General features: G+C 37.6%; 1 protein-coding gene and 1 pseudogene across 5 annotated transcripts; both read left to right on the forward strand.

The window, feature by feature from the left end:
* The first annotated feature begins 11947 nt into the window (after positions 1–11947).
* Positions 11948–93158, forward strand: SLC38A4 (solute carrier family 38 member 4). 5 transcript variants are annotated; one of them, XM_012459094.3, is made up of 17 exons: positions 12011–12030; positions 46150–46207; positions 62890–63120; positions 67414–67504; positions 68007–68122; positions 70901–70974; positions 71445–71537; positions 75895–75976; positions 76067–76149; positions 76254–76312; positions 77176–77451; positions 77585–77664; positions 78978–79078; positions 81121–81245; positions 86859–87003; positions 87880–87977; positions 90599–93158. In XM_012459094.3, the coding sequence occupies exons 3-17, from the start codon at positions 63002–63004 to the stop codon at positions 90698–90700; spliced, it is 1644 nt and encodes a 547-aa protein (XP_012314517.2). In that variant the 5' UTR covers positions 12011–12030; positions 46150–46207; positions 62890–63001; the 3' UTR covers positions 90701–93158. The 5 variants fall into 5 exon arrangements, with proteins under 5 accessions (XP_012314518.2, XP_012314517.2, XP_012314520.2 ...); XM_012459093.3 differs by lacking the exon at positions 12011–12030 and adding an exon at positions 42301–42319; XM_012459095.3 differs by lacking the exon at positions 46150–46207 and having other exon boundaries at positions 11948–12030.
* Positions 88049–90595, forward strand: LOC105721869 (RNA-binding protein 42-like; annotated as a pseudogene).
* Positions 93159–144179: the final 51021 nt, after the last annotated feature.

Genomic DNA, 144179 nt, shown 5'->3' on the forward strand with positions numbered 1-144179 from the left:
TCATTCGCTATTTCTCCCCTCACCATTTACTTTATCCTTCATCTACAGGTCTAGGCAACCACCAATCTACTTTCTATTTATAAATTTGCCTACTCTGGACATTTGATATAAATGGAATCATGCAATATATGTTTTTTTCTGGCTGGCTTCTTTCACTTACCATTTAATGAACATTCAATGTTTTAAATGTTTATTTGCCTTTTTATAATTGAATTGCAGGAGTTTTAATTATTCTAGTCCTTTATCAGATATATAATTTGCAAGTTTTTTTTTCACATTTTATGGGTTATGGTTTCATTTTCTTGGTGGTATGTTTTAATTCAAAAAAGGTTTAAATTTTGATGAAATATAATTTATCTAATTTTTTTCTTTTGTCACTTGTACTTCAGTTGTCATTAAAAAACCATCACCTAATATAAAGTCATAAAGTTTTACCTCTAAGATTTTGAATAAGGGTTTTATAATTTTGCCCTACACTTAGGTATTTTATTCATTTTGAATTAGGTTTTGCTTATGGTGTGAATAGGGGACCAACTACATCCTTGTACATGTGGATATTTATTAGTTTCAACATCATTTGTTGAAAAGCTTATTCTTTCCCAATTAAATCGTCTTGTCGTCCTTGTTGAAAATCACTTGACTATATATTAATGTGTATAAGTTTATTTACAGACTGTCACTCTTCCATTTTTCATACTGCCCAAAGTGATCTATGGATTCAATGCAATCACTATCAAAATTCAGATAACATTTTTCACAGAAATAGGAAAAAAAACCCTAAACCTTATATGGAATCACAAAAGACCTCAAATAGTCAAAGCAATCAATCATAGGCAAAAAGAACAAAGTTGAGGTATCATACTTATTGATTTCAAAATATACTGTAAAACCATAATAATCAAAACATTATATTACTGGTATGGAAACAGACATATAGACTAATGGAAAAGAATAGAAAGTCCAGAAAAAATTTCATGCATTTACAGTCATTTGATTTGTGAAGGAAAAATATCCTGGACCCCCAAAGTCACTAAGCTAAAGGGAAAAGTCAAGCTGGGAGCTGCTTAGGGAAAACTTGCCTCCCCATTCTATTCAGTCACCCCTCTGCTCACTGAGATGAATGCATATCGAACTGCCTCCTTTGGAGAGGCTAATCAGAAACTCAAAAGAGTGCAGTCATTTGTCTCTTCTCTACCTATGATCTGGAAGCCTCCTCCCCACTTCAAATTACCATTTCAGACCAAACCAATGTTCGTCGTATATATGTTGATTGATGTTTCATGTCTCCCTGTGATGGTTAATAGTGAGCGTCAACTTGATTGGACTGAAGGATACGAAGTATTGATTCTGGGTGTTTCTGTGAGGGTGTTGCCAAAAGAGGTTAACATTTGAGTCAGTGGGCTGGGAAAGGCAGACCCGCCCTTAATCTGGGTGGGTACCATCTAATCAGCTGCCAGTGAGGCTAGAATATAGGCAGGCAGAAAAATATGAAAAGAGAGACTGACATAGCCTCCCAGTCTACATCTTTCTTCCATGCTAGATGCTTTCTACCCTTGAACTTTAGATTCCAAGTTCTTCATTTTTGGAGCTTGGACTGGCTCTCCTTGCTCCTCAGCCTGCAGGCAACCTATTGTTGGACCTTCTGATAGTGTGAGTTAATACATATATATATATTCTTTTCCATTATTTCTGTCCTTCTAGAGAACCCAGAGTAATACAGACTTTTGTGCCAGGAGTGATTCTAGAAGAACAGAATACTAAGGAGTTCTTTCATTGGTTTGGGAGTTTCTGGAGTTGACTTCTTAATATGATTAGAAACAAAATTCTAAGGGCTCTACTAATATTATGAAGAACACTGATAGTCCTTGGCATGAACTGTTTAGAGAGTTATGTAAAATAAATGCATTTGACACTCCTAATTCATTGCTCGTTAGAGGCAAGGAGTTTAGTGACTCTATACATAGTACCTTTGACCATATGTAGAGAACCAAGGAACATAATAAAGCTGGTTGGTTGCTCCTAAGCTCACTGGACAAAGTGATGAAAGAAAATCATGATGCTGAGTGAGAGTCTTATCTCCTATAGAGAAAGAGCTGAAATTGTGGAAAAACAGATACAAACTCTTATCATGCAAGTGGCTGACCATGCACATCCTCAAAGATTATTAGCTCATTTCTCATGTGTGTATCATGTCATCTAGCATACAGAATTCAGATATTCAAGAAATGTTCATTGAATAAATAGAAAAATTTAACTTGTCACTTGGCAAACAGGGAATGAAGTGATTTTTTCAGATTCTTCCTCTTTCCCCAGTATGTATTGTATGTTGTTAATGTCTCCATGAAAGAAGTTATGTAGGGATTCGTGATTGCAGCTTGGAAATTCCATCTCTGCATCTTTGAGGCATCTTTCACCACAAGGGCCAGGCACTTGGGCACTTATGTCATCAGTGGAGCAAATTTTCAAATTTCTTTTTAGTGCTACATGAGATGGGTGGAAAGGTGGGTAAGAGGGGACATGTTGCGAATTGTGTGATTCTTATGCACTTTCTTTATTGAGAGTCCCTAAAGAGCTCCCGTTTTTTGAACGTAAGAGAAATGTTTTATATACATCTCCCTTTTTTAGTGGCCATGGATCTTTGTCTTTCTTGTTAACTTTAGGGCATGGCTGTGCCTAATCTTTAGCGCAGGACGGCAGGCTCTTGGGGGTGGAGAAAAGTAAATGTTCTTAGACCATGAAGATCTGTCCCTGATCATGGCAGAGAACCAAGAGCTGGAGTCTCAGATGACTTGAAGCCACTGAGACCCCAAAGCCACCCAGTGTGAGGCCAAAGAAGTGAAGCAAGCTCCTCCCATCTTCCCTCCTCTGCCCTATCCCTCCCAGTATCACCTCCACTGCTCTGAATTCTAAATAGAGCCTTTAGCCTTCTGGCCCAGAAAGAGAAAGGAGAGAAAAAATTTCTCTCTGAGAGGCCAGGCCTGGGGGCCTCAGCTTCCTAAAGTGGAAGCCTGAGGTCTGCCAGTGTCTTTCCCTCCAGACTCTCCTGATGCTAAACAGATCACAGACCCCACAAGTGCACTAATTGTTTTGTCAGAGTTAAGTCATTAGCTATTGTACTTATTGGTGACATGGCAATATGTAGTAATGGGAAGCCACATTCCCTGGGTCTTTTAAAGAAAACTTAATAGCCAACTTTTGCATGTGTTTCCCGCAGCAATGCAAACAGATAATTTACCAGAAGAGAAAAATTCAGTTACTATCTTCTGGTGTCATATTCTTTCATTAAATACTGACATTCTAAACACTTACAAATTACCTGCCTCTCTTTCTATTCCATATAGAGTTAAAACTATGTTTGCCTAAAAGCAATATTTGCCTCCAAAACCATAGGAGTGAGAGTAAATCCTTCTTGGTAGCTGCCCTAAAGAAGTATACAGAAAAAAAATTGCTCTCCCCCCTGCTAAATCATAGCCTAGGCATGAGTCCAGCAATTGAGAAACTCACATTGGAGGCTTTGGATTTGGATACTGCTGATGCAGGAACCACCAGGCCCCAGCTCCTTTCTCCCTTCTGTGCTCAACTTATTTCTTGCCATTAACATGTACGGGAGGCTTTTATGGCAGGAGGAGAAAAGGGGCAGAGCAAAAAGGAGGAAAAGGAGGATTCAGGGGTTGGCATGGCCTCTGGTTCCTGCCCTGGGGCTTAAGGAACTGAGGATTCCTTTCTCCCCACCACTACCCAGCCCATCCAGGTGGGGGTCTCTTTGAGACAGAAGCTTGGGAATTCTTGGCAGCCGCACTTTGGGGGTGGGCAAGGATGTCCCTCTTTGAACTTTCCAAGTGGCTCCATCCACAGCTGGAGTGAAGTAGGTGCCAGAACGTAGGAGAAACAGCAGACAACTGCTACTGACAAGCTGGTCTATGGGCATGTGAGAGGTACCCTCACAGGATACACTCAGAAATACTTAGGGGTGTTTTGAAAGAGAGGAACCAGGTCCTAGTGTTGCTTAGGAGATCGTATATATTGCATATAAATAACAAAATTATGTTAGGTTATGTTATACAATATCATACCATATCACATCATGCATATTATCCTCTATTACATTTATTACATATAGGAATGGAACTTTGTATCTTAGAATGGATAGGCACTAAATTTTGATGAATGAACAGTTAATGTTTTAGGACACTTGGTATAGTGCCTTGCACACAAAGAGACCACGGATGAGATTATCCTTTTGTATCATTTCACAGTTTTAAAAATTACTATTTATTACAGTTCACATAACAAGTTGCTGATAAAATATCTGTTTTTATAAAACATCTCCAACATGGAATGGTTTTGTTTTTGTTTTGTTTTGAGACAGAGTCTCTCTCTTTTGCCAGGCTGGAGTGCAGTGGTGTGATCTTGGCTCACTGTAACCTCCACCTCCTGGGTTCAAGTGATTCTCCTGCCCCAACCTCCCAAGTAGCTGGGACTACAGGCACATGCCACCGTGCTCAGCTAATTTTTGTATTTTTTTTAGTAGAGATGGGATTTCACCATGTTGGCCAGGATGGTCTTGATTTCTTGAGCTCATGATTCGCCTGCCTCGGCCTCCCAAAGTGCTGGGATTACAGGTGGGAGCCATCAGGCCCGGCCCAGAATTGTTTTAACTAAAGTTTGTGTACTTCTCTTGGTAATGTACTATCCTTTACATTATTTTATTTCTCTTTCTTTTGTTACTAAAATGAGCAACAGTTATACAAATTAATTTTGCTGGCTACATAAAGCCATTGCTTTTCATAAATAAAAATAGAATTGAATGCTTTTCTGCAGCTAATCAGCATTCTGTTTTCTTTATAATTATGTCCTTGTTAAGACTGGGGTACTATGAGAACATCTCACTATAGAATGATTACACCCGAGTTCAGGTACATGAATTTCTTCCTCCAGCAGGGAGGATGCTGTGGCCATCCTCCTTTTTCCCAGGGCAATGTAGTGTAGTCAAGTGCTGCCCTACCTAACCTTTAGCTTCCCTTTACTCATAGTTGCCATGTTATTTTCCAACTGTAGAATCAGTTTCACCTTAGGCCAGGGGAATCGTATATTCAAGGGCTCTGCCTTGAGTCACTTGGGTAGCCACAATGGACAGTAGGTTTCTGCATTGTTTCTTCTAATGTAAAGTCTTCCTCTGGAACCCGCCTTGGACTCCAGTTTCCTTGGAGGGACTGGTATCCTGTCCCGGGTTCCCAGGGTCATGATAAGAGAAGTCCATGACCAAAGTGCCCCTTGAGTTTCCCATCTCAAGTCTCTTCTCCATTCCCTCCACGTCACCACCTAGAATTTCTTAATTCTGCCTACAGGTCAAGAACTTGATTCACTCCCCTTGCTCTGCCCTCCTGCTCCTCCACACTATGGTTAGTTGTTACCAGACCTGTGGGTTCTGTGTTTGACCTGTTGGATCAGCCACCTTCTCAATGCACGCCTCAAATCAGCCTCCTCAGTGGGTGAGCTTGGTCTAGATAGTCCCAGCTTAGTGGGAGCAGGAACCACTTGAGAACCTGTTAAAAATGTACATCCCTGGACTCATCCCAGAAATTATATTTCAGTAAGTCTGCAGTGGGACTAGGGAATATTTTACATTCTCATACAAGGTGCCATCCAGGGAGCCTACTTTACAAAACATTGACCTTGTGCAGGCTTCATGTCTGTTGGTACTGGCTGCTGAAATTCATGGACCTGGCCTTAGCAGCAAGCAGGATCCATACAGCGGGTATGGACGCTAAAGCACAAAGAACACAAAGCTCTTTGGGCCCAAGTCATTCCCTGACATTAAGATGGGGTCCTAGAAAGTGGTGAGAGCTTGCCTTCCAAATCGGCATTCCTCTGACCTGGTGTAATTTTAGGCATTTCAAGAGATAGAATAGTGGTGTACACATCTGGCTACCCATTATAATGACCTGTGGTATGTGATGAAAATATAGATTCAAGGGCCACAGCCCAACATCATTACTGAACCATATTCTCCAGAATGGAGTCTGGGAGTTTCTATTTTACCCCATGCTGCAGATAAATGTGATGCAAACCTGTGATTGCTCTGTCAGCAATTAGAGACTAAAAGGATATTCATATTCCTTCCTGGTACCTGAAATTCCATAGTTAGAGATTCATCCCTTTGGTCTGAGGGATATTTTATTGCTCTGTTAGTATGAAAACATTCCTGGGAAAGAGGAACTCTTCAAATACCAGATAATAGTAATAATTGACATTAAATACAACCATGTTGTTTTTCGGAGGTTATTTAGATATGTTCCAATAATGTCTAAGTTGGAACCATGAGACTACTTAGTTCTATATTCCTTTGTACATATCCTTAGCACATTCCCTGCCATCCCCACAATTACCTTCACATTGAAACCTTTTTTTTTTTTACATAACACGCCCCCCCCACCAGACTACAAACTCTTAAGGATAGAGAACATCTAAGATTATCCAGCATGTAAGTATTCAATAAGTTGTGGCTTAATAAACAGAAGATAGTAGCTTTATTCTCACATCTTAATCCAGTAGGATTATCAGACCTTTTTCTCTGAACAGGTTTTAATAGAGAATAAAGAAGAATGAGAACATAAGAACCCTGGGATGCCATCTGTCATGGAGCAAGAGAAAACTGAAGACATATTAAATGGATGTCAAATGGTCATATTTTTTCTAGGTCAGCTCTGGAAAGGGTGATTTCTGGAAAGGTGTCCTATCAGGACACCTCCTAGGCTGTCCATAATATAGGTCTTTGCAGGGCTTGCTCTGGAGGCACACAGAAGAGGTAACTCCCTGTGGCCTTTGGTTCTGGTAGTGCCTAAAGACTTGCTTGCCCTAAATATTCAATCTGCTAATATCTAAGTAAGAACAAGCTCCTGATAAAATGAGAGCAGATTAAATTTTGATGGAGTATCTAGAGATTGAGACACTACACCCAGGGGAGGAATAGAGAATTTGCTTTCATACTTGGTAGAATTAACATTTTTGCCCTGCAAGAAACAGGAAATAGGGTGGTGGACAGGCATCCAGGGACCAGAGGAAAAGGAAAGACACTTAAAGGAGAAGTTAGGACAGTGTTCCAAAGTCACCCTCCATCTAGCTTATTCTTCTGTTTACTGCCAACCTAAAGAGGACTGTGCTTAGATAAAGGGTAGGGACTCTCCATGGTGGGGTAATTTTTTTAAACTTATTTATTTTACTGTAGGTGCATACTCTATCTGGCATTTCTCCCCATGTTATCCCTCCCCACCCTCCCATCTCTCCCCACTCCCCACTGTCTCTCCTCTACCCACCCCAACTGCCCCCAGTGTGTGATGCTCCTCTCCCTAAGTCCATGTGTTCTCATTGTTCGACACCCATCTATGAACGAGAACATACGGTGTTTGACTTTCTGTTCTTGTGTCAGTTTGCTGAGAATGATGGTTTCTAGATTCATCCAAGTCCCTACAAAGGACATGAACTCATCGTTTTTTATGGCTGCATAGTATTCCATGGTGTATATGTACTATATTTTCTTTGTCCAGTCTATCATTGATGGGCATTTGGGTTGGTTCCAGGTATTTGCTATTGTACACAGGGCTGCAATGAACATACACATGCCTATGTCTTTATAGTAGAATAATTTATAGTTCTTTGGGTATATACCCAGTAATGGGATTGCTGGGTCAAATGGAATTTCTATTTCTAGATCATTGAGAAATTACCACACTGTCTTCCACAATGGTTGAACTAATTTACCCTCCTAACAACTGTGTAAGAGTGTTCCTATTTCTCCACATCCTCTCCAGCATCTGTTGTCTCCAGATTTTTTAATGATCGCCATTCTAACTGGCGTAAGATGATATCTCAGTGTGGTTTTGTTTTGCATTTCTCTAATGACCAGTGATGATGAGCATTTTTTCATATGTTTGTTGGCCTCGTATATGTCTTCTTTTGAAAAGTGTCTGTTCATATCCTTCACCTACTTTTGAATGGGGTTGTCTGTTTTTCTCTTGTAAATTTGTTTAAGTTCTTTGTAGATTCTGGATATTAGCCCTTTGTCAGATGGGTAGATTGCAAAAATTTTTTCCCATTCTGTTGGTTGCCGATTCACTCTAATGATGGTTTCTTTTGCTGTACAGAAGGTCTGGAGTTTAATTAGATCCCATTTGTCTATCTTGGCTTTTATTGCCATTGCTTTTGGTGTTTTCATCATGAAGTCTTTGCCTATGCCTATGTCCTGGATGGTTTTGCCTACAGTTTCTTCTAGTGTTTTTATGGTGTTAGGTTTTATGTTTAAATCTTTGATCCACCTGGAGTTAATTTTAGTGTAAGGTGACAGGTAGGGGTCCAGTTTCTGCTTTCTGCACATTGCTAGCCAGTTTTCCCAACATCATGGTGGGATAATTTTAAATTAAGAGCAAGAGTAACAGAATAATGAGTTGATAAGCAGAAGACTCCATTTGACGAGGATGTTTGGAATTTATATTTGGATATTAAATGCCATGATCATCTTGACAAACTCATATACTATCTCATACCTTTAAAATGGGATGGTTGACACGTTCTCACTCATAGGTGGGTGTTGAACAATGAGAACACATGGACCCAGGAGGGGAGCATCACACACTGGGGTCTGTTTGGGGGTCTAGGGGAGGGGTGGGGGTGGTGAGAAGGTTGAGGAGGGATAATATGGGGAGAAATGCCAGATATAGGTGACTGGGGAATAGAGGCAGGAAACCACATTGCCATGTATGTACCTATGCAACAATCCTGCATGATCTGCACATGTGCCCCAGAACCTAAACACAACTGAAAAAAAAAAAAGATGGTTGAGTTTATCTGGTGGAATTTCCCCTTTATGCTACAAATTATACTGGTAGAATTAAAACTGGTTGCATTAAAAAACACAAAATCAGAACCTAGAATTAAGGTGTGACTTTGTCCTTTACACATTAAATATTGCAGGATCTTGCAACACATCTTTCCTAACATACTACATGCTGCAATATGTCAACACAAAATGAAGAGAAAATGTAGGACTGCGTGTAAATCTCAGTTTCATATTGACTTTCCCACTTTTTTGTTTGTTTATGTGTCTAAGGCTTAAAGGAACCTCTCTTGACATCATGAAACAAATTCTCCTTAAAGTGGAGGTACTCTGGCCTTGCATGGGAGGCTCATTCCTTTCTGACTCACTCAGAAACTTTTTCCCATTCACAGTCTGGCTTATTATAAGGGCCAAACTTTTTTTTTTCTGAACTCTTTGTGACAAGTTGAATTAACAAATTCCTTCATGCCCCATCTTGCTCATCAGTGGAGGATCCGATATCGGAAAGATTCCACTGAGCTGGATCATTTCTCCTAGATAGCAAAGGAAGCAACCACTGACAAGCAGTGCACTCTGATGTTTAGAGCCATGTGGCTGACCTAGGGCAGGGCAAAACAAAAGCACCATATTGGGGGTGGATTAGATTTTCCATTATTAAGAAAGGACCAGGATAATAAAAGTAACCCTGGCTATCTCTAGGAAAGTAATGTGTGCCTTTGAGAGATATATGGATTCACAGGAAACCTAGTCACACAGATTGTCCTATGGTGGGGAGATAGAAAGGGAATCTTAGTTCCACATTTATCCCGTTTTGGAGACTAGAGCTTGCCTGGCTCTGGGGAGCATGAGTAGAGAACATCTGAGCAGGCCAGGTGTCCCTCTTGCTACCTAAGGCAACTGCTGCACTGAGATGGATCCCCTCCTCTCACCATCTCAGGAGCACCAGCTCATAACCTGCTTCAACTACAGGCTTGGGCATCCTGCAGCATATAAATATGCTAAGTTGCAATCATCTTTAAGAAGCAAACACCTTCCCACACTCATCTTTGAGTCATTTCCTTAGTGAAGTCCCTCCCCAAACCCAGTGTATCTTTTCATCACTGCAGTTTTGTCATCTTGTGTTTATTCTTGTTACTTTTTGATTAAAATATTTGCTTCTACCAAAATTATAAACTCCACAAAGATGGGAATTGTGCTTGGTTTTGTTCACTGTTCTGTTCCTAGCATCTAGCATTTAGGAGGTAACCAATAAATACCTGTTGAATCAGAGGATGAGTAAATGTGGGCAGCCCTTGGTTTTCCATGGGAGGAGATGGGGTCACCAGACTTGAATAGGGGGCTACCTAAGGGCAGGCCGAGCCCAGAGGGAGAGACATCTCAAGGGAGGTCGGTGTCTGAGAGGCACAACCTCCTTGAAAAGGTGTTTGTGTCAGAGCCTTCCTTTGTGCAGCCAAATTAGCCCGAATTTCAAGTTTACTTTTCTATTCTGGAATATCCCTGAGATGTGCTTCACTCTTCAGAACCTGGCATTATGGAGAATGGGCCATATGTACACATATGAGAACTGATTAAATAAGCAGTCCATTTAAAAGTTGAGGAGTTTCACAGTAAACCAGTTTGTGTCTTGGAATTGCTTATCTTGAGAAGGCTCAAATGATTTTAATCTTTATTTGATCTCACCAATTCTCTCCAAATCCTGCCAATTTTGACATTTTAGTAGCTTTATAAAAGATGTCTATATTTATAAAATAAGAATCAATGGAGAAGTGTGATAATGTGAAGAGAACCTAGTTTCAACAAGCAGATAGGAAATTCAAAACTATTCTGAATTAGTTCAATTCCACAAAATGTAAACTTCTTGCTGTGATAGAGAGGTTTACCATATTTTCTTGGAGGCTAAGGAGAAAACAAATTTTTATAAAACAAATATGTTTACATTCTTTTTTTTAGATTTTAAAATGGTAGCTCCAGTGAAAATGTGTTACATCATCCTTCTGTTGAATCTGTATTGTCAGACGGTCCTAGTACAGTTTGATGTGGATGTGTGTGTGCATTCATGCAGTGTTTTTAGTGTTCCTGATTATTATGCATTATCCAGGTGGGCTTCTGCTGTTATCCTATTTTTTTTTAAGCACTAAGCTGTTGCTGGTGTTAACAGTTATTGAGAGCTGTAAAATGAGAAGCTTCTAGGTGTTCATGGTATGGATGAGCAGTGAAACTTGCCATTCTGAATAAAGTTAAATTGAATGTGTGATAATTCAGAATGCAAATTGTGTTGCCTGGTGACTTAGATAAACTGTGGGGAAAAGGTCTCCATAGAATATTTTTTTTCCCTAAAGAATGAAAACTCACTACTAAATAAATTGAGGAATGTGAACATATTTGTTACATGGGCCTTCTTTGAAACAAGAATTTTGTTTAATACTAGAAAATAGATTTAACATAAACAGTTTTCCTTACAGTGGTTGTAACTTTAACAAACAATTGAAGTTGGTGTGCTCTTTATTATTATAGCCTAATTCCTTCTTCATATATACTGAGGATTATGCTTGAACTGGAATTCTAGAAAAAAATGATCACCAAAGACCCACTCTTAAGTACTAGCAAGTTATCCTGTTTCCTTCATGCATAGAGTGATGTTTACTGTGAATGACAGGTTTTTCATTTGTACTCCTTTCCCAAATGTTTCTTTTTCTTTATGTAAAGTTCAGGTTTGTCACCTCCATAGCAGGAGGAAATTTAGTGAGTCACCTACCCTGAACACTCTTACAGACTTTAAAATAAATATCCACATGTACTTCAACTTATAGGACAGATCCAGTAAATGCAACCTTGGTTCATGGAAGAAACCTAACCGTCAAAAAATAACTTACACCAGGATCTTCTCTGTTATCCTGGACCCAGGAAAGAGGAAGCAGGGATTGGGCTTCCAGGCTTCACTCTGGAAGGACAGCTGGACATCTCGGCCCCACCTGGGTGGATGCTTTGGTTTACTTCTCAGGTTGCCGCCTGACGATTGGTGGCTGGCCTGGAAGGGAGGGTCCGCAGGAAACGCGACACTGGGGATGCTGCCCCTATCACATGATGGAAATTTCCACTCTTTAGAAAGGCGAAAAGAAAAGAAAGAAGGGTATCTCCATCCATCCCTTTCTGATACTTTCTCTGAATCCGTCTGGAAAGGGTGGTAAAAGAGGCGGGTGAGTGATTTTTTTTTTTCTTGTTAGACTTAGAGACTTGTCAATGTCCAAACTTGCAGCTGGATCCCAGCCTGGATAGGTGCTTGTGTGTACGCACGGGGGACACGCGCACGTGTGTAGCCCGGTTTCTCAGTCGTCTAGGGCTTATGTCTGGGGCTTTTCATGACTTGCTTATGGTTCCTAATTCTTACTGTTTTCCAAAGATTCACGCTCTAGGTGGGTTACTGCACGCTAATGACTGGGTTGACTAGAAATAACGTAAACTAGGGCACACGGAGGGAAGAGACTGGGCGGGCTCACGTGTGACTTCTTTTTCAAGGAGAGGTGATTTTGCCAAGGTAGCCTATTACCAGGGGGACTGGGACGTGGGGTACCTCCGCCCCCCGCCCGGGGATTCCCTGGGCTCTTGGATTTCTAGTTGGTTGTATTGGGGCTGCGTTCCGTGGCCGCGCCGCCTGCCTGGCTGAGAGGCCCGACTCCGCAGGGGGAGCTGGCTCAGCGACCGCCCAGGATCCCGCTGGCAAGGTGTTACCCGAGTCCCTGGAGCCGCGCCTGCGTCCTCAGGGCGGGGTCACTGGGTGCCAGGCTTAAAATAGACCCGTCCTCTCTGACAACTGGGTCGCCCCAGACACCAGCATGATTCCCCTGGCGGGGGGACTCTGACCTGGGGACCTCCCAAGGAGTCTCTTTCAAGTGAGAAGGCGAGAGCAGAGCAGGATGTGGGCACCTGGTTTCTGGGAGGTGGGCGGGTCTGAAAACTGCGCCAGTGGTTCTGAAGGGTGCTTCCCGCGTGGTCGGATAGCCAGGCCTGCTTCGCGTGGGAGTGAAGGGCGGGGCGGGGCGGAAATGTGAGCGGGACGCATAGTGGGGTCGCAGGAACCGAGCGAAGAGAAGCCCAGGGAGGAGGGGCAGAAGGCAGGAACTGATTAAAGGTTAGACCTCGTGGGGTGAGGACGGGAGGAAAAACTGAGAGAAGAGCGAATGAAGGAAGAAAGTGAGACGAGGGAGGGAGATCCCGGACGAGGAAACCCCAAGAAGCGTGAGCCGGGAGCACCCTTGAGCCCAGGAGAGGTGGTGAGCGCCACTCACCAGCGGTGCGCCCAGGCAGCGCGCGGAGAGGGACTCTAAGTCTAGCGGTGGCACAGGTGGGCGCTGCGCTCTGGGCCAGCACAGGGTGCCGGTTGTGAGGAAAACGGCGAATCTCCCAGCTCCTCTTTGTGATCCATCAGGGAGAGGTAGGAGATTGCCCTTCCTCTGAGCGCCAGGACTGGACCTAGAGATGCTCACCGGGGTGATGACTTGGAGGAAAAGGGGTGAACTAAGTTGGTAAACTGCGGGTTACGTAGTCGCAGGTGTGCCAGGGCGTTGGCAGAGGAGTGCAGGAGGCAGTGATGCGGGGACTTGTGAAAATTGACTAGGGCCCGGAGATTCCCAGGCCGCGGTCCTTTTTTGAGCCTTTAGGTACCTGGGCCCAGATTATGCTGGAGAAGGACAGGTTGGTGCTTGTCTATTTTCTCAGAGCAAAAGCTGCATTTCTACCTGTCCCAGGGAGATCTTAAATCTATAGTGTGAAGGGAGTAGGAGTGGCCCAGGGGCAATAAGCTCATCCAGGCAGGTACTTCCTGCAGACTCTTCCTAGCCCAGCACCCCATCCTCCGGCTAAAGAACCCACTGCTCAGTTATCCATTTGGTTCGGTAGGGGGAGAAATCGGGGGAGGGGAGACGGCCAGGCAGCTTCTTACCTTAAGGGAAGCGGGGAGAGGTCAGGGATTCAACAGTGAATGGCCTGTTGCTGATTTCTAGCAATCCTCTAGCCATCTTTTTTGCTTCTGGGCAGCTCTAACATAATCATTAGTGCTAAACTGTCTGCAAAGAGAGCATCCTACGTTTAGATCTCAATTTCCAGGGCCTAGCAGGGGGTTGGGGAAATCAGCCCATGTTGTGTTTTTTTGTTGTTTCCACTGCAAACAAGTCTCTTAAAACGTCGCTGAAATTGGTGAACTCTCTCCTTGTGCAACACAATAAGTGTGTGTGTGTATGTGTGTGTGTGTGTGTGAGAGAGAGAGAGAGAGAGAGAGGACCTCTCAAATTCCAACAAATGAATCTATAGAAAATCTAAGTTTTGGGTAGAAGTCTGTAAAAGCAGAGACATTGCAAAGAATATCTGATCTTTCCAAATTTCTGAATACCAGTGTTCAGAGACAGGAAGCTTTTGATCAGGCCGATTTTATCACAAAGCAACAAAAGGCTGGAAGATTGGTTATGTAAAGAGATAAGTAACTTTCTTTGGAGGCTGCTCTCAACTAAATTAATGATAATTCTGGCTCACACACATGTAGGAACTTTTACATTATATGTTTCTAAGTGCTTCCTTTATGTTAACATTTGACCTTCATAACAATCTTATGAGATAGATTCTATTATTATACACATTTTATAGGTCAGAAAATGGTGATAGACAGTGTGAAGAACACAGAATATTTTGGAAGTTCTACGTGGGCATTAATGATTCATAAATGTAAATAAATTCTCTTTCACTTTGTTCTTTATCATGAGTAGAGCTGGACAGGTGACTTTTAGGGACCTGGAGCTGACTTCTTGTCTATTACAGACTAATCCTATCCCAAACAAGCTAAAGACATGATCATGCAGCTAAAGTCTCTGAATCTTTGCAGTCTTAGGACTGGATTTTTTCTACGTAAGTGACATTCGAGATATGCATAGTGTACATATGTTCCATTTCAGTTTATCAGCACAAACATGTGCTGAGGACAATCACAGTACACGTGACAGCTTGTGGACTTTGTGCTTAATGTTTTTCTTCTTACATGACATTGCCTTTGTTCATTTCTGCAGTGTTTTCAAGCATCTATATCAGTTTCATTTTTTTTTTTGAAACTTAACCTTTTTTTCTTTAACTTTTTACATATCTAAAGCAAAGATTTCTATAAAATCAGAGGTTCAGTTACATATTTTTATATACATCAAAACAATAATGTTTCAAAATAATTATACAGTTTAAAAATATGTGCTTCCATGTATCACTTGAAATCGTCTTGCAAGCCACTACTGCCCTGATGATGTCCTGTAGGAAGGATAAGGGGTAGAAATAGGGGAGGGACAAAAGAAAGGAAAGGTGCTTTAAGAGCCAGGCTTTGTACTAAGCCCTTTAATGGGAATCTCATTTAATCTTCACATGATACTCTATTTGATAGGTATTTGTTATCTCTGTTTTACAGACAGGAAATTGAAGAGGTTAAGGAAGGAGCCAAGAGTCACATTGCTAATAAGTGATAATGCTGGTATTAGGATCAAATTTACCCCATGCAAAAGATCCTGCTTGTTGCAATAAAGACAGAAGTAAAATAAAGACAACCAGAGGGAAGCGAACAAAAATGTAAGGAAACAAGGGTGTTAGAAATGTGATACATAACACAATATGGTGTGAGAGATGAGAGACATGGAAAAACAGAATCAGTTTCATGTCTCTCTTAGTTCTTCCTTCCACCGTGTATGTCATGACCTAATTTCACTCATTCATTCCATAAATAATTATCAAGTGTTACTATCTTCCAAAAATTATATTAGGGAGTTTCTTTTATTCCTATCTCCCTAGCACCTAACACAGTGCTAGGCAAATACCAAGTACTCAAGAAATGTTTGTGGAACAATGAATGAGTCTAGTGGAGGAAAGAATAGATAAGCAAACATTTGCAATACAACATGGTAAAAAAACAGGGGGAAAAAAAAAACACTCTACCAGAGAACCTGGCTCAGGAAGGGGGTCAGAGAACGTTTACAGACCAGGTGGAACCTGAGTGAGGTTTTGAAGTAAAAATAAAAGTTAGCTAGGCAAAGAATTGGAGGATGTGAGAAAAGGACTCTCAATGAAGAGACCAGAATGAGAAAGGATAAGAAGGGAGTCAGTTCGGGAATTTAAGAGTTCAGTACTCTTAATCAGTAGAGAATGCTTGGGAGGAGGGTGGGGAGGGATGCGTGGTCAGGGAGGTTCTTGTACATTCTCTCTGCAAGTGTCCCTTTGCTCTGTTCCTTCCTTGAATTTTGAGTTACCTGTGCTAACAGAACAAAGTAATTGAATACAGGAATTAGCAATACATTTTATTATTATTTTATCATTTTATTATGATCCCATAATAGAAAGCATATAGCTTTTTTGATTGCTTTTAATGTTAGGATTTAAAACCAGTGCTCAAATGGAAAGATAAGACAACAAAGTGTTATCTTTCCATTTAAGGAAAAACTAAATTATTTTTCTGGTTCTCAAGGGCATATTCTATTTTTGCATAGATAAGATTTACACAAACATACAACAAAATCCAAACAAATATTCTTCTATGCTTTTATGAGGGGAGAAGTGGCGGGGATTTCTCTTCTGATTTTAGTTTTTAATGGCTTTGTTTTTCACTTTAGTATATTAGAGCAGAGTCAGGAAGTAAAAATGTATAAAAAAAGGTGAGGTAGGGAATTGAATGACAGTAACACATGCCATCCTTTTATCTTTATGGTAGATGTTTATGCTAGTCAAGATCCTGGCTTTTCATAACAGACTTTGAAAACTTTTATTCTGTAAGGATCTATTTTTCCAGGTTTTCATTCCAAGCTCAGAAGTCTGCATACCTCTTTACCATATCCATGCTTGGTCATAATGTTGTTAGGAAGGGAATTCAGTTACTTCTACCACCCAACCCGTTATTTGAAATGTTCACAAATGAAATAAAATGTTTTTATAGCACAATTTCCTCTATCATAACTAAAATAAAGGAAAAAGGAGAGAAAATGGGGAAAAGGACTAAATAACACTCATGCCAGACAGTCCAGCCCAGAGGATGTTATTCCCTGTACAATACGGTTATGTCTTGTAGGCTATTTCCCTCTGTTGTTCCTGATAAATCTAATGCGTACTCATCATTAAAATTACTATCATCTCAGTACCCTCGTTTCCTCTCAGTTGGGTCTCTTTTATTCATTGCTGTCACCCTGGTGCCTCACACAGTGCCTGGTATAAACAGACACTGGTACATGTTTGTTGAATGAGTGAAGGAAGGAAGGAAAACCTGTTTCTTTCTCTGTTTTTTAAGAGAAAATATTCTTTAAATAAACATGTTTTTCATTGACCTATTAAAGGCCTTTGCAAAAATGATTTTTTGCATTGTTTATACTCAATATAAATAACTTTAAATCGTTTACTTAATTTGCGTGACTGCACATGATTAAGATTATAAGCTTGGTAGGCAAGGTACTGTGGATATGGATCCTGACGCCTTTTAAAGCTGGGCTTCCTGGGCTCACATCTTGACTCTATCATTCCAACTTCCTGGGTTCCAATTCTGGCTCTCCCACTTTTTACCTGAGTCACCTTGAGCTAGTTGGTCCACCTTACTGCTGCCCTCATCTGTGAAATGGGGAAAATAATAGCTCCTACGGCACAGGGATTTTAGAAGGATAGATGAGTGAATATTTGCAAAGCATTTAGAATCATATCTGGCACTTTTAAAAATAGTAGCTATGCTACAGAATTATTGTGCTGATGATACCACACGGCACATAAATACTCAATAAAATACGATTGCTACTATAGATACTATTGCAAATCTTCATTTCTATAATCTGCTATGAGGATTCGGGGCCCTTACAGCCTTTCCATTTTTTTTGGTCCAGTGAAAGTCTTATTGATTCTATCTTCCCTTTCACTCGTAACTGTTTCTACCCATCCTGTGTTTGTCCTGTCATTTTGCCTTGCGTCATTTGCTCATTTTACACAGCATAGTCCTAAGAGTTGGGACTTTGCTCTTTGTTTTGGCATAATTTAATAACACTGGGTACGCTCGTGGTACTATAAAAATGTTAAAGAAGAAAAAAGATGCAATTTACCAAGAGGCAACGCTGGCTTAACAGCAGGATGGGTCGCTGTTCTGTTTGCAGTGTTGGTACTCCTGAAGGCCGCCAGCATCTAGGGGCGTGGCTGGGGGGCTCTCCAGTGACCACAAGTCCTGGGCGGCCACTGGGGTGTGCGCAGAGCTGGGAGCATGAGCCGGGTGGTGGCGTGCACGGAGGACCGCGGGAGGCTGCCGCCTCGGGACACTCCACTCGCCCAGGTTTGCTTCCTGCTTTTGCGTGGCAACTCGATTAGATGGACCGGGAGAGTGGGTGAGACGAAAGTGAAAGGGGAAAGAGAAAAAGGCGTGTTGCGAAGCACTGAAAAATGAGGCAGGTAGAAGGGATTCATTAAGAAGAGAGGCTGTGGCAGTCCTTGCTTTTAAGAAGCATTTCGTGCATGCTAGTTGGTGCTATTCAGGCTATAGTCTTGTTTCTGGAACTTTTCCAAGTGGGAGGACTGTGTTTCATGGATGCAGAATAGTCTTTAAAACCGTATGACTAAACTGACCTCTGTTGTTAAAGTGATCTAAGTAAAAGGGTTCGTGTTTCCAACTTCGCTTTGTGAATGCCTGAAAAGTAATCAAAAGGTTGAGAACACTGAAATATAGCTATTTTATTGCAGTCCTGAGCATACAGTCATTACTGTTTTATTAATTCTTATTTTTTGAAGCAATTCTTTAGTATTTCTTTAGTAACAAACAGTATGCTTTAAAAAAAAGTATCATACCTTTTTGGCATGTGCCATTATGCTATATTTCATTATTCTTTCTGTACAGAGGCATCTGTACTGATGGTTGACATATATATTAAAACTTTGTATTTTAAAGTAATTACAGATTCACATCCAGTTGCAAAGGTAGCACAGAAGGCTACCTAAACCTTTCACCTAGTTTCCTTCAGTGGTTACATCTAACATACTTTAGTACAATATTAAACCCATATTATTCCAATATGACATTGGAATAATGTGTGTATAGTTTCTATGTCATTTTGCCACATGTGTAGATTTGTGCAATCTGACCCACTGTAGGCCAGGCAAGATGCAGAACTTCCACCTGTGTTTTGCACAAGATCTCCCTTGTTCTACCTCTTTATCTCCACCTCCTCCTCACTACCCCTGGCAACAACTTGTTTTCCATCCCTATATTTTCATCATTCTGAAACTGTTACATAAATGGAATCATACTGCATGTGAACTTTTTGAGATTGAGTTTTTGTTTTGTTTTTTTTTTTTTCACTCATCTTGATGCTCTTGAGATCCATGAAAGTTATTAAGTAGATGGACAGTTTGGTCCTTTTTCATGCTGAGTAGTATTCCAGTTGTTTGACTCTATCTAGTGCTGCACATTTTCTTTTGTTTTTTAAATCAGTGAAACAGTGGAAATTGGAACTTCAGTGGGATTAAAGAGATAACTTGAGGGTGCTTGGAGAGGTGAAAAGTATGAGGACAAAATGTGAATATTTTTATTTTCAAAATGACATTTTTATGTGTTAGGGCAAAAGGATGTATACACTCCATCTTCATTTAAAAATAGAAATCACTGGAGGATTGGAAAGAAGAAAAGGAAATGGACGGAAAAAAGTATGTACTTAGACAATAAGGTATATCTAATAACTTTTGAAGTTTTTACAGCCGTACAGTAATTTATTCTGTGATTTTACTGTAGTTAAGACATCGCAGAGTTCTTGAAATGAATCAAAACAATGCCTCTGCAATAGGAAATTCCCTGCCAGTCTATGCTCAGACACATACTGCAAACTCAGGGACAGAGGCATGGCTGGAAATGACAGTGAGTAGCTCCCGGGTTTGACAGGGGTCACCCAGAGCCCAAAACAGCATCTTTAGCCCAAGGGCAACTATCAAGGGCAGGATGTTCAGGCTCAGAGACTGTCAGTTACACTATGCTGACCTTCACCTTATCTGCTGCTAGAAGGAGGTCTCCCAGAGGCCCCTTCAAGTCGGGTTTTAAAATGAAATGTTATTCTTTATCTGCCTGCTCACAAGCAAGAGAAGCCTGGAAACTGAAGGCTGCAGCTAGCCAGAAATGCATAGTTTCTGAATAGTACCTGGAAGACTTAGGCTCAAACCCTCCCCTCACCCAGTACCCATTGGAGAACTCCTCCTCCAGAGGAGAGAACAAATGTCCACTACAATCTGAAAGCATTTGAGGTTTTAGAATTTCATATTCTGGAATTTCAGAGACATATTGTCAATTCACAGATTAAAACAATCTGTCTGGAGCCCTGACTAGACTTGAGTTCAACTGAATGCACTGCCCTGAGTCTCCGTTTTAATGATTTCTGTTACCAGAAAAATATTCCTTATACTAAACCTTGGGAAAGGATGGAATATAGTTGGCAATGGTGGTTCCAAAGTCTCAACATGAAGAACCATCACAGCTAAAATAATTTATAACTCTTTTTATAGGCAGATCTGCTTTTCTGAGTCTTTTGAAATGGAATAGAATTATTTGTGCTGTTTTTATAATGTATTTTATTTTAACCAAACGTTAGATACCTCACATCACTTTGCAGGGTATTCTTTTGGGTCATATCTCCTGCGTGTACTCAGGGAAGATAATTTAATCCTATAATCTTGAGGGAGTGAACACTTCTCTGTAAGTCAGGAGACCAAACAAAAGACCCACTGAATTTTGTATACCACTCTTATATTGTTTACCTATTTGACTAATGACGACAGTCATTAGGAAGGTGTGATAAGAAATGTAAATATATTGACTATGATTCTGAACATTGCAGGCATTGTTTTTTAAGGGGTGATGGGAGGGTTGTTTTCTAATTTTTTTAAACTTTTTCTTTGAATAGAAGTAATGCAGTTTTTGAAAGAAAAATAAAATAGAAATGCCGTATGTGCATTGTATGATTACTCTTCAACTATATGTTAAACTGTATATGTTGCACAATTACTTTTAAACTACTTCATAATGTTATTATGGTATCCACATTGAAGAATGAAGCCAAATATAATGCTTTTCATTATTCTTTATACCAAAATTCCTTGAAGTTCAAACTTCTTAACCTGGTAATCAAGAACAACCTCAGCCAAACTCTACGCAAACATTCTATTTTAGCTGAAATAGACCCTTGTTTGGTGTTACCGAGGTCAAACTTCTGATCCCATGTCCCCCGCCTGGAATCCACTCTTCTCTCTCTGAAGTCACATCATTCTTCCTACACAAAACCTACTTTATTTGCCCCAGCCCTCCATTTCAGTTCCTCATGTCTTGGAGACAGGGATCCTATTTTTATGAGTCATATTCAACATAAAGTAGGTATCCAATGGTGATGGACTGTCTTAGGAGCTAGGCTCAGAAGTTAGACAGTGGGTTGTGAGTTTTGGCTCAGCCATAAGGACCTTATCAACTTTGGTCTTTGGGTAAGTTGTCTTTCAACCCTAATTGTTGTCATAAGAAGGGATAGGGTCCGTTTATGTCTATCAGTTAGGAAGAGAGAATCTCCAGTTGCCCACCCACTGAGATTAGACACAAATAGATGAAAATGAAGGAGTCTTCCCATCTTAGGTCTCATAAAAATATGTATGTTTGGCACAGATTTTATTTTTGCTAAGAGATTCTAACTTTATTCTATTTCTGTGATTGTACCTTAAATAATTACTCTTTGTTAAGTGATTGGAACGTACATGTACATGTGTGTCAAAATAACACCCTCCCCAAGATGTAAAAAAAAACCAAAAAATTAAAGGTTGGGTTGCATAAATGCATATTTGATATGCATACATTTCATGATCTTATATGTAGAAGAATCCTAAAGACTCCACAATAAACTCTTGAATCTGGTAAGCAAATCAGTAAAGTTGCAGGATATAAAATCAACATACGAAATCAGTTACATTTCTATATGTTGACAATGAACTATTCTGAAAGGAAATTAACAAAACAATCACATTTATAGTAACATCAAAAAGAATAAAATACTTAGGAATGAACATAATTAAAGAGGTAAACCTCTTATATACTGAAAACTATAAAAGGCCAATAAAAGAAATTAAAGCATCAAATAAATAAAAACACATCTTGTGTTCATGGAATGGAAGACTTAACATTATTAAAATGCCCATACTATCCATAATAAGCTACACATTAAATGCTGTCCTCATCAAAATCCCAATGACTTTTTTTTTAAAGAAACAGGAAAAATAATCCTAAAATTTATATGAAACCATGAAAGACTCAAAATAGCCAAAGTGATTTTATGAAAAAACAAAGCTGGAGGCATCATATTTCCTGATTTCAAAATATATTACAAAGCTATAGTAATTGAAAAAAAAATGTGGTACCAAAAAACAAACAATACAACAAAAGCATTATGGTATTGGCATAAAGAGAGTGATAGATCAGTCAAACACCATAGAGAGCCCAGAACTAAGCCCATGCATATATGGACAACTGATCTTCAACAAGGGTCCCAAGAACACACAATAGGGAAAAGACAGCCTCTTTAAAACAAAGTGTTGAGAAAACTGTATATCCACATACAAAAAAATAAAATTGGACCTTTATCTTAAATCATAAACAAAAAAAACTAAAAATGGACAAAAAATTTGAGTGTAAGACTTGAAACTGTGAAACTCCTAGAAAAAAACATAGGGAAAAACTTTTGACATTGGTCTTAGCAGTGATTTCTTGGATAAGACACCAAAAGCACAGGCGGCAAAGCAAAAGTAGACACATGGTACTACATCAAACTAAAAAGCTTCTGCACAGCAAAGGAAACAGTCTTTTCCTTTGAAAAGGCAACGTATGGAATGGGAGAAAGTATTTGCAACCCATGTATCTGATGAATTCAATATCCTAAATATATAAGGAACACCTACATAACAAATAACATGATTTTTTTAAAAAAAGGGTGAATAGACATTTATTCAAAAAGACATACAAATGGCCAACAGGTATATGAAAAGATGCCCAACATCAGTAATCATCAGGAAATGCAAATTAAAATCCCAGTGAAATATCACCACACCCACATTAGGATGGCTATTATCAAAAAATCAAAAGATAAAAAAGGCTAGCAAGCATTTGGAGAAAAGGGAGCTCTTGTACACTGTTGGTTTGAATATAAATTAGTACAGGCAATATGGAAAACAGTATAGAAATTCCTAAAAAAATTAAAAATCAAACTACTATATGATCCAACAATCCCACTTTCTGGATATATATCCAAAAGAATTGAAATCAAAACCTCAGAGCAATACCTGCACTCCCATGTTCATTGCTGCACTATTCACAATAGCCAAGTTATGGAAACAACCTAAATGTCCATTGACAAACGAACAGAGAAAGAAAATATGGTATATATATAAAATGAAAATTACTCAGCCTTCATAAGGAAATCCAGCTATCTGTGACAACATGAATGAATCTGGAGAAAAATATGCTAAGTGAAAAAAGTCAGTCACAGAAGGATGAATCCTGCATGAATCCACATATACGAAGTAGCTAAAGTAGTCAAACTCAGAAGCAGAGAACGGAACGCTGGTTACCAGGGGCTGGAAGAAATGGAGAATGGAGAGTTGCTGTTCACCCAGCATAAAGTTTCAGTCATGCAAGATGAGTTACTTCTAGAGATCTATTGCATAGCATAGTGTCCATTGTTAGGGACTAAAGTGTTAATAGGGTAGATTTCTTTAAAAAAAAATATATATCTATATCTATATATATATATATTTTCATTGCATTTCAGTTTCTGGGGTACATGTAAAGAACAGGCAGGATTGTTGCATAGGTACATACATGGCAATGTGGTTTGCTGCCTCCATCCCCATCACCTATATCTGGCATTTCTCCCCATGTTATCCCTCCCCAACTCCCTACCCCACATTGTCCCTCCTCTAGTCCCCACCCCAACAGACCCCAGTGTGTGATGCTCCCCTCCCCGTGTCCATGTGTTCTCATTGCTCAACACCTGCCTATGAGTGAGAACATGCAGTGCTTGATTCTCTGTTCCTGTCAGTTTGCTGAGAATGATGGTTTCCAGGTTCATCCATGTCCCTACAAAGGACACGAACTCATCATTTTTTATGACTGCATAGCATTCCATGGTGTATATGTGCCACATTTTCCCTGTCCAGTCTATCATCCATGGGCATTTGGGTTGGTTCCAGGTCTTTGCTATTGTAAACAGTGCTGCAATGAACATACATGTGCATGTGTTCTTATAATAGAAAAATTTATAATCCTTTGTCTATATACCCAGTAATGGGATTGCTGGGTTAAATGGGATTTCTATTTCTAGGTCCTTGAGGAATCGCCACAATGTCTTCCACAATAGTTGAACTAATTTACACTCCCACCAACTGTGTAAAAGTGTTCCTATTTCTCCACATCCTCTCCAGCATGTGTTGTCTCCAGATTTTTTAATGATCACCATTCTAAGTGGCAAGAGATGGTATCTCAATGTGGTTTTGATTTACATTTCTCTAATGACCAGTGATGATGAGCATTTTTCATATGTTTATTGGCCTGATAAATGTCTTCTTTTGAAAAGTGTCTGTTCATATCCTTTGCCCACTTATGAATGGGTTTGTTTTTTTTCTTGTAAATCTGTTTTAATTCTTTGTAGATTTTGGCTATAAGTCCTTTGTCAGATGGGTAGATTGCAAAAATTTTTTCCCATTCTGTTGGTTGCTGGTTCACTCTAATGATTGTTTCTTTTGCTGTGCAGCAGCTCTGGAGTTCAATTAGATCCCATTTGTCTATTTTTGCTTTTGTTGCCAATGCTTTTGGTGTTTTAGTCATGAAGTCCTTGCCTATGCCTATGTCCTGAATGGTTTTGCCTAGGTTTTCTTCTAAGGTTTTTATGGTGTTAGCTCTATGTTTAAGCCTTTAATCCATCTGGAGTTAATTTTAATGTAAGGTGTCAGGAGGGGGTCCAGTTTCTGCTTTCTGCACATGGCTAGCCAGTTTTCCCAACACCGTTTATTAAACAGAGAATCTTTTCCCCATTGCTTGTTTTTGTCAGGTTTGTCAAAGATCAGATGGTTGTAGATGTGTGGCATTGCCTCTGAGGCCTCTGTTCTGTTCCATTGGTCTATATCTCTGTTTTGGTACCAGTAGCATGCTGTTTTGATTACTGTAGCCTTGTAGTATAGTTTGAAGTCAGGCAGCCTGATGCCTCCAGCTTTGTTCTTTTTGCTTAGAATTGACTTGGCTCTGTGGGCTCTGTTTTGGTTCCATATGAAGTTTAAAGTAGCTTTTTCCAGGTCTGTGAAGAAGGTCATTGGTAGCTTGATGGGGATAGTGTTGAATCTATAAATTACTTTGGGCAGTATGGCCATTTTCACAATATTGATTTTTCCTAACTGTGAGCATGGAATGTTTCTACATCTGTTTGCATACTCTTTTATTTCCTTGAGCAGTGGCTTGTAGTTCTCCTTGAAGAGGTCTTTTACATCCTTTGCTAGTTGTAGTCCTAGGTATTTTATTCTCTTCATAGCAATTGTGAATGGCAGTTCGTTCTTGATTTGACTCTCTTTAAGTCTGTTATTGGTGTATAGGAATGCTTGTGATTTCTGCACATTGATTTTGTATCCTGAGACATTGCTGAAGTTCCTTATCAGTTTAAGGAGATTTTGGGCTGAGACAATAGGGTCTTCTAAATATACAATCGTGTCATCTGCAAATAGAGACAATTTTACCTCCTCCTTTCCTAATTGAATACCCTTTATTTCTTTTTTTTTTTTTTTTTTTTTTTTTTGCCTGATTGCTCTGGCTAGAACTTCCAATACTGTATTGAATAGGAGTGGTGAGAGACGGCATCCTTGTCTAGTGCCAGATTTCAAAGGGAATGCTTCCAGTTTTTGCCCATTCAGTATGATATTGGCTATGGGTTTGTCATAAATAGCTTTTATTATTATGAGATATGTTCCTTTAATACCTAGTTTATTGAGAGTTTTTAGCATAAAGGGCTGTTGAATTTTGTCAAAGGCCTTCTCTCTATCTATTGAGATAATCATGTGGTTTTTGTCTTTGTTTCTGTTTATGTGGTGAATTACTTTTATAGACTTGAGTATGTTGAACCAGCCTTGCATCCCTGGGATGAATCCTACTTGTTTCATCCTGATGGATAAGCTTTTTGATGTGCTGTTGCAATCGGTTTGCCAGTGTTTTATTGAAGATTTTTGCATCTATGTTCATCATGGATATTGGCTTGTAGTTTTATTTTCTTGTTGAGTCTCTGCAGGGTTTTGGTATCAGCATGATGTTGGTCTCATAAAAAAAATTTGGGGAGGATTCCCTCTTTTTGGATTGTTTGGAATCGTTTCAGAAGGAGTGGTACCAGCTTCTCTTTGTATATCTGGTAAAATTCAGCTGTGAACCCATCTGGACCTGGGCTTTTTTTGGTTGGTAAGCTATTAATTGCTGCCTCAACTTCAGCCCTTGTTATTGATCTATTCAGGGTTTTGACTTCTTCCTGGTTTAGGCTTGCGAGGGTGCAAGTGTCCAGGAATTTATCCATTTCTTCCAGGTTTAATGGTTTATGTGCATTGAGTTGTTTGCAGTAATCTCTGATGGTGGTTTGTATTTCTGTGGAATCTGTGGTCATATCACCTTTATCCTTTTTTATTGCATCTATTTGATTCTTCTCTCTTTTCTTTTTTATTCATCTGGCTAGTGGTCTGTCTATTTTGTTGATCTTTTTCCAAAAACCAGCTCCTGGATTTATTGATTTTTTGAAGGTTTTTTTGTGTCTCTATCTCCTTCAGTTCTGCTCTGATCTTAGTTATTTCTTGTCTTCTGCTAGCTTTTGAGTTTTTTGATCTTGCTCCTCTAGCTCTTTCAATTTTGATGATAGGGTGTCAATTTTAGAGCTTTCCTTGCTTCTCATATGGGCATTTATTGCTATAAATTTTCTTCTGTACTCTGCTTTAAATGTGTCTCGGAGATTCTGATATGTTGTGTCTTCATTTTCGTTGGTTTTGAAGAACGTCTTTATTTCTGCCTTCATTTCATTATTTATCCAGTCAACATTCAAGAGCCCGTTGTTCAGTTTCCATGAAGTTGTCTGGTTCTGAGTTAATTTCTTAATTCTGAGTTCTAATTTGATTGCACTGTGGTCTGAGAGACTGTTTGTTATGGTTTCTGTTCTTTTGCATTTGCTGAGGAGTGATTTACTTCCAATTATGTGGTCAATTTTAGAGTAGATGTGATGTGGTGCTGAGAAGAATGTATATTCTGTGGATTTGGGGTGGAGAGTTCTGTAAATGTCTATTAGGTTTGCTTGATCCAGGTCTGAGTTCAAGTCCTGGATATCCTTGTTAAATTCCTGTCTCATTGATCTGTCTAATATTGACAGTGGAGTGTTAAAGTCTCCCACTATTATTGTGTGGGAGTCTAAGTCTCTTCGTAGGTCATTAAGAACTTGCTTTATGTATCTGAGTGCTCCTGTATTTCGGATCGTTAGCTCTTCTCATTGCATTGATCCTTTTACCATGATATAATACCCTTCTTTGTCTCTTTTGATCTTTGTTGCTGTAAAGCCTATTTTATCAGAGACTAGGATTGCAACTCCTGGTTTTACTCTCCATTTGCTTGGTAGATCTTCCTCCACCCCTTTATTTTGAGCCTATGTGTATCCTTGCATGTGAGATGGGTTTCCTGGATACAGCACACCAATGGGTTTTGACTTTTTATCCAATTTGCCAGTCTGTGTCTTTTGATTGGGGCATTTAGCCCATTTACATTTAAGGTTAATATTGTTATATGTGAATTTGTTCCTGCCATTTTGATGCTACCTCATTGTTTTGCCCATTACTTGATGCAGTTTCTTCATTGTGTCGATGGTCTTTACCATTTGGTACATTTTTGGAGTGGCTGGTACCAGTTGTTCCTTTCTATGTTTAGTGCTTCTTTCTGGAGCTCTTGTAAAGCAGGCCTGATGGTGATGAAATCTCTGAACAAGTTGCTTATTCATAAAGGATTTTATTTCTCCTTTGCTTATAATGCTTAGTTTGGCTGGATATGAAATTCTAGGTTGAAAGTTCTTTTCTTTAAGATGTTGAATATTGGCCCCCACTCTATTCTGGCTTGTAGGGTTTCTGCTGAAAGATCCACTGTGAGTCTGATAGGCTTCCCTTTGTGGATAACCCGACCTTTCTCTCTGGCTGCCCTTAGCATTTTTTCCTTCTTTTCAACCCTGGTGAATCTGACAATTATGTGCCTTGGGGTTGCTCTTCTTGAGGAATATCTTTGTGGTATTCTCTGTGTTTCTTGGAGTTGAATATTGGTCTGCCTTGGGGAAGGCAGGTTGGGGAATATTGGCTAGGTTGGGGAAGTTCTTCTGGATAATACCCTGAAGAGTGTTTTCCAGCTTGGATTCATTCTCCATATTATATTCACGTAGACCAATCAAGCATAGATTAGGTCTTTTCACATAATCGCATATTTCTTGGAGGCTTTGTTCATTTCTTTTTATTCTTTTTTCTCTAATGTTGCCTTCTCGTTTTATTTCATTGAGCTGATCTTCAATCTCTGATATCCTTTCTTCTGCTTGGTTGATTCGGCTATTGAAACATATATGCTTCATGAAGTTCTTGTGTTGTGTTTTTCAGCTCCATCAATTCATTTATATTCCTCTCTAAGCTGTTTATTCTCTTTAGCATTTCGTCAAACCTTTTTTCAAGTTTCTTAGTTTCTTTGCATTGAGTTAGAACATGATCTTTTAGCTCAGAGAAGTTTGTTATTACCCACCTTCTGAAGCCTGTTTTCTGTCAGTTCATCAGACTCATTCTCCATCCACCTTGTTCCCTAGCTGGTGAGGAGTTGTGATCCCTTGAAGGAGGAGAAGCATTCTGGATTTGGGTATTTTCATCCTTTTGCTCTGGTTTCTTCCCATCTTTATGGACTTTTCTACCTGTGGTCTTTCTGGTTGGTGACTTTCAGATGGGGTCTCTGAGTGGATGTCCTTTTTGTTGCTGATGAAGTTATTTCTTTCTGTTTCTTAGTTTTCCTTCTAACAGTCAGGACCCCCTGATGTAGGACTGCTGGAGGTCCACTCCAGACCCCGCTTGCCTGGGGATCACATTCAGTGGCTGCAGAACAATAAGGATTGCTGCCAGTTTCTTCTTCTGTTATCTTTGTCCCAAAAGCATACCTGCCAGATGTCAGCCTGAGCTCTTCTTTATGTGGTGTCTCTTTGGTTATACGGTGGTTGGGGAGCTGCTTAAGGAGACAGTCTGTCCCTTATAGGAGCTCAAATGCTGAGCTGTAAGCTCCGTTGTTCTGTTCAGAGCTGCTGGGCAGGTACGTTTAAGTCTGCTGCAGTGGTACTCCTGACCACTTTTTTTTTTCCAGGTGCTCTGTCCTGGGAAGGTGGGGCTTATTTATAAGTTCCCGTCATTCTGCTGCCTTTTTTCAGAGATGCCCTGCCCAGTGAGGAGGTAGCCTAGTCACAGTCTGCCAGCAGAGGCCTTGCTGAGCTACCGTGGGCTCTGCCCAGCTGCTCTGTGCACTTCCTTGCAGTTTCATTTATAGGAGTATAATTAGAACTGTCTCTGTAATGGTGGTCTGCCTCAATAATGGCAGACTGTCTCTGTAATGGCAGACTGCCTCGGTAATGGCGGATTGCCTCAGTAATGATGGACTGCCTCGGTAGTGGTGGACTGCCTCAGTAATGATGGATGCCCTTCCCCCTACAGAGCTGGATCATCTGGGTTCCAGCTGTGCTTCTTGTGAAACTCTCAATTGAGAGCATTTCAGATTGCTGGTCTTTGTGGAGGTGAGACCAGCCGAGCCAGATCACTTGGCTCCCTATTTCAACCCCCTTTTTTCAGTTGAACGGGCGAATGTGTCTCTCAGGCATTCCGTTGCCATTTGAACAGCGCCCAGATTTGTGTGAGTTTTTGTGTGGAGACCCACTGTGCAAGCTCTTTCCAGCCGCACTGGAGACTCGTGGAGCTTTCCACCTGGGAATCCCCTGGTCTGTGGGCAGTAAAAATTCGTTTGGAAATGTGGTGATCACTCACCCTCTGCGTTTTTGCTGGGAACTGCAATCCGGAGCTGTTCCTATTCAGCCATCTTGGATCTTCAATAGGGTAGATTTCATGTTAACTGTTCTTACCACAAACAAAGCTAAACAAAAGGACACAAGGAAACTTTTGAAGGTGATGGATATATCCATTGCATTTATTGTAGTGATAGTTTCACAGATGTATATACATGTCCAAACTCATCAGTTGTATACATTAAGTATGTATGATTTGTTATATATCAATCATACCTCAATAAAGCTGTTAAATAAACACAGTGAGGTCCACTTTAAAATCAGAATTTTATTGCATATAATTTAACATTTCAATGTTTCAGAGTGTTTCAAATTCATCATTATAAATTTCATCTATAATGACAAACTCAAAAGTGCTAGTTAATTAATACTTCTGGTTGGCTGAAGGAATTTATAGTATCTTCTTTCTGCTTTTAAACTTTTGGAGCGACTATCAAGAAAAGTCTGTGTAGTAGTTCCAAACTAGGAAATTTAAACAAATCTTATTAATTGGGAAATTTTTCAACATTCCCAAGTACAGAGAATAGTGTAATGAATCTCCAGCTTCACCTGGTTTCAACGATAATCAATACTTGTCTGTTGTAGTTTATCTCTCAACAATAATCAATACTTGTCTGTTGTAGTTTATCTATACTCATATCTTTTCTCCTTTGCTACCCCAGCACAATCATTACTAAATTATTTCCAAGCCAATCTAAGTCATCATATAATCTGATCCATGAATGATCAGTATGTATCTCAAAAAACTAAAATATCATCACATCTTAAACATAACCAACATTTATTTTCTTATTTTAATTTTTAATTGGTATTTAGTAATTGTCACTGAGTGATATATCGATACATATATATAATGTGCAATGACCGTATCTGGGAAATTAGCATATTCATCAAACCAACTTTTTAAAATATTATCAATTTTCGTGCAGTGTTCATTTATTTCTCACATTCTCCCCCACCCCATCTCTTTCTTTCTCTCCCTCCCTTCCCCTTAGTTTGTTTGAATCAGAATCCAAACAGGGTTCTCACTCTCATTGGTTGGTATATCTTTTAAGTCTCTTTCAATCCCTAGGCTCAATCAGCTCTCATGTCTTTTTTCTACCTCTTGCAATTTATTTGATGATGAAATCTAGTTATTTCTCCTACAGGATTACCCATATTCTGAATTGTGTTGATTTACATGACTTTTGAAATGTCATTCTCCAACTCCAAAATTCTGCCTTCTTCAGTCTAACCCTTATAAAATTGATTCTCTTTCTTTTTTAATTGCAACTTGTCATTTCTTCTTCTGTTGCCTTGGGGATCCTCCAGGCTATATCTTGCCTAATTTTGATCAATTCCACATTAACACCCATGATTTACCTAACATTTCTTCCTGAAATGGAGTGTCCTTTCAATCAGGTTTCAAATTGTGTACTGGTCTACTCACCCACAGCCACTTGCTCAACTTTCTGTAACATTGCAAGATATAACCAGTAAGCACTAGTTGTTGTTTTGATTGTTAAAACTGTCTCACATGGCTACATTTTAAAATATTTTTCTATTACTGATACACATAGAAATATTTATTATGTGATTATATATCTGAGATTTACCTTAAAACAATGGGAGAGGGGGCACAGTGGTTTAGATGCAATGATTGGCCATGGTTGATGTTGATTAACGCCAGCTGAGGGTTCCTTATATTATTCCATATACTTATGTTTAAATTTAAAAATTTTCATGATAAAAAAGTAAAAATGAGTCATACTATATTACCGAAGCTAAGTAATTAGATGTTTGATTTTGGGGGCCTAGATTATAAAACTTCTGCCAAGGATCAAGAAAAAATCATGTTTAAAGAACAATTTACTTGCTTTTCTCATTCTGTAAATCTGATTTGCCTTAAAAAATCAGCATATAAATAATATTTAAATAAAATGGGGAACTGGTTTGGAATAAATGAAAATATGATTCATATAGAAGTGGTTCATAGGTTTTGTCTAAGCTGCTTCTCTTAACACTCTAGTATGGCAGAACTCATTGACATGCCCCTGTAACCTACCAGTAGTTTACAGAATACTCCCAGAAGATGAGTGACAGCAAGACCCCACATTGGATTATCTCAAAAGAAACAATTGCTAGCATGAACTATGAAGGTCACACTTACATGCTCTCCCTACTACAATGACAGATGAATATGCAGGTCTTATTCTCCCAAGGTGAAAGTCAAAAGCAAACCTTTACAAAAACCTATCATCTTCTAACTTTAGTATTACTTCTCTTTATTCAACTCTTGAAAAAAGAGGATTTAACACTTTATGCTTACACTATCCATCTGTAGAAAATATTTTTAAAGGACATATAACCTTTATTAATAATAATTTTCTATTACTTTAGTAGTATATTTAAGTAATTTTACCAATAGGAATTAATTTTAACTGTAATCAGCTATGCAAAAATCATAATATGAATTTGTTTCAATGTATCTTTTATGAAATTGCATGAATTTAACATCACATATGTAAATCCCAGTCAGTATGATTGAGAATAATTAAGAGAAAAAGAGTAAGACACAGGACCTCACTGACAGAAAGGGAATAAAAATGGAAGCACAATGAGAAGAGATCTTTTTGTCTAAAGGCTTAGAAGATATAAGAGGTTCCTGGGGTTTCCTTAGAACTGGGTTTTGATTTGAGGGGAGGGAGCAATAACAAGTGCAAGAAGGGTTGCCAATTTGTGCCTTGTGATCTCGTTTTCATGCACCAGATTAAAAACCTCTGCTTCGCGAGGCAGAGGGACAAGCTTGAGAAATATCTACTCATCTAGACCTAGTAGGTCTGGCCCCAACTGCATAAACCATACCTTCCCGTTAAGCTATGAAACTACTAACCTGAAATTTTCCTGTCATGAACTTTTCAGGAATTTGATCCTCTCAACTAGGTAAGAGGTTATTCTATGTCAAGGTTTCCCAATGCCTTTGAGCTGTTATTTCCTACATAGTTACTTTTTAAATTTTTTGATCAGAATTGAAATTAAAAGCCTATTTGGTGCTTCTTTCTAATTATCTCAGTAAGACTAATATATGTGCTTATATTTCTGAGTTTCTACCATTATAAATATTTTAAGTTTTGCAAAAAAATTAGAAAAACGCTTCAATAGCCCACATGAATACATTTTTATTACTCTTTATTCTCCACAAGAATTAATTGAGAAAAATAAATGAGTGCAGCACCTTCTAAATAGGGAAAGTGAGGAAACAGTCAAGTGTGGTAAGCTTCACATTCCCTATAGGGTTTAGGCCACCAAATATGCTGATTGAGGCCAAAAGAAAGCCTAATCAGCTTCCCATATTTTTATTTCTATAAAAATTGAAGCAATATTTTATGCATATACTTTAGAAATAAGTATATAATGTTTTTTGGTTGTCTGTTTTTTAAAGTTTTTTGAGGTTCACTTTTCACAAATTATACTTCAAAATACAGAAAGTGTCAGGAAAAAGAAAATGAAGACGTTATATTTATGTATTATACTTTTTCTAAAATGACAGTCAGTCATTACCCCGAATTCTTACACTTATGGTTTTGTGGGCTTTTTTTTTTTTTTTTTTTTTTGCCAGAGTCATTATTATGCATCTAAATATTACCCTTTAAGATTGCTTTTGTGAAGTAATAATAATAAGTAACTTAGAAATTTTCTAAGTAAAGGGCTTAGAAGTACTCTATGGTCTCATACTAAAATATTGTTGCTATATATATTTCTGCTTGGCAGAATATCTCATTGTTACCTATCACTAACATATTTTTGTATGTTTCTTTAAAAGAGAAAGTTCTCCTTATCTTAGAAACACAACACGCTTTGTGTTGCAGATGTTGCTATGGCAAGTCCATATATTTTATTAAATGTCAGATCAGAGTTAACAGATGTTGCAGCAGTGCTGGAGGCATTAAGACCATGTCAGCATTTCTCTTCAAATATATATTTTTTCAGGGTTTTCTATGTGTGAAACATTAATTCCTTAACAAGTTAACACAAGACAAGGAATGCTAATGCCCAAGTGGCTGGATATTTTAAGGGATCCACTAAAGAAAGCCATCTCTCCTGGGGACCTGTTAATATTGTTAATAACAAAAGTTGGGAATCATTCCTGAAATGTTTTCCAGGAGGCCTAGTAATTAAGTTTGTCCTCTGATTTTTTGCCAAGAAATGCCAAATTAAATTTTTGAATTGGAGTTTAGTTATTTCATATTTTACCATTATTCCAAATCCAAAATAATGTACTACTTATGAATAGATTCCCATGAAAATATTGTGTGCCTAGACTATTTTATATAGTCCACTGATTTAAAAATATACAGTCAACAACAGCAGCAACTAATATTTGTTTAGCTCTTACTCTATCCCAGGCCATGTTCTAAGGTTGTGAATTATCTCATTGAAGAGAAGTAAATAAACAAGACACATGCCTTCTTTATTAAGTTACTGCTCTGTGCAAAAATAAAAAAGGAAGAAAGAGAGGGATAGAAGAGAGGAAAAAGGGAGGAGTTGAATCATAAGCAAAAAGTGGTCTTAATTTACCAGTATACTCAAGAACTAAAAGGAAGGCCATCTCAATATGATTCATATTCTGTGTGTGTGTGTGTGTGTGTGTGTGTATGTGTGTGTGTGTTTATATCCTTTAGCCATTTATAATCCTTGAAAAGTCATTTTGCCCCAAAATCTGGTTAACACAGTATATTATTTCAGATATATTTTGTACTCAATTATTCTCAAATAATTTTAGCAGCCATAACATAGAATAACTGTGATTACATGAGACAATCCAAAGGTTTGAAAGAAAATTGTTTCTTAAGCATTTAAGTGAAAATTCATGTGCCACAAAGCCATGGTACATGATCTATTTCTGCACCCTGAAATGAATAAAACTCCTCATTTCTAAATCTCAAAGAATAAGTGAAATTGGACCTAATAAAGTATTTGACACCACCACAACATTTTAGTCTTTAACTCAAATTCTAAGCAACCTTAGCTAGGTTAATCTCAAATTAATGAGAAGTAGCATGTATGCATGCTTGCAAGACTGCCTTGAATTTAAGAGATGTAAAGATGGGAAATTCCCATGTATCTTGTCCCAAGACAAGGATGTGGTCTTGTTTGATCTAGAAACTGCCTCAAAGAGCGCCAGTCATCCATTCTTGCTGCCAGCTAATCCATGCACTGATTCACAATGATTAAAAGGGTGTTATATTTGATTGTACTGAATGTGATTAGACCAAAACTGTGTGGCTAGCTGTTTTGGCAATTAATACTAAAATGCTCAGCAACATCAAATTGTACAGTGTAAGCAAAATATAGGTCACTTACTTTGGCATTTGGAAAATGTGTCTTGGTACATCTTTGGGTCTTCATGTTTTATCAATGTCACAAAAAAGAATAACCCAAAGCAAAGCCAAACAACCCCCCCAAATCTGTCAGTACACGTGCATGTTTAAACGCTGGCTCTGATGACAGGTTCAGAGGTCAATATGTACCATGGAGCTATTCAGCTTCACAGGTTGGCTAATATTAAACAAACACATATTGCAAACTGTGCCTTGTTATGAGGTTGTTTTCTGAGATTCCAGGGGTCAGGGTCAAAACCTCACATTTTCACCTTTTCCACAGCGCTAATCAATAGTATAATAAGTCAAATAATGGTCTAATACACAGCGGCAATACAGTTTCACAGCAAAACATGTTGAAGCTAATTTAATTCCATAATCAATTTTGCTAATGTCACTTCACTTTTATAAACAAAGAACAATAGAAATACATTGTATGTTTACAATGCTGTATATCCCGTACCTCATTTAACCCTCAGAATAACCTTGTCTAAGTTTTCATTAGACCCAGTATTAAAGATAAAGCTGAGTTCCTGAATATTTGCATAACTTTACTTATTCAAAAAAGACTTGTTAAGTAGATAACATATTAGGTATTGAAGTTGGAGACAATTCTTTAAATATGTATGTATAACAAATACTCACAAATGTTCATTATGTGCCAGATGCTCTTCTCAATTCTCTACAAATACTAACTTACTTAATCCTCATAACAGCAGTGTGAGGTAGGCACTATTATCTCCTTTTTGTAGATGAGGAAACTGAGGCATAGGATTGTCAAATAACTTGCCCGAAGTCAGACAGGATAAACGACATAAGTTGGATTTAAGTCTGGGCAGTGGAGCTCCAGAATCTGTACTATTTGACTCTGTGCTGTGCTGAATAAGACACAGTGTCTGCGTTTGAAGATTTCAGAGTTTAGAAGGGCAGACATGTAAACAAACATGTTACAGTGCAGCCCTTAAGCTCAACAGGGAGGCTTGCAAGAGGCACAGGCAGCACGAAGGAGGAAGGGGTTAACTTGACTTACTTAAAGTCTCTCAGCTCCTAGGTGGCAGAGTGGGGATTGGATACGAATACTTGAGTTTGGACTCCAGAGTGAACGTGTTCTCCATTTCACTGGGCATATCTGTATTTGATAAAAAGAGTTTGGAATTACAGTGAGAAAACAATAACGAACTTAGAGGAATATAGCATGTGAAAAAGGATGAAAGCTGAGCTCATTTGAACAGAAAATAAAGGACTGTGCTTTATTTTATAGATATAAATAAAGACAGAGATATAGGTATGAAGATCTCTTTCTTCATTTACATAACATATAATTAATAAATGAATATACATATGTATATATCAACAGAACTCTTGTGAATATCAGCTCAACTGTAAAGCTCCTGGATTATCTTAAGGCTTATGGTCAATCAGAATAAAACAGGGCCAATGTGAGGAAGCAGAAGGAAAGTCAAAAGACATGGAGACATTGATATCAACCATTCTGGGTGTGTAACAGATATTCAAAGGTTACTCACTGATGGAATAATTGGTTAATTGACTAATTGGTTAAAAATAGGAAAAGGGATTTAAAAAAATACTGAAGACAGTTCATTCCAATTCACATTTGGTGGAAATTTTGATGAGGAGAATCAGTGAATCTGAAACATTTAGAACTAGGATTTGATGTCAACATGTCAGAATTTTATATCCAACATCTCTATTGGATGACCACTTTGATATTTCTTTGACTCCTTTTTAAGTGTAGTTTCTACCTATTGACATTGCTGAGGTTTTTAATCCAAACGATGGCAAACAGAGTTCCACAGGGAGAAAGAAATTTGGCTAGTTTGAACTCTGGTCGTTCTTATAATTTATTTTAGGTTTGTAAAATTCCTTGTTTTAATTTGCTAAAATAAAAGAATATGTACATTTTATCTGCTGCCACCAATGGTTCTGTTGTCACCCTAGGAACTACACACTATTTTATAAATGAGAAAAAACTCACAGAGTTCACCAAGTTGTTGATAGCACAGCTAGTAATTAACAGATTCAGAATTTGAACCCAGGTCTTCTGAATCAAAGTCCAGCACTGAGTATTAGCAAAACAGAAGAGAACATGTTCAGACATTCAGATCAATAGGGTGTCAGAAGACTTCTATGTAGATAAAAAGGAATAAATAGACACAGTTTCAAGACAAAAACTGTGAAGCTCCTCTCAGGATTCCTCAGAAAAAGCTAATGCTAAAAATCTTAAGCAAACATCAAGGGAAATGGCATCAGCCTTTAAGTTAAAAAGAAAGATGAAAGCAAAACTGCTTGAGTCAATGATTGTCTTATTCACATGTAAAAATCAGATCACCCATCCAAATAAACATGTATCAGTCTTTCAACTGTTACTTATAACACTATACTAGACCCTATTAAGAAATAATTAAGGAATACGTATGCTTGCAAATTAAGATATTAATTAATGTTACTGGAAAATTGCTCACATATAATTAACTTAAGCATCAATCTTCACTTAGGTGGATTTTTAAATAATTAAGAAAAGTTTAAATATGTTCAAATTTAGAGTCTACCTTAAAAAATTATCTTCAAATATATAGGAAGGAAGAGTCAGGATTTCTATAGTTAAATATTCAACTCCTATAAGACTTGCAATTAGCTCTTCTTTGATGTAGTTTACATCATTTGAAGCAAAATACTTCATGAACCTTTTCTGTTCTTAGCCGAATACAACAATCCTGATGGTCCAAACACAGAGGCCCAGGTCCACATAAACACTCTCTCTAGGGATGCGCTGTAGGAAGGATTGCCTCATGCTACCTAGGTGGTTTTTACTGTTTGCAGTAACATTTATTTTCACAATTTCTAACAAAGCACATTTTCTTCACATGTATAAAATCTTGCACTCCATGTTGAATTGCTAAGCTGGACTTTTTAAATGAACTCATATGAATTAAGCATAACAAAGAAAAGACATGGTATCCAAAGCCCTCTGTGAACCCTGCAGTGACCTTTCTAGTGGTGTTTTCTGTTCTTCCAGAAACACCCAGCTGCCAGGAACTGTTTCTTGCCTCCTTGCCTTTGCTGTGCTATCTGCTCTGCCTGCAATCTGCTCCCCATCCCATTTCTCCTGCCATCTCCTATTTGTTCTTTTGGTTTTAGCCTGGCTGTTACTTCCTCCAGAAAGTCTTCTTCACCCCTTTCAAGCTGAGTTGGGTGCCACACTTCTCCTACCCTTCAGATGCCATGGGCATTTTGTGCATCCTGCTATATCATCACGACCTAGATAAGCAATGGATTCTCTTGAAAGACCAGGTCTCGAGAGAAGAGACTGTGTGTTTTGTTTTGTTTTTCTTAATTGTCACTTTGCCTCAGTCCCTAGCATAAAATCTGGCACATGTAAGTGTTCAGTAATATTTGTTGAATGATTGAGATGATTCTTTATTCTGCCATAATATAAATTGATTATCTCACACAATGGTAAAAAAAAAATTATATGTCCATTTTTCTCAACAATATTTGGAGATCTATTGGAATATCTCTTGCAGATGGGGGAAAAAAATCCATTTCTTTTCCATTCTTCCAGAACAGACCGGAGATGTATAATTTTATCTAGATTCTAAATAGCTCATAAATGCCTATTCAGAATCAAAGATTTTTTAAGGGAATTGATTGTTTGCTGGTTAAGTACCCAAAAATAGAGATCGGTTAGTGGCTATGCCAGGATTTGATTAACAATTGTTGAAAAACCTAAAAACCTAAGAGAGAAACTGTTTGTTTTGTGGCTTTTGTTTTTAATTATGTTTATTCTTTTTTGATAATGAGAGTAATCCATATTTTTAAAGGTTAGTTGGCAAATATAGATGAAATATAATAAACATTACCTACATTTGCATATTCTAGAAATAACCACAATTAACATTTTGATATACATGATTTCCCTTTGCATATATTTTTATGTATTGTGTACACAGTTTTAAAAACAACATAGGGACCATATTATTATATTTTCTATCTCACCAGTTATAACTTATTTTAATGATAATTTTCCTATGTCCTTATTATTCTCTGAACACAGCATTCGTAATTATTGCCTAATATTCGAGTAAGGCAGCTCTCTATAGCAACTAATAGGTCCTTGCATATAGCATGAACATTTACTTTACTGTTTCAGAATTCGCTCTGAGCATAAGAAGGAACACTGCATTTTAATATATGGCAGGACCCATCAACTGAATAATTATTAGAATGTCTCTTGCTGCAAACTCATACATAAATAAATTTTAAAGAAAGATTTTGAATGCACAAATTAAATCAGTGCCTTTGAACACATGGACACAGGAAGGGGAACATCACACACTGGGGTCTGTTGGAGGGTAGGGGGCTAGGGGAGGGATAGCAGGGGGTGGGGAGATTGGGGAGGGATAACATCAGGAGAAATACCTAATGTAGGTGACGGGGGATGGAGGCAGCAAACCACCATGGCATGTGTATATCTATGCAACAATCCTGTACGACCTGTGCATGTACCCCAGAACTTAAAGTATAATAAAAATGAATAAATGTTTTAAAAATAAAGATTTTCACTTATTCAGTGTTTATATACTACTTATTATGCAAGGCACAGTCTAATATTAATCAAGGTAAACAAAAAAAGAGATTATTTATAATTACTGCAAATCCGCAATCTAAACATACTTGAATCCCTCCCTAAACCTAAATGTACCATCTGCCCAAAGTCTGCCCTCTGCTGCTGCCCCACTGAATGAAGTCAAAACATTTACTTTTCTGAATAGAAATTGCATTCTATTCTGAATTTACTTTTTCCAGTATTTAAAGAAAGACTGGTGCTACCAATTATATAAGAGCCTTCCAGGAATTACAATTCCTAACTAAGCAACCCATAAAGTACAAAAAGCTCAGTTAATGTTCCCATGCTGGGCACTGCAAACTCTTGTGGTGAAGAATGGGTGCACGAGGCAACAAGTAGGCCTGTGAAGGGCTCTGACTACACCATGGCCCCATCCTGGAGTTGCTTGGACTCCAGCAGTAGATCCAGCTCTGCATGCAGAAGCCTGCCCTCTTCTCTATCGAGGTGACCTGACTCGGAAATCCTCCGCGTTCATTGAAAAGTGAATTAGGAAATGTCAACGACACTGACACTATTATTTATCTCTCTCTGCCCAGATTCCTTTGAAAGACACTTTCTAGTGGACATGCATTTCTTATTTCAACATTCTGGATAGGATAGTAAAAAGGCCATTCTGAACATATCTTTGGTTAGTAGGGATACTGATTCTTTAAAGCATACGTTAGCATTATCACCATTTAGAAGGGCCCCTTTGCTTTTAAAGTCTAGCCACACAGCATATTGGGTCACAGCATCAACTACCGAAAGTCCAAATTTAAGCAAGATGATAACAGGTTTACAAAGTCCAATCACTAATGAAACTACAAAATCAAAATGTATCAAAATTGTTCTGGTAGGGGTGGGCAGAAATATGAAAGAGACCCATGGAAATTCGTGTGCTGTGATCCAAGAAGAATGTAATATTTTAAACTATCAATTGCTATGAACTAGAAAGAGAGTCAACTCAGCCCAGCATTGCCATAATATGTATTGTGAATGAAGAACTTACGTTAATAAGGTGAGTCAGTTTTCAGGAAGTATTGTTATAATTATACATCTCTTAGCAGTGCTGTTTTCTCAAGCAGGCATTTTAAAGGCTAGAAATTATTCTTTAAAACAAACTTCTAAAAGCTCTAATTTAACATTTAGAATTTCACTACATTATTTAAGTTGTAATCACCCATAAGTCTTATAGACCTTGTTACATTATGTATCTGCTTAGGTAGAAGCCTGGAATGAACTTGTGATACTTTTCAAGTAATTATAAATAATCTCCTTTTTTGTTTACTGTATCATTTCAATGTGGGATCAATAAATGAAATGAACCAGAGGGATCTTTTTCAAAGGTGAAAGGCAGAGACAAAATATAGACCTCATGGGTGTCTAACCCGATTTTTTTTTTTTTTATTTAGTTTCCTTGTTTTGTCAGCTGAGGCTAAAAGCAATTTTCTCTTTGGGTCTGTGGCAAAGTCAATACATTTGTCAACCTGAACCAAATTTGTTTGCTAATTTTGCAACATAGTAGTTGACTAATCAAACATTTCCGAAATGCTCCATTATATAACTGTAAAGGTGGTTTAGGTTGGGTTGAAGAGAGGGGCATGCAATCAACTGAGCAATTTCCTCAAAGCTCATGGGTCATTGCATTTCACTTGGTGGGGTTTCTTAGATTGGAAAATCAGAGCCTCTCCCAGGGGCCTGGGCTGAAAAGCCCTTGGGGCTTCTTATTTGGGAGAGTCTCAAATACAAATTTTTTGAAGATGTCATCAAATGAGGCTAATCATATTGTCATTTGTATTGCCTATGTGTTAAGATGTTATTTTGTTAAATAGAAATATTTAAAATGCACTACAGTTTAGTAATCCCATTTTGGATTAAAACAATTTAAACATATATATGTGTATGTGATGTCTTAAAAAATAGAAGTGGCTTAAGCTTCCATGGAAATCTGGAAGGCTTTACCAAGGTGAATTAGAAAATTACTAATCTTTACTTCTCTGTTTGCAATTAATTTGATAAGTGGCTTTTGGGAGATAGCATTCAATTACCTCTTATTCCTAATTTTTTAATTTGTATGTTGAGGTTAATAATTACAGAACCATGTAAAGAGATACCTATAGTATACCTAAGCTTTCGTTACTCTACAAGTGATACAAAGAATAGGGCAGCTCGGGTGTAGAAGTGCTTGACTCCCCTTCATCATGGCATAGAATTCTGCTATTTGAATAATTTAGGAAGATTTCTCTAACATTTTTCTATGGATTTTCTCTACTTTTTTTGCAAATATCCATATTAAAAGTGAAATAAAATGAAGAATTTGAAGCAATGACATCAAGAAAGATCACAAATTCTCTTTTACACTGTAAGTCTGAAAACCAAAAGGCAGAGGGTAAATCTGTATTAAAAAGAAGTAATCAAAATATGGTTTCTTTCTGCAGTCCTGCTGGTATCTTCCACTTTTTAGGAATGACCTGGGAGGTCAGATAGACATTTACCTATGATGTGATAAAAAAAAAATCAATTAGATTTTGATTTTATGAATCTATGATAAAAGGTAACTTCTTGGAGAATAAGGCATCATAAATACAATGTCATATAGAAAAGTTAACAAGAAACAGAAGCAAAAATAAAAGGGAGATGACCTAAAGGGAAATCAAAGTGAGAGCAAAGAAAAGCAATGACTATAGAAACAAAGGCATTACAAAAGTATTAAAAAATAGGTAATTTGGTTCTTAGTCATTACTACTGCTACATGTCTTCTTCCAGTTTGGCTACAACCAAATTCTATTTCCAAATACTATTTTGTACTCTGACTAAAATTAGAAATTTGGGTACAGTCATGGTGAGAACAACAGGCTATCTCTCCCAGTGTCATTGCAAAATACCATGATGATCTGACTAAAGGATTATTTTTTTTAATTATTAACTAATTTTAACTTGATCCCGCTGGAACTTTCTCTTTAAGGACATCATTGGAGGTAGAAATTTTAAACAGTATGATCAATGATTTTAAGTAAGAAAATTTCTTATTCAGTGCACAGATATAAACTGAAAAACTGTGTTTTGAGCCAAGAGTTTTTCATTTTCAATAGATAACATTACATTGGGATGTACATTCTAAGACCTTCTCTACTATTTGAAGATGATAGTCATAGATTGATGAAAGGGGTGTTGAAATGGATGAATTATCACCATACATTCTCTTTCTCTGTATAAGGAAAATGAAGATTTTATTGCTAGGTCTTGTTTTTCATAAAATGATCACTTAAAATTTATAGCATTCTAAGCTAGTAAAGTAATAAAAAGAAATAGTGATACAAGAAAAACAGTCAAATTACCATTGGCTCCAATTTAAATCTGTCCGTCTACCTTTCTTTCTACCATCTTTCCCAGGTAGGCAGATATCACCAAACCCAAACTATCAGTCAACCTCCTTACTGGGCTCCCCGTATCTACCGCCACCTCCACCTCCTCCCCACCGTCTCTCCTACATTTTAACTGTGCTGATTTTCTCACTTTCTTCAGAAGCTTTCAAAAGATCTTCATCACTAAAACTCAGAGTTCCCTCAACTGAACACCTTTTGCAGTCTGTGCTATTCCATTCTGTTCTCCTATTTTGCTCCAGAAGATCTCTACTGCAGCCAGAATGATTCTCACTGTTGCCAAAATATACTTTTGGCATTTTAATGTTTAGCATTTAATTTTAATCCAATATGCTAATTTACTGTATCTATTTAGTATACTTGAAGATCAGAATTACAAGGGTATTTTTCATATAGGATGTCTTTCCTTTTCCTTTCCACCTACTAGAATCTCACATGGACTTTTAAGAGCTGGATCAAGGTCGGTGGGCTCCCTGAAATCTTAAATGTCCTCAGCCCCTGGGGACTCCTTATTTCCTGAAGTCCTGAAGCACGCTGCACAGTTCTGCTGACATTAATTAGGTTGTAGTCTGGGAGCTAGGTCTCCCTTTATGTGGATGTATCTTACCCACAGCCCCTACATCTGCAGACACACCAGACCAAAACTCATATATCTATTCATGGTGGCATTCATTTGAATTTCTTATGTGAAGTTTTTGTTATCTCATTCCCAGACTTGCTTCATTATTTACTACTTACATATTTTTCATTTTATCCATTTTTAAGGTCTACTCATATTCTGATGATTAGGTTTTTCTACAATGATACATGAACCAAGCCTGAGCCTAACTGAATCTGTTACATGCGCCATGAATTAAAATTCAAAACAGCACAAGTCTATTGCCAAATGTGCATGTGATTACATTGTGAAATGATTTTAATAAGTATTCAGAACATTAAATTATAATGCTTAAGTCTGTGTTTTGCTTATGAAAGAAAACTTATTGTGAGTTTTGTCAAGAGCAGATCATATATTTTTTCATTAATTTTGACCACATCTGAAAATGTCAAATGATCTAGGGAAAAAAATAAACAAACAATGAACCAGATATTTCATTATTTTAATTTATAACTTTTGCCAAATTAGTTTTTATGTGTGTATATTTGACATTTGATTTTTAAGTCAGTGTTAGAAAAGTTTAGTGGTAAGAATTTAGCTATGTAGAGTAGGTTCAAATAAACAAGACTAAACTCTTCAATAGAAGTCTCTTATGTGTACTTTTCATTTTTATCCAATGCTAATTTACTATAATTATTTACTATACTTAAAAACCAGAATTACAACAAAACCAAAGCTTACAATTTTAAGGTGAGTAAAACTTTAAGTATCTATACATTTATCTCCACCCTATTTTATATGATATTATAATTTAATATCAAATTAACATATTGGAGTACATTCATTCTTGTTTAATTGACCCACTATTAAATGAAATTTTACCAGAATAGAAGTATTTGATTTTCTAACAAGTTTTGCAGTTTTTTTACATGGTGAATCTTATATTTATCTGGTAACTTTGCAAACAGAAAGAAATCATAAATTGGAAAGATCACTATTAAATGATGGAAATAGTAATTTTAAAAGGAACTTTTTTTAGATTTTCCTGCAATTAAAATTAGTACATTTGTTAATATCATTGTTCCCTAGACCATAATACTTCTCATCTGATAAAAGACAAAACTATGGGTAACTATAAAAAGGAGACAATGAGCTAAGAAACAAGTCAAAGTAAATTTACCGTACTAAAGGTAATAGACCCACAGGCACATTTGGGAAGGAAAAAAGAAATAGTTAACAGACATTTTGTTTAATGTTTAATGTCTTGCATCAACTTAAAATTTCTTACTAGAGGAGCAATGTTTAATTTTCTTTTATAGAAATAGGTATTGACACATCTGTTGTAATCTACCATTGCTTCTGATTGGTTATTCGATTGCTCATTCATGTCATAAATATTTAAAAGGCAAAGAACCCTCAATTCTGGATTGGTTTGTGATTTGTTTTTCTCACCTCACTTTTATAATAGTGTCTAGTTGATGCATTTTGATAGCAGAATAAATAAATGATTTGCCAACATATTTTAACTCTGCCTCTGACATATGGAGAGCCAAGTAGATTTTTTTAATGGAGAAGATATCTACTTAAAAATTCTTTTAAAATGCCAAAAAGCCTTTTGCTTACTCAGCACAATGCCTTTGGTGTAGGAGCAGAGGCTGATATTGGTCTGTGATTTCCAACTTCACGGCATCTTGAGTAACAATACCATTTGCAAGTGTTTGTCATTCTGTAAAATTTTCTCTGAAAAGGTCAATTCCAAAGAAAATAACTCTCACTATGTAATCAATATTTTCTGGAAATTTTGATTATAATGTTTCATTTAACAATCTAACTCCATAACTATTGTTATTGTATTGTTTTACTTTGACTTCAATTCATAAGCCTTTTGAAAAATTAATATTTCTGGATTCATCAGTTAACCAACCTAGTAGAATCTTAACAGAGAATGACACCAACCAAGGTAAAACTTTCAGCGATTATTTTATTGTATAAAAGCCAAAATTCTAAAAGCAAATAGAAATTGTTGTAACTGATGTTTAATCCAAATGTACAACAGTAAACTGAGTTAGCTTCTCTTTTTTTTCAAGAGCTGACGCAAGTTGGACAGAAGGAGGTGTTGGGGTGAGGTGGTGGTGTTGATTGGCTTGTCTCGTTCACTCCCACTGGTTTTTAAATCAATGTCTAGATCTCTAAAGGTTCATATTGTTACAGGGGTCTGCCATTCCAAGCAAGTCAGAAAAGCCTGCAAAGGACTGAATAAATAATTAAGGTACAGCTGTTTTTACATGAGTATTTGCAGTGTTAAAATAATGCTTACTTTCTTATTTTTATTGTGTTGATTGTTTATTCATTACAAATTAAAATGTTTGAAAATACTACTTGGATAACTTTTTTCTCATTTTAGAAATGATCAATTCAATATAATGTCAAACATTGAAATTATTTACCCAGGCCCTGATTGCAGTTTTCTTTTGCAGATAATTTTAGGTTTAATCATAAAATTGGGACAGTGGGTAATAAGAAAGGGAATGTTGCAAAAACAGCAGGTAAAATGTGTTTAGTTATTTATATCTCTTGGTTGATCATGGACTGTAATGAAGAATAGACATAATTTGTCTTAGGAAAAAATATAAAAGTTTAGAAGTACATTCTCAATTGTACACTATTAAAGATTTTTTTTAATCTTGAAAACAAACAAAAAACCCACAAAATTTTTGACTAATCAAAGAAGGAACATCACTTTAGTGCAGCAGATGTGAATGGCTAAGAGTTTGGGCTGTACCATTATCAAATGAAAAAGAAAAAATGTTGTATCTTACTTTTTCTTCTTAATTTGACCATTTTAGTTAAGCAGTATTTTTAGAACAAAGTTACTAAAAGAAACTAGGGAAGTGAATAGAATATAAGCATAGCTTTATATTTTGAAAGAGTAGAGTCAATTATCTAAAAGTAGAGCTGTTCTCAAATGTATTAATCAGATAGGGGAGAATTCCCAATATATTTAAGTATCCCTGTACCTTGAGTATCTTACAGAGTATATGTGGATGGTTTTAGTTAAATGCCCAGGGTATAGTAAAACTAAGAGTGTTCTGTAACTCAGTGGAAGAATATTTGAATTGAATATATATCATGTTCATTAACACTGGGCTAAAAAATGTTTTAGTTTTGACAAACTGAAGAAATTTGAGTGTGTGTTTTTTTTTTTTTTTTTTTTTTTTTTTTTTTTTTTTTATTGCATTTTAGGTTTTGGGGTACATGTGAAAAACATGCAAGGTTGTTGCTTAGGTGCATACGTGGCAGTGTGATTTGCTGCCTTCCTCCCCTTCACCCATATCTGGCATTTCTCCCCATGCTATCCCTCCCCAACTCCCCACCCCCCCGCTGTCCCCCCCACTCCCCCACAACAGACCCCCATGTATAGTGCTCCCCTCCCTGTGTCCATGTGTTCTCCTTGTTCAACACCCACCTATGAGTGAGAACATGTGGTGTTTGATTTTGTGTTCTTGTGTCAGTTTGCTGAGAATGATGGTTTCCAGGTTCATCCATGTCCCTACAAAGGACGCGAACTCCTCGTTTTTAATGGCTGCATAATATTCCATGGTGTATATGTGCCACATTTTTCCTGTCCAGTCTATCATCGATGGGCATTTGGGTTGGTTCCAGGTCTTTGCTATTGTAAACTGTGCTGCAATGAACATTCGTGTGCATGTGTCCTTATAGTAGAACGATTTATAATCCTTTGGATATATGCCCAGTAATGGGATTGCTGGGTCAAATGGAATTTCTATTTCTAGGTCCTTGAGGAATCGCCACACTGTTTTCCACAATGGTTGAACTAATTTACACTCCCACCAACAGTGTAAAAGTGTTCCTATTTCTCCACATCCTCTCCAGCATCTGTTGTCTCCAGATTTTTTAATGATTGCCATTCTAACTGGTGTGAGATGGTATCTCAATGTAGTTTTGATTTGCATTTCTCTAATGGCCAGTGATGATGAGCATTTTTTCATATGCTTGTTGGCCTCATGTATGTCTTCTTTTGTAAAGTATCTGTTCATGTCCTTCGCCCACTTTTGAATGGGCTTGTTTGTTTTTTTCTTGTAAATCTTTTTTAGCTCATTGTAAATTCTGGATATCAGCCCTTTGTCAGATGGGTAGGCTGCAAAAATTTTTTCCCATTCTGTTGGTTGCCGATTCACTCTATTGACTGTTTCTTTTGCTGTGCAGAAGCTGTGGAGTTTGATTAGGTCCCATTTGTCTATTTTGGCTTTTGTTGCCAATGCTTTTGGTGTTTTGGTCATGAAGTCCTTGCCTACGCCTATGTCCTGAATGGTTTTGCCTAGGTTTCCTTCTAGTGTTTTTATGGTGTTAGGTCTTATGTTTAAGTCTTTAATCCATCTGGAGTCAATTTTAGTGTAAGGTGTCAGGAAGGGGTCCATTTTCTGCTTTCTGCATATGGCTAGCCAGTTTTCCCAACACCACTTATTGAACAGGGAATCCTTTCCCCATTGCTTGTTTTTATCAGGTTTGTCAAAGATCAGGTGGTTGTAGATATGTTGTGTTGCCTCCGATGCCTCTGTTCTGTTCCATTGGTCTATATCTCTGTTTTGGTACCAGTACCATGCTGTTTTGATTACTGTAGCCTTGTAGTAGAGTTTGATGTCTGGTAGTGTGATGCCTCCTGCTTTGTTCTTTTTGCTTAGAATTGACTTGGCTATGCGGGCTCTCTTTTGGTTCCATATGAAGTTTAAGGTGGTTTTTTCCAGTTCTGTGAAGAAGGTCATTGGTAGCTTGATGGGGATAGCATTGAATCTGTATATTATTTTGGGCAGTATGGCCATTTTCACGATATTAATTCTTCCTAACCATGAACATGGAATGTTTCTCCATCTGTTTGTGTCCTCTCTTATTTCGTTGAGCAGTGATTTGTAGTTCTCCTTGAAGAGGTCCTTTACATTCCTTGTTAGTTGTATTCCTAGGTATTTTATTCTCTTTGTAGCGATTGTGAATGGCAGTTCGTTCTTGATTTGGCTCTCTTTAAGTCTGTTATTGGTGTATAGGAACGCTTGTGATTTTTGCACATTGATTTTGTATCCTGAGACTTTGCTGAAGTTGCTTATCAGTTTCAGGAGCTTTTGGGCTGAGATGAGGGGGTCTTCTAGATATACAATCATGTCGTCTGCAAATAGAGACAATTTGACTTCCTCCTTTCCTAATTGAATACCCTTTATTTCTTTTTCTTGCCTGATTGCTCTGGCTAGAACTTCCAGTACTATATTGAATAGGAGTGGTGAGAGAGGGCATCCTTGTCTAGTGCCAGATTTCAAAGGGAATGCTTCCAGTTTTTGCCCGTTCAGTATGATATTGGCTGTCGGTTTGTCATAAATAGCTTTTATTATTTTGAGATACGTTCCATCGATACCTAGTTTATTGAGGGTTTTTAGCATAAAGGGCTGTTGAATTTTGTCGAAGGCCTTCTCTGCATCAATTGAGATAATCATGTGGTTTTTGTCTTTGGTTCTGTTTATGTGGTGAATTACATTTATAGACTTGCGTATATTGAACCAGCCTTGCATCCCCGGGATGAATCCTACTTGATCATGGTGGATAAGCTTTTTGATGTGCTGTTGTAATCGGCTTGCCATTATTTTATTGAAGATTTTTGCATCTATGTTCATCATGGATATTGGCCTGTAGTTTTCTTTTCTTGTTGAGTCTCTGCCGGGTTTTGGTATTAGGATGATGTTGGTCTCATAAAATGATTTGGGAAGGATTCCCTCTTTTTGGATTATTTGGAATAGTTTCAGTAGGAATGGTATCAGTTCCTCTTTGTATGTCTGGTAGAATTCGGCTGTGAACCCATCTGGGCCTGGGCTTTTTTTGGGTGGTAGGCTCTTAATTGCTGCCTCGACTTCAGACCTTGTTATTGGTCTATTCAGGGTTTCGACTTCTTCCTGGTTTAGGCTTGGCAGGAGGCAGCTGTCCAGGAATTTATCCATTTCCTCCAGGTTTTCTAATTTATGTGCATAGAGTTGTTTGTAATAATCTCTGATGATGGTTTGAATTTCTGTGGAATCTGTGGTGATATCCCCTTTGTCATTTTTTATTGCATCTATTTGGTTATTCTCTCTTTTCTTTTTTATTAGTCTGGCTAGTGGTCTGTCTATTTTGTTGATCTTTTCAAAAAACCAGCTCCTGGATTTATTGATTTTTTGAAGGGTTTTTCGTGTCTCTATCTCCTTCAATTCTGCTTTGATCTTAGTTATTTCTTGTCTTCTGCTAGGTTTTGAGTTTTTTTGATCTTGCTCCTCTAGCTCTTTCAATTTTGACGATAGGGTGTCAATTTTAGATCTCTCCTTTCTTCTCATGTGGGCACTTATTGCTATATATTTTCCTCTAGAGACTGCTTTAAATGTGTCCCAGAGATTCTGGTATGTGGTGTCTTCATTCTCGTTGGTTTCGAAGAACGTCTTTATTTCTGCCTTCATTTCATTGTTTATCCAGTCAACATTCAGGAGAAAGTTGTTCATTTTCCATGAAGCTGTGCGGTTCTGGGTTGGTTTCTGAATTCTGAGTTCTAACTTGATTGCACTGTGGTCTGAGAGACTGTTTGTTATGGTTTCCGTTCCTTTGCATTTGCTGAGGAGTGATTTACTTCCAATTATGTGGTCAATTTTAGAGTAGGTGTGATGTGGTGCTGAGAAGAATGTATATTCTGTGGATTTGGGGTGGAGAGTTCTGTAAATGTCTATTAGGTTTGCTTGTTCCAGGTCTGAGTTCAAGTCCTGGATATCCTTGTTAATTTTCTGTCTCGTTGATCTGTCTAATATTGACAGTGGTGTGTTGAAGTCTCCCACTATTATTGTGTGGGAGTCTAAGTCTCTTTGTAAGTCTTTAAGAACTTGCCTTATGTATCTGGGTGCTCCTGTATTAGGTGCATATATATTTAGGATCGTTAGCTCTTCTTGCTGCATTGATCCTTTTACCATTATGTAATGTCCTTCTTTGTCTCTTTTGATCTTTGTTGCTTTAAAGTCTATTTTATCAGAGATGAGAATTGCAACTCCTGCTTTTTTTTGCTCTCCATTTGCTTGGTAAATCTTCCTCCATCCCTTTATTTTGAGCCTTTGTGTATCCTTGCATGCGAGATGGGTTTCCTGTATACAGCACACTGATGGGTTTTGGCTTTTTATCCAATTTACCAGTCTGTGTCTTTTGATTGGGGCATTTAGTCCGTTTACATTTAGGGTTAATATTGTTATGTGTGAATTCAATCCTGTCATTTTGGTGCTAGGTGGCTGTTTTGCCCTTTGGTTGATGCAGATTCTTCATTGTGTTGATGCTCTTTACCTTTTCGTGTGTTTTTGGAGTGGCTGGTACTGGTTGTTCTTTTCTATGTGTAGTGCCTCCTTCAGGAGCTCTTGTAGAGCTGGTCTGGTGGTGATGAACTCTCTGAGTTCTTGCTTGTTCACAAAGGATTTTATTTTTCCTTCACTTATGAAGCTTAGTTTGGCTGGATACGAAATTCTGGGTTGAAAGTTCTTTTCCTTAAGGATGTTGAATATCGGCCCCCACTCTCTTCTGGCCTGTAGGGTTTCTGCTGAGAGATCTGCAGTGAGTCTGATGGGCTTCCCTTTGTGGGTAACCCGACCTTTCTCTCTGGCTGCCCTTAGTATTTTCTCCTTCATTTCAACCCTGGTGAATCTGATGATTATGTGTCTTGGGGTTGCTCTTCTAGAGGAGTATCTTTGTGGTGTTCTCTGTATTTCCTGGACTTGAATCTCAGCCTGCCTTGTTAGGTTGGGGAAGTTTTCCTGGATAATATCCTGAAGAGTATTTTCCAGCTTGGATGCATTCTCTTCGTCACATTCAGGTACACCTATCAAACGTAGATTAGGTCTTTTCACATAGTCCCATATTTCTTGTTGACTTTGTTCATTCCTTTTTACCCTGTTTTCTCTAATCTTGCCTTCTCGTTTTATTTCATTGAGTTGATCTTCGACCTCTGATATCCTTTCTTCAGCTTGGTCAATTCGGCTGTTGAAACTTGTGCATGCTTCACGAAGTTCTCGTGTTGTGTTTTTCAGCTCCATCAATTCGCTCATATTCCTCTCTAAGTTGTCCATTCTTGTTAGCATTTCGTCAAGTCTTTTTTCAAGGTTCTTAGTTTCTTTGCATTGGGTTAGAACATGTTCTTTTAGCTCACAGAAGTTTCTTATTATCCACTTTCTGAAAGCTGATTCTGTCATTTCATCACACTCATTCTCCGTCCAGTCTTGTTCCCTTGCTGGTGGGGAGTTGTGATCCCTTGTAGGAGGAGAAGTGTTCTGGTTTTGGGTGTTTTCATCCTTTTTGCGCTGGTTTCTTCCCATCTTTGTGGATTTTTCCACCTGCTGACTTTGTAGTTGTTGTCTTTCTGATTTTGGTAATTTTAAGTCTGCTGTGGCAGAACTCATAAACCCTCTGCTCTTCCCCCGAGGTGTTCTGTCCCAGGGAGTTACTGTTTTATGATGTTCCCCTGTGCGGTTGCTGTTTTCCCTGCCCACAAGGTGGCAGCCTAGTCACACTCAGGTTGCAGAGGCTTCGCTAAGCTGCTGTGGGCTCCACCCAGCTTCCGTGTGAGCTTCTGGGTGCAGTTAGAACTGCTTCCGCTATGTTGGCCCGCCCCTGTAGTGACGGAGTCTCTGTAGTGGCGGATTGCCTTGGTACAGAACAGCAGGGTGCCTATGGAGAACGCCCCTCCTCCACAGAGCTGGACCGTCCCGGTTTCAGTTGTGTTTCAGGTCTTCTTGCTGGGTAAGAGGGGACACCGTCTCATCTGATCTGCCTCCGGAGCCGCTGCGTTGGCTAAAGCCGCGGCTCTGAGATTCGTGGCGCTGGCCTGGCTCCCCGTTTCAGCTCCCCTTGCTGGCTTATAGGGGACTCAGACTCTCTCACTTTATACAGTGAACCGTTGCCTCAGGGTGCCGGCCCAGCGGCTGCGCCGTTCAAGCCAGCGGCGCCAGCGGCGCTGGTGACCCGTGTGGCTTCTCTGCGTGTGAATCTCCTGGTCTGTGGGCAGTAAAAATCAGTCTGGAAATACGGCGTCCACTCACCCTCTGTGCTTTCTCTCGGAGCTGCATTCCCGAGTTCCTCCTAAGCGGCCATCTTGGATCTCCTCCGAGTGTGTTTTTAATCAAAGATTGCCATTTATTCTATAGTTCAAGATCTTCCAGTTTTGATTTATATTTAGATAGTGTTCTGGGATTTTCTTTAAAGTATTTACATTTATACTCCTAAGAAGTATATAAGCAACATTAAGATCTGAAAAATGTAGCTTTAATGACTCAACTTTTGAGTTTTCTTTAAACATGTTATACAGTTTACTTTAAAGTTATTGAAGCTATTTTTTAATTATGTGAATTACTTTAAATAAAGTGAAAATAATTATTTTAAGAAGAGAAAAGCACTTCTGGGAGTGGTCTAGTGTCTATTAAATGAATGGAAGCTGCTGCATCCAGAATTCATGACAGATTAAGCATCATGCATTAAAAGGTGAATCATAAAGAGTTCACTATGTTAATATCATGTAGGCTACATATCCCTGTACATTCTGGAAACTACTGCTTGGGAAAATAGGAACTAAAATTTATGTGGCAATTTATGTTTAAGATGACAATGTTTTTTTCTAGGAGCAGAGCTAGAAAGTCTATAAACAAAATCGCATATTCAAATTTTATGACTAGTCCTTTATACCTCTTCAAATGGCTGCTTTAATGCTTGCATTAGCAAGAATGTAATATTTTTAGCAATGGGAAAAGACCTCAGTATTTAGTTATATTTTAACTTTTCTAGTTCTTCCTAGATATTATCTGTAAGCTGCATCTGAGTAGAGGGGGAAAAAAAAGAAAATGCTAAAATATTAGCACTAGCAATAGGAAATAGTCAATTAAGTACAGTTCTGCTGTTATTGTCAGTTTCTTGTTTAAAAGGTACCTCAGACTGAATGCTTTTATGAAAGTTAATTTCTGTAAGAACTCATGCTATAGAACAATAAGCATACACACTGATGAAATGTGACTGGAATGGCCTTGTTGGGGAAATTAAGATAATATAAAGGTAATATTATATTGATTTTAGTGTGAAAGTTATATTCATTTATCAGTGTGAAAGTTATATTCATTTATCTGTGGTACAGGGTGGATGTAGATTTAAATAAGTTCCTTGGAGACAAGATGATTCGGTTTTTAGAAGTTGCATGACCCTTGCTCAACCAAAGGGTAAATACAGGTAAAGCTATCTGCTACCTAAACCTACATTTCAAAGTGGATTTGTCAGTACTGGGTAGGCATGAAAGATGAGACAGATAGCAATGCTGGGAAGTCTGTTCTGGCAATATTAACTCCCTTTTCGCTTTCACTTATCAGGTAAAATAAATGTTTACAGTAACTAGGGAAAGTCAGAACTTTTGCTTCTCGACTTAAGGACTGTTTTGCTTTCTAGGTTCAATATCTTTCTTTGAAGTTGAACCATATAGGTAAAATATAAGAAATTTACTGTTTTGACACCTTATACCCTGAGCTTCTTAGGTACCCATCCAAAGAACAGGACATTACAATGTGTAATAATTAGAATTTGGATATAAAGGATTAACTACTCAGAACACTTAGATATCTTTTAATAAATATGATGAAAATGAAATTATGCTAATATCATGGTATTCTAAATACTTGGTTTCAAGTTTTGACTTCGTATTTTCATGACGAGTGAATTGAATTAAGAATGCAGTTGACCACTGCTCTAGAAAATCCAGTCTGTTTCTGCAAGACCTCTTTGTATCACAGAGAAACTTAACTTTAATGGGGAGAAAGGCTAGACTATAGAAAATTCTATTGAACTAAATTTGATTTTTTAAGAAGCATTTTGAACATTCTTTGTGCAACAAAGCTATTCTTTCTCCTGGCAATCGGAAGAGAACATTTTCATTTCATTTTGAAGCATTATGCTATAAAACTGTAATCAAAATCATACCTTTATCTATTAATATAATACAGATCATATCAAATTGCATTTATCTTAGTGGACTATATCACTAGGCACTGTGCTAGATGCTGGGAATATGTATAATCCACAAACCCAGCACTGTTCCTATTCTCATGAAGCTTCCTGCCTGAGACAGTTCAGTTGCCTATTAAATAGGCAACTAAAAGAGTAAGTTAAAAGTGTGATAAATACTACAAGAGAGAGGAGAGCATATAGTGTAATGTGAGGTCAGAGAAAGCCGGTCTGACCAATTGGCTTTTAAAAATTTTTCAGGTTGTTTTAGTTAACATTGAGGGGAGACACCTGGGCTAAGAATGTGGGGAGGAGCAGTCCAAATAGAGAGAACAGCACGTTAAGAGGTCCTGCAGTGACAGCAGGGAAATGAAAGAAGCCCAGTGTATTCAGTGTGTGGCGTGGTGGGATTCAGTATGAGAATAAAGAGCTTTATCTGGGTCAAAGTATATAGAGCTTCCAGTGTATTAGGAAATTTGACTTTAGTCTAAAAGTGATGACAAAATCACAGTAGGGTCTTCAGTAGGGCAGTCATTTGGAATAACATAGTGGTGATGGAGATAGAAGTGGATAAATTTTCAATAAATGTTGAAAGAAGGACTGATAGGACTTGGTGATACATTGGACGTGAGTAGGGGGTGAAGAATAGAGAGTGGGACAGCCAAGTTTGCCCAGTGAGCGGTTGGGTGAATGAAGGTACCACATTGTGAGATGGTGAACAGCAGCATAATCTATGCCTATGATGATTTTTCATTTCAATTACAGTGTTTGCCAGCAATATTCTTTTCTATCCTCCCCATGCAATAATTCTTTGATTAATTCACTATATATTTATTCCAAGTAAAGGGTAAAAATGTTAATTATATCATGCTATAAGAGTTTGCTCAAAATCTGTTTGTTTTAATAGGCTGAGTTCCTCAGGTGCAAGGAATCTGTTTTATTTATCTTCTGTGTCTTCCATAGTTTCTGATTAAATTTTAGCAATTGTGATATAGTCTAAAGGCTTCAATGTATATACTTTGTGCTGTAGACAGATGATTCAGAATATTTAGTTTCCCATAATGTGCTAATTCTTTTTGAATTGTGCATTTAACCATTGTTCCCTTAAAATAGATCAATAATACAATCTTCAGAGTTAAGATTTAAGCTATGAAAGCGTACCCCAACTTTTGTGAGAGCTCCCTTGGCCAAGGCAAAAATTGAATAAATCTTCTTTTTTTTTTTTTTGAGATGGCATCTTCCTTTGTTGCCCAGGCTGGAGTGCAGTGGCGCAATCTCGGCTCACTGCAATCTCTGCCCCCCTGGTTCAAGCCATTCTCCTGCCTCAGCCTCCCAAGCAGCTGGGACTACAGGCATGAGCCACTATGCTCATCTAATTTTTGTATTTTCAGTAGAGACAAAGTTTTGCCATGTTGGCCAGGCTTGTCTCAAACTCCTGACCTCAAGAGATTGACCTTCCTCGGCCTCCCAAAGTGCTGGGATTACAGGTGTGAGCCACTGTGCCCATCCCAGTAAATATTTTATATATGCTAAAAATAGCATAAAATTAGGTCTTAATTTGTTCATTTATGAAGGGGCACCTACCTTGCTCATAATGTTTATGAGAGTTTTGAGAACTTGTAAAGTCCTCTTTTGTAAGTGTCTGTGCATATGAAATACTATGTACATTTGCATGTAGATAAAGATATCAATTAGATTCTGATTACTGGAAGAGGGAAAAAGGATTTAAAATTTATTGAGGGCAAACTATATGCCAAACTTTGGCACCCATTATCCCATTTAAACTCTCACAACACTGCTTTATGGCAAATAATATTACCTTCATTTCACAGAAGATGGAAAAGTCAGAAGATAGTTAATGTGGCCAGAATTTATACCCAGTTTCGCTTACTGCCAAAGCCATAGTTCTCGTTCCCTGATTAGGCTTTATTTCTCTGTAGTAGAGACAGCAGTACAAAGGTGGCATAGCATGGAGGCCACTCAACTTGGTGCCTCCATTACCTCATCTGTACAATGGGGAATAAGAAAAAAAAAATTGTACTCACCTCAGAGGGCCGCTCTGAAGAATTGAAAGATGTAAGGCCTTAAAACAGTAGCTGGCATGTGGTAAGTGCCATATGAGTGTTTGATGTATCTTTTATAAAACATTCCAGGATTAGCATGGCTTAATGCAAATGAAGTCAATGAGGTTTCTATTAATATACAAAGTAAAACATACTTTAACTGAAGCTTCTGGACTGCAGGCATGTATACGTACAGCAGCAAAGATCTCAGCCCCACTCCTGCTTCCTCAGAGAAGCCTTCCCTGATCCCCTGGACTAAGTTGGATACTATGAAAGACACTGCTATGGCCCCCTAGAGGGACTGGATAAATGAAGGATGGAGTGGAGGAGAGAGGGGAGCATGCCAGTCACTGGGACTCACATGTGCAAATGACCTGACGTATAGAGAACATGGTGAATTTCTGGAATGGAAAGACTAGTGTAGCTAGAACGCTAAGGTGAGGAGAGTGTGGAAGGAGATGAGACCAGAGAGGTGAGTGGCCAAGGCAGAATCTTATCGGGCATGTTGAGAATTTTGGACTTTGTCCTCAGAATAAAGGGAAGACATTAAAGGGTTTGAAGCAAATAAATGAAATGATCTGTGTCGTTGCTGTTATGTTTCAAAGATCACTCTGATTATTGTATAAACAATGAATGGTGGGGATGGTTAGGAAAGGCAAGAGAGAATTCAAGATCAATTAGGAGATTTTTACAATAGACATGATGGTAGCTTGGACAAGAGTGAAGGTGAGAAGAAAAAGACTAAGTTGAGAAATACTTCAGTTCATTGTAAAAGTCGACCAGACTTAGTAAAGAACTGGATGTGGAGGGTAAGAAAGAAAAATTTGTAATAGAAGTGTCTTATGCTTTCGACTTGAATAACTGGACAAATGGTGACAACATTCTTTGGAAAGGAAACATTGGAAGAAGAGGGGCCTATCACAAGTTAGATTTTGGACACATTGAATTTAAACTGCCTTTGAGATATGTAGATGACATTTAGGCCCCTGGACACATGGAACTCGAGTTCCCAGGAGAAGCCTAGACTATGTAACTTGAGGAGTCTTTGGTCCATGCATTCATCAGAGTTCTCCAGAGAAACAGAACCAACTGGAGATAAATAGATAGGCAGATATAGATGTATGTAGATATAAGATGACATTTATTATGGGAATTGGCTTTCATGATTATGGAGCAAAGAGGTCTCAAAATACAGCATCTGCAAGCTGGAGAACCAGGAAAGCTGGTGGTTTAATTTAATCTGAGGCCGAAGGCTAAGAAACAGGATGCTGCTGGTATAAATGTCAGAACTGCAAGATCTGGGAACCAGGAGCTGCAGGGTTCAAAGGCAGGAGAAGGCAGGAGAAGATGGATGTCCTAGCTCAAGTAGAGAGAGTAAATTTGCCCATCCTCTGCCTTTTTGTTCTATTTGGAACCTGGAGTGATTGGAGGATGCTCATCTTCAGTGGTGAGAGTGGATCTTTTTTACTCAGTCTATTGATTCAAATGGTAATCTTTTCCAGAAACGCCCTCACAGACACACCCCAAAATAAGGTTTTACTTGCTATCTTCCTATCCTTTAACCCAGTCACAATGACACATAAAATTACCTATCGTGGCCAGGTGCTGTAGCTCACACCTGTAATCCCAGCACTTTGGGAGGCCAAGGCGGGTGGATCACAAGATCAGGAGATTGAGACCATTCTGGCCAACATGGTGAACCCTGTCTCTACTAAAAATACAAAAATTAGCCAGGCGTAGTGGTGGGCACCTATAGTCTTGGCTACTTGGGAGGCTGAGGCAGGAGAATTGCTTGAACCTGGGAGGCAGAGGTTGCAGTGAGCTGAGATCCTGCCACTGCACTCCAGCCTGGCAATAGATAGAGACTCTATCTCAAAAAAAAAAAAAAAATTAACCATCACATTATATGAAGTCTTGGAGGTGGATTGGAAGAAGGGGGCTTAGGATCTAGCTTTAGGGAGATCAAACAATGAAACTTCACACAAAATCATATTTTTAAAAGGACAAACCACAAAACTGTGAAAAGCAATAGTGGTGTCATCAAAAAACAGACATTTTTGAAAATTCCTAGAAGGCAGAAAGATGATAAGGTTGAAAAATCTGAGAAAGAGAAAAGGAACCAAGGTAAGTGTGCTTTTTCCATGGGGAGCCCTGCAGCAGCTTCAACTTAAGTCAGCGTAGACAAAGAGGAGGCATAGATCATGAGCAACCAGTGACCAGGTATCCACCAAGGAACCTCAGTTTAGACATGGTGGTCTGTTTGGGATACCATTTTTGACTATTGGATAAAGCTGTGATTCAATCTGTAAGAAAAGTTTGAGGAAGGAGGCTAAGTATTAGGGCCTCTACTGCAGACAAAGTGGTATAACAAGCAGGAATGAAAGCTCTACCAAAAAGAAGATACACTGAAAAGCTTCACCCCAGAGTAACCACTCCTGGAGTGGCAGCTGTGTCTGGAAGTTGGATGCTGGTCCCACAGACAAGCCACAGAAGAACCACTTGCACAGAACCTACAAGGGAGCAGCCCATCGGTGAAACGGGCCCACACAATTTCAGAGAAGCGCCTAGTACCAGCTGTCCAAGCTAATCAATGCACTCCATCATTCACAAATATGAACAGAAAACCTAGGATCACTTGAAACTAAGGAAAACGAGCAGCATAGAAGAGAAGGACCAAACAGAATAACCAACTTCAGAAGAAACGTATAATTTAGGGAACAAAAGGAACTTCTGAAAACCTCACATCAATATCCTTAGAAAGATCTGAGAAAATATTGTTCCCATAAAACAAAAAAAAAGTGATATGAAAAAAGAGAGGATAAGAGCAAATTATTAGAAATTAAGAGCAGGATTGAGAAAAATAGCTGACAAGTTGAAAAATAAAACAGATAGAGCTGAAGATGAAATTTGTTATTCTGGATGTGACATTGAGGAAATATTCCTGAACATTGAGCAGTAAGATGAACAGATCAAACATAAACAGAAAAGCTAAGCAATATGGATCAAGAGGTCTAATACCTGATTAACAAAAGTTTTAGGAGTAAACAAAGGTGAAGAAATAGCTTTTTAAAATAGTAGAACATTTTTCTACTATTTTTAGAAGAAAGTGTGTCTTCTATTGAAGAAAGACACAAGCCTTTTGATTAAATGGGCCCTCTGAATGCTGAGTACGATGGATTTTAAAAGCGACTCACATCTAGACACATAGTGATGAAATTTCAGATAGGGATAAGAATCCTAAAATCCTCAGAAAAACATCAATAAGTTATTTGCACAAAGAAATAAGAACCAGACTCAATCAATAGAAGCTAGAAGAGAGAAGTTTCTTCAATATTCTGAAGGAAAATGCTTCTGAATCTAGAATTCAAACAATCAACAAAGTTTGAAGGCAAAATAAAGACATTTTCCAACATGAAATAACTCAGAAATTCTGTTTACAGACATCAGCTCATTGTGTGAAAAAGTTATTCAAGGCATTATTTTAGCATAATGCAAAATAAACTGAAGAAATACATAATGGCGTTCAAGAAACTAGCAGCTGAGCAAGACCCAGAGGTTGGAAGAGGAAGCCATTCCGAATGAAAAGAGCATAGAAAATTTGCTTTCAAAGTTCTGGTAATACAGAATTATATTTCATTTATTATGTAGTCAAATATACCACTTTGTCTTTAGGGAATACTATTTATACAATGATAATACTGTAATTGCTGCTTATTAGTTTTCCATGTTTAGAAACAAGCAAATTACGGCACATTTATTTCACAGAACAATATGAAAATACTATGATTCTCAAATTGTGCAAGTATCTTATTAACTAAAACAATTAGGAGTGTAGAGGAAGGAAGGATAGAAAAAGTATGCTAACATCCTTATTTTTTTATGGGTAACCAGTCTAAAATCAGTAAACCAAGTCAAAAGAAGTGTTAGTGAATTATTTAGATCTAGAATGGCTAACTTTAAATGATGAGCTAAAAACAAACTGTCAATAGTGGTTGCTGCTGGGAAGTGAAACTGGTGCTGTGTGAAGAGTGAGGAAAACCTTTGTACTCATTCAGTGAGTTTCTATTCTCTTAACCATATGCATGTCTTACCTCTGTTCTCTCTTAGCTTTTAACTTGTTTCTCTTGATCTTTTATGTTATACACTTAGACTGCCTTATAGCAATAAGAGATTCATTTTTATTCCTCCTGCTTGAAACACTGTGTGCTATTTTTTTTTTAATTCTGAGAACTGCTTTATTTCTGGACAATTATCTGCCATTATCTCCTTATGTTTTGTCTCACCCTAGTCTCACATCTGTCTATATTGGGATGACAATTAGTGTGTATTTGAACTTGTAATTCTTATTTTTCCCCATTCCTCTTAACTTCTTCTTTGTATTTTCCTTTCTTTTAATCTCTTCATGCTATAATTTGAGTGATTTCCACAGATCTGTCTTTCAATTTTATAACTCTTCCTTCAGCTGAGTTTTTTGTTTTTAATTTCAATGATTCTGTTTTTTTCTTTTTTTAAGAATTCCTTTTTTAGGCTCTTTTTGCAACTGGCTTGTTATATTCTTTTATAATTTTTTTTGTTCTGTGAAAGTTATATTATTTTGAATGTTTTCTTTTACCTTTTATTATAGTAATGTAAAAGTCCCTTTTAAATTGCTTTGCTATTTGTAGTTCCTTAGATGTGAATTTTATCATTTCTTGTGCCTACTGGCACTCCTACTAGTGAGTTTCCATGTGTGTTTTATGTTTTGTAATTTGAGGATGTGAACATTTCTCAAGTGTGAGTTGCCTTCCAAAGCAGTACTGCCATGGCAATGGGTTGTAGAGCTATTCCCATGTAGTACTTTCTGTTCGTCAGAGAAGTTGCAGATTTTGTGACTTCTGGAGCAATTTTTATGTTAGTTTCTCTACTCAGATTTCCTTATCAAATGGGTATTTCACATTTCAGGACCACACTTTTCAAGAGTGATAGTGTTTCTCCTAATATAATGGTTCAACAATAACTGAATGAATCTAATGGTAAGAATTTCTAAAGAAATTATATCAACAACATATAGTAGATTCAGGGCATTTTTGAAAAACACAATGCCAGTCCACCCCTTTTCATTTTATAGTTGAGGAAAATGAGGTCCCCAAATGTTAAATGACTTATGCTGAGATCCAATGAATTAAAGGCAGAGCAGAGCCTAAAATCTAGATTTCTTTGTTATTAAAATACATTTTAATTTGACATAGATGTTGACTGATGCTGACCCAGAGGTAAATCTGAACTTTCTTTTCTTACTGTTCTTAACTTTGGCTTCAGGATCCAAGTGCCTAGAAAGTGACTTCCTAAACTTGATCCTCACCTATGCTGCATATTATCAAGCATTTTTGTGCTGTTAATTCTTTCTTGTCCAATTAAATTAAAGCAGCAATTTTCTTTCTAGTTATTGCTAGTAAAGACGCTGGTAGATTCTGCCTTGGCAGACCTTCCTTTGTCAACAATTTACTTTTGTCTTCCTTTCTTTTAAAACATGCATTCCACTCACAAATACCAAAATTTTCTTGAAGACTGCTGCCATGTCTTAAGATTTCTTTTTTTTTTCCATAGTGACTAGTAAAACCTGCCATTTTCATTATACGTAGGCACTCCATAGCTATCTGCTGGTTTAGCAATTATTCATAGTTTCCTTTCTTCTCTTCCATTTTTTTCTTTCTTGTATTGGGTAAAGGAACCTTTTGGGATTTGTTTATGTAAAGTGTTCAAGAGTTTCCTCCCTTCCTTCCTTTTACAGTGAACATACAAAATGTAGATGATTCATGTTCACTTATTTTATTTAAATAAAATTATAATGATGTATGTTGTGTTCTGTTTGCAGAACAGAGTGTTCTGAACGTCAACACAAAGTGGAAGAGCCTTAAGCTGAAGGTACAGTATATTGTTTACACTGAAGGGGCTTGTGTGTGGACAAGAAAGTGCTGACAGCTCAAATGGATCCCATGGAACTGAGAAATGTCAACATCGAACCAGATGATGAGAGCAGCAGCGGAGAGAGTGTTCCAGATAGCTACATCGGGATAGGAAATTCAGAAAAGGCAGCAATGAGCAGGTATGGGGTTAAAGTTACTAGGTTCCATGGAAAAATAAGACATAATGTGGATATGGAAAACAAGGGTCTTGATGGGAAGAATTGGATATATTACAGGTAAATTTGAGATAACAATGACATTGGTGCTAGCACATTAATTCCCTGGTCCTAAAATACAGTGATAATGTCAATCCATTTTGTAACTGTTTTAGAATTGAGGCTACAATGTCCTCGTCCCCATTAATAATGTGTAATGATTTTAATTATATTAGCCTGTTGCTCCTTTTACCTTTCTCAAATTCCTCTTTCAATATTGCCACATCTCCTGGTTTCTGTAGGGATTCTTTTCTCTCTAAAAGTATCCTCTGAGCAAGCTCACTCACAACTATTACGGCTTCACTCAGTGACTGTATGCCATATCCCCAGGCTGTTGTTTCTCTGCTCAATTTCAGATTATTATATCCAACTGTCTACTGCTCATCTCTACTGGACCACTACTGTGTCTGAATTGCTTCCTTTATAAAGTTAAACCTGTGATGTCTAATATTGAACTCCTGTCTTTCTCTTCAGAACCTGTTTCTCCTCTAGTAATCCCCTTCCTAGTGAAAATCACCGGTATCATCCAGCAACTCACTCAAAAGCCCCTAGGTGTAAACTTTGACCCACATAGCCAATGGCCAGTTAATATTCAGTTGGTTAGACTTTATTAATGCTTCAAATCCACTACTTTTTTATATCCATTCTACTGCGGTCTTACCTTAGGCCTGCATTAAATGTGAGACAGGGAGACAGCTCTGATTTGTCTTGTTGTCTTACATTTTGCTCTCCTCTGTCTAGTCCTCTACACTCCCGCAAGAGGAATCTTACAACTGAAAATGGAATCAGTTTCTGCCCTCAGATAAAGCCCTTCTGCACCTCTCCATTAGCCATAAGAGAAAGTAGATAACACATTGCTGGGCACGTAAGGTCATTTGTGATCTATTCTTGACCTGCCTCTCCTGTACTGTCTTTTGCCCTCTTCCTATTGGTTACTTGCTTCCTTCACTCATTCTGCTCCAACTGCCTGGAATCAGTTACCTGCTCCCACTTTTCCCATGTTGACACCTTTCATCCTTCAAGAATTAGCTCAACTTCAAGTCTCCTCTGCAGTTTTTTCCAAATTCCTCTACTCCCCCAGGTAGAAGTGACCACCCCTCCTTCATGCACCCTTTCCCTATTTAGATGTTAATTACACCACTACTACAGGTTAATGGTCTCTGTGGTCCTACCACCTGCCACATTGCCTGGTGCATAGTAAGTGCACAGTAGTTATTTGGTAAGTCAATTGATTTTCCACAAAATGTTATATCAAACTGTACATGATTTAAGATGCTCAGAAGGGAATTTTTGACCAAATCTAAACTTAAAATAGAGAATATTATGCTCGAACAAAGACTTCTCATTTTATTCACAACACTCAGGAAAGGCCACCAGGAGGAAGCACTATGCTTCTTTCAAGTAGCTCAGTGCAATAAATGTTAGGGTTATTGGACTAGAGAGGCCACTGAGATGTAAATTATGGCATTTTCTAAATCAGGTGACCCTTGAGGAAACACTAGGATGGTAGAAGACAGGACTTTGGAGTCTGAAGAGTAGTTGCCTGACTTTAGAAAAGCTGCTTGTCCTCTTCGAGCTTCAGTGGAAAATGTAAAATGACAAACCAACAGCTGCTTTTCAAGGATGAGATGAGTGCCCAGTATATAGAGGACATTCAATAATTTTTGTTACTTCTCCTTCACTGCATTACCCTTAGAAAATTGATCCAAACCTTAAGATGCTTGTTTCTGAAAGGAATGCACACAAATATGACCTCTGCAGAGGTTGACCAAACTAAAGGGGACACCCACTCAAGAACTGTCACAGTGTCATTCCACTTGGTCCTCAAAAGCCAGAATGGAAAGAGCATCAGTGCTTTTGTTAAGCTTCATGCAGTGTGTTCTGAAGCACTCACAGTGACTTAGCCTTTATCTCCTGGCTTAAACATGGGTCATCATTTTGCAGTTTTTAAAATCAGTTTAAAGAGATGGGCTTTATCTATTTGTGGTTTGGATGGAACCCTTAAATGTAAATTTTTGAGAAATTCAGCATAATGTATGTATTTGTGATCATTATACTTGTGTTTTTAATACATTCTGGGTTTGGTATCAAAACATTTAGCATACTGGGGACATTTCTCATATATTTTATACAATCTTGGCATGTTTAATGACTACAACTCATCTCATGCCAAAATAAGAACATGCAAATGCCACAAAGAAAGAAAATCTGTTTACTTTCAAATTCTAAATTTTAAAAACTACTCATGGAATACAGATTTTAAGTTTATTGATTAAAATAAAGAATAGAGTGTTGGACATTCCAGCATTTAAATTCTAGGTGGCACTTTTGTGTTTATAATTCTCAGGCCCATTTTAGGCTTCATTTTATCCTGTCATCTCAGTCTCCAACTGTAAACATTATGTACCAGTCTTCACATAGCAGGTACATTAACTACAGACCATTAAGGGGTATATGGAAATGGAAGGAGGCAACAACTGTGGGCATTATGCTTTCCATGAGAAAGGTGGCAGAAGGCCAGGAAATGTTCTTAACTTGTGTACACAGAGCTATTTATGCCTTGACTTCTAGAAAACCACATAAAACTTTGTGGTTTTGTCTGCTGTTTCTATCTACATCTTGTGCTGTTTTCTATTCTCAAAAATTAACCCTGCCATCCTCTTTCCTTTCCAGATTATTTTCAGGATTCACTTCTGTTATAAAAAGCAGTTTGTACAGATCTCCTAGAATAATTCTTTTCTACCTTATTTCTAAGGATTACTTTATTTATTTATTATTGAGGCAGAATTTCACTCTTGTGGCCCATGCTGAGGTGCAATGGTGCGATCTCGGCTCACTGCAACCTCTGCCTCCCGGGTTCAAGCGATTCCCCTGCCTCAGCCTCATGAATAGCTGGGATTACAGGTGCCTGCCACCATGTCCAGCTAATTTTTTGTGTTTCTAGTAGAGACAGGTTTCATGATGTTGGCTGGTCTCAAACTCCTGACTTCAGGTGACCACCTGCCTTGATGTCCCAAAGTGCTGGGATTACAGGCATGAGCCACTGTGCCCACCCCCTAAGATTATATTAATAGAACACTCTTCAATTATTTTATCTTACTTTTTATGTAGGAAATGCTCTAAAATTTTCAAACCATCAATTTGAAAGCACCTTTAAGAAATATACATAGTTGATCCTTTTATATAAAAACAACTAAAGAGTCTGTGACATTTTGCAGTATACAAATGCAATGGCAGCAGCAGGCCTTATTAATTGAGCCTCTTGGAAATGTGGCAGGTCCTAGGTCTGTAGCCTCAAAGCCCCTGGCGTGTAACTGCACGAGCTGACCAGCACAGCTCTATGATCCAGTTGTACAGGTTCCAGCCTGTGCCCAAGAAAACCACAATCATGATGCTCTGTGGATAGTGACATCTTAAAATTTTCTTCCAACTCTTCTGCCAGTTCATTGAATTGCTTTAATATTTTTCTTAGTTTCATTCATTACCTGTTAATAATCCATGTACATTTTGACAGTAATTAAAACATGCACACACATACAAAAACAACCAACACAACACAGAGTTACCATTGAATTACTTTCCAATAGGAGATATATGTATAAACGATTATGCCAAAAAAGAAAAAGAGAGAGAGGAGAATACCAGCTACAGGGTCCTGCCTGGGACTGCTTGATGCCAGGGGGAGAATGGGGTCGGTGGATATGGGCCTGCTGCTTCACCTTTCTGAGTCACAGTTGCCTCATCATAGGGACGTTTTGAGTATCACATGAGATTAGAAACACAGTGCCTAGGCATTTAATCAGTATTTGTTGAATTAATAATCTGATTATGGTATGGTAGTAGATCAGAAAACTCTATCATCACCCTGTACTGTTTCTTTGAAAGGGCTCTAAATGGGAACACAATTAGTTCTAGTTAGCCTCTTTCTTGCATAGCTAATGTGAGAAAGAAGAAGTGTCCCATAAACAATTTTTAACTAAAAATAATATTTCCTTCCTTCATAACATCCTTCTTCCATCCCAAAGTATATTTGTAAATGGAGCTCAATTGTTGCTCTGGAATGACCACTAATGTGAAAGAAGAAAAGAAAAAAAAATGGGATATCTTATTTCCCCTCCTCTGATTCAGTTACTTAGATCACCTGAAACGTACATATGATTCAGAGCATATATTTAGATGTTTTTACTTTCTTATTTGTGTGTGTGTGTGTGTGTTCAGTCAATTTGCTAATGAAGACGCTGAAAGTCAGAAATTCCTGACAAATGGATTTTTGGCGAAAAAGAAGCTGGCAGATTATGGTGATGAACATGTAAGTGAATCTATGTTTTCAGGCAATAAACGGGACTGAGGGTGTCTGATCTACCTAGGTGTCTGTGGGAAAACAATGTGACTGAAATTTTCCAAGCCTTGATCAGCACATTCTCTGTTTATTCAGGCCCTTACTGGAATAAGGGCTTGTTTTTTCCTGTTCGCCATATGGCTGCATAAATCATTTATGAAATTTATGTGTTTTGGGGGGAAATCATTCTAACCCAAAGGTAATCTGCAATCATACATGTTTTTCCTTCTTTATCTGACTCCCCTTGTAATTTTTATTTTTACTGAGGCCTCTGCTGAAACCAAGCACTGCATTCCATTGAAGATTACATGCTTTTATTGATGTTGAGTAATGGCTTTACTCACTGTAATTTTATCTTAGTCTTCAATTTTGGACTGTAATCTGCAGAAAAGATAATGTGAGAATAAGGATAACCCCCAAAGGTTTGCCCTTTGGCAAATACTTGCTTATAATACATCCCTTCTTCTTTAAGCATCCCGGAACCACTTCCTTTGGAATGTCTTCATTCAACCTGAGTAATGCCATCATGGGCAGTGGGATCCTGGGCTTGTCCTATGCCATGGCCAACACAGGGATCATACTTTTTATGTAAGTGAATGTGTATGTCAACATTTGGTGATGAAGTCTATGCATACCTGGTGGCTCTTTCAATTGACAATCTGAAGTTTGATCTTTGTAAACATGAACAATCTGAGAAAGTATTTGTGAATTCCTCTGGCTTTTAGATAGAATAGCAACCTGAGGAAAAAGTCAGAAGAGGCTGATCATGGTACTTGGTCACCCAACCATCCCTAATCCAACAGCAGAAAGTTTATGTGCTCCACTAACCAAAGTGCTGGAGCAGCCTCACCAGAAGAATTTCATTGTTCAGTAGATACTTGAAATAATTTGGTGTTTAGCAGTCAAAAAGATCTTTCCCAGAAGCAATTTTGTCTCATTCTTAGGAAAGAAACAACCAAGCCTAAGAGCCCTGCATGCCCTGGCCCCACTTATGTCCCGTTCCCTGTGTCCCTGTGTGAAAGATACACTGGGCACAATAAGTCTTGTCTCCATCCCATGAAGATGCCACATTCCCTCTCACCACCAGGCCTTTGCGCATTTTCTTGGAACCCTCTTCTCTATCTTCTTCACTAGTTAACTCCTCATATGTCAGTTCAGCCTCGCCTGAGTGCTGCCTGCTCTGATCTTCATGACTGGGGCAAATCACCTTATCATACACTCATCACAGTTTTAATGTTTTAATGTGAGTTGTCTGATTCATTTGGTTAAATATCTGTCTCCCTTGCCGGATATAAGCTCTAGAAAGTTGAGTTCATGTCTGTTTTCACTTATCAATGTCTCTTTCCCAAAACCTAGTGCAGTGCCTGGTACAGGAAATATTTGTTGAGTGACCAAACCCTATTCCTAAACCTATGCACTTTCACCAAACTTGTTCAAATGCTGCCTAAAAGCAGCATCTGGTAGTTGACCTGTAGGGTGGATACAGCACCGTCTGTGACTGACAGCAATAGACATTTATGTGCATCATGTACAGCCTGGTATTTTCCAAGATATAGTTGGCAGCAGTGGAATTCTTCACAAGAATAAAGTCTGATGTTAGGCACCACTGTGGATGTAGATCCTAATCCCAAATGCAGTGCTAGAGAGTTAAATAAAATAACTGTCTAAGAATGCAACATTTATGTCATAAATATGTACTATTTATGTTCAGAATATCATATGTGATTAGTAATCACACAGCTATTTGAGGGCTAAGGATCAGGACTATAAATATTTATATGGTGCTAGTGCTTTGATTAAACTGTTTTATGTATAATATTCTTTAGCTGAATGGGTTTTATATCAACTTTACTTTTATATAAGCCATGTTTGAGATAAAGTAGGTTTTTTTAATAATCTGAATTTTAATAGCTATATATATAGTCATATATTTGTATGATTTTGTAATGTGCATTACCTCTAAGACAAAAAAGCTGCCTTCCTTTATCAATTATAAATGCCATTAAAATTAGGAAGTTACAGATCACTGATGAATAGGCAACTCTTACCCCAATCTTAGAGTCATAGATTATCTTCATGAGAGAAGAATATTCCATTTTTTTTTTAAATGAAGGCCTCATTTCAGGCCTATAAACATTAGCAGATTAATTTGGTCAGAACAATTAAATCACTAAACATCATGAAGTGTATTTTGTGTGTCTAAATAGCACAGACTGGATTAAGCTTTCTCTCTTAATTTATAGCAAGTGACACAGTATTTCATTGGTTTTACTGTTAGTATTTTCTGCCAGAGAAAGTGCATGTTTAGAATATAGGGAATGCTCATTTTTCCAGAGAACAAAATTATATAATCTGAATTGCATTGTTCCTTAAAAACAGTTAAGTTCATAAGGTGTATGGAAAAACACAGTAATAAGTCATTGGTTAGACAGTTCTGGCAGACATACTTCATGGAAAATAAGAGCAAAATACAGTCACAGGGGTCATAAAATTTATAATTCATGGTCTAAATGTACATTTGTAATATTTATTTCATTGGGAATTCCAAAAGAGTAGATCAATTGTGGGGAAAGTGTGTTTTCTTAAAAAAATAAACAAAGATAAAGCTTTTTTTTTAGTTACAGGTAAAAGTATTGTTCCTCCATTTATTATGTAAATGCTTCTATCAACATTCTTATTTTTGTGCTCCAAGTCTTAGATTTGGAAAAATACCATTCAGCATAAACATAAAGAAACCATAAATGCATGTGGACATGCAGAGGGTCCTAACAGCAGAAATGACTCTGAAAGCAAAAATAAAGGAACTTTCCTGCCCCATCTTTAGCTTTCTCTGCTTTCTCTATTATATATGCAACTGCTTGCCCCTCTAGCTTACATTTGTTATCTAATGCACAGGATCAGCAGTAAGGCAGCTCAGACTGCATGCTTTGGCTTTTGGATTCCTAGATTTCAGATTAAGGTTTAGTCAGGCTAATGAATAGCCCTTCAATTCTAAGTGCTGATGTGAATATCATGCAAATATGATGTGCATATTCCCATGTGCTAAGTAGATATAGCATTTGCTAATTTTGCTGTACACTTAGCATCTAAGCTATGAACCAGATTCTACAACTGGGTAACATTAAAAAAAAGTTAGGGACTTCAGGTAGTAGATTTGGGCATGTAAAACATAGCAAATTCTATTTCTATGACTTTAAAGGTTATGTGTAGAGTTCTGAAAAGCATGTATCAGCTTTCCCCAAGCCCACATACTTTTGGAAATTTGATGGTTAAAAAGATTAAGGTGATCTTTTATTGTAACATCTAATATAATTACATCTTATTTATTATAGAAACTTTATTACCTAACCTCTCTTCCCTTTACAGAATCATGCTGCTCGCTGTGGCAATATTATCGCTGTACTCAGTTCATCTTTTATTAAAAACAGCCAAGGAAGGAGGTATGCTACTGCTTGAATCCAACACATTCTATTTTAATTCTCATAAAAGAGTATTTCAGTCTGTTGCTTCATAACTTTAGGATGATTGTAGTCAGTTTCACATTTCACTTTCTTCTGAGCCCAGTGACACGATCTCTCAATGTTTTTAGTTGTTTGGGCAAGTGAGAGGCAGGAGTGAAAGTCAACTGGCTCAGGTTCAAGACAAATAGGAAAAAAGACATTTCTGATATATGATAGAAAGAACTGTTTTGACTTGCTACATGCAGCTGAAATAAATAAAGCCATTGCTTCTTATTTGGAGAACATTTTAATATATTGCTTACTGGTTTCTGAGGTTGCATCTTTTGCGCTTGTAATTTCTATATGAAGTTTATTTACATGTTTGAGACTTCAGTGTGGAGTTATATAATAAAAATATTTTAGTCATTAAAACAATCTTTTTAACAAAGCTATTTTATCTTATATTGTAGGGTCTTTGATTTATGAAAACTTAGGAGAAAAGGCATTTGGATGGCCGGGAAAAATTGGGGCTTTTATTTCCATTACAATGCAGAATATTGGAGGTAAGGGGATATACTTATTAAAAACAGCCATAAGAAAATTTATGGCAATGAACAAGCACTTTAAATACAGATAAATTGCTGCTTAGAGTTCTTAAATTTTAAAACTATAGTTTCTTAAATAGATTTGTGTCCCTCTTTAATTAAAAACAGCAATATCTAAGAATGAAATAATATATAAACCCTGCCAATTGAATTCTAGAATTAAAATATAAAATAAAAGCTTTCTTGATTTTTAATGTTATGGCATGAATTATTACTCTTAAAAATGGAAGAATTTGTGCTTATTTCTATCATTGCCAAAACAGTTGATTGATGTTTTGTATGTGTGACAGAGTTTGTTTGGCAAAACTGAGAAGTGGGTTTCTGGGGGAACATAGCCAAATACTGTGGTCCGTGAGACGCAGGCTGCACTGAGCCAGCCCACCAGGCAGTGTCTCTAGAGGTTTACTAAGGCAAATGTCTGGCTAGGCATCAAATGCACTATAAACCCAGGTTTGTTGATTTTACGGATTCCTATAATTCCCACTGAATTATCATTTCCAGTGTAGGGCCTCAAAATATATATTTTTAACAGTGTTCTTGTTGGTGTGTTTGCCCACCAGCTTCATACTGGTTCTATTGTGTCTTTGGCCCTCAGAAGGCCTCAAACCCATATATATATTTCAGATGTCCCACTGGTTGCTTCCTGACACATGATCCCAACTGTCTCCCCACATAGTGACACTTACTCCCTCACCTCCTACCCAGTCCCTAACCCTGCTATTCTATTTCTCTGATCTTTCTATTCTCAGTGAATACCACCAGCAATAATCCAGTTTCTGAGGGTAGAAATCTGGATGTCAGTGTAAACATTTCCTTTTCCCCAACTCTGCATGTCCAAATGCCACATCCTATTCATTTGCTTATCTCTTGAATCTCTCGTCACCTTCCACCCTCATGACCACAGACGATCACCATTTTTAGCTCAGACTATTGCAGTGGTCTTCTAACTGGTCTTCCTGCCGTGAGTTTCCCCTGCTCCCAGATCAACTCTAATTTATTCTCCAGATAAACTTTCTCAAATTTAAGTCTGTTTCTGCTTTTGTCATGCATAAAATTCTTCAGTATGCCCTTATTATTTTCAAGGTAAAACGTAAACTCATTGGACTGACACAGGATCTTCATCTAGTTCTTCTGCTTATCTTTCTAAGCCTTTCCTAGCAATTCTCATGTCTGTCTGTCTCTCTCTCTCTCTCTCTCTCTCATCTATCTATCAATCTATTTATCCATGATCTATACTCTACGTGCCCTGTGTCAAAGCATAACAAACTATATTTAGTCCCCCAATAGTACTATTTTAATATGTTTAAAAATCCTCCATACCTTCTTTGCACATTTGCACAGGTTATTTTCTCCGTTTGAATGTCTCTCAAAGTCCTCCAACCCTAACACACACACACACACACACACACACACACACACACACAATTTTCTCTCTCATTCTCTGCTCACCTGGTATATTGCTTCTCTAGACTGTTAAATACTAAAATACTAGTTTCTCTGGGCTCTCATGGTCCTGTTGGTATGTATCTGGTATGTTACAGTTTCTAAAGGATATTTTAAAACACTTGTGTAGAAATAAGCTTTTGGAGAGTCATGGCCCTTAATTTGAGTCTGTTTCTGTCGCTGTCTGTGACCTTGGGAAGATCACTTTACTCCTTTGTCTAATGTTTTCATGTATAAAAATGACCTTAGAAAGGCCATTGTACAAAGACCATTTATACATTTTTCAGGTATAAAAATGACCTTACAAAGGCACTAAAAAAATTATAAAACAAATATATGCTGATTGTGAAAAACTAAAACACTACATTAATATATAAATTACCAAGAAAAGTTTGCATCAGTCACCCTCAGAAATAACTACTCATAGGTTTCCCCTATGCCTAATTCAAAAATGCATTGAGTATTGTTAATATTGGATCATCTTATGATACTGATTTTCAGCTTTCCTTTTAAATTTAAGGATATGCTTTGAAAATATTTGCATGTTATTCTTTTTAATGATTTTTGAGTTTTCCATTACACAAATGTGGCATAATTGGTTTATAGTATCCTTATTGATGAGCAGTTGGACTGTTTCTAATTTTTCACTGCTATAAAAATGCTACAGTGAATAAACTTGTACAGAGATTTTGCAAACAGGCAACCCACTTTAGTAAATAAATTCACTGGAATTATCGAGGATTTCTGACTGCCCTGATAACGGATAGTTGGTAAGCAGATAAATAAAATTCAACTGTATCTTAATGATTTGTGTTTTAAAAAAAATTTTAATATGTTGACACTATAATCTTGGGTAGAATTTGGCAGTAATATCAGAATTATCTCATTCATTTTCCTGGTTTATAGCCACATGCATATAAGCCCCCCAAAACCCAACAAATAGATCACTTTACATTTGTTTCAAACTCTCAACCTTACTAAGGTTTAAAGTATCAAGCATTTCATAGGATCACCTTATAATTGGTCTAATTTAACAACTGAAATAACCAGGCATAAGCATAGTTGGCCCTAAACTCAACAAGCTGGGTGGCAGCAATGTCATCTGTGGTTCAGAGTATGGCCACTACTATGCTTCTAAATAATGGAATAAACTATAAAGTGGTCTCTCCGTCAAGCCACACACAAGTAAGAGGTGTGACTTTAAGCAAGTAAGATGAAATTTCATACCATCATCCCAGAAAAGTGCTCTTGTTTTGGTTACTTTATATGATTAGTTGATATTTGGCATAAGGGAAATGACTTGTGTTTCTGTATTTAACATCTCTACATTTAGAACATTTAATTTTCTCAATCCCCCCAAAATTAACATTTACCATAGATATTTCCCCATTGACAAAGTAATGTCAGGATCATTCTGAATTTTTGAAGACCAAACACATTAACATCACTGACATCACTGAGAGTCAGCAATTAATAGCTCTAACATTGAATGGTACCTCACCAAGCCAGTTAATCAGAAATATCTCCTGTGTTCACGCTATGTAAGATTTAGCTTTAGCCAAGGTCTTTGCAAAGATTAACCAAGTAATGTGTACAGAAGATACATCCGGAATTGTAAAAATCATTTCACTGTGATAGTACAGAAGAGGTGCCAGCCCTTCTGTTTTACATGTAGTCTGTCCTTTTCAAGTTGTGTGATCATGGATGTGTCAACTTAACATCTCAAAATTTTTATATCTTCTTCTATGGAATGAGAATAACAACATATATCTTGTCATCTCACAGGATTTGTCAGATGATCAAATGAAGAAATGTGCAGAACTAAACAATGGGGGAATTATTATCACCATTGTTACTTTCATTTGAAGTAAAGACAATATTTTTAAACTCAGTAGTTTAATTTACTATTTATGTATGTGTTTTGAAGTGCCTGTTAGCAAAAATTCGCTAGAAGGATGTAGCACACACTTAGTTTTCATGTAAAATTTGTGAGTTCTATCTTTAACTGAATCTTTTGGCCATGTGTCAACAAACTAGTGTTATCCTTCACCAAACAGATGAACTTGAAAAAGGTGTGATGTATGAATTTTTGCAATTGTAGGCAAAATTGTAATGTTATGCATATGAATACATATTCATTTTTTCAGGGAGAGGGCTTGCAGATTTCATCAAGAAATCTTTCACAAGAGTAGATGATCACTCATATATCATTTACCTAGAGGCTTATGAAATTTTGCCACCTTCTATAGTTCCTTATTTGGCCGAAAGGAGAGTAAGATGCAGAGGGGAAAAAAATAAAAAACTTCTTTGACAAAGATGGGGAGAAGCTGTCAACTCTTGTATTCTTTTATCAATCCAGGAAGACTTTGGTTTCGACAATAAGTGGTCTAAGACTATTTGCTCCTCAGCAGATCCCAGAGGACTAGATTGGTGCCCACTTGCAGAAAGCCAGAGGGGATGTATGGACTCTGCAGATCTGCCCTTTGATTCTGCCGTCTCTCAGCTGACCCATGCCTTTTGTTGCAAGACCACTACCCAAGTTATAGACACTAACACAGGCGCATTGAGTATGGGCTATGATGATTTATAACTAATGAGGGAAGAACCTTAGAACTGCAGCTTCACTGTAAACTTTGGGGCTGAATTCGACACAGAATCAGCCCTGATACTGTTAACAAAAGTCCACCTGCAAGAGCTAGAGAGTCAAATGTCTATCTTGGAAGAGAACTTGAAAGCAGTGCCAAATACACAATGGCTTTTTTTTCCACTTGGGGGATTAGATGTTCATCTTACTTATCCCAAATGTCATGACTTACTTGCATGTGACTTCAGTGCTATGCATACCATTAAGCTGTCACATTTTCCATTTTAGCAATGTCAAGCTACCTCTTTATCATTAAATATGAACTACCTGAAGTAATCAGAGCATTCATGGGACTTGAAGAAAATACTGGGTATGTCTTACGTTCCCTCTGTGAAATCAAGTGACCCATTCTACTTGTTCTTTTCTGATTCTAATATCCTTATCTCTCTTTCTCTTCTAGAGAATGGTACCTCAATGGCAACTACCTCGTCATATTTGTGTCTGTTGGAATTATTCTTCCACTTTCACTCCTTAAAAATTTAGGTAAAGATATTTTCTAACTAAAAATATTTTTATTTCACATTTAAATAGGTAAGCTGATTGTAGATACCCTATTCACCTTCCAAAATTTTTCTTCTAATGTCTAGGTTATCTTGGCTATACCAGTGGATTTTCTCTTACCTGCATGGTGTTTTTTGTTAGTGTGGTAAGTGATATGATGACATGATCCTTGTAAATTGGTTAGCATGAGATTTTTTTGTGCCTAAATTAGTGTCCTCATTTTGTTCAAGCACTTCACTAATATGAAATAGTTCTTGTATCACAGGTGATTTTATTGTAGACTAATTTAGAACAGAAAAAGAGCAGCTATGATTTAAACATAGTTAATGTATATCATCAAAGCCACTACTAATGGTATGGTCTAGGCACACTGGGTATATATTGAGAAAAAAGGAACACTTCAAGCAGGAACATGGCAATAATCCAGCATTTAGAATAATAGAGGAGAGTCCCAGAAAAGAAACAAGAAGGCTACAGCCGTATTCCCATGAATCAGCCATTCTCTCCTACACATTCCACCCATTAAGAGAGGACAGGCATAGTGGAATTAAAGAAGAAATTCTCCTTTTCCAGGCCACTGACAAAAGAGGGACTTTCTTGCACTATCATGAATGCCAAAATTTATAAAGCATTTCGCCAAAGAGGTAAAGGAGAAGGAAAAAAGTTTCGATGGCCCATGTTACCATTAGTTTGAAGAAATAAAAGATATGAAATGTAGCAAGGAAATGATCATCTTTCTCATGGAAAGGCATGAAAGAGGGTGGGAAGGATTCATGCAAAATATTGTCCTGTTAACTCTAAGAGGCAGGGCTGCCAACCACAGTTCCAACTCTTCCCTTAGAACAGAGGCTAGAGGGAGTTTACTTTGTCAATTTACTTTGTCCAGTCTAAAAGGAACCCAACTGAGTTCCCTCACCACCCACCGCATAAGCCACACATATGGATTCTTATTTCATTGTGTTTTCTCAAAAGGCTGATTTTTTTTTCTTTTTTAATGACCGAGTCTAGGTGATTTACAAGAAATTCCAAATACCCTGCCCTCTGCCTGTTTTGGATCACAGTATTGGAAATCTATCATTCAACAACACACTTCCAGTGCATGTAGTAATGTTACCCAACAACTCTGAGAGTTCTGATGTGAACTTCATGATGGATTACACTCACCGCAGTCCTGCAGGGCTGGATGAGAACCAGGCCAAGGGCTCTCTTCATGACAGTGGCGTAGAGTATGAAGCCCATAGTGATGACAAGTGTCAACCCAAATATTTCATATTCAACTCCCGGGTAAGTGAGAGGTCCAGGCTTCTAATGAGCCCAGTTATGTGTTTTTCTGAGTTTTTATTCAAGAAACTGAGATGGCCTGAGATCATGATCTATGTTGAAATGCTAAACACGTGGTGTTGTCTTTGTTTTTCAGACGGCCTATGCAATTCCTATCCTAGCATTTGCTTTTGTATGCCACCCTGAAGTCCTTCCCATCTACAGTGAACTTAAAGAGTAAGGCAGCCATCATTTTAGCATTCTAATTTGCTTTGAAAATCTCCTCATATGTTCAAAGTTTCTTTAAGAGAAAACACAGTTTATAGCTTCCTCTTCAGAGGAAGTATGTAGTCCATCCACTCCTCAGTAACATGCTTTAATCAGAAAGGTGGGAATCAGCCCACCACAGCCCTACCTTATCTGCTTCTTTCGCTCCTTTAGCTCCACCTTAATGGTCCAGGGGAGGGATTCATGGTAGGTAGACAAGGAACCAATGGTTGTAATCACTGTGGCAGATGTTGGAAATTTAAATTTGAATTTTGTTGGGAAGAAGTGATGTCAACTGGACTAGAAATGATAACACCCATGAAGACCAAAACTTATGGTTCAGGCAGTCTTGATAAGCCACTGATGTCATTTCCAGTCAGCTTCTAACCCTTGTCTAGAACACATTCACCACAAAAGATGTGCCAATATCTGTCCTTCGTTGTTTTATTTGTACAATGGAATCACTGGCTAGAAAATCTTGTTTCTTCCAGCTGATGATGTATGATTCATTTGTATTATTTTTCCTTTGAAGTTGTTGATATTTGCTTGGGAACAAAAGATATGAACTCATTATAGCTGTTTCCCTCTTTCCCTTAAGGTAGGGTATCATATAATAATTCCCAACTTTTTAATCCAGACATCAGTAATCTCAGTCTTCATTTTCACTAAGTAGCAAAACTTTCCCCATAAATTCTGATTTACCTCATAAAAAATTTCAGAACACTTTCAAGTATTTTGATGTCTTTGATTTACTTTGAAAATCACGTGTAGCAGTTACTCCAGAAAGCTGACTATTGACCTTTGGCAGCCAGATTCCTTCTAGAATGGTTTCCAGAAGCTTTTCAGGGAACAATGTCAGGCTTCCCAGTAGTCTGGACTCTTGGCATTAGTACTTTGCTGACTCTAGTAAGTTCTTTTCCTCAACTAAAGTCATCTTATTATGAAATGCAAAAGCTTTCTATGTTAGGAGCCTGTTTGATCTTCATGTTAATTACATTCTTATTAAATGGGCAGGCTTACTGACCAACATGAAATAGACTGTTCTTCTTCTAGGTAAATGGTTGTTTTTAAGACTGAAAGAGTAGTGTTTAAGAAAAATGTAAACGAATCCTCATTAGCTCTCTAAGATAAATTTAAATCAGCTATAAGTTTATGTACTAGAAATGTGTCTTCACAATGAGCAATACAGATATATATTTTTATTATTCATTATTTTCATTTTAAAAAATGATTTTTAAAAAATAAGTTTAAAAAACAAAACTTGGTGTTCTTTCTTGTTCCAGCCGGTCCCGGAGAAAAATGCAAACAGTGTCAAATATTTCCATCACGGGGATGCTTGTCATGTACCTGCTTGCTGCCCTTTTTGGTTACCTAACCTTCTATGGTAGGTCACTCTGTGAAAATCATTCTCTATATGCAAATCCTGGTTAGGCTGATCCTTGACCTGGGTAGGTATGATTTTTTTTAAATTGCCTTCTATAAACATGATCTATAGATGACACATATTCAATTAATATATTTTAGCTTTGTCACTTGAGCTGAGGAAATGGGGCCTGAATCAGCCTGGTTAACAAGTTACAACAATTTGTGAATTAACACATATTTTATAAAAAATATCCCTCGAATGAAATTATTTTCCTTCAAGGATAGATGATATTTCTTTGGCTAGACACCATAGTCCAGCTCAGGCTAGAAGTGATGAGAATGAATCCGCTTGCATGTAATAAAGCTCCTTTGATGGAATTATTAACTGCCAAGTAAATGGCAGTGAAACTGCAAAGTCCTCAAGTTTGAACTTGCCTTCTATTTATCAGTCAAGTAAAATCTGGGAGCTTGGGACTTGAGGTAAAATTTCTGACATATCCCATTTTATTCTGTTATACCAAATGATTACCTAAGAAAGAGGACATGACAGAATTTCCTTCAATCTGAGAATGCACTACCAAAAAAAGGGTGACTATAGCCACATTAGATTATGCCTGCAACATTTCCTGTCTGGCATCTTAACAGTTCACAAAGGGAGTAGGATTGTACTCCTTCCATGACGTATGGCCCCACAAACAGATTTAATGGAATCACATACTGACCTTGTAGCATATGTTTACATGAATCAGTGTATCAATATAAATACATTTTTCGTATAAACCTCTTTTTTTTTTTTTTTTTGAGATGGAGTTTCGCTCGTTACCCAGGCTGGAGTGCAATGGCGCGATCTCGGCTCACCGCAACCTCCGCCTCCCGGATTCAGGCAATTCTCCTGCCTCAGCCTCCTGAGTAGCTGGGATTACAGGCACGCGCCACCATGCCCAGCTAATTTTTTGTATTTTTAGTAGAGACAGGGTTTCACCATGTTGACCAGGATGGTCTCGATCTCTTGACCTCGTGATCCACCCGCCTCGGCCTCCCAAAGTGCTAGGATTACAGGCTTGAGCCACCGCGCCTGGCCTGTATAAACCTCTTTTTAAAGTTTTTAACTTAAATTTTTTTTTCTAACTGACTTGGTAAATTGAATTGAATGTATGACAGATTATGGATGAAAAGATTCAGGAGTAGGCCACCATTTGCTTAGATTTTCTTTCTATTTGACTAATATTTAACTATTAACCAATCATGTGCTTTAGATTGGGCCTTAACATTTTGCTGGTTGTGAAATAATGAATGTCAAGGTCAATGCTACTAAGGTATTTTCATTCCCTTTTTTTTTTTTCTGATCTTGAGGCAAAAATCCAGCTACATTCAATTCCATAAATATTTCCTTGTTATTTGTGTTGGAATCCTGAATGACTGTGTTTTCAAGTATGGCAGCTTCTTCATCTTAGAGTAGTATCCCTTGGGAGACCCTTTAAAATTTATACTAATTTGTCCTTGCGTGTTACTTATACTTAGTTTAATGAGTTTCATATGACAAGCAAAACTTGGAAAAGCCCAATAATATGTGTTTTAGTGTGGTGATGGAGTCATAGTTGTTGAGCTTGAAAAAACTGTAGCAATCATTCATCCTAGAGTTTACATACTGGGTTTGTAACCTGCATCAGGAGTGGCTGGGCAGGTCGGGGCAGTGGAGGTGGTAGCCTGAGAAAGACAAGATGTGGGGCTTAGGCCTCCCGTCCCCTTCAACAAGAGCACTCGTTCTCTGATTTGTAATTGCTTCTATACAGCAGAGATAGATTTATCACAATGCAAATGAGCTTGAGAGGCTCCTTATTTTGTATTATAGCTCTTGCAACTTTATAAGCTTCAGGACCTCTTTGTTCTTTTGAATGAAGGTTGCATAGCTAATGAGCTCAGAGGTAAGACCAGAGGTACCTGGATTACCAGACCTGGGTCTTTTCCACTGTTCTGTGTTCTCTCTATAAAATGTTGTCATAAGTGACAAGTGCTGATATGACAACACCAAGTGGACTCATTCTCTTTCTCTTATTGTAGGAGAAGTTGAAGATGAATTACTTCATGCCTACAGCAAAGTGTATACATTCGACATCCCTCTTCTCATGGTTCGCCTGGCCGTCCTTGTGGCAGTAACATTAACTGTGCCCATTGTCCTTTTTCCAGTAAGTACATAAGGCTTTGATGAAAGAAACCTATTTGCCCCCATAAATTAGTACATGTGTTCCACCTTGATTTTGATTTAATTATAGTGTGAATTTGCAATTGCAATGCCTGAGGAAATTATTATTTTCCTATAGCATTTTGGAGCCACTTAAAATTGGCTATTTAATGTGTAGGTAGAGCAAGGAGTTTTAGGTGGTATTTTTATAGTGTAAAAAAAAATCATGAAACTTATTTTTAAACTCAAATTTGGAAAATGGAGCTTGAGCTTCTGTCTTGTGGATTAGTAAAACTGAGTAGAGTTCATATAACTTCAGAATCTTGAAAGCCAAAACCATATTAACTTTGAAATCATACTGAATTTCATCACAGTTTTGAAGGCATTTCATTTTTTTTCAGTTTGTTGTGCTACAATAATATCCAAAAGTTGCCTTATTTAACCTGATGCCTTGAAGGCTAATGTGAAAGGGATTCATGTTAAGTAAATTATATACCAGAAAAAAAATTTTCAAAAAAGTTATTCTATCTATCACATACCTGTCTCACAACATGCCCTCTGCCAGACTCACACCAGGTCACCCCTCCTTGGCATTTGTCATTGGCGTCAGTCTGTTCTGAGATCCCAGAGCAGAGCTTGTAGTGAAGATTTGGGCTGCATGAGTTAAAACCAACCACCTAAGGATAAACACAGGTCTTCACCCTCCTGCCAACTCTTCTTTCATAAACACTGAATTTACTCATTTATTTGAGGAGGCAAAAATAAGCAACACAGTAACCAGCACTGTCCTGGACATAATGTTCCATACAGGGCTGGCATATGAGAACTATTTCTATAATGGCACTGTGGTCACTTTAAATGCAGCTTGTATGCTGAAATATATTTTGGCACATTCCTTTTTCATGAGTGCATGAAATCAGATCTGTATTACTATGGTGGCTAATATTTTACTCTTAAATCATGTCTTGCCTCTAATATAGCTGAAAGTATTTCAGATGACATACACATAGCTTTTGCCTAAAATCAGTTCCATCTTGGGTATAAGACAGAAGACAACTATAAACAGAAGGTATATGATAGGGTAAAATTGCCAGGCAAACAACTTCACTGAGAAAAGACTATCAGGAGCCCTTGTTTTTATGTGTAGAAAAATTACTCACTAAATTTTGGCACAGTGTGGGCACTCACATCATTGTAGAACTAAAGCATAAGAAATCTGTGATGTGCTTCTGTATTACTTTATTCATACTCATATAGCGTTTTCAAGCTATGGTCTTAAGGGATTGCCAGACTTGGCCATCATTGCACGGACAGCTGGTAACAGTTCAACTAGTACAGCTCATAGCCTAACACTGATGGCTGCAATTATTGTCATGGGACTTAAAAGTCATTTACTGATGAACATTTCACTTCAGCACTGAAAATCCAAATCTCCCCTTAGAAATTCTTACTCTATGTGAGAAATAAAGCACTGGTATAAATCTGACCATCAGGAACAGCAATAGTGTGTAAACATTAGGTGCCATTAGAACCAAAGTTGACCATGAGAACCAGAGTTCAGAAAAACGACTAACTGCTACCCTTCATTATGTATTTCCACTCAACATTAGTATTTATAAAACATTTTGCACATTATCCTGTCCTCACTCTTGCAATGTTACGTTTAAATAATCTGTGTAAGTGCTCCCCTGCCCCAGAGTTATAAATCCCTGGGGATTGGGGATGTGCACAGTGACTGGCACAGAGGGTGAGCCCAGTTGTGCTTGGGAAGAAAAATGGTCTTCAAATGAATCTCGTCTTGTTTTAAAATGTATAAACTGCTGTTTCTTGTAAAAGCATAGACACTCTTTCCCTTGGTGACATACATGTGCTATGAATTCAGTTATGTTGAGGATCTGGGCTAAATGAACCAAGCTTCTTTATAGATGATGGATACATAGAGATGGTGACAGAGTGGTCTAATCTCCTTGAATGGATGTCAGTCAAGCCTTCTGAGGCTAAATTCATTTTTTTTTCTTTACCGAAATGCTAAAAGTTGTTATTGGTGCTATTGCTTGTTTATTTTATATAACTTAGGGCTAGATTTTCAATGTGTCAAATGCTGAGTCACAGCATGGTTTTCCTGACAGTTTATTTCATTTAAGGAACTCTTGAACAATAAGAAGTTGATTTACTTGCCTTGATATCTCCACATATAAATTATAAAACAAAAAAAAAGCTAATCTGGATTAAAATCTGTCAGCTTTAGATATTATTTTGTGTTCCCCTTCTTTCAACATGACAGATGGGCTCTCTTTCTTAGGATCCTGAGAAGATATGACTGGGGTTTGTTTTTCCTTTACTTCATTATTATCTTTCTTTTCTCCAATCAGTTTAGTTTTTTCCTTTTTAGTAAAAGGTGCATAGTAACTGCTTGCAATATTTGTTGAACAAATGAATAAATGAAATGAATTAAGGTAGTGTTTTCACTAGCAGCCCAACATTTCTTTCTCTCTCAGTAGTGGATGGGGTATCTATTATGGAATGGCAGCTCCTTCCAGAGGACTGATCACACCATTTTCAGCTTGTGCTTCCCTTTATGCAGTAAAGTTCCCATATTTCCATAAAGAACAGGAAACCAAATAATCCTAGTGGATGTATTATGAATACACAGACTCAAATTTCACCTGCCATGCCTTTGAAAAATGATCCCTAGCCACTGGTATTCCATCTTATAGTTAAAATTATTCTTTTCACTTATGTTGCCTTCAGATCTTCTGTTTTGAAGTGTATGTAGATGTCAGCATAGAAATGCAGCATATATTGCTATGAACTGCAGTGGAGTAGTGATTGGCAGGTACTTCCAACATCCTTGCCCTAAGCCAACCTGCAAAGTGAAAGTGTAAGCTACATCTAAACAATGGGAGAGGATTTAAAAAAAAAAAATGAGTTAGAGCTAAGACTCTCACTTTCTCCTGTGCCTCCACATTTTTGACCTTCACATTGGGTCGCTACATCAGAATACAGCATTCCCTCGCAGGCTTCTGTTCAGGACGCTCCCTCTGGAAACAACAGATGTTGTCTCTAGAGCTGCCTAGAACCTTAATTGAATCATTCTGGGTCAGAGGCCCCGGATGGTGCTGTGGACCTCCCTGACCCACAGCATCTGACCCACATTTCCGGGTTCCTAGCGGCTTGTGTCAATAAAGAAAAGGGCACACAGTTAAGTGGAAGAGCAGATGAGGCTCAGTGGGAATAAGCCAGTGGCCTGTCCTGGGAAAGGTAAACAGAACTGCTGAGGGCCTTTTGGTCCTAGGCTCCCTCCTCAGGGAAGCACTTTAACATGGAATGACCAGCAAGTTTGCTGCTGGATCTTTTCCACCGCCACCACTAGCCTAGTACCTCCCTCCCTCTTTGCTCTGTTGCCCTCTTCAGGAATGTATTGGAAACTGCCTTCAGTTCTGTTTGGGATATTCTTATTCCTTATTCACAAAGAGGAGGAAGCTTTCGCGTTTATTCCAAACATTCTACCTATTATTCTCATAAACTTTCTGTGCTCTCATATCATTAGGCCAATGTTAGTCTTTCTGAGAGCCAGGAGATGGCTTTCGTATTCAGAGACCCTTGACATATAGGACTGCCTCTAACTCACTCTAACTCAGCTTACTGACTTGAATGCACCATTTTAACAAGTGACTGAAAAACAAACTCTGAGTATTCTCTGAAAATGAACTTGTATTTCATACTTGTTTATTCTATCAGTTTAACACTGTGAAACAAATTAAGTCCTCAAGCACTATGTATATAACATAAAAACCTTATTTTAAGCCTGCTAATTGAACCAGTTTGGACAATATTGAATAAACACTAATTGCAGATCACAACATAGAATTATAGGCTGATGAGGAAAACAGTATCACACCATTTGCTTTCCTCAGTTTACTTTTCAGAATGAGTTTCATAATGTTCACTAATCCAATATTTAAAATCCTTTACACAGTTATTCCTAAACTATTTCCAGAGACTATCTGGTTTGTCATTCTAGAAATGAAATTGCCGTTTCAGCCTAAACAGATGGCTTTAATTTCTGGTGTAGTGGTATGAAAGGAATGTCACATGAGAAACTGCAAGCTATTTAGTTTGAATTTTTCATCATTCATACATGTTTCAAAATATATTTTACACTTTCTCTCTTTAAATGAGTTCCCATCTCTGCACCATTAAGTGACTTCAGAACTAAAATTTTAAAGTGAAAAATCAATCACAGCATTTCCAAAACTGTGAACTCCTAGCTCAACTGAAGTATTTACTTACTGAAAACTGATAGAGTAATTCCACTAAGTCAAAAAAGTGTCCTCTAAAAGATTCCAAAGATAAGAGTGTTTTCAACTTTGTTAAGGTGTACAAACACAAATGCCGCTCCCTCCCTCTGCCCACAGGGCACTTTATCCAATCACAACAGAGTAACTTGAGCAGCTGAGCCTCTCTTGACCCTTCCCCTACTTATTTCAACTGCTAAAATAGGGCTGAAACCTGTCAAGAACCATGAAGAGAAGGAAAAGATTTCTACTATTCTCAAATTTAATTTAAGCTTTTATTGAGTGCCTGCTGTGTGCACAACACTAAGCTAGAAAGTCTGAGGAATGTTAAGATTATTAGGTCCTGTTCCTTGCTTTTTGTAGACTTACAATCTATCAATAGGGAGAGGTAAAAAGGAGAGAAAGAGAAAGGAGCAAACACAAAAACATCAAAATTTTAAAATGCCAGATGGCAAAATGTTAAACGAAATGCAAACTTAAGGAAGACCTAGATTTGTAAAAATTCCTTTAACAGTCTTGTGTAAATCAATTCAGTGCTGGCCCTTAATGTCTAATCCAGTGTGATGAGACATGAATAGTGATCAACAAGGGTTTTACTGTGTTTCTGAATTATGTGTCTTACCTGTTATCTCTTTCTGATTGGGATTATTTTTAACAATAAATTCTGAAAACTAAGAAAGTGAACACATAAAATATTGTATTATAAAACACACCAAGAAAAAATGACACTCCATCTCAAATATCCAAAGTTAGCATCAAAACTGCACAGCAAGATGAATGTATAGTCGTGTGTTGCTTAAAAATGTGGACATATCCTGAGAAATGCATCATTAGGCAATTCTGTCATTGTGCAAACATCATAGAGTGCACGTGCAGTCTGAATGGTGGAGTCTAGTATACACCAAGGCTATAGGGCATAGCCTATTACTCCTAGGCTACAAACCTGTACAATATGTTACTGTACTGAATAATGTAGGTACCTGTAACATAATGCCAAGTATTTGTGTATCCAAACATAGAAAAGGTACTGTAAAAATACAGTATTACAACCTTAGGGTATCACTGTCTTATATGTGGTCTGTTGTTGACTGAAATGACTATACTTAATACCACTGAACTGTACACTTAAAACTGGTTAAGATGGTAAATTCTATGTTATGTATGTTTTATCATAATAAAAACTTGAAAAAAAAAGCATCAAGATCTTTTCTGGGAAAAAAGAAAAAGAAAGAAATGTTTTAGAGTGATGAGAATATTTGAAATAGTAGATAAAGTCAAAAACAAAGAAATGATCTCACCTTTGAACTTTCTTGTTCCAGATTCGTACATCAGTGACTACACTGTTATTTCCCAAAAGACCCTTCAGCTGGATAAGACATTTCCTGATTGCAGCCATGCTTATTGCAGTTAATAATGTTCTGGTCATCCTTGTGCCAACTATAAAATATATCTTCGGATTCATAGGTGAGTTTCAGAAAGGCTTTAATTTGGTCAACCCAAACTTATGCCTCCTTAAATGGTGGGCAGGGAACTAGTGCTGGGTCATCCAGATCCCCTTTATTCTCAGGCTCACAGACTCCCTTTATCTCTTCGAGGCTCTGGTGGTTGAGCTGGTCACTTTCTCTTCCTCCAAAGTGACACTGGCAGCTACCTTATAGATTATTTAGTCCAGCTGCTTTTTCTGACAGATGGGGAAACTGAGCCCCATAGAAGTCAAGTCATATACCTTGGTGTGGACCCAGGATTCTGACGTAGGTATTAGCTGTGTCATCAGGAAAAAGGAAAGATAGATTTTACCTACCAGAAGCTCTCTGAGGTCTATGACTATCAGCTGAACATTAAAAGGTGTCTTCAGAGGAATAGAAGGTTGATTTTGTAAAGCTTATTATTAATATTTGCCATAACTGCATGGTCTGTTTTCAGTCTAACTGATTGAGGGGTTACTTAAATTTTAAACACAATCTAAAACTTTGAAAGAATCACGCGCAGGCAACTTGAAAAGTAAGAGATGGATAGGGTGCATCATGAGTTCAGCCACCTTAGTTTGTATTTATATTACTAATCCCCTGTAAATTTGTGTTAAATTCAGCCTTTTGTTGCTTATTATATGTTCCATATACTTATGCAGCTTTGATGTTAGGTACATTTTAATTATCTCTATAAACATATCTTCTATGAATAAACAACCAAGATGAGCTTATGTGACTTAAGTATGTGTTTTTAGTGCTAAGTATAGGATAGCTTTATATTTGGTTTATTTAAAGTGTGTGCTGACATATCCTTTGCTGGCTAAGACCTGCTGAGTAAGACACTGACCTTGCCCTGTGTTTGTCTTCTCAGGGGCTTCTTCTGCCACTATGTTGATTTTTATTCTTCCAGCAGTTTTTTATCTTAAACTTGTCAAGAAGGAACCTCTTAGGTCACCCCAAAAAATCGGGGTAAGTAAACCTTGTAATTCCCCCCATTATTGGTTGTTCTTCAACTACTTAGAATAAACCGGAAAATACACATAGTTCAGAAAAATGAAACAATGTATAAGAATCAAAAATCAAAAATGGGCTAGAACTCTCTGGTAGCAGAGAAAGGAGGTATATTTCTGAAACTCAAATGATTCTACTGAGATTCCTTGTCTTCAAATACCAAATATCCTGTGTTGAGTCTGTCATACATGTCAAATAGCTTTGGCCCTGGAGATCGGAGTCACCTGGACAGTCCAGAGGCTCAAGAAGCCATGTTCCTGTGGCGAGCAGCAGCTGGCTCCCACCCTATGGCCCTGCGGCCCCCTCACCAGACCCTCATGGGCCCCCCTCTGCCTGGACCCCCTGGACTACCCATGATGCTGCCACCAATGGCTCTGGCTCCAGGGCCCCCACTGGGCTCCATGGCTGTGCTGAGGCCCCCTCTGGAAGAGCCATCAGCACCCCAAGAGCTGGGCCTAGGTCTGGGGCTAGGCCTGAAAGAAAAGGAAGAGGCAGTCGTGGCAGCAGCGGCTGGGCTGGAGGAGGCTAGTGCGGCTGTGGCCGTGGGGGCAGGAGGTGCCCCAGCTGGCCCTGCAGTCATTGGGCCCAGCCTGCCGCTGGCCCTGCCCATGCCCCTCCCGCTGGAGGTCGTCGGAGGCCTCCTGCCCCCGCTGCGCATTCCTGAACTCCTGTCCCTGCGTCCTCGGCCCCAGCCCCCACCGTCCAGAGCCACCCCCTGGGCTCATGGCTCTCGAGGTCCCAGAGCCCCTGGGTGAAGACAAGAAGAAGGGGAAGCCAGAGAAATTGAAACGCTGCATTTGCACAGCAGCTGGGAGCAGCTGGGAGGACTCCAGCGTGCTGGAGTGGGACGCAGATGACTTCCGGATCTTCTGTGGGGATCTGGGCAATGAGGTGAACGATGACATCTTGGCACGCGCCTTCAGCCGCTTCACATCCTTCCTTAAGGCCAAGGTGATCCGTGACAAGTGCACAGGTAAGACCAAGGGCCACGGCTTCGTCAGCTTCAAGAACCCCAGTGACTTACGTGCGCGCCATGCGTGAGATGAATGGGAAGTATATGGGCTCGTGCCCCATCAAGCTTCGCAAGAACATGTGGAAGGACTGGAACCTGGACGTGGTCGGCAAGAAGCAGAAGGAAAAGAAGAAGCTGGGCCTGAGATAGGGTTTGTGGTCAGGTACCCACTCCCACCTGGCCCGGCGCTGGCGCCTTCCTCAGTTCTCTTTGGAAAATCACCAGCTATCCACCCACCCCCCACCCCAAAACCAGTTTCAATAAATTTACCTTCATTTCAAAAAAAAAAAAAAAAAAAAGCTATGTGTCTTTCCCACAGGCGCATAAGCTTCATGTGCATAGCAGTGTCAATACCAAGCTGCTGTTGTACTATCCATGAAAAATCATGCAGGAAGGAATTAGGCTCCCTAGCGGTGTTATGAAGTAATTTTAAGATTTTGATCATATTTCTTACGTTTGCAAAGCCAAAGGAAAGATGTTGCTTTTGTTTTCCCCTCCATAGAACTCTGTTGGGCCTGGTGTGGACCAAGATCCAGAACAGAACCATTTCATTATTCTGTTAACCTCTTTAAATATAAAATACAGTCTTATTAAATTAGGGAGTATATATTTCTTTTCCATAAGACTACTATAGAAACAAATGCTAGAAATAATTGTTTTTCTAATAAAATATTATTCACTCCTTAATAAAGTCATATTAAGGCTTGAAAAGAATATTTCGTACTGAATTACTCTGAATTTTTACCTTGTAGCCATTTACCTTTGGGATATTTCAGGGACTTCAGGATAGTTTGGTATCAAAAGCTCCACCCATCAGCTTGCCCCCAGATATTAACTCTGTATAGTCCATCTTGCTTAGACCTTTACAGCAATGTGAACTTGGCAAATTACTTGTCCTGTTTGTAACCTATTTTAAGTTTGACCAATTGTAAAATGAGTACAATTATCTCCTAGACCCTTTCTAGTGAAAAATTTTTAGTTGCTGCTTTCTTATACATAGAATTAGGAGGTTTACGTATGTGATAAAATGTAAGGCGTCTTCTAGTGTTAAAATGCTGAAGTATTTTATATGTAGGTATGTACATATATCCTTATATGTGTGTATGTATATTACATGTATGCACACACACACATATACACTTTTTGTTGCAACATCTATTAAGCTTTTGGTTTTGTTTGCTTTGTAAAATTAGAATCGTATCATACATGTTATTTTTTTATGACCTTCTCTTTTTCACCTAAAAGATTGTAAGAATTCTCTAGGTTATTGAATCTTTTTTTGTCCCTTGATTTTTAATAATCACAGGGTATTCCATCATCTTGATATACCAAATCAATTAAGTATTACTGCATTGTTAAACCTTTAAGTTGTGTCTCTCCACTGTATTCCTCTTCTTTCTCCAACTAGGATTCTAAATTGACTGATTGGTTAGGCCTGGGCATCTGAGCTATTAACAATAATATGACTCAATATATAGATCAGATTGCCACATTATGTAAACAACTAAAAAACAAATTGTACTAAGTATGGTTTCTGTGTTTCTAATAAAGTCTTTCTGAATTACAGGCTTTAACTTTCCTTGGAGTTGGAATCATCTTCATGATTGGAAGCATGGCGCTCATTATAATTGACTGGATTTATGATCCTCCGAATTCCAAGCATCACTAACCCAAGGAAAAATACTTTCTTTTTCTATTGGAAATGGTTGCAAGTTATACTCCAAAAGATATTTGAATTATCTTGATTGGAATGTTATTCATAGGAAATAACAGTAAGATTCCAAAAATGTTTACCAGTAATATCATCAGGCACCTGCAGAAGAGAATAATCACTGTTTTTTTTTTTTTTTTCCAAGGATGGCTGCATATGAGTTTAAAATAAAATCTGTGGTGCACATTTCTACCCAGGTTTTACTAGAGCACAGTGAGAGGATGAAGCTGTCTCCTTACCCTGCACCCCCTAAAAAAGTACCAAACATTTGTATTCTCAGAACATCAAACAAAAATGCCCTGGTGGCAAAGCTATCGCCATTTAATGCCTTCTTGCAGTCTTGCACCAAACAGTCAGGTCTGTTTACTAACAGAGGCAAAACTTATGTCTTAGGAACTGTTCCTGTAAGGTACATGAATGGTCAGACTAGAGCATCTTACTGTCAACAGCAAAATAATATTTTGCTGATCCTGTTTGTGACATTGAGTCAGTGACTTCTTCAATGGATTTTTGGTAAATGTTAAAACATTTATATTTAAATGTTAAAACACTAAATATAGAGAGGGGTTATATTTAAATCATAGAGCAACAACAAAAATAACGCTCATAGCTAAACTGCCTTTCTAGAAAGCATCCACTTTTTCATGTTATTCCGAAATCCTCGTCATACTTTTGTCATTGAACAATGCTCTCCCTCTCGTCTTCCATCCTCATTCAGAATTTTTAGAAGACCACAATTCATGTGGAGATACACTACCCAGTATTGTTTGACACATTTTTATTTGATAAACATTCAGTGCAGGAAACTGTGATTCGCTATATGTTTATGTATATAATCTTATTCTGTAGTCATCAGAATTTTAATGTATGGTACATTTGATTTTTATTTTTTACATATGTAGTTTTCTTTCTTCACAGTCAAAGCATTTATATTATTGGGGATGGGGGCAGGGAATTAAGCTGGTGGGCTCAAAAATCCATCCATATGTATCTGTCTACAAATGTCTGGGGATAATTTAAATTTGAAACCTAAGTTATAGACAGTTGGGTAATGCTCTTCTTCAATGTTTACAACAATAGGATAATTACGAGAAAATAAGTTCATTTTTGCAAATTATTAGCAATACTAAAGTTATTTTCATTTAACATGCCTAAAATAGGATTTAGTTCAGTTTAGCTCACATAGGTGTTTGCTGACATTCATTGACCGTTTAATACAATGTTGATTGGTTCTCTGTGAAAGTATAAGTGCTAACACTACAAAGGAATGCACATGATCATTCTCACTCCCTTCTGTAACAAACTTACAAAAAAATGGATTTAAAAATTCCTACTCACAGCCTAAAATTTCTGCAGTTTGTTGCTTTTTTTTCAAATTATAGTAAGAACATTTGTTGTGTATATTTTGGTAAAGCCAATTATGAAATACAAGTATCATACATGTATGATACTACTAAATCACATTTCAGTAGTTTTTCTGGACTGTGCCTAAGAAAATATATTGGTTTTATGCATTATTTTCTAGGGGCATAATACTGTTAAATTGTGCACTTTTTTATGGAAATTGAGCATTACTAGAAAATATAACTTTTGAGCTACTACTATTTGAAAAAAAATCTGCCAAATAGCATCTTTAATATATATTTACATGTTCACTCATGTAAAGAGTATATAAAAATAGAAAGTGGAGGGCCGGGCGCGGTGGCTCACACCTGTAATCCCAGCACTTTGGGAGTCCGAGGCGGGTGGATCACGTGGTCAAGAGATCGAGACCATCCTGGTCAACATGGTGAAACCCCGTCTCCACTAAAAATACAAAAAATTAGCTGGGCATGGTGGTGCGTGCCTGTAATCCCAGCTACTCAGGAGGCTGAGGCAGGAGAATTGCTTGAACCCAGGAGGCGGAGGTTGCGGTGAGCCGAGATCGTGCCATTGCACTCCAGTCTGGGTAACGAGCAAAACTCTGTCTCAAAAAAAAAAAAAAAAAAAATAGAAAGTGGAGAAAGGTATCTTCTGAATGTTAAAAATGTTTATTCTGAACATATTTACATGTAAATAGCAAAGATTAACACAAAATATTGGAAAACTATAAATGCAGTGTATATTTTGAACGATTTACATTTAAAATTACTAATTTGAAAATATCAATGTGTGTAATTATACACATATTCAAGAGCAATACTATAGTGCCAAATAATAAAGCACCATTTTTTCCTCATAACCAGGATTAAAATTCACATATACTACAGGGCAGACGTACATATGGTAGCTTGTGCTGATTAATTTAACCCCTTTGTAAACAGATGAAAATTCTATTTTCTTACTTCATTTATAAGACGACTTGATGTATTGGGAGGCTTCTTTTTTATTACGGAAAGTGTATATTGGTATATAATAAATGAAATTTTCAAATGACTATGATGTTGTTTTTGTTCTGTTGTTGTTAAAGAATGTTGTGTTATTGGTACATGAGACAAGATTTAAAATCCAAATATTGTCTTTCTTATATTGGTATATATTCCATTTTCATTGTTACCTTTGACACATAACTAACATCTATAGCCATTATCATGAAAATAATTGCCATCTTATTTTGGCTATATATATATAATCCTAAATTACTATGATGATTATAATTTTGGCATCACATGTATACCACCTAGAATGAATGTAGAAGAAATGAGTCTCTTTATGGTTAGTTAGAAAGAACCCATTGGAGATGGAAAATGAGGGAATAGAAGAAACATAAGAATAGTAAAATAAAGAGCAGGGAAAATATGGGGGCAGGGAAAACAACATATGAGTGCCAAGGATTGGTTATAAATGAACAATTAGGGAGACTGATGGGTCATAGGGTAAGAATATGCTTAACTTTATAAGAAACTTTCACATAGTTTTCCACAGTGTTTCTACCATTTTCATTTCCATCAGTATTACATACAACTTCCACTGACTCCACAGCCTTGCCAACATTTGGTGTTGTCTTTTGTACTTTGCCTTTCTAGTGTGTCTGAAATGGTAACTCACTGTAATTTTCATTTCTGCTTCTCTGATAACTAATGTGGAAAACTTTTCATGTGTTTAATGGTCACTCATATATCTTCTTTTGTGAAGTGTGTATTCAAATATTTTGCCCATTTTTAAAATTTAGGTTTTGTTTTTATTGTGTATTTGTAGACGCTCTTTAAATATGGATGCATGTCCTTTGTCAGATTGCCAATATATTTTCATAGTTTATGATATGCTTACTCATATTCTTAAAGGTGTCTTAATTACATCTTTCTGGGGTCAGGTCCGTATAGCTCAGAGTTTTACAATTTATATTTTAATGAGATAAGATTAATCAGAGTATAGTCATAATTAAATGTTCTGATGTCCTGGGCCTATATAGGTAGGACTGGGTCATCTAACTAAAATGCAAAAAAAAAAAAAAAAAAAAAAAAAAAGTACTTAGAAAATCTTATTTTAAATTAAACATCTTTATAAAAGCAGAACTAGATCAGCATACATTAAAGCTAGCCACAAGGCAAAAACTATACCAAGAAAAAGATAATAGAAATTTTAAAAAGAAGTATCAGAAGTCTCTTGATATGGTTTGGATCTCTGTCCCCACTAAATAGCCTGTCAAATTGTAATCTCTAATGTTGGAGGTGGGGCCTAGTGGGAGGTGATTGGATCATGGGGGTGGTTTTGGTTTAACACTATCCCCCTTGGTACTGTCATAGTGAAAGAGAGTGATCTCAAAATCTGGTTGTTTAAAAGTGTGTGGCACCTCACCCATCTCTCTTTCCCTCCTGCTCTGGCCTTGTGAAGTGCCAGCTCCCTATTCATCTTCCACCATGATTGTAAGTTTCCTGAGGCCTCCCCAGAAGCCAAGCAGATGCCAACATCATGCTTCCTGTACAGCCTGCAGAACTATGAACCAATTAAACCTCTTTTCTTTATAAATTGTCCAGTCTCTAGTATTTCTTTATAGGAGTACGACAATAAACTAATACACCTCCTATCCTCCAAACTTAAATTCTAAACCTTCAATTTGTTGCACACCTACTCTTAAAGATTGACTAAAGGAAGTTATTTAAACACAAATTAAGTGAAAAAGAACAAATGTTGGCGTATCAGGAAAGAAGAAACAAAGGAAAGACAAGAAATATGGGCACATACGTAAGACTATTATTCATGAGTTTTGTAAATACATTTTTGATTAAAAAAATACTGATACTCAAGACAAAGATTTTTTTTAAATGGGGAAGGTAAGGGACCTAAATACAAGTAATGTGTCTACACTTCATTCAAGGTGGTTAAATGTTAATACCAATAGACTACGATAAGTCACATATGTCTAATGTAATACACAAAACAACCACTATAAAAACTATACACAGATGTGCATTCAACAACACTATAAATCAATTAAGATGAATTTATAAAAAATGTTTAAGTAACCCACTGGAACCCAAGAAAAGCAAAGCAGGAACAAGAAGCAAAGAAAACAAATAATAAAATGGTAGGCCTAAGCACTAATATATTAATAATTATAAGTCAGTGGTCTGAATATACCAATCAACAGAGATTGGAGAGTGAATAAAAACCATGACCCAACTATATGCCATTTATAAGAAATTAACTTCTAATTCAATAACACGGTTAAAAGTAAAAGGATGGAAAAGGATATGCATACAAAAATTAATAATGATAGAAAGGAGTGTCTTTTATGCTCTATTTCCCTTTTAAAACTGAATACTTTTAACAGCACCCAAGTCACACATCATGAATGTTTTGCTGCTTAGAAATTTCTTCCACCAGAAACCCTAAATCATCTCTCTCAAGTTCAAAGTTCCACAAATCTCTAGGGCAGGAGCAAAACGCCACCAGTCTCTGCTAAAACATAACAAAGTCACTTTTGCTCTAGTTCCCAACGATTTTCTCATACTCATCTGAAACTACCTCAACCTGGATTTCATTGTCCATATCATTATCAGTATTTTGCTCAAAGCCATTTAACAAGTCTCTAGGAAATTCCAAAGTTTTTCACATTTTCTGTCTTCTTCTGAGCCTTCTAAACAGTTCCAACCTGTTTGTTACCCAGTTCCAAAGTCGCTTCCATATTTTCTGCTATCTTTCAGCAGTGCCCCACTCTACTGGTACCAGTTTACTGTATTAGTCCATTTTTAAGCTGCTGATAAATACATACCCAAGACTGTGCAATTTACAAAAGAAAGAGGTTTAATCAACTCACCATTCCATATGGCTGGGGAGGCCTCACAATCATGGTGGAAGGTGAAAGCCGTGTCTCACATGGTGGCACACAAGAATAAAAACCAAGTGAAAGGGGTTTTTCCTCATATAACCATAAAATCTCATTAGACTTATTCACTACCATGAGAAAAGTATGGAGGAAACCGCCCCATGATTCAATTATCTCTAATTGGGTCCCTCCCACAACATGAGGAAATTATGAGAGCTACAATTCAAGATGAGATTTCGATGGGAAGACAGCCAAACCATAACAGTGATGGTATTTGAAAGCAGGGCTTTTGGAAGATAATTAGGTTTAGAGGAGGTCATGAGAGTAGGGCACCTATAATGAGAATAGTGTCCTTATAAGAAGAGAAAGAGACCATAGCTCTCTCTCTGCCATGTGAAGACAGTGAGAAGGTAGCAAACTGCACGCCAGTAAGAGGCTCTCACCAGACACCAAATCCACTGCCCCCTTGATCTCAGACTTCTCACCCTCTAGAACCGTGAGAAATAAATGTCGTTTGTTCAATACACCCAGTGTATATTTTGTTATGACAGCTGGAGTTGAATAAGACACCAGCATGCATGCACACACATACACACACACATTGTACTACATGCACATGTGCATAAGCACACATATAATACACAGATAACATACTATACACACATACACACAATTTCATGCATATATACACACCTCACTACATACAAAGCCCATGTACACAAGCCCCTTCCCATCTACCTTCACACACATATCACTCAGCACCATGCCCTTGATCCACATTGATCGGTTATTCTCCGGGTATGTGAGGTCCTTTCTCACCTTTCAGGTCTTGACGCATGCTGTCATCTATACGTGGAATATTTGCCTTTGACCCTCTTTATTTGACTCATTTTTCTTTATCTTTCAGTTCTTATCTTAGATAGCCCTTTATACAGAAAGCCTTCCTGACATCCCCATTCTCCTACCCTAACTGGCTTAGATCCAGGCAAGGCCCTGTTGTTGGCTTGTACAATAGTTCCTGCTGATGTATGGTTCCACTTTCCATAGTTTCAGTTACCTACAGTCAATCACTGTCTGAAAATATTACAATAATATATTTTGAGAGAGTCCACATTTATATAACTTTATTACAGGATATTGTTGTAATTGTTCTAGTTTATTATTAACTGTTAACCACTTACTAGGCCTAATTTATAAATTAAACTTTACCATAGGTATGTATGTATAGAAAAAAAAAACATAGTATTCATGGGGTTTAGTACTAGCCATGGTTTCAGGCATCCATTGGGGGTCTTGGTATATAGCCCCTATGGATAAGGAAAAAGTACTATACATTTTTTGTAACTCCATTCAGTGACATCATGTTGCTTCTTGAAATTGGTGGAAATCTTTACACCATGGAAATTGGCAAACACTATTAATCAGGAGCTTTTTTCTTTTAAAAATTTTTTTGGTAGAGCCAGTAATTAGACTCAGCATACCACTGATTAGACTTTGCATTGTCTTCCCATAGCACCTCGTAATTTCTTTTTATTTATACCTAACAATTATTACCCATATTTGCTCCTTGTCTATATAGCCCATCAGACCATAAGCTCTGTGAGGGCAGATGCTGTGTATCTTGTTTTCTACTGGTACGCCCAGTACCTTGGATAGCTCCCAGCTACACAGACCTCAACAAATATATTTGGATAGATGACTAGATGAATTCTTGCTGTCTCTCTTTTTCTGTTTGGTATCTGACATGGTCAATCTCCTAATTGTGGATCATAAAGCCATGGAAATGTGGTTACAGAACATTTCTGTTCAGGTGGAGCAGCATCTGTGAATGAAGAGCTCAGTCCTTACAGGGTGACATTACCCTTTTATCTCCAGCCAACTTTTAAGGAGATAGAGGATGTGAAGAACTTAGAAAACCATGAGATGAGACTCAAAAGCAAGACTCCAAGAAGCTCTTCCCCCACTTGCTGATGCCTGAACTTACCTTAAAGAGAGACAGATCATTTCTTTCCATGATCAGAGAGAGATATCAAATGTAAATGTCCTGTTAGGAGTGACATGTCTTGTTTAAATCCACAATCCAAGTAAAACATTCCTACAAAATATTTCTTTAAAGTAAACTTTTGGGAGATATAGGGGGAAGCAAAGGAGCCAAGATCTGAAGGATGCCAGTTGCCTAAAATGGGGGAAGGAAAATACAGTAGACAATTTCCAAAAATAGTCACCATCAATTCTACTACCACCCATCAGGTGCATGCCACTCCTTTTGCTCTTCCCATGAGGCAGGGAAGTGCCTTGGAGCTGGACTGGCCTTTACTTGCTTTGACCAATAGAATGTATTCAAAGTGACCCTGTGTCAATTCTGGGCATTTAAGAAGCCTGCAGGCCCTTTCACACTTTCTGGGGAAGCCACTACTAAGAATTTGCTGTGCATCCTTTCAGACCTCTTTTCATTTAATATCATAGATTAAAAGTATAATTGTTTTATGTCATTTTTACTTTTTTAAATTTTTATTTGTACGTATTTAGGAGGTCCAAGTGCAGATTTCTGACATGCATATATTGCATCATGATGAACTCTGGACTTTTAGTGTGCCCATCAACTGAAGAGGAAACGTTTTACCCAATAGGTAAAAGGAGGTAAAATGTTTCAGTCCTCACTCTCCTCCCATCCTTCCACCTTTTGTAATCTTCAATGTCTGTTATTCCATTCTGTATGTCCACGTGTACTTACTGTTTATCTCCCACTTATAAGTGAGAACACATGGTATTTGACCTTGTTTCTGAGTTATTTCACTGAGGATAATGAGCACCAGTTCCATCTACATTGCTGCAAAAGACTGGTTTCTGTTTTATGTCATTTTACAACATAAATTTATGTACTGTATCTATTTTATAATTCTCTTTTTCTTATTTAGTAATAATTATTGGAGATTTAATTCTGTTGATAATATACAGGTGTAATTTATTGCTTTAACTACTGTAATTCTAGTGTATAAATATATCACATTTTATTTAACTACTCCTCCAGTAATGATCATTCATTATTCATAATTTTTTCAGTATTACAGAAATGCTACAGGGAATTATGCAGATCATGACACATCTCCACATATACATATGCAAATGTTTCTCCAGCTGGATCATACAGCATGCACATCTTTAATTTAATAGAAACTGCCAAATTACTCTAAAAAAATAAATGCATCGATTTATTCTTTTACCAGAAGTATATAAGAGTTGTTATTTCCACACAAATTTATAATGCCTCAATATTATTATTTAATATTCGCCTTCATGATGGCTAAATACAGTATCTCATTAATTTAATTTGCATAAAGCTGACTACATATTTAGCAATATATTTACAGCCACTGTTTCATCATTGAAATTGCTTATGTTCTTTGACCGTTTTTTTGTTAGAATGTTATTTACCTCTTTTTTTATATAAATCTGCATTATCAATTTGTTATAGACACTATGCTAATATAAATTTTAAATTACCTAAACTAAGTCTTCTAAGTAAAGAGAGAGCAGTTTAGTCACAGTGAGTAACTGAGATATATATCTGTATCTATATCAACATAGTAAATGTTCATAATAATGAGAAGATGGTAGAATAGAAAACCACTTAAGCAAGACTATCCTGACATAAATTTTTTTTAAAAAATAATTTGTCCTAAGGTGCTTAAAATGATAGCTTAATTTAAGGAAAATTATCTTGCCCAAATAAAGTTATAGTTTAAGAAAAATTGATTTGAGTGTTCTGTCTTTGCTTTCATGTTCTTCCATCAAAAGATAACATTAGTATTCCATAATTTTCATACTTTCTTAGTTCATTTGAAATTTTGATATTTTATAACTTCCTTAATACTAAGTGTGATGATACTGCTCTGCCATGGGAAACGTACACATAGCACAGAAGTATGAAGTGTTATCCTGCAACATGGAGGTTTTTTAAATTTAGCTTTTAGTCATTTTGGGTGACTAGAGAGATTAAAAAATAAAAATAAAAAAGCAGGTCAAGCCAGGCATGGTGGCTTACACCTGTAATCCCAGCACTTTGAAAGGCAAGGTGGGCAGATCACTTGAGCTCAGGAGTTTGAGATCAGCCTGGACAACATAGCAAGACCTCATCTCTACTAAAAATAAAAAATTTTTAAAAATTATCCAGGCATTATGGTGTATGCCAATAGTCCCAGCTACTCAGGAGGCTGAGTGAGGCTGGAGGATTGCTTGAACCCAGGATTTGGAGGCTGCAGTGAGCTATGATCATGCACTGCACTCCAGCCTGGGTGACAGAGAAAGACCCTATCTAAAAAATAATAATAAATAAATAAATAATTTTCCAAACATTCCTTGACTCCTCGAAAAATTTTGTAGGAACATAATCTATCAATCAAACATATTGGTGAATGCCTAAATGTGCCCGCTCACTGTTACAGACATTGCTAGCCTACTGCATCGGCAGTGGCATTTGCTTACCTATTTGGGACACTGTTGCACTCACCTGTCCCTTCAGAAGCCCCAAAGTTTCAAGCTCTCAGCCATCCTTCCTGCTGTGAAAACCTGCTGATAGAATAAGTTCTTACATCACTCATTTATATCTCTGGCTGAATATAAGCCAAATGTTTCCTTCTTCCTGGAGTATTTACATAAAAACCTTCTCTTAAACTGAGATTTAAAGCTCTGATTAATTGTGGAAAGAAACCCACATAACATAAAGTTTACCATCTTACCATTTTTATGCGTACAGTAGTGTTAACTATAAGCACTTGATTGCACAACAAATCTCCAGCACATTTTCATCTTGCAAAACTGAAACTCTGTATCTATTGAACAATTCCCCCTTTCTTCCTTCTATCCCTGGCCCCTGGCAACCACCATTCTACTGTTTGCTTCTATGAATTTGATTACTTTTCATGCCTCATATAAATAGAATCATGCAGTGTGTCTTTTGGTGACTGGCTTATTTCAGTTTGCATAATATCCTCAAGGTTTATCCATGTTGTAGCATATGACAAGATGTCCTTGTTTAAGGCAGAATAACATTCCATTATATGTATGTATACACCACATTGTCTTTATCCATTAACTCATCCTTGCACATTTAGGTCACTTCTACCTCTTGGCTATTGTGAATAATATTACAATGGACATGAATGTGCAAATATGTCTTTGAGATCCTATTTTCAATACTTTTGGGTGTATATGCAGAAGTGGGATTGCCAAGTCATATGGTAATTCTATTTTTAATTTTTTCAGGAAACTTCACACTGTTTTTCATAGTGGCTGCACCATTTTACATTCTGACCAACTAGAATGTTTCTTACCTATTCATACTTTTATATATCCTGGATAATAATTGCCTGTCATATATTACAAATATTTTCTTAAAGCCTGTCTCTGGAATTTTAGCATCTTTTGAAATGTCTTTTTTCATACAGTAGCTTTTTATTTTGATGTAGTCTTATTTATCTTTTTTTTTTTTTTTTTTTTTGAGACGGAGTTTTGCTCTTGTTACCCAGGCTGGAGTGCAATGGCGCGATCTCGGCTCACCGCAACCTCCGCCTCCTGGGTTCAAGCAATTCTCCTGCCTCAGCCTCCCGAGTAGCTGGGACTACAGGCATGTGCCACCATGCCCAGCTAATTTTTTTGTATTTTTAGTAGAGACGGGGTTTCACCATGTTGACCAGGACTGTCTCAATCTCTTGACCTCTTGATCTACCCGTCTCGGCTTCCCAAAGAGCTGGGATTACAGGCGTGAGCCACCGCGCCCGGCCTTATTTATCATTTTTCTACTTTAATTCTTCTTCCAAGCCCACAGAAATAAATATGTTGTTTTAATCTTTAAAAAAATGTAGGACTTTGTCTGTAATTTATTTTTGAATATGGTATCAAGAAAGAACATACCTTTTTTTCCTCATAGGTAATCAGTTGTCCTTTCTCTGACTTGAAAATACCATTTCTGTCATGCAAAACTCTTACATGGAGCAAATTCTTCTTCTACCACATTACCATGGCTTTTACCTCTCAAATCTAAGAGGAAATAACCACAAGATTTTTCCCTATTATTCAGCAAGCAAGTAATTGAATGTTTTGAGTGGACAAAGTTAATCATGGTCACAATTGTGTTGGAGAAATTGTGGAATAAATGGAGAGCACAGAGCTTTACTTTGAAGAGATTGCCATCTACTCATGGAATACAAAGAACACACAGATCATAACTTAATAGCACTAAAGAGTAACAAGGTCAGCAATGTGAAGTGTATATAAACATAGAAGTGCTATGGAAGCCACTCTAAACCAGAGGTGACTTCCTGGGAAAGTGAACCAATCCCTCCCCCCGTCCCTCCCTCCCTTCCTCTCTTTCTTCCTTCCTCTCTTCCTCCCTCCCTTCCTTCCTTTCTTCTTTTCATTTGGTTTTTGAACTGTAACTGTTTATACCATTAGTAACAGGAATTGAATATACCATTTTCCCTCTGGCTTGTCAGCACTGCATCAATATATTTATGCACATAATATGTATATACACACACAAATACACACATGTACACGTATATACATACATATGTACACATATATACATTATACATATATGGGCCTATTTATATATATACATATTTGTTGTTACATATTTATTGTTCTTATTTTAGTAAGTAGCAAATAATAATTTAACATCATTTGGATTCTTATTTCTTGAACCACTAAAGAGTCTGAACGTTTTAAAGCTATATTTGTTTGCTGTTTGTGTTTTCTTTCTGTGAATTATTATGACTGCTGTGTCTTTATTTATTGAGACTCAGATTTCAATCCTTCACCAGATAAGTTTTGCACAGTTCCCAAACTGATTTCATTATCTCCCCAATTCCCAATTTTTTCCAGTGAGATTATTTATATCTAATTTTACTATATCAGCTAAATGTTGGTCTCCACCCAGATCTCTCCCTACCACATGGATTTTGCCAGAATTGTTTTTGACAGTTTCAGGCAATTTTGACACTTGTCACTCATACTTACCTGTATATATTCTTTTTCAAAATTGTTTCAATTTTTATTTTAGACTCAGAGTATACATGTACATGTTTGTTACATGGGTATTTTGTATGACACAGTTTGTGGTACAAATGATCCCAACACCCAGGTAGTCAGCATAGTACCTGATAGGTAGTTTTTCAGCCTTTTCTCCTTGTCCTTCGCTTCCTTCTAGTAGTCCCCAGTGTCTATTGTTCCCATCTTTATGTCCATGAATAATCAATATTTAGCTCCCACCTGTGAGAACACGATGTATTTGGTTTTCTGTTCCTGGGTTAATTTGCTTAAGATTATAGCCTTCAGTTATATCCATATTGCTGGAAAGGACATGATTTTCTTCCTTCTTGTGGCTATGTAGTATTCCATGGTGCATATGTACCACATTTTTTAAGGCCATTTGACTTTTATTTTTATATTTTAGAAGAATGGAAACAAAATAGCCTATTATTGTGGATTACCTTAAGAGTATTCTCATAGGTAGATGAAAGAATTGGCCTAGCAGATAGGGTTAATTATATTCACCCAATAAATGTTAGACAAACTCTAACAAATGCAATTTTAGTTGCAGTATAATTTACGCCAACCTGTTCTTTTTTAAAACTTTTATTTTAGGTTCAGGGGTACATGAGCAGGTTTGTTATATAGGTAAACTCCTGTGATGTGCAGGAGAGGTTGTTGTACAGATTATTTCATCACCCAGTTACTAAGTTCAGTACCCGACAGTTATCTTTTCTGCTCTTCTCCCTCCTCCCACCCTTCACCCTCAAATAGACCCCAGTGTCTGTTGTTTCCTTCTTTCGAGAGGAAAATATATAGCAATAAGTGCCCACATGAGAAGCAAGGAGAGATCTAAAATTGACACCCTATCATCAAAATTGAAAGAGCTAGAGGAGCAAGATAAAAAAAAAAACTCAAAACCTAGCAGAAGACAAGAAATAACTAAGATCAGAACAGAACTGAAGGAGATAGAGACACAAAAAACCCTTCAAAAAATCAATAAATCCAGGAGCTGGTTTTTTTGAAAAGATTAACAAAATAGACAGACTGCTAGCCAGATTAATAAAAAAGAAAAGAGAGAATAACCAAATAGATGTAACAAAAAAAGATAAAGGGGATATCACCACAGATCCCACAGAAATACAAACCATCATCAGAGATTATTACAAACAACTCTATGCACATAAACTAGAAAACCTGGAAGAAATGGATAAATTCCTGGACAGTAGCCTCCTCCCAAGCCTAAACCAGGAAGAAGTCGAAACCCTGAATAGACCAATAACAAGGTCTGAAGTCGAGGCAGCAATTAAGAGCCTACCACCCAAAAAAAGCCCAGGTCCAGATGGGTTCACAGCCGAATTCTACCAGACATACAAAGAGGAGCTGGTACCATTTCTTCTGAAACTATTCCAAATTATCCAAAAGAGGGAATCCTTCCCAAATCATTTTACGAGACCAACATCATCCTGATACCAAAACCTGGCAGAGACTCAACAAGAAAAGAAAATTACGGGCCAATATCCATGATGAACATAGATGCAAAAATCTTCAATAAAATACTGGCAAGCCGATTGCAACAGCACATCAAAAAGCTTATCCACCATGATCAAGTAGGATTCATCCCAGGGATGCAAGGCTGGTTCAATATATGCAAGTCTATAAACATAATTCACCACATAAACAGAACCAAAGACAAAAACCACATGATTATCTCAATTGATGCAGAGAAGGCCTTTGACAAAATTCAACAGCCTTTATGCTAAAAACCCTCAATAAACTAGGTATTGACGGAACATATCTCAAAATAATAAAAGCTATTTATGACAAACCAACAGCCAATATCATACTGAATGGGCAAAAACTGGAAACATTCCCTTTGAAATCTGGCACTAGACAAGGATGCCCTCTCTCATCACTCCTATTCAATATAGTACTGTATTCACAAATTCTTACATAGTTCCCACTTTTAAGTGAGAACATGTGGTATTTGGTGTTCTGTTCCTTCATTAGTTTGTTAAGGATAATAGGCTCCAGATCCATCTATGTTCCCACAAAAGACATGATCTCATTCTTTTTTTTCATGACTGCATAGTATTCCATGGTGTATGTGTACCACATTTTCATTGTGCAGTCTCTCATTGATTAGCATTCAGGCTGATTCCATGTCTTTGCTATTGTGAATAGTGTTACGGTGAATATTTTCATCTATGTGTTTTTATGGTAGAATGATTTCTATTACTTTGGGTATATGTCCAATAATGGAATTGCTGGGTCGAATGGTGGTTCTTCTTTTAGCTCTTTGAGGAATTGCCACACTGCTTTCCACAATGGTTGAACTAATTTACGCTCCCCAAAACAGTATATAAGTGTTCCCTTTTCCTCACAACTTCACCAGTATCTGCTATTTTTTTTTTTTTTTGACTTTTTAATAGGAACCAATCTGGCTGGCGTGAGATGATTTTGATGTGCGTTTCTGTAATGATCAATGATATTGAGCTTTTTTCATATATTTGGCCACATATATGTCTTCATTTGAGAAGTGTCTATTCATATCCTTTGCCAACTTTTGAATGGGTTGTTCTTCTCTTGTACATTGTTTAAGTTCCTTATAGATGCTGTATATTAGACTTTTGTCAGATGCATAGTTAGTATATTCTCCCATCTGTAGGTTGTCTGTTTACTTGGTTGATAGTTTTTTTTGCTGTACTGATGTTCAAGTTTAATTAGAGCCCATCTGTTCATTTTTGCTCTTGTTGCTATATCTTTTGGCATCTTTGTCATGAAATCATTGCCCATTCCTATGTCCAGTATGGTATTGCCTAGGTTGTCTTACAGGGTTTTTATACTTTTGGGCTGTGCATTTAAGTCTTTAATCCATCTTGAGTTTTTTCTATACGATGTAAAGGAAGGGTCTGGTTTCACTCTTCTGCACATGGCTAGCTAGTTGTCCCAGCACCATTTATTGAACAGGGAATCTTTTCCCCATTGCTTGTTTTTGTCAGCATTGTTGAAGATCAGATGGTTGTAGGGATGCAGCCTTACTTCTGGGTTCTCTATTCTATTCCATTGGTCTACGTACCTCTTTTTGTAGCAGTACCATGCTATATTAGTTACTATAGCCCTGTGGTACAGTTTGAAGTTGAATAACATGATGCCTCCAGCTTCGTTCTTTTTGATTTGAATTCCCTTGGCTATTCAGAGCTTTGGGGCTGAGACTGGGGGGCTTTCTAATATAGAATCATGTCATCTGCAAACAGGAATAGTTTGATTTCCTATTTGGATGCCCTTTATTTTTCTCTTGTCTGAATTCTCTGGCAAGGACTTCCAACACTAATTTGAATAGGAGTAGTGAGAGAAGGCAACCTTGTCTTTTGCTGGTTTTCAAGGGGAATGCTTTCAGCTTTTGTTCATTCAGTATGATGTTGGCTGTGGATTTGTTTTGAGGTATGTTCCTTCAATATTTAGTTTATTGAAAGTTTTTAACATGAAGGGATGTTGAATTTTATCAGAAGCCTTTTCTGCATCTATTGAGAAAATCGTGTGGTTTTTGTCTTTAGTTCTGTTTATGTGATGAATGACCTTTATTGATTTGCATATGTTGAACCAACCTTGCATCCTGGGAATGAAGCCTACTTGATTGTGATATTTTGATTCAGGTATTTTGTCGAGGATTTTTGCATCAAAGTTAATCTGGGATATTGGCCTAAAGTTTTTTTTTTATTGTCTGTGCCAAGTTTTGGTATCAGGTTAACCCTGGCCTCACAGAATGAGTTGTGGGGGAGTGCCTCCCCCTCAATTTTTTGGGAATAGTTTCAATAGGAATGGTACCAGCTCTTCTTTGAACACCTGGTGGAATTTGGCTGTGAATCTATCTGGTCCTGGGCACTTATTTTGGTTGGTAGGCTATTTATTACTGATTCAATTTCAGAGCTCATTATTGGTCTGTTCAGGAAATGAATTTCTTCCTTGTTCATTTGTGAGGGTATATGTGTCCAGGAATTTACCCATCTCTTCTAGGTTTTCTAGTTTGTGTGCATAGGCACATTTTCTTTATCCAATCCACTGCTGATGAGCACCTAGGCTGACTCCATGTCTTTACTATTGTAAATATTACTGCAAAGAACATATGAATGTGTGTGTCTTTTTGGTAGAATTATTTCTTTTTCTTTGGGTATGTACCCAGTAATAGAATTACTGGGTTGAATGGTAGTTCTGCTTTAAGTTCTTTGAGAAATCTCCAAACTACTTTTCACAGTGGCTGAACTAATTTACATTCATGCCAACAGTGCGCTCCAGCCTGAGCAACAGAGCAAGACTCCAACTAAAAAAAAAAAAAAATCTCTTGTAAGGTTGGTTTATTGGTTAAAAAATTCCCTTAGCATTTACTTATCTGGAAAAGATTTTATTTCTTTTTGCTTACAAAGCTTAGATTGATGGAATGTAAAATTCATAAATTCATGGGTGGAATTACTTTAAGAAGGTTGAAAATAGGTCCCCAATCTTTCCTAGCTTATAAGGTTTCTGTCGAGAAGTCTAGTGTTAGCCTGATGGAGTTTCCCTTCAAAAGTGATTTGCCCATTTTTCTCTAGCTGTCTTTAATACGTTTTTCTTTACTATTGACCTCAGACAGTCTGGTGACCATATGCCTTGGTTATGTTCATTTTGTAGAGTATCTAGCAAGTGTTCTCTGGATTTCTTGTATCTGGATGTTTACTTCTTTTCAAGAATAGGGATATTTTCTAAAATTATTCCCTCAAAGATGTATTCCATGTTGTTTACTTTTTCTCCATCTTTCTCAGGAATGTCAACAATTCACACATCTGGTCACTTTACATAATTTTATATTACTTGAAGATTTTGCTCATTAATTTCTTAAAATTTTTGTCTGTGTTATTTTGAAAGATCAATCTTAAACTTTGAAATTATTTCTTCTGCTTGGTCCAGTTTGTTAATAAAGCTTTCAGTTGTATTTTGAAATTCCTTAAGTGAGTTTTTCAATTCCAGAAGCTCTGACTGATTTCTTTTTAAGATGTTTGTCTTTTTTTCATTTCCTGGATTGTTTTAGAAGTTTCTTTGTGTTTTCAACTTTGTCTTGGATCTTGTTGAGCTTCCTTGCAATCCTTGCTTTGAATTTTTTATCTGTCATTTCTGAGTTTCTATTTTGGTTATGGACCATTGCTGGAAAGTTAATGTGATCCTTGGTGGTGTTGCAACATTCAGATTTTTTGTGAGCCTAGAATTCTTACACGGGTTTCTTGTCATCTGGAGATGCTGGCACTTCTAATTTTTGTAATTATTTTCATGTGTACATGATGTTTTTTCTTTCTTTTTTTCCCAATTCCCTAGGAGGTGTAACTGTAGACAATTCTGAATACGGTCTTTGGGCTTTATTTCTATAGCTCTATGAACCTCTATTAGCAGGTTTTATATTGGGCTGTGCAATTGACCTAGAAGCCATAGATGATTCTTATAGGTTAGAGCTGGCTGCAGCCAACAGGGTTGGGTATATACTTGATCCTTGTTTATTAGAAGAAGTTCTCTGTTACCTCAGGCAATGGGCTGATCCTGGAGTGCACAGTGGTCTGAGCACCCTGCTCAGCCCAGGAATGGGGGCCAGATGGATGGAGCTGAACCAGACAGAACCATCTACAGGTCCCCTGATGGTAGGCACAAACACTAGTCCTGAAGGAGAATCCAGTGGTGGCCACCAAGCACCAAGAGATATGTCTAGGCACAAAGCTAGGAAATCTCCTTGGCCCCAATTTCTTTGCATGGGAAGTGGAGGTGGCCTAAACTTAAAATCCAGGAGAATGGTACTTCAGATGCCTGGAGATCTTTCTGGGCATGAAGTGTAGGGGGTTCCCACTGCACCAAATTATCTGCACAGGAAGAGTGGGGTGCCTCAGGCTGTTAACTGGATAAACAGATGCCCTGAATGCCTGGAGATCTGCCTAGGTGTGGAGTCAGGATGGTCATGCTTCACCACAGTCATTTTTCATCTAGACACTGTCATGGGGGTTGTTTGCCCATATTCTTCTTGCTAAGATACAGGATATCCTTCATGATTCCAGTGGATTACAATTTTTTTTTCCTGAATAAAAGAGTTGATATTTACACACTATTTTGCTGTTTCTATGTGGCTGAAAAATGCTAAAAACCTCTAATCCATCTTCGAAAAAAATAAAAAATCTTGAGTGATGCGAAGAAAGATGCAGCTTGACTGAGAAGTGTAAGTCTGGGAAGTGGTGAGGAAAGATAGGAATAGAGGGAATTTGTACATATATCTAAATAGAGGTAATAACCAGTAAGAAAAAATTTTTAGATGAGCAGATTTGATTGACTAGAAAAGAGAATGGGTAGGGCAGAGGCTACACACAAGGACTATAAACTGAAGTAGCATGAATTAAAATACTGACTCTGCCATTTACTGCCTTTGTAACTTTGGAAAACTTTCCTAAATTATCTACGCCTCAAATTCTTCAACTGTTAAGTTCTAGGTAACAATACTTTTTGTAGATTACTGAGTCAATGCATGTGAAGTACTCAGCACGGTGTCTAGCACCTGCTAAACATATTGAAAAACAATGCTTACTGTGATGGTTAATCCTGAGTGTCAACTTGATTGGATTGAAGAATGCTAAGTATTGATCCCGGTGTGTCTTTGAGGGTATTGCCAAAGGAGATTAACATTTGAGTCAGTGGGCTGGGAAAGGCAGACTCACCCTTAATTTGCGTGGGCACCATGTAATCAGCTGTTAGCATGGCCAGAATATAATGCAGGCAGAAAAACATGTAACCTCCCAACCCACATCTTTCTCCCATGCTGGGTGGTTCCTACCCTTGAACATCAGACTCCAAGTTCTTCAGCTTTGGGACTCAGACTGGCTTCCTTGCTCCTCAGCTTGAAGATGACCTATTTTGGGACCTTGTGATCATGTGAATTAATACTACTTAATAAACTCCTACATATAGGAGTTTATAAATACTATTAATTCTGTCCCTCTAGAGAGCCCTGAATAATACAGATATTGGTACCAAGAGTGGTTCTACAGTAAGAGAATATTAAGAATGGAGATTGTTATTGGTTTTGGGGTTTCTGGAGTTGGCTGCTTAATCTGGTTGGACCCAAAAATGCTAAGGACACTACTTCCAACAGTATGGAGAACACTGATAGTCCTTAGTATAAACTGTTTAGAGGGTTATGCAAAATAAATGCATTTGACATGCCTGATTCACCGCTCATGAGAGGCAAGGAGTTTAGTTACTTTATACAAAATACTTTTGACTATATGTGGAGAACCAAGGAACATAATGAAAAATAAAAGTTGGTTGGTTTTTCTTAAGTTCACTGGACAAAGTGATGAAAGAAAATCATAAACTTGGAGATTCTAACTCCTGGCTTCAGAAGCAGATACTTGAGATATGAGTCTCAAATATGCTAAGATTGCCCTGAGTGAGAATCTTATCTCCTGTAGAGAAAGAGAAAAAATTGTAGGAAAACAGACACAAGCTGTGATCATGCGAGCGGCTGATCAGCAATGAAAGGTGCATGCACAGCCTCACCAGGTATCTACTGTTAAAATGAGGGCATTGATTGGAAAAGAATGGGACCCTGAAACTTAGAATGGGAATGTGTGAGAGGACACTGATGAAGCTGGGGACAGTGAGCTTGTAAATTCCGATGAAGCTTTTTTGCCAGAAGAAACAGCTTCCCAATCCCCAGTAGTAGCAACATTCCCTCCCTGGCCCATGCTACCATCAGCCTTTCCACCTTTGTCTGAGATGAACCCTGCACTGCCTGAGACAACAGTGATGGTCTCCCCGTGGCAGTTGCCAGGCAAGATAATGTTTGTTCTCCTCAGGAGCCACGACAACACCCCTGTTTGCTTCTAGACCTATAACTAGACTAAAGTCCCAGCAGGTCCCTAGAGGTGAGGTTTAGAGTCTGATCCATGAGGAGATGTGCTACACTAAAAAAAATATTGCTTGAGTTTTCTTACTTATATAAGCAGAAATCTGGAGAACAGGCATGGGAATGGATATTAAGGCTATCGGATAATGGTGGAAGAAACATAGAGTTGGATCAGGCTGAATATATTGATTTGGGCTCGAGGCTCATTAAGTAGGGACTCTGCATTTAACATTGCAGCTTGGGGAGTTAAAAGAGGTTCTAATAGTTTATTTTCTTGGCTAGCTGAAATACGGATTAAAAGATGGACCCCTGTGAGCGAGTTAGAGATGCCTAATCTCCCTTGGTTTAATGTAGAGGAAGGAATTCAAAGGCTTAGGGAGATTGGGATGGTGGAGGGGATTAGTCACTTTAGACCTACTCGTCCCAGCTGAGAGGGTCCAGAAGATGTACTCTTAACCAATGCCTTGTGAAAGCAGCACCTGCATCTTTGAAGAGCCCTGTAATTGCTCTTCTCTGTATGTCAGACAGTGGGAACCACAGTCACTCAATTATAAAATTTAAATACAATGGGAATAATTGAATCCTGAGGTGGCAGGAGCCAAGAGGTGGCACTCAGTCATCAAAGGCAAAGTGGGAGTAATGGACAGCAGAGGCAAAGCAGCGATCAGAATAGTCTGACTGGTGTAGAGCTCTGGTTTGGCTAATTACTTAGAAGTGAAATTGATAGGAAGACTACTGCATTGCTACTTAATTTATATAAGCAGAAAGCTTCTAGGTTTAATGGACAAAAGACTAATTTGAATTATAAAAACAGAGCATCACGGCCTTTCAATCCATTTTCAGACTTGAGCCAGCTTACAGACCCAGAACCCTTTGAATGAAGGGGAGGACAGGTCCCCTTGAGGAAGGACTTTGCAACATTACTGACAATTTATACAGTGAATTTTTCTCCCATCCTTCCACAAGGCGACCTCTGGCCTTTTTCCAGGGTAACTGTACACTGGGGAAAGGGATTTTAATAATCAAATAGATAGGATGACCTGTTCTGTGGATACCACTCAGCCATTTCCCCCAGTCACCCGTGTAATCACCCAATGGGCCCATGAAAAAAGTGGCCATGGTGGCAGGGGTGGATGGTATGCATGGGTTCAGCAACATGGACTTCCACTCATCAAGGCTGACTTGGCTATGGCCACTGTTGAGTGCCCAATTTGCCAGCAGCAGAGACCAACACGGAGCCCTCAATATGACACAATTCCTTGGGGGTGGTCAGCCAGCTACCTGGTGGCAGGTGGATTACAGTGGACCTCTTTGATCATGGAAAGCGCAGATGTTTCTCCTCATTGGAATAGACAGTTAATCTGGATATGGATTTGCCTGTTCTGCATCCAATGCTTCTACCAAGACTACCATCCATGGACTCAGAAGTGTGGCAGTGGGCTCATACTCATGGAATTTACTGGTCCTACCATGTCCTCTATCATTCATTGTTTTTCTCATTTTATTAAATTGTTTCTCTATATTTTCTTGAAGTTTCACCATCTTTATCCAATCTTCCAGGTGAATTCTAAGGTGGCTGCCTGTGTCATATCCCACTTCTAAGAAAATCAGTCCTATCCATGACTTATTATATCATAAGACCCTTCTTTTACGGAGCCTTGCCTAATTGGGTCAGGGGTGGGCATTTGATAGTTTTAGCCAATCAGACGAACACTTTGGGTATTAAGATTGAAGGATCAGAGAAGGAATTAACTAGCTTTGTGGAGCACAATGGAACAAACAGTCAAGGAGAATCATTTATTAAAAGCAACATTTTTGATGTCCATTTGTGAGTGGATGAATAAAGGGAAGTCAATTTGTAAGGAGAGAAACAAAATAGAGCAAGTACCTTCAGGAAGATAAAGATGTGAGTCTCTCTCATCCAGGAAATAGATAGAATAAGCTTATTTACTTTCAAGTATCTCCATGCCTGGCTTTCATTTTGCATGTGTGTTTAACAAGATACTATGTATAAAGTTTCTTATCTGTGTCTACCATATACACATGCCATATACATCTACCAAGAAAAGTTTCTTTCCTAGTGCTCTCTTGTACTTCCTTGTTCTCTCTTTCTCACTTTCCTTTTTTACTCTTTGTATCTGAAACTCTCTCTCTTTCTTTGATTTCCTCTTGCTTCCTTTGTCTTTCTAGCACTCTGTCCCTCCTTCTCTTTTATTCTTTCTTTGATAATCTCTATTTCTCTCTCTGTCTTTTCTTTACAATTCTCTTTCAGCTTCAATTTCTCTAGATTGAACAATCCCATTACTGGTGAAAGAAAGAAGATCAATGTGTCAAAGAGACATCCGGACTATCATGTTTATTACAGCATTATTCTGAATAACCAAAATGTGAAATGAACCTAAATGTCTATCAGTGGATGAATGGATAAAGAAAATGTGGCATATACTCTAAATGAAATACTATTCAGCCTTAGAAAAGAAGGAAATTTTGTCATCTGTGGCAAGATGGATGAATCTGGAGGACACTATGCTAAATAAAATAAACCTGACATAGAAAGACGAATACTACATGATCTCATCATTTTGTGGAATCTAAAATAGTAGAATTCATAGAAGCAGGAAGTCAAATAGTGGTTAACAAAGCCTATGGCTTGAATGGGGAGAGAGAAGATGTTGATCAAAGAGTACAAAGTTTCAGTCAGACAGAAGGAATAAGTTTTTGAGATCTATCACACAGCATGGTAACTATAGTTAATAATATTGTATTGTATATTTCAATATTTCTAAGAGTAAATTACAAATACTCTCATCACAACAATGGTAAGTACATGAGGTGGTAGATATGTTAATTAGTTGGATTTAATTATTCTACATTGTATGCATGTATCATAACATCATATTTTACCCCATAAATATGTACAATTTGTCAATAAAAATATTTAGACAGGAGGAATACAATTTGTGCCTCATAAATATATGCAATTATAATTTGCTAATTTACAATAAATATTTAAAAAATGAATAGAATTCTATATACAATTTAAAAAATTATTTTTTTAAAAAAGAAGAACTTTTCTAATAATAAGTTACTTTCAGAACTGTGCTAAGTATTTGAGAGACAGAAGGAAAGTGAAGGACAGATTTCGTTCTCATGGGAAGGGGAAAGAAAACGAACAGTTTTTGAGTGACTCCTACGCGGCAAGCAATTTCACTTTCATATTTTCCTCATAACACTGAGAGGTACTTACTACTACTTTCCTTTCTGTGTAAAAGAAAACTAAATTTCAAAAACAGCAAAAATTATACAACTCATCAGCAGTGAAATCAGGACCCTGACATAGAGTTATTTTACACTGAACACTATGACTTTCCTACTTAACATGCTGAAGTCTAGGCAGAAGTCCGAGGTGTGGTGGGGAGTGGCTGCATGGGAGAGAGGAGGAATTAGAAGTCCTAACACAAATTAATCTGAAATTAGAAAAATTAGAGATACAGTTAGAATATGACAAATGGAAGCACATTGCAAGAGCTATCATCTGAACCTTGGGCAAACTACTTGGGATTAGCATAGTTGTTGAGTTGCTATGTCTTAAAGTTCAAAATGGATAAACTTGTTGCTTTCTCTAAATTTCATAGAATAAGAGAAAGAACGAACTTTAGAAGCACTGGAAAACCAGAAAGTTGTGCTATTAGGAGACAGAATATTAAGGCATTCCTCTAAGATATAAAACAGATGGTCTTGGGTATTGGCAGAACCTAACAGAATGGGGAAATCCATTTTCTAAGCAGTTAGGTACAGCATTTACTCCCAGTCTAAGGTCTGAGAATACCTCTGCAAATAATAGAGTTTAATTCTAGGAATGCCCAGCATGAGCCCTGGGGCTGAAGGGAGAAGTAAGGTAAAGCTTCAAGTCGCTTCTGGCTTCACTGTGGACAGGGAACCCCTAATTCAGAAGATGAGCTTCTCTGGCCTTCAGAGAAGCCCACCAGTGACACAGACCCACTCACTAACAAGAGATCCTGGCTCTGACATTTGAGAAAAAATGAAAGCAAGCCAATAAATCACATAAATAGAGGAATTATCCTCAAGGAAAGCACAGTTAATGCAAGAAACTAAATAAATCCTAACAATTAATCACATACATGTTTTCTGGGAGTTCAAGAAAATTGCATTCATTAAATGAGAAAGAAATAGTATGAAATTTAAGCCTGAGAACTCTAAATAATTCTTGGAAGTTAAAACTCTGGTTGCTAAGATAAAATCTCAGTACAGGACTGAATTGAAAAACAGAGAGGGCTAAAGGCATATTTAGCCACCTGGAAGCGTACTCTTAAGGACTATTCCAAGAACATCATCCAAAAAAAAAAAAAAAGGAAAAATGAAAGCTATGAGAGAAAAGAAAAATGAAGCTTTATCCAGAGATCCAATATTTACCTAGTAAAATGAGAGTGTGGAAGGGAAAATAAAATCAAATAAATAATGGAAGAGCTTTCCATTTGCTAAAGAAAAAGTGTGTTTTCAGATCAAAAGGGCCCACCATGTGCTTCACGCTTCATGTAAATATGAAGAAACATACTTTAGTGATTTTTATGAATTTCAAGTATAAAAATAAGATGATACAACCTTTCAAAGAGGGGGAGGGGTAAGAGGAACATTACTAAGGACTTAGAATAAATCTGGCACCAGACTGCTGCTCAGCAAGAGGAGAAGCTAGAAAACCCTGAAGAAACAGCCAAGATATTCTGAAGGAAAGGGATTTGGAAACTCTACAAGCTGAAGCAAGTCTGAAGGCAAAATGCAGATCATTCCAACATGCAAGCAATGTAGAAGTTTTGCCACCCACATATCCTCCTTCTGAAAATATTAGTCAAATAAAAGTGTAACCCAAGAAAAAGTGGGACATGGGATACAAAAAATAGAGAATAAGTAATTAGTAAAGTATGTAATTAAGACAAATACCTCCTCACGGTGCAGCTGTAACATGTATTGTAATCGTTGAGCAAAGATTCTTAAAACAGAAAATATAATTTTAAAACAATTTTGAACAATAAATTTTCAAGGAGGAAGAGGAGCAGCAGCAGCATCTAAAAGACAAAGCAGAGGGAGATGGGAGATGGGAGAGGAGTGAGATGGTGCCAGCGGTCTGGTCTTGTATAGTTCAGGGGAAAGCTTCAGGGAGGGTGCAGTGCTCAGGGTGGTACAGATTAGTGAGAAGAGACTCCCTCTCCCCTCTCCCTCCACCCTTGTCACTAAGATTCAATTAAGTCCCCAATTCAATTAGCAGAAATCACAACCACTTCTCAGAACTCATAACTACTGGAACTCTATCGGGTAAGAGCAGGTGTTCCATATCCTAGTGTGACATTTTCCTGACTCTTATTTGTTTATAAATAAGTTATCCATAAGATGACTCATCCAAAACTGGACATGCTTGAGAGTGAATGGGGCTATTAACTGCATGGATGCAGAGACAATATGCACAAACCAGGACTGTCCCAGAAAATGGGGCTAAATGGTCATCCTATTAGGCAGTCATCTGCCAGTCATGCTGACTGCACTGGATGGAGCCCTGCCAGGTCTGAGAAAACAGTTGAATCCTTGCATGGCCACAAATCATTTGTAGGTTTTCATCACCATCGCTGCAGGACTTACTTTACAATATACGTACATCTGTGTAAGGCATCGTTTGCAAACATTAGGATTTGTTGGTTTTTAAATCAAGTTTCTGCTAATAGTCATTCATACCAATTTTCCATCCTGCTTACTCCTGAAGTGGTTAAATATAACAAACAAGGTGCCAAGTCTGAGGTCTATTGCAACCTTTGTTTAAAATGGTCACTTCCTCACATTCAAAAGCTGAGAGGCAGAGGTTGTAAAACCCTCCTTTGAAGGGACCAAAGAGATAAAATGGCCATCTCAGAGCCTGAGAGCTCTGCACACCTTGTCCACATCAGCCAATCACAGCTGAAGAAAACATAAGGAAGCATGAGCAGACAAAAAGACCCTAAAACAGCCTTATTAAACCCAACTGTGCTTGAAATTCAGTAAAAGAAAGCAACTAATAGCTGTGAAGACCACAAGGGAGTCAGACTCAGGGTTTTCCGCCCATAAACCCTGTCCCTGCCCACTACCAGTCTTAAATGAAAGCACAGCCAACAAGCTTTCCAATCTATGGGCTTCGCAGAACGTTCCTTGAACACTGCCTCTGGCATGTCCTCTCAGACTTACAAGTGCCTGTTTTCTGCCAATGTGCCTCTGCGCTCTTGCTGTCTTCAAGGTCTTTTTAAAAAACCACATTTAGGTAATGATTAAAATTGTCCCAAATACAAATATATACGTGATGAGTAGGTGTGCAGTTTTCTTTCAATTATTCTTTTGTTTTTCTGGAAAACCACTATCCAATCTTGTTAAGTAGAAGTACAGGTAAGTGTGAAACCAGGTGTCACAAAAAATGAAAAACTGAGCTTCTAAAAAACAGAGTTATGTTTATTTATAGTGTTGAGATCTAATTACATAATATTCGACCTAATGTGAAGCATCAAATTATTCCCCTATAATATGTTAGCTGCAGCATTAATGAGGTTTAGTATCTCAGTCTTGGTAACTCTGAAATCAGTCTCTCATGTTTTTCACTGAAAAGCAACATTTAGTATAAAATAGGTCTATCTTGGATGCCATCCAAAATGTTTAATTCCTAACATTCTAAAAGAAAAATGCTATAAGGTAAGACAGGCTCCAGAGTATGCCTAAAGTACATCCATTTAAAATAAATAAATAAGTGAATATCTGAACACTGCTTACTATGTGCCTGGATGTATTTTAAGTGCTTTACAAATACTAGATGTTTATAGTGAAGTCAAAAGGCTTTACTCTAGGAAAAGAATAATATCAGATGTGGGCTTTTGTTTTTGTTTTGTTTTGTTTTGAGATGGAGTCTTGCTCTGTCACTCAGACTGGAGTGCAATGGTGCAATCTTGGCTCACTGCAACCTCTTCCTCCTGGGTTCAAGTGATTCTCTTGCCTCAGCCTCTTAAGTAGCTGGGATTACAAGTGTCCACCACCATGCCCAGCTAATCTGTATTTTTAGTAAATATGGGGCTTCACTATGTTGTCCAGGCTGGTCTCAAGCTCCCGACCTCAGGTGAGACACCTGTCTCCGCCTCCCATAGAGTTGGGATTACAGGCATGAGCCACCATACTGGGGCTCAAATCTTTTAAAAATTCTATTCATAAGACATGAAAAAGGGACAAAGAGGAGAAGAAGAATAAAGAGGGGAGAGAAACCAGGGAGCTGAGAGACAGAGAGATTTTTTTTTCTTTCCAATGAGGGATATAACTGATGAAGAGAGTTAATGATGAGAGGGGAACAGTACGAAAAGCTACTCACCAAAAATTAACCCCCTTCTAGCATTGACATTTTTGAAGTCTTTTATAAACAAGGCACTGATAGGAAAATGAGAAAAAAAAAATAGGAAAGGTGTGTTTCCATTCTGGGCTGAAGAAACTCCAGGCTCTCCTTAACTTGGTGTCTGTTTTTTCCCACTGATGAGCAATACCAGGCAATAACAACAGAAATAATGACAATGAATATGAATTGAGAGTAAGCTCTCTTACTGGCACTATACAAGGCATATCACATGCATTTTAATCTTTGTGTCACATTCTGCAGAATACTTGCTGATCTCTATTCCTTTATAGATGATGCCAATGCCACTGAACCACATATAGACTTTGTGTAGTAAGAAAATAGAGGGTGAACAGTGTAAGACTATGTTTTGCTAATTATTTTTTTAAAAATTGTACTATAAGTGCTGGGGTACATGTGCAGATCGTGAAGGATTGTTGCATAGGTACACACATGCCATGGTGGTTTGCTGCCTCCATCTCCCTGTCATCTACATCAGGTATTTCTCCCAAAGGTATCCCTCCCCAACCTCCCTACCCCCTGCTGTCCCTCCCCTAGCCCCCTACCCCACAACAGACCCCAGTGTGTGATGTTCCCCTCCCTGTGCCCATGTGTTCTCATTGTTCAACACCTGCCTACGAGTGAGAATATGCAGTGTTTGGTTCTCTGTTCTTGCGTCAGTTTGCTGAGAATGATGGTTTCCATATTCATCATGTCCCTAGAAAGGACATGAACTCATCCTTTTTTATGGCTACATAGTATTCCATGGTGCATATGTGCCACATTTTCTTTATCCAGTCTGTCATTGATGGGCATTTGGGTTGGTTCCAAGTCATTGCTATTGCAAAAAGTGTCACAATGAACATACATGTGCATGTGTCTTTACAATAGGATGATTTATAATCCTTTACCCAGTAATGGGATTGCTAGGTCAAATGGTATTTCTATTTCTAGATCCTTGAGGAATCACCACACTGCCTTCCACAATGGTTGAACTAATTTACACTCCCAACAACAGTGAAAAGCATTCCTATTTCTCCATATCCTCTCCAGCATCTGTTGTCTCCAGATTTTTTAATGATCGCCATTCCTATAGGAGTGAGATGGTATCTCGATGTGGTTTTGATTCAAATTTCTCTAATAACCAGTGATGATGAGCATTTTTTCATATGTTTGTTGGCTGCATAAATGTTTTCTTTTGAAAAGTGTTCATATCGTTTGCCCACTTTTGAATGGGTTTGTTTTTCTTGTAAATATACTTTAGTTCTTTGTAGATTCTGGATATTAGCCCTTTCTGAGATGAGTAGATTGCAAAAATTTTTTCCGATTCTTTTGGTTGCTGGTTCACTCTAATGATTGTTTCTTTTGCTGTACAGAAGCTCTCAAGTTTAATTAGATACCGTTTGTCTATTTTGGCTTTTGTTGCCATTGTTTTTGGTGTTTTAGTCATGAAGTCCTTCCCTATGCCTATGTCCTGAATCGTATTCCCTAGGTTTTATTCTAGGGTTTTTATGGTGTTAGGTCTTATGTTTAAATCTTTAATCCATCTGATGTTAATTCTAGTGTAAGATGTAAGGAAGGGGTCCAGTTTCTGTGTTCTGCATATGCCTAGCCAGTTATTCCACCACCATTTATTAAATAGGGAATCCTTTTCCCATTGCTTGTTTTTGTCAGGCTTGTCAAAGATCAGATGGTTGTAGATGTGTGGCGTTACTTCCAAGGCCTCTGTTCTGTTCCGTTGATCTATATCTCTGTTTTGGTAGCAGTATCAGGCTGTTTTGATTATTGTAACCTTGTAGTATAGTGTGAAGTTAGGTATTGTGATGCCTCCAGCTTTGTTCTTTTTGCTTAGGATTGTCTTGGCTATTTGTGCTCTCTTATGGTTCCACATGAAGTTTAAAGTGGTTTTTTTCCAGTTCTGTGAAGAAGGTCAACAATAGCTTGATGGGGATAGCACTGAATCTATAAATTACTTTGGGCAGTATGGCCATTTTCACATTGATTTTGTATCCTGAGACTTTGCTAAAGTTGCTTATCACCTAAAGGAGATTTTGGTCTGAGGTGATGGGGTCTTCTAAATATACAATCATGTCATCTGCAAGTAGAGACAATTTGACTTTCTCTTTTCCTAGTTGAATATGCTTTATTTCTTTTTGTTGCCTGATTGCTTTGGCTAGAATTTCCAATACTATGTGGCGAGAGAGGGCATCCCCGTCTAGTGCATTTTCAAAGGGAATGCTTCCAGTTTTTGCCCATTCAGTATGATATTGGCTGTGGGTTTGTCATAAATAGCTTTTATGATTTTGAGATACATTCCATTGATACCTAGTTTCTTGAGAGTTTTTAGAATAAAGGGCTATTGAATTTTGTCAAAGGCTTTCTCTGCATCTATAGAGATGATCTTGTGGTTTTTGTCTTTGGTCCTGTTTATGTGATGGATTACATTTATAGATTTGAGTATGTTGAACTAGCCTTGCATCCCGGGATGAAGCTGACTTGATCGTGATGTATAAGTTTTTTGATGTGCTGTTGCATTTGGTTTGCCAGTATTTTATTGAAGATTTTTGCATTGAAGTTCCTCATGGATATTGGCCTGAAGTTTTCTTTTTTAGTTGTGTCTCTGGCAGGTTTTCATATCAGGATGTTGGTCTCATAAAATGAGTTAGGGAGAATTCCCTCTTTTTGTATTGTTTGGAATAGTTTCAGAAGGAATGGAACCAGCTCCTCTTTGTACATCTGGTAGAATACGCCTGTGCACCTGTCTGGACATGGACTTTTTTTGGTTCGTAGGCTATTAATTGCTGCCTTAACTTCAGACCTTGTTATTGGTCTATTCAGGGATTCAACTTCTTCCTGGTTTAGGAAGTTGAATCTTACACCTTCTTGGGAGGGTGTAAATGTCCAGGAATTTATCCATTTCTTTCAGATTTACTGTTTTATGTGCATAGAGTTGTTTGTAGTAATCTCTAATGGTAGTTTGTGGAATCGGTGGTGACATCCCATTTATCATTTTTTATTGCTTCTATTCTATTATTCTCTTTTTTCTTTTTTATTAGCCTGGGGAGTGGTCTATTTATTTTGTTGATCTTTTCCAAAAACCAACTCCTGGATTTATTGATTTTTGAAGGGTTTTTTTTGTGTCTCTATCTCCTTCAGTTCTGCTCTGATCTTAGTTATTTCTTGTCTTCTGCTAGCTTTTGAATTTTTTTGATCTTGCTCCTCTAGCTCTTTCAATTTTGATGATAGGGTGTCAATTTTAGATCTTTCTTTTCTTCTCATGTGGGCATTTATTGCTATAAATTTCCCTCTAGACACTGCTTTAAATGTGTCCCAGAGATTCTGGTATGTTGTATCTCCATTCTCATTGGTTTTGAAGAACATCTTTATTTCTGCCTTCATTTCATTATTTATCCAGTCGTCATTAAGGAGCAATGCAGTTTTGAGTCAGTTTCGTAATCCTGAGTTCTAATTTGACTGCACTGTGGTCTGAGAGACTGTTATGATTTCCGTTCTTTTGCATTTGCTGAGGAGTGATTTACTTCCAATTATGTGGTCAATTTTAGAGTAAGTGCAATGTGGTGCCGAGAAGAATGTATATTCTGTGGATTTGGGGTGGAGAATTCTGTAGATGTCTATTAGGTTCGCTTGGTCCAGAGCTGCATTCATGTCCTGGATATCCTTGTAAATTTCCTGTCTTGTTGATCTAATATGGACAGTGAAATGTTAAAGTCTCCCACTATTATTGTGTGGGAGTCTAAGTCTCTTCGTAGGTCATTCAGAACTTGTCATATGTATCTGGGTGCTCATGTATTAGGTGCATATATATTTAGGATAGTTAGCTCTTCTTGTTGCATTGATCCTGTTACCATTATGTAATGCTCTTCTTTGTCTCTTTTGATCTTTATTGGTTTAAAGTCTTTTTTATCAGATACTAAGATTGCAATCCCTGCTTTTTTTTAGGGGTCTCCATTTGTTTGGTAAATCTTCTTCCATTCCTTTATTTTGAGTTACGTTTGTCTCTGCATGTGAGGTGGGTCTCCTGAATACAGCACACTGGCGGATCTTGACTTTTTATCCAATTTTCCAGTCTGTGTCTTTTGTTTGGGGCATTTAGGCCATTACATTTAAGGTTAATATTGTTATGTGTGAATTTGATCCTGCATTTTGTTTTACTGGCTGGTTGTTTTGACTGTTACTTGATGCAGTTCCTTCATCGTGTCATTGGTCTTTACCATTTGATATGTTTTTGCAGTGGCTGGTACTGGTTGTTCCTTTCCATGTTTAGTGCTTCCTTCAGGAGCTCTTGTAAGGCAGGCCTGGTGGTGATGAAATCTCTCAGCAATTGCTTGTTTGTAAAGGATTTTATTTCTCCTTCACTTATGAAGTTTAGTTTGGTTGGATATGAAATTCTGGGTTGAAAGTTCTTTTCTTTAAGGGTGTTGAATATTGGCCCCCACTCTCTTCTGGCTTGTAGGATTTCTGCCAAGAGATCTGCTATGAGTCGGATGGGCTTCCCTTTCTGGGTGACCCAACCTTTCTCTCTGGCTGCCCTTAGCATTTTTTCCTTCATTTCAATGCTGGTGAATCTGACGATTATGTGTCTTGAGGTTGCTCTTCCTGAGGAATATCTTTGTGGTGTTCTCTGTATTTCTGGACTTGAATGTTGGCCTGCCTTACTAGGTTAGGGAAGTTCTCCCGGATAATATCCTTAAGAGTGTTTTCCAGCTTGGATTCATTCATTCTCACTGTCACATTCAGGTATACCGATCAAGCGTAGGTCAGGTCTTTTCACATAATCCCATATTTCTTGGAGGCTTTGTTTGTTTCTTTTCACTCTTTTTTCTCCAATCTTGGCTTCACATTTTATTCCATTGAGTTGATCTTTCTTTCTTCTGCTTGATCAATTCAGTTATTGAAACTTGTGTATGCTTCCTAAAGTTCTCGTGCTGTGTTTTTCAGCTCCATCAAGTCGTTGATGTTCTTCTCTAAGCTGGTTATTCTAGTTAGCATTTCATCTAACCTTTTTTCAATTTTTTTAGCTTATCTGCATTGGGTTAGAACATGTTCCTTTAGCTCAGAGAAATTTGTTATTACCCACTGTCTGAAGCCTGCTTCTGGCAATTTGCTAAACTCATTCTCCATCCAGTATTGTTCCCTTGCTGGTGAGGAGTTGTGATCCCTTGGAAGAGGAGAGGTATTCTGGTCTTTGATGATTTCATCCTTTTTGTGCTGTTTTTTTCCCATCTTCATGGATTTATCTGCCTTTGATCTTTGAAGTTGGTGATTTCGGATGGGGTCTCTGAGTAGACGTCCTTTCTGTTGATGTTGAAGCTATTTCTTTTTGTTTTTTAGTTTTCCTTCTATAGTCAGGCCCTTCTGCTGTAGGACTGCTGGAGGTCCACTCCAGATCTTGCTTCCCTGTGAGTCACCCACGGGGGCTGCAGAACAGCAAGGATTGTTGTCTGATCTTTCCTCTGGCAGCTTCATCCCAGAAGGGTACCTGCTAGGTGTCAGCCACAGCTTTCCTGTATGAGGCATGTTTTTGGTTATACAGGGGTCAGGGAGCCACTTGAGGAGGCCATCTGTCCCTTGTCTGCCTGCAGAGGTGCTGCTGGGCTGCCACGGGCTCAGTCCAGCTGCTGTGTAAGCTTCCTCTGGCTTTTGTTTACACAGGTGAGATTAGAATCACCTCAGCAATGGCGGACGCCCTTCCCCTCACTGAGCTCAATCGTCTAGGTCAAACTCAAACTGATGTGCTGGCTGCGAAACTCTCAAGCAAGAAGGCTTTTGTTTGCTGGTCTTTGTTGGGGTGGGACCCGCCAAGCTATATCACCTGTCTCCTTGCTTTCAGCTCCCCCTCTTTCTGGGGAGTGGGAAGCTCCTTCCCACAGGTACTCTATTTGCTAGTAAAAACATCTGCCCAGACCTGTGCTGACAACCCGCAGTGCTGGCTGGAGCTGCTGCTCAGATCTGTGCTGGTAACTCTGGGTGCTTTTCAGCCCAGTGGGGATCTCCTGCTCTGTGGGTTGCAAAGGCCATGGGAGATGAGAAGTATCTAAACCAGAATGCCTAAGGGAGAAGTCCCTGATCCTCCCACCAGTTGCACTTCCCGGGCAAGGCAGCGCCCCACTCTGCTTCAATTTGCCCTCCTTGGGCTACACCCACTGTCCAACCAGTCCCATTGAAATGAACCTGGTACCTTGGTTGGAATGCAGAGATCACTTGCTGTACACATTGCTCTTGCTGGGAACTGCGCTCTGGAGCTGTTCCTATTTGGCAGCAGCTTCCACATTATTTTCTTAAATCTCTGAAAGATTAGGGAGACCTCAGGAAACCTACAATCATGGCAGAAAGCAAAGGGGAAACAGGCACTTTCTTCTCAAGGCAACAGGAGAGAGAGCTGCGAATTCTATTATATTACAGCTAGTTCCAAAGCTTGGACCAAACAGACTTACCTGTTTAAAATTTGGGAGATTCAAGGATATCAAGGGAGGTCAAATCTATGCTTCTGTTACTTCTTCTGTAAAACAGTACCTTGGAGGTATTGATGTATCAGCTATAGGAGAAGCCAGTCACTTAGGACCACACCTAGTTTTACAGCTGTTGAAAGGCAAGGAGAAGGGCATTCATCACCTTGATCCACATCATAGAAGAGGTTTGGGGGGACAATCAAACATGATGGCAGCTTCTTGTTTCCCCAGCTTGCTGATCGTGGTAGACACAAAAGTTCACTTAGTGGGAAGGTTCTGCAGTATCATTTTGGGAGTCATTTCTGGAAGCTAAGCCTGCAGTCTACTTCCTCAGCCTTCAAAATTTTATAAGTACCTCATCCCCTGTGCTAAATCTCTTTCTGCTTAAACTGGCTTGAATAGATTCTGTTATGTGCTACTCTGGCCATAGTAACTTGACTGACTAGGATAGTTATCTGATCTGGTTGGGTTGAAGGATAGCGAAGATTCAGTTACCATTGAAGAATGAAATACTTATCATTCACAATATGTAGCAGCAAAATAACTCCTGAAACTATCACCTATAGCCATATAGAAATAGTGCCTGTTGAGGAAATGATTTTGGCAGCTAGAGGTTATTTCTGTAGCACAGTATGAGAAGCACAAGAAATATGAGACCTATACCAAGGGTTGGATGCTCCTAACTACATTTCAGAACTTAAAGAAAGAAAATTCAGGTCTCAGCATTATCAATTTTTGGATCAAGACATGGTCAGAGAATCAGGGATTTTCTTAGGTTACCCTAAAACAATTTCTTATATCATCTCAAGAATAAGATAGATAAAAGACATGGACTCAACCTAGGTACTCATCAATAGTGGATTGCATAAAGGAAATGTGGTACATATACACCATGGAATACTATACAGATATGAAAAAGAACAAAAGCATGTCCTTGACAGCAACATGGATGCATGGAGGCCATTATCTTAGGTGAATTAACAAAGGAACAGAAAACCAAATGCCACATGTGTGGCAAGTAGGAGCTACAAATTGGGTATTCATGGACATAAAGATAGCAACAATAGATACCGGGAACTACTAGTGGGGTGGGGAGGAGGCATGAAAGGGTTCAAAACTATTGGGTACTATGCTGACTACCTGGGTGATGGGATCAGTTGTATCCCAAGTCTCAGCATCATGCAATATACCTATGTAACAAATCTGCACACATGTCCCTGGATATAAAATATTAATAAAGTTGAAATTATAAAAAGTAAAAATAAAATACTGATACAGCTAAAACTTAGACACAGAGTATCATCATGTGGGTTGGAGAATTCAGTCTTACAATGTCTCTTATGTGAAAGCAGAGCATTGACTAAGAAAGACAGAAACCATGAGAATTAGAATGGTGACATTTGAGAAGGATGAGTTTTCCTAAACACTGCTGAACACCCTTTAACTGCAGAATATTCACGGTGTCATTCCCTTCCTGAAATTGTTCTTTCCTTTCTTGAAGGAAGACCTATTTTCCTCATGTTCCACCTGCATCACCTTGCATTGCCTTTAGACTTTTAACTACACCAGTATATGATTGGTCTCCAGAATGCCCCAGGAGACCAATCACAAAGTCAAATCCAAGAGGAGAACACTTACATGCTAAAAAAATTATAGAACTTTGCTAATTTATCTATTGCTATATAACATACCACCCCAACATTTATTGGCTTAAATAAAATTAATAAAAATGTTATCTAGCTCATGAGTTCATGTTATTTGTTTGGGCTGAGAAGAGCTGGGTGATCTTTCTGGTCTGGGCCAGGGTCAGCTATTCATGTTGAGTGTGCTAACCTTCTGGGTCCATAGCTGGCATGGCTGGGATGGCAATGGATTTCTATGCTCTCTTTTTCCAAAAGGCTAGCTTGGGTAGTGGAATGTTTCCTGGTGAGAGCAGAAGCTGTAATGCTCCTCGAAGCCTAGATACTTGCATAGTATCACTTTCTCCATATCCTATTCCTTAAAGCTAGTCAGAAGCCTGTTCATTTTCAAAAAGGTGGAATAATACGTTCCATCCCCTAATAGAGATGGTACGAAGAAATTGTAGCCATTTCATTAACCTACCTTATATAAGGATAAATAACAATAACAAAACTAAGCTAGTGAAAATATGAGGAAATTAATTCCAATTGTGTTAGAGTAGACTGAGATGGAGGAATATAGGTTATCTTGGCTGAATTTAATGATATGAGTACACTCAGAGATTTTGGATTTGATATGCTAGAGCAGCCAGGAGTGATTCTAATTTTTTCCTGGGTCGATCATCTTAAAATATGAGTTAGTGACTATGGTTTAATTCAGATGCAAAAATTAATTTGTGTAACATAAAAGGAATCTACAGACTAATGAGAAAGGTGCTGATAACCAGAATAATAGCCACATACCAGGGACCAGGAATAGTCATTGCAATTAGAGATAGCACATGATTAAGCTCATGATACTTCACAGTCACAAAGGGGAGTTAAATGGGATGCAATATTGCCTCATGTTTCCTATTTGTTATGGAAGAAGAGCTCCAGGAAACACCATTTGGTTCTTATATGATAAGCTAAGAAGCATATTTATAGCATGTACTTGTGATATTACTGCAAGGACCTTCCTCAAGTGACTGTGGGTCAGTGAACTTGCATAAGAGGCTGTGACTCTCTATTAAGGTTATTCAAATCAGGCATCCATTTTTAAGATTTATAATTATTTTGTTATGAAATGCTGTATTCCCAACTGAGGACAATTTGAAAGAGAAGAGGGCACTGGAAATCGTGAAAATTTATACATTTTTCTGATAAACTGGCTTATTACATTGGTAGATATATCTAATAGTTCTATTAGAAAACTATTTTTTTAAGAGATGGGATCTCACTATACTGCCCATGCTGGCCTCAAACTCCTGGGCTCAAATAATTATCCCACCTCAGTGGCTTGAATAGGTGGGACTACAGGCACACCCACTTATTAAAAAACTATTTTTAAAAAGGAAACTGTTTCTAAAAAATAAGTAGCATACATTTGTAATTTAAAACATTTAAAGAAATTTATTTATTTTTATTATTCAAACATTTAAAAATAATATGAAAGTTGTTGAAGACCAACCATCTCACAAAGAAAGACAAGCAAAGCAGGATTAAATTTTGAAAATTTCTTTTGGAAACTGCAGAACTATCCAGAAGGCCAAGATTTGAAGATCAAAATCCCAGAGAGAAAACAGTATCATTGAGACAAGCCCAATAGTCTATCCTACTTCTTCCTTTGAGACATTTGTCTTGCATAAGCAGCATTAGCTAAGCAGAAAGAATTGGTTAACAATCTTAGAAGATAAATGCTTTCATAAACCTCGCCTCCTGGAGAGACAAAAAGTACAGTTAAAGTCCCACAAAGTAGGAGGAGCCTGTTATAAACCTCACATTTTTAGGTACGACCCCTGATCGGTTATACACAGCAGTAAGAGAGTAATCCAGAAATAAACAGGTTTCTACAAATGCTGGAACCCACTTTCAAATCAGATCTATTCTTTGACTGCATGGAGATTAATCGACCCTACTCTGTCTGACAAAAAAGAAAATTAAGCTCTCTTATAGGAAGGTGACATCATTCTAGATCTCTAAGATTTTTAATATACATTGTTCAACATTCAATTTTTAAACATGATAAAGCATGCCAGCAGAAAGGATCAAGATGAAAACTAACAATAGAAATAGACCCATAGGTGATCCAGATATTAGGGTTATCAGATTGGAATTTAGCAAGATGAAGAGTTTTATCAGAGAATTTAAATCCATAAAAATGCATACATGTAAAAGCATAAAACTATAAACAAAATATCTAAACTTAAAAAATCAAGTAGTTAACTACAGTTTTTCATAGAAACAGGATTAGTGAACTACACGACAGATTAGCAGAAAAACTGCAAACTAAAGCATGGTATTCCAGGTCAAATTTCCTAGGATGCAGACTCTTACACTAGGATGCAGAGAGTTTTGTGGAATAGGATCTTACGATTAAACACCTGGAGGTAAGTAAAGAAAGTGAAAGATATATGTATATACACACACACACACACACACACACATACACATTAACTTTACCAAGTGAAACCAAGCCATACTGTTTTTGAGCCAATTAAGAAAATTGCCATTTTTAACGTGTAGCATTTCAGAGTAAAGACCCATGAAGTGACTTGGTATATTCTAGACTACTGCAAGAAAGCCACTTCAAAGATTTTGTTGAAAGTTTTAGTGTTGTCTGAAAAGCAAGAGGGAAGGTGATTGGTAGTGAGTTAAAAGAAAAAGAAAGGAAAAGAGAGTAGTTTTGTCTTCAAGTAAAACGTCTGGTTGTGCCAGACATTTCACAGGTGTGAAAGGAGATAGGAGAAGCTTACCTTGAGGGCGTGTAGTAAGTTGTAGAAGGCTCGAGAGGATGTGGACTTATTTGCCTTGGTTTGCAATACCTGCAAATAATGAGTTTGAAAAGAAACAATGAAATGTGTTGAAAATTTGACCATGTTAGATCAATTTTGGTGGATTTATTCATAAGATGGAAAAAGACTGGTGAATCTTTTATTACAAAATGTTTCTGTTAAAATGGGATCATCATCTTTGAAAGTGGGGAGGGAGGAGTAAAAGCCCGATTATAATGGTGATCAATTCAAGTCAGTGTTGACTATTCTGTGAAATATATTTGGCCAGTGGAAATGATAATCAGAAAAGACTGTAAATAGGTCCATCCAAGTGCTTTCTCTGTACAAATGAATGATACTATTTTAAAAAAAAGCACACACACACACAAAAAAAAAAAAAAAAGAAAGAAAGAAAGAAAAAGAAAGTGAAAGAAGTAGGATTGGGCAGAGAGAAGAATTAGGTCTCAATAGGGCTAGCTAACTCCATGGGAAACTCTTGAGCTGGTATAGATCTTCAGAGTTTTACTAAGTGGACAATGGGGCTCATCTTTTATACTTTTCCACTAATCATCCATTTGATGCAGATTGCTTCCTGGAGGAGGGCATGACTTAGGGGGAAACGGCTTTCTTCAGCTGAGCTCAATTCCTAGAAAAAAAAGGGTGTCTGAGATCTGTCATCTCCAGTATTCCCAGCAGCTGGGAAAATCAACTTCTCGGTCCTGACTGGCATATGTGAGTGGCACAGCACAGCATCCACAAAACAAGGAGAGAAAAAAAGCTTATATGATACAGAAAAATAAAGAGAAAGAATTATGATAAAAGGGTCTAACATACATATATTTAGAACCCAGTAGAGGAATCGGGCTGTGTTAGTTCATTCTTGCATTGATATAAATAAATATTTCAGCTAATTCATTTATAAAGAAAGCAGATATATTTTGGCTCATGGTTCTGCAGGTTGTATGAGAAGCATGGTGCCAGCATCTGCTCCTGGTGAGGGCCTCAGGAAGCTTACAATCATTGTGGAAAGTAATGGGAAACTGGCATGTCATATGGCAAGATTAGGACCAAGACACAGCATGTGTATGTTCATTGCAGCACCATTCAGAATAACAACAACACAGAATCAACCTCAGTGTACATCATTGGTAGAATGGACAAAGAAAATGTGATACATAAATACCATAAAATACTATGAAGCCACAAATAAGAATGAAATCATGCTTTTGTGGTAACATTGAACTCAGCAATCTCATTACTGGTTATACACCCAAAGGAGAATAAATTATTCTACCAAAAAGACACCTGCACTCATATGTTTATCATAACACTATTCACAATAGCAAAGACATGGGACCCAGGCACAAGTGAATGGTGGATTAGATAAAGAAAATGTGGCACACATATACCATAGAATACTACACAACAATAAAAAAGAGTAAAATCATGTCCTTTGAAGCAACATGGATGCAGTTGGAGGCCATTATCCTAAGTGAATTAATACAGAATCAGGAAGTCAAATACTGTATGTCCTCACTTATAAGAGGGAGCTAAACATTTGGTATACATGATCACAAATATGGAAACAATAAACACTGGGACTCCAAAAGGTAGGATGGCAGGAATGGGGGCAAGGCTTGTAAAACTACCCGGTACTATGTTCACTACTTGGGCAGCAGGACCTCTAGAAGCCCAAACCTCAGCATCACACAACATACCCATGTGACAAAACTGCACATGCATCTCTTGAATCAAAATAAAATAAAATATTTTTAAAAGTAAACAATAACATAAAAATGTTTTTGAGACAGCATCTCACTATGTTCCCTGGCTGCTCTTGAACTCCTAGGCTCAGGTGATCCTCCTGCTTCAGCCTCCCAAGCTGCTGGGATTACAGGTATGTGCCACTGTGCCCAGGTAGAAAAAACAAAGAAATGAAATAAAGGCAGTTTTTAGACAACAATGGGGATAACTCATGCCAGTAAACCTTTACTGAAAAAAAAACCCACAAAGATATTTTTTCAAGCAGAAGAAAAATGATTCAGGATGGAAACATAGAAGTAAAGAATGAAGGGTATTGGAAGGAGGACGTTTAAGTTAAAATTGTTTCTTCAAAGCATTTATAATAACATCTTGTAGGAGTTGCTATATGTATAGAATTAAATACTAGACAAAGATAATATAAAGGATAGGAAGGATGTTGCAATAAACATACAAGTGCAGGGTTTTTTTTAAAATAAACTTAGTTCTTTTTTTTGGGTAGATACCCAGTAGTAAGATTGCTGAATCAAATGTTAGTTCTATTTTTAGTTCTTTGAAAAATATCCATACTGTTTTCCACAGTGGTTGTACTAATTTACATTCCCACCAACAATCTACAAGCATTCACTTTCTCTGCATCCTGGCCAACATCTGTTTTTTGTTTTTGTTTTTGTATTTTTCATAATAGCCATTCTAACTGGTGTACGATGATATCTCATTGTGGTTTTAATTTGCATTTCTCTGATGATTCGTGATGTTGAGCATTTTTCATATGCTTTTTGTGACTTCTTTCAAAAAATGTCTGCTCATGTGTTTTTGCCCATTTTTTAACGGAGTTATTTTGTATTTGTTATTGTTGTTGAGTTGTTTGAGTTTCTCATAAATTCTGAATATCAGTCCTCTATTGGTTGCACAGTTTACAAATATTTTCTCTTATTCTCCATGTTGGCTGTTCAGTCTGTTGATTATTTCTTTTGCTGTGCAGACCTCTTAGTTTAATTTAGTCTGATTTGTCTATTTTTGGTTTTGATGCTTGTGCTTTTGAGGTCTTAGTCATGAATTCTTTGTCTATACCAATGTCCAGAAAAGTTATCCCTAGGTTTTCTCCTAGTATTTTTTATAGTTTCAAGTCTTACATTTAAGTCTTTAATTCATCTTGTGTTGTCTTTTGTATATGGTGAGAGATAGGTGTTCAGTTTCATTTTTTCTGTGTATGCCATTCAAATTTTCCCAGCACAATTTATTGAAAAGGATATCCCTTCCCCAGTGTATGTTTTTGTTGACCTTGTCAAAGATCAGTTGGCTGTAGATACGTGGCTTTATTTCAGGTCCTCTATTCTGTTCCGTTGAGATACCAGTACCATTCTGTTTTTGTTACTATAGTCTCGTAGTATAACTTGAAGTTGGGTAATATGATGCCTTCAGCTTGTTATTTTTGCTTAGAATTGCTTTGATTGTTCAGGCTCTTTATTGGTTCCATACGAATTTCATTTTTTTTTTCTAATTCTGTGAAAAACAGTGAAGATATAAAGTCAACCTAAGTGTTCATCAACTGATGATTAAAGAAAATATGATGTATATACAGATGCAATACTATTCAGCCATAAAAAGAATGAATTTATGTCTTTTGCAGCAATATGAATGGAGCTAAATTGATTGATGTTTTCTTAGTTGCCTGGAGACTAAACTGAATGATCTAGTTTTCACTGTATTATAACTAATGCAGAAGGAAGATGGAGCTGAATAGGAATAAAAATATTACATGAACTCAAACTATCTAGATTTCAAGGCAATTTTTTTTACTAGATACTGATTGAAAAAAACCACAGGACTAAGAGGAACAAGAAAAGGCCATCTTGCCATACATGAGGTTCACATATTCCCTGGCATAAAATGATATCTCAGTTGCTAAAAATTTTACTGTTTGTGACTTTGGAGGAAAGCTTTCATGAGTGCAATGATCCAGGCATTTGATTCATTTGAAAAGTGAGTAGAAAACTGTATACACAAGGCAATAAAATTGTCTAGTTATACTAGGGTACATTGATACCCTAGAAAAGAATTATGAGAAAGTTAGGAATAAATGTCAATGAAAAACAGAATATTCAGAAATCATTTTATTACATGCCTCCTGTATGCCAGGATTTGTAAGAGATACACACAAAAAAATACTTTGGATATGGTCCTTAATTTCAAGGAGCCCATGTGACATTATACCACCTTAAATTCTCACATATAACAAAAGACATGCATGCTCTTTCCACCTGCATATACTACTGATTGCTTGAGGAAATAAGGCACAGAGAAATGAAAGGGCATTTAGACTCATTTCTTGAACAAATTGCTTTATCCATTGTATTTCCAACTTGCAAGGAAAAGTTTCGCACCCCTTTAGGGATAATCCTTCCAAACCCCTTAGCTTCTTTTTTTTTTTCTTATAGGAAATACCTTTAACTACAGAGAATGTGGGGATGTCTACTATTCCCATAACAATCTCTCTGTCCTGGATGGTGGCTATTTTTCCAGTTGTTCCGGTTGTTAATGGATCATCCTGCAGGTTCAACTGCTTTCTTCCTTCAAATGCCCAGATCTCTTGTGAAAGTTTCTTCAATAATCTCACCCACAGGACCAAAAGGACTTCAAAATTATGAGTGGGGTGGGGAGGAAAAGAGAGTGCCTACAAATATAATACACTTAAAATAAAAATCACTGGCAACAATTACTTAGTTGGCAAAAGCGAATTCTTTCTCTCAGTGCCAAATAAAGACATTCTGATAAGCACTGCTGCTGTCACTTAAACCATCATTTTGCAAATTATTTTCCACCATGTGGAAGGGTCACTTTAGAGAATGACAGCTCCAGACATAATTTCTGTTGCTCTAATTCCTCCTCTGAGGCCTCCACAGCCCCATTCCTTGGCACACACGTTGCTTTGGGAGTAGTTACTATTGCCACAGAGATGTCTTTAGATTGTTCTTCAATGTTAGTCAATACAAAAGTGAAATTACCTAGAATTTTGATTCAGTAGGCAAAATACTATGTGTACAAAATATATCTAAAGAGGGAAATGAACAAATTTGCCATCTTTGGATTTTACTTCCTACAGCTAAAAGTTATCTGGCTTCTTTTAATCCTTTTCATTCTCTTTAATTTCAAGATATTTCTTGTACACCATCTTGTGTGTGTGTGTGTGTATGTGTGTGTGTACACCTGGCCCAAGCCTACTCATTATTTTTATATTAGTATAAGAACATCAGTAGATCAGTTACTCATCAACCCAAACTGAATGTATCATCAATTAAAAATATTGACCATTCTCATATTTCACAATTTTATTATTCTTTTAACAGGCACTTAGATGTCTATTTAAATCCAAATAGTCAAACAATAATAATAACAAAATTGTTTTCACAAAACATCGATATTTGATATAACACACTTGAAGGAATTCTGATTGTTTAACTAAATTGATACTCTTGTAACAAGAAATCGACACAACCACTTGGAAAACTGTTGGACTTGTTAATCCCTTTGGAAAACTATTGGCATTATTTACTAAAGCTGAAAATACACAGGATTTCCATTCCTGAATAATACCTATATATGCGTGCACAAAGAGATGTGCAAAAGATTATTTCATGTGGAATTATTTGTAATGAAATAAAATGGAAACAACTCAATTGTCCATCACCTGGAAAATGGAGAAATAAAATGATGTCTATTCATATAGTAAAATCTTATATAGTAATAAGAATGAATGAACCAAGCTACACACAACAACAAGAATATATCTCATAACCTAATGTTGAGCAAAAACAAAATGTGAGACACAAAGGAATGCATATTGAGTGATTCCATTTATAAACACCACAAAGAAGCAATCTACTTGATATATTAATCTATGATGGCAAACTAATGGTAGTGGCAGTAGAGACAAGGGTAGTGCCTAAGAGGAAGCACAGGGGGCTCCTTGGATGTTTCATGATGTTCTCTTTCTTGACTGAGTTGTGGTTTAATGGATGTTTGCATTGAGATAATTGATTCAGCTGTGCATTCATGTAATATGCATTGTTTCTTCAATAAAAAGTTTTAAAAGAAGTAATGATACATCACCAATATTTCTGATGCACAGAGGAGGCATTATGTGGAAAAGCACCAATAATTCTTGATTAAAAGGTGACTTGGAAGAGTTAGACTCCGAATGTGAAGTTTTAGGAATATCTTAAGCAATTTATTTTGGTTATATGTTTCTTTTTATTATGCACGAGGAGGATATATGATACAATTCTCTGTATAAGTAAGCCTTAGAGATCTCCTTTGGTAAGTATCAATGTAAAATTCTAAGTGATGTGAAAGTATAGTGACAGGTTTTTTCTTAGTGATACATAAAATAATGGTACATTTTATTATCAATTGTTTCTTAGATTTGATGGTATATAATATAAAAGTTATTGTTTATAAATTTAATGTATCCAACAAGAGGCAGTGAAATTAGGAAGTTGGCATACTCACAAAGAAATGTTGAAGCACTGGCCATGTAAATGTGGAGTCAATGTAAGCAATAGTAGTACTAAGCTCAGCAAGTTTTAAATTGTATGGCGATTACTCAGAGTAAAAGTTAACCATAAAATTGAAGCAAAGAAAAAAGGAATTTAGAAGATGGATTAAATGAAAGCTGCATATCTGCTGTGGTTTTAAAAATTTCTGGTTAGCCTAAGGGAATTATTCACCTCAGGTCCACCAACTTGGGCTAATTGCAATTACAGTTATGAGAATCAACCAAATATCTGCATCTTCCTAGCTCTCACTTTTACTTTGTTTCTAAGTTGTCTGTGTACTTGTGTTATCTCCCCCACCAGACCATGACACCCTAAGAGCAGGAATAGTCATATTTCTCTTGCATCCTCTATAGCATCCAGGAGTGCTGAAAATATATTAGACAATTCATAATCCCCTCCAAAAAAAACCCTCTGTGTTATAATGTCTAAATTCAAGTATATCCAAGCAGTTTTTGCCAAAGACATCAAGAGGAACCTCAAGCACTCCAAATGCTAATTCACCTTCACTGACCCTAAGCACCAGAAGTGCTTTCCTATAATACCTAGCTGAAACCTATCTTTCTAGTTTATACACATGTTTGGGATTAAGATGCAGTTGTAATTCATGTTTCATAGACTCAACTGCTAATGTAGAACTTCCAGGCTCCTACAAATTTCCCACCACCACACAAATATTTCTGGGCATCTCCAGTAGATGGCTGACCTATGCTTAGTAACAAATCCATTCCTGGTGTCTGCTACTGCCCCTCTCCTGTCCTTTCTACCAGTGCATCTTCCAGCCAACACCATGCTCAGTGGGGACTTCTCTCTCCTACTAGAGAGGAGATAGCTGCATTTTACAGTGTTCTCTTGGAAAGGAGGTGGGTAATCTCGTTGCCACCTTTGGGGTCATAATCTGTTAAAGAACTATTCAGGCCAAGCTGCCGGCGCACTAATGTCTTAAATTTAGAGAAATAGCCCTTCCAGTATTTACTTTGTTCTCTCATCACAACAGCATTAAATTATCCATGCTGTTGGTGCTGGGCTTGGAAATAAATCACAACAATATACTCAGTGAGATCACAAGAACTGCCTCTCCCTTTGGTCCCAAGAGAGTCTCTAGAAAAAAAGCCCCTTTGGAATGTGGTAACAAAACTTTATTTGGGTCACCAAACTGTCACCTAAATTTGTTGTACCAATGTCCTTAAATATACAGCTGATTGGGACACTTGATTTTAAATCAGCAATTATTGATTTGGATATTTTGTTTAATGTATAAAAACAACTGCTATTTGTTTCTGTAGATTTCAAGTCCTGGCAGGTTCCTTGGGCCAGGGTGGCCTAGCCTACAAATGCCTGGCTCCTGAATAGAGAGGACCCAATGGACATTTTTCAGGACAGATGGAAGCATCAGCACTGGGCAGCTACTGTTGCTCTTGCTGAGTCACTAGAGAGGTGATATTATCCAAATTGCTTGGTTTTTGCTTGTACCTTCTAACTTAATGCGTTCTGTGTAAAAGCTCACTCATTGAACCTTCTAGTTTCTCATCTTAAATCAAAAAGTTAGTCTTTATTCAGAACAATCTAACATTTGTGACTGGATCTATCTTCTTTGCCTCTCTTCCAGGAACCTCCTCAGCCCCCTAGAAACAGGCTTCTGCAAGCCATTGCAAAGCTTGGCAGGCATGCCCAACCGTGACTAGAGTTTAGAGTGGGCAGAGTTCATACTACAGCTATTAAAATCCCATCCCCAGTTGGTTAGGACATAGCAGAAGAGCTTGCACTGGTTATTTCAACTAGTTGGTTCCTATCAACAACTAAATTTCAGAAACACCCTTGTAAGACATCATTTTGTATTAGAAATGACTTACAAAGTCAAAGGTGTCACAAGTGTCAGAAGTATTATGAAGAAGGAAGTTTATCTGATACTCTAAGGATTATCCTGTCATAAGAGAGCTTTTTATCTCATTTTTGGCAATGCCAAAAGAATTTCTTTACCAGATTCCTTTTCAGGTAAAGAAATTTATTTCTGCTGTGGGCAATATTTCATGATGAAGACTTGTAATGAATAAAACAGTAGCATTTGTGTGGTTTTGAAATTGCTCATACTTATACAGATATCTACTTTGTGAGCTAACTACGGATTTTGAATACAGGCATGTAGCAACTTAAATGAACATAGACTCCGGGTTGAAATAATGAAAGGCTTGGAGGAATGACTGAAGCAGTGTTCACTGAGTTGTGCATGTGAAGCTACATGCACCATCTTTATATTTAACATTGTTGAGTGTTCTGGAATGATAGTTGACCACAATGTATTTCAATGGGTTAGAGTATTGATTACACAAACATGTCTACCAAAGCCAATAAGTCAAGAAATTAGGCAAGAACTAGGTATGGCATATATATAAAGAAGGGCTGTTCTGAAATACTGCCCTGAGAGACTAAATTTCTTTCTTTCTTATTTTATTTAATTATTTTTTGAGATAGGGTCTCACTATGTGCCTGGGCTGGAGTACAGTGGTGCCATCACAACTCACTGCAGCCTTGACTTCCCGACCTTATGTGATCCTCCCGCCTCAGCCTCTGGAGTGGCTGAGACCACAGGCGTCCGCCAGCATGCCTGGCCAATTTTTTGTATTTTTGTAGAGACGGAGTCGTGCCATTTTGCCCAGGCTGGTCTGGAACTTCTGGGCTCAAGCGATCCGCCCACCTCGGCCTCCCAAAGTGTTGGGATTACAGGTATGAGCCAGGGCGCCAGACTGGTTTAACCTTTAAAACTGGATTTTCTAGTAGAGCCTCAAAGCAGTTGACTCTCTCACTCCCTCTACTGGAAGCTATTGGTACTCAGTGGTTTAAAAAATAAATTGGAAACCCTTTGCTGGAGTGTTAGAAATTTTTTTGAGGATTCAAATGTTCACCCTTTGCTTTCAACAATAACTTGCCAATGCTTTTATCTCGATTCTCAAATTTCTTCATGCTTTATAAAGAATTCATCTCGGATATAATTCTTATTGAGACTACGTATTGAAAAGTAAAATAAGAATTTTAAACTGATTACATAGGAGTAGACTCATACTTCATTTACTTTTCTCAGTTATTGTACTTCCTCAACTAAATACCAATTAACGATTTATTTGTTTAGATAAATGTCATCTAAGGCATGCAAAAAACTTTAGATGTGTTTAATTACACATGCTATTCTCCTCCCATCTTTCCCTCCACTTCCCACATCCCCAATCTGCCATCATCCCTCACCTTTTACCACCCCAGAGAGATATCTTTGTGCCTGTCCAGCTGGGGACTATCATTCTCTTCTAAATCAAAGAGAGGAAACAATTTAACAGCATCTTAACTAACCTTAGAGAGTGAGTAGAGAAAAGCCTCAACAGCAAACCGTGAATGGGTTGCTTAGGTTGATTAATTGTAACCTTTTCTGGGCATTGTGGTCAATTCTCTGAAAATGCTATTTTCAAAAAGGAGATCCAGGACTAAGACCTCCAATTTAAAATTTCATTTCAAACAAGACCGTTTTAATAGTCCATGGCCTGCAATTGCCATGTCAGACTTGTGGTAGTTACTGACTCAGAGCTTTGCTGAATCACCAAATCCTCTTTTATGGCACTTCCGGTATTTTCTTTACCTGTGCCAGCCTCCTTTCCTTCATGAGTCATGGTATAAGCACAAGGATGTAGAACATGCAGTTCAGAAACCCAAACACCACATTGTTACTTAAGCAAGCATATTCAGCAAGAGGTACCTCTCACATTCCCTCTGAAATCACTGTCCAATGCTCCAGCTTCTATTAGTCATCATGTGATGGTGTCTTTATTTCCAATTTTTTTAAATATTAAGTTAAATGACAGAACATTAAACTAATAAGATTAATCATCCTAGGTGGCTCATTAGAATTAACTCTGCTACTTTATATTCACTTTTTGTTAACTGGTCTCTAAGTATCTAGCTGAAACTCTTAATGCTTTGGATGAACAGGCTGGCTCAAAAACTTTTTTTTACTTCCTATGAAATATAATTTGGATTCTGGAAAGTGTTATGTATGCTACATTAGTATTTAAAAAGTCACAGAAAAAGAAATAGATTAATGCTAAGATTTCATTTAAAACAGCTCGAAATTTTGAGACTTTATCACCTGCCTATAGTTAGAAAAATATTAATTTCTAATGATTCCTATTTGACACTAGGATAAGAAACTTTTAAAAAGAAACAATTGCTGGTTTCTTATTCTTGTGCCAAAAAAAAACAGATCTGGTACATCATGAAGACTTCATATAATAAAAAAGGTTCCCTCCTGGGCACCACTGCCACATCTCACCAGCTCCTCATGAACAGTGAGCACCTGCAGGTCATCCCTTCTTCTGAAGAGCTGCTCCTAAATTCTAATTTGCTTAATTACAATTTGTTCTCCATATTGCAGTCAAAATTGTCATTCTAAAATGCAAATTGATCCTGTCAGTCCCTGTTTAATTGCAGCTCCCACTTGTCCTTAAGAAAACCTTTCTATCTGTTCACTTACATTTTTCTAGTGCCTTGTGGATTATCTCACATATAACAATTATGGATGCATAGGTAGATAGATGGATGGATGGGAGCATGAATACAATTAGCAGATTTTCCATAGTACAGAATTCTAGCTTTGTACACGATTTGGTTGACAGCAATTATAGAACCTAGCACAACTTCCCACTAAAATAAGTACAAAGAAAAAACCAAAAATTCACAACACCGTAATCTAACATTTAAAAGCAATTTAATTGTGTTCAGAAAAATACACCCAAGTTTTGCCTTCTAACACATGTAGGCTTCATCTCATGAAAAAAGACTTCATCTCATGAAAAAAATCTCATCTCATGAAAAATCTGGGACAAGCAAACACATCTTCACCAAATTAAGCTAAATAAACTAAGTGTTCAGCTTAAATTTAGGAAAGAAAATTGCCAGGAAGAAGTACAAATGAATTAATAAAGATGAAAGCAGATCTTAATTAGCTAACATAAAGCCAGTAGTATATTAACAAATCCAAAAGTTGGTTTCCAAAAAAGACCAATAATGTGATTATACTTTTGATGATGTATCATGAAATTGGAAACAAACCATCACCATTAGCATGAATAAGCATGAATAAACAAATAGTGTTCTAGTCACACAACTGAATACTATACATTAATATGAAAAAGCTACAGCTACATGTACTGTATTAGTTCATTTTCACACTGCTTTAAAGAAATACCCAAAACTGGGAAATTTATAAAAGAAAGAGGTTTAATTCACTCACAGTTTCACATGGCTCGGGAGGCCTCAGGAAACTTACAATCATGGTGGAAGGTGAAGGAGAAGCAGGCACCTTCTTCACAAGGCATCAGGAGAGACAAAAGAGTGAAGGAAAATCTTCCAAACACTTATAAAACCTCAGATCTTGTGAGAACTTATTCACTATCATGAGAACAGAATGAGGAAAACCACACACATGATCCAATCACCTCGCTGCCTTGACATGTTGGGATTAGAAGTCCCTCCCTCAACACATGAGTATTACAGCTCAAGATGAGATTTGGGTGGGTACACAGAGCCAAACCATATTACACCAACACACTTGAATCTTAAAAATATAATTTTAAGCAATGGATTCCAGACCAAAAATAATATGTATTATATATTGTATGTTTCTATTTATAAAAATTTCAAAAACAGAAAAATAATCTATGGTGTTAAAAATCAGTATCCTTTGGGGGAAATGATTACTCTTTATTGGTAGGGTGTATGGGTCTGATGGAAGATTACTGAGATGCTGGTAATATTCTATTTCTTGACCTAGGTTGTTACATGCATATGTTTGATTTGTTTTAATTCATTAAGTAATACACTTTTATTTCTGCACTTTTAAATATATACGTTATACTTCAATTCAAAAGTTTTAAAAATTGATTCAAGAACAGAAAATCTTTCAAGAAAAAATATTAAAAGAAAAATATCAAAATACTAGTAATGTAAATAGCTAATATATATTGAGTACTATGTTAGTTTGTTTTCTTGCTGCTGAAAAAGACATACCCGAGTCTGGAAAGGAAAAGAGGTTTAACTGGACTTACAGTTCCACATGGCTGGGGAGGCCTCAGAATCATGGTGGGAGGTGAAAGGCACTTCTTATATGGCAGCAGCAAAAGAAAATGAGGAAAATGCAAAAGTGGAAACCCCTCATAAACCCATCAGATCTCGTGAGACTTATTTACTATTGCGAGAATAGCATGGGAAGGACTGGCCCCCATGATTCAATAACCTCCCGCTAGGAACCTCCCACAACACATGGGAATCCTGGGAGATATAATTAAAGTTGAGATTTGGGTGGGGACACAGCCAAATCATATCAAGTACTTACTATATGCACAATATTATGCTAAGCATCTTATTACATATGACTTTATAATAGACCTAAGAGGTACCTATTTATTAGCCCTGTTCCGCAAGGTAGTAAAACGATTCTTGAAATGGTTAAGTGACTGCTAAAAGTCACATGGTTCAAAGTACATATTCTCTACTAATCTTTCATACTGCCTCAGAATAACTTCAATTCTCAAGGCACAAATGATTTTATATTTATCACATGCTCTTTAAATTGTTCTAGACCAATGGTTTCAAACTTTTGGATTTCAGAAACTATGAGAGCTAAAGGGAAAAGTTGGAGAGACCAACATGGAATTGCCAAGTTTTAATTTTTGTAGTAGAAACATTCTTTTTTCATTTATCAGCAGAATCATTTTACAAAAGAATAAATCATCTAACATTGAGAACATGGGATGGGCATAAGCTCAGAATTAAGGACTATTCTTTAAATTAAATCAAATTACATTATCAAACCCATTGCACCTTCCTTATCTTTTTTTCCCATCATACCAGGGATTCATGAGAACTTTTCTGTGGATCAGCATTTGGGATACACTGTTGTATGTTGAGGTTGAAGTTAGGGAAATGTCCCAGTACATTTTATGATGATACCATAACTTTAATACCCTAACCTGAGAAAGATAAAATAGACTAAGATGACCAATGAATGCAGACAGAAAGTTCTAAATGAACAGTTAAGCAGACTGAATTCAGTCCTATATTAAAATAATAATAAATATTTATTATTTTAGAAACTTCAGTTTTGTTTCAGGAATGTAAAATAGTTTAATACCAGAAGTTCAATCAATATAATCAGCTAATAATGTGTTTGTATCAGCCAACTAATGCTACAGTGTTGTATAACAGGCAATTATAAAATCTCCTCGTGCAGCATGCACCAGGAAGCATTTGTTCAAGTGTCAGTGTATTGGCTGGAGTTTCACTGACCTAGGCTGGCCTCATCTGGGGAGGCTCTGCTCCACATAGCTCTCATCTTCTTTGGAGCAGAAGAATGTTTATCCAAGATTTGGCGCTAGCAAAGGCATATTCTTCTCATGATGATGGCAGAGGTGTGACAGACAATAAAACACACAAAGGCTCTGCAGGCACAGTTTCAGAACTGGTACACTGTCATTTCTGCCTCATTCCATTGGCCAAAAGGAGTTACATAACTGAATCTAGCCAAGGGATAGAGAAATAATACCATTCCCTTTTAGTGAGAGGAACAGTAAAGTCACATGAGAGGGGTGAAACATTAGGACCTGATATGGTAAGGATGTGTGTCCTTTCCAAATCATATTTTGAAACGTTACCTCCAATGTTGGAGAGAGGCCAAGTGGGAGGCGTTTGGATCATGGGAGCCAATCCCTCATGAATGTCTTAGGCCTGTTCTCATGGTAATGAGTTAGTTCTCATTCAATTAGTTCACATGAGATCTGGTTGTTTAAGAGAGCCTGGCACTGCCCCCTCCCAACTGGCTCCCACTCTTACCATGTGATATGCCTCTCTCAATTCACCTTAAACCATCATTGTAAGCTTCCTGAGGCCTCACCAGAAGGAGATGCTGGCACCACAGTTCATGTACAGCCTGTGGAACCATAAGCCAAAATAAATCACTTTTTATTATGAATTGCCCAGTTTCAGATATGCAAAGAAAGACTTAAATGGAAGACCTAACACCATAAAAACCCTAGAGGAAAATAGGCAAAACCATTCAGGACATAGGCATAGGCAAGGACTTCATGACTATAACACCAAAAGCATTGACAACAAAAGTCAAAATAGACAAATGGGATTTAATTAAACTCCAGAGCTTCTGCACAGCAAAAGAAACAATGATTAGAGTGAAGTGGAAACCAACAGAATGGGAAAAAATTTTTACAATCTACCCATCCAACAAAGGGCTAATATCCAGAATCATAACAAATAGTCTCTCAGACCACAGTGCAATCAAATTAGAACTCAAGATTAAGAAACTAACTCAGAACTGCACAACTTCATAGAAACTGAACAACTGGCTCCTGAATGTTGACTGGATAAACAATGAAATCAAGGTAGAAATAAAGGTGTTCTTTGAAACCAACGAGAACAAATGCACAATGTACCAGAATCTCTGGGACACATTTAAAGCAGTGTCTAGAGGGAAATTTACAGCAATAAATGCCCACATGAGAAGCAAGGAAAGATCTAAAATCGACACCTAATCATCAAAACTGAAAGAGCTAGAGGAGCAAGATCAA

This window comes from Aotus nancymaae, unplaced genomic scaffold (assembly GCF_030222135.1).
Source record: "Aotus nancymaae isolate 86718 unplaced genomic scaffold, 86718_ANA_hifiasm-v0.15.2.pri h1tg000092l, whole genome shotgun sequence".
NCBI classification, from domain to species: domain Eukaryota; kingdom Metazoa; phylum Chordata; class Mammalia; order Primates; family Aotidae; genus Aotus; species Aotus nancymaae.

What these genes read in the sequence shown, in the direction of transcription:
- SLC38A4 (XM_012459095.3), top strand. Translation starts at nt 63,002, where the DNA reads ATGGATCCCATGGAACTGAGAAATGTCAACATCGAACCAGATGATGAG. An exon ending in ACAGGGATCATACTTTTTAT is followed by an intron (nt 68,123 to 70,900) that starts GTAAGTGAATGT and finishes TTCCCTTTACAG; the next exon opens with AATCATGCTGCTCGCTGTGG. An exon ending in ATCTACAGTGAACTTAAAGA is followed by an intron (nt 77,665 to 78,977) that starts GTAAGGCAGCCA and finishes TTCTTGTTCCAG; the next exon opens with CCGGTCCCGGAGAAAAATGC.